The following is a 144,179-nucleotide window of genomic DNA, read 5'->3' on the forward strand; positions in this document are numbered from 1 at the left end:
TCCCTATTTTCAGATCATCTACCCTCCAACAAAATCTCTTTAAGATGCGTGCTATACCAATGTATTATATCTACCCCCAGTTCTACCCAGATATGGTCTTGTGTCCCAGTCGGCTCACTCCTCTTTCCCCTTCAGGAGACTTTCCAAATTTTTACATTCTTCATGAATACCGTCACTCCACTACCGTCCATCTCATCCTCCCAGGTACTTAAACTTCCTATTCCCCAGGTAAGAACTCTAATTTGTACCCTTTCTTCTGTTTCCCTCTTGTCATAGTGGAATAAGTGTCTCTTCACTCCTTCTTCCCTCATTCAAGGCTAATTCTTCCTCCTATTCTTTAGATCATGTTGCTTTGTGCTCCTCAGAAACTATGATTCATCATCCATTGCCAGTTTCCTCTTTGTTCCACATTCAAACACTGACAAGTCCCACCCATCTTATTTTTTTTTTAATTTTTATTTATTTATGATAGTCACACAGAAAGAGAGAGAGAGAGAGAGAGAGAGGCAGAGACACAGGCAGAGGGAGAAGCAGGCTCCATGCAGGGAGCCTGATGTGGGATTTGATCCTGGGTCTCCAGGATCGCGCCCTGGGCCAAAGGCAGGCGCTAAACCGCTGCGCCACCCAGGGATCTCCCACCCATCTTAATCAAAAAGCTTGCCCTTGGTCCCATGTTCCAGCTTAGCTAACTCTTACCTCTTTCCTATATTTTGCCATCCACTGTCTTGAAGAAGTATTATTCACTATTATCATTCCTCCCTCCATTCCAAGTTAATTTAAACCCCAAGGTGAAGTAGCTAATAATTTGCTCCACTGAAGAGCTGCAACAGATGTGAGACATCTAGAGACAAACACATGGGGGAAAATAAGTAACATTTCTTATTTTCTTTCAACCCGATTAAACACAATTCTAAGTCTCCATCCAGCCAGGATGTTGACGAACCCAATCTCTGCTTCCAAAGAATCCTCTGCCATCCAGGCTCACAGTGTGCTGACCGGGGTACCTGGTAACCAGGGCTCTGACTTGTGTAATCATCTGCTGACTACCGGTCACTGGCCTCATCTCCCACCACTTCCCTGATCGCCCCTTGCCCATGTCTTATCAGTTACTCTTCTAATCTCCTGTACTGCATCCAGGCCCTCACAATCCTGTCTTCTACCCAGAGATTGCTTGCTCTTTTCTCTCCTCCCCCCTTGGACCTCTCCTGTTTATTCTTCAGCACTGAGCTCAAGTTTTCACACCTCCCTTCCCTGAACACTCCCTGACTCCTCAGGACGGCTTGGATGTCCTGAGAGCATTGCTGCTGCACTCTGTACAGACTTTGTATAATTATGAGATTCTGTGATTGGAAAAGAGAATATATTAGGCTCCACAGGAATTTACAATCCTGGGAAGAATGTAATGGAAAAAATAGGAGATTGCAATACTGTATGTGAAGTTTAGCAGATGTACTTACAGAACTTGGAGACAATTTTTAAATCGTTCACATTTATTCAGTCTTATGTATCTCACATATTATAAATATTTTAGACATGCCATCTTGTTTCATTCTTATCATAATAGTGTGAAGAACACCTGTACTCATTTTACAGGAGACGAAACTGAACACAAAGAGATTTGTAACTTGTCCAAGGATTCACAGCCAGTCCAGAGTGAAGCCTTTGACCTAAGGAAGACTGATTTCAGGACATATTCTATTAACCAAAATCTTACATTATATCACTCTTGTTTGTTAGCATTTCTTCAACAGTGAGTATTAACGGAGACTTCAGAGCTGAGAAATCATTGTCTAGTTAAACACTGGAGTGCATAAAAAAAAAAGAACCTGATGAGTGATGAGAAATGAGCTTACAAAAGTAAGGAGTGGTGAGATAATAAAGAGACTGGTAAACTTTATTAGAATTTTGGAGAGCCAGGGAGTAACAGACTCCTAATTTCTTGGCAAGAGTAGGAAAATTTCTAATAGATTGAATTCTCAGCTCTGAAAGTTCATTCATAACATGGTGAGCTAAGAGGAAAAGAGTAAATGCTGCTGAGAGCCTTGAACTCCCACAGTCCCCTGAAACCACTGAGCCTGAAGACTTGGCTAATTTCCTGTTACTAGAAGATAGTGGCTGCCCCTTTGCTTGAAGATCACACAGAGGACACAAACAAGGCAGGCGCTCACGATGCAGTATTTTCCCTCTTCAGCTGCTACTCTGACTTTCCTGTAGGCCACCATGCAAAGGGCCAAATTCAAGCACAGCTCAATGATAAACACTTGGCCACCTAAGGGAAGAGAAGAACTAGGCGCTGATGGAGCTGCAGGATGGGAACAATATGTCCTGGCAAAAAGGCCCATCTTCTCCAAAATAAACTTACTGCATCTTACATCTTCCACAACATATTAAAAAAAATCACAGCATTTGATAGATCCTCTAGAACTCTATAATAGCAAATATTGCTTAAATCCGTATCGGGTGACACGGAATATTACCATCTTTGAGTGGAGACAAGAACAAGAAAAGAGCTTTGCAAGAAAGAACAAGGCCAAGATATGGTGCAAGCAGCGCTGTCCCTTGGGCCATACAATCTGGGACACTCTAGCTCGTGTCATCTGTAGTAAATATGGACGCTGTGTGGATCTTACAAGTGCAGTAGGAGAGAGCGTCTGATCCTGGAGCATTAAGTGACTATGTGGCCAGTTTCCTTCATGGACTGTAATCATCAAGGCATAAGTAGGGGAAGGCCCAGCAGAAACCCATGGTAAGATAGAAGTAGGACATGGGGAATTGAGGACAAACAGAGCCAGGAAGCACTAGTAAACAGGAGGAACATGAAGCTCAGATCCCTAGTCATTGGTCAACATTGTCTAGCGCTTCTTGCTCAGATCACTCCAGCTACCTCAGGGGAAGTCTTTCGTGGCCTCCACAGAGCAGAAAAAGAGAGCAGGATTAATGGATGGTTCAGCTGGCCTGGTAGGTGCAAGCTAAAAATGTTTATTTCTCTACTGCAAGTAACACAGTTGGCCCAACAAGAAATCAGTGAGAAGAAATCCTCCCGATGGGCAGACCTCCCATTGGTAGACCGGGTCCATCCTGTTGTAGGAAAGAGACAAAGCCAAGGCAAGTGTCCCAGCCCTGACCTTGAGCAGCTCCCTTAGATGCTGGACCCGAAGTGCCTCACTTGCCCCAGCTGATCCCGGGTCCGCACAAGGTCAAGATGTTCGCTGGCCTTCGAGAAAGGCGGGGTGTGCAGGGCGCAGGACTTGCGCATCCTCATCCTCAGCTGTTGGTGGAAGGGCCAGGAAGGGCTGAGCATGCAGAGGAGGGCGAGGAAGAAGGCGAGGGCCTTGCTCCGGGGCGCGGGGCCCACATCTGGGCCCTGCACCTGGCCCCGCGCTCTGTAAATGGTCGGTGCTTATTCCAACACTCTTCTTTTCCCATTTATATAAATTGCTACCTTTATCTCAAATTAAATTTCCATGTATTCATGAGCCTGTCTTTATACTCTTCTATTGCATGACCTCTTGATCTGCCATCCGATATTAAATTAATAAAATCACTCTAGTTTTATGAATCATTTTGATGACTGGTAGGAAAAAACCCTTCCTCTTTACTGCTCTTTATTTTTTTAAATTTCAACATTTACTTCATAAACACCATGGGCTTTCCTTTACTTTTTGGGTTGATTTCCAAGATGTTTGATCTTTTTTGTTGCTATTGTGAAATTTTTCATTATATATTTGTTTGTTGGGATGGGGAGGGCTGTAGATTCTATTCTACTGATTTTGTATTGATCCCTTCATGGAGTTTTTATGAGTTTTTGCATTTTTAAATTTTCTTTAGGGTTCTTCTGAAAGCAATGCTTCTCTTTTCAGTAATTTAGGTTTAATTTATTCTTTTGGACCTTATTAGCTAGAACCTACTATACTGCTCTCTGAGGTGGAGATTTGAGTGTGGGAAGATTTGGAGGGGGGTGCTCATGGATGAACACCTGTGGAAAACGAAAGAAGAAAACAGTTTGGGCGCATCAGGAGGGTGGGTTGTTATACAATCACAGTAAAGTCGAGGGGGCCCTGGGGAACCCCTCATAGCATTCCCCGCACTCCTTACTGTGAATGACGAGGTCATTTTTGCCTGTATGCGATCTCCCATTTCTAGTCTCCATTTCAGAACACAGCAGAATTTTTGCTTTGGTCTTTTAGAAAAAAATTATTATCATGCAGCTTTTACTTCAAGAATTGCAACTTTTGCATTCTTTTGTGTAATCATAGTCTACATTATTTTAGTATTAATATTGTGTTCCAGTAGATTACATATTCATAACTGAACTTTTACACAGTGACTTCTGATTAATGAATTTATGTAAGTACTGAGGAGTACAGGAATTATATATTTCTCTGGTACTTGCTTATTGGAGAGCATCTTTCTGATGCCTTAAATTCATATCACATTTTTGTGAAACAAATTATTTTCCTTAGAACTCAGCAAATCTCACTCCATTGGTTTCTCATTTAAAATGCTGAGGAGCCACCTAAAGCAGGGGAGTCGTGAAATGCGCAAGTAATCAATTTTGCTAAATCCAGTATTTTTATATTTAAATGATAAATCTTTTATGTTTATAGAGCAGAAGGCTCATATTACTTGAATGCAACTAAAGCCTGTAATCTAAACTGCAAGTACCTCCTTTCTGCTTGTCCTGTCTCACTTCATATACTAGTTTAATGTCTATCAGATATGCCCACTTATCTGTTTAATTTATTTTTTAATTTTATTAGATGCAGCTATAGGAACACATATAGTGCTACATTTTCCTTTGTTCATTCAATAATCATAGACACTCTTTCCTTCCAATGTACATTTTTACCCATAAAGAAGTCTTAAGTTTTAATATAAGTTAAATTATGTTTAACTTAATCTGGGTTGTGATCTCTTCCCTTGTGTACATGGAACCTAAAATGTGTTTAGATATTGCAGTAATGTGGGGCACTTCACTTCCTGTGAGCAAAGAATATTACATTTCATCTTTGCAAAATATAACGTAATAAATATAAAAATAAGGATTCAAGAGAAAACTGAAGGGAACGTAGTGTTTGAAACTTCGGCTCTGTACTAATGTACTAATTACCTGATGATCTTGGGCTCCCCTAATCGATGACAGCTTCAGTGTCCCTGTCTAGGATCCCCTCGTCTCGCCCCTGTCCTCCCCATCCCCCCCGTGGCTGCACCTACCCGCGGCTGTAACAGCTAGAAGCCTGGGAACTTAATTATCTACCTACCTAGGAAGCCTACAAGGAACTTCCACTTTATGTTCCACGAATCAGAAACACCTGCTTGAGGTTTGGAGGCAAGAAAAGCAGCAGAGGCCGTATTATTTGCCCCTCAGTGGGCAGATGTCTGGGTTTCAGCAGAGACAGCAGCCTCTGGGCGTGTTCCTGTCTCACCTTGCACAGTTTTGATCCAGTCTGGTGGTTTTCACAGCATCATCAGCATCATTTGGGAACTTGCAACAATGGAAATTCTTGAACCACCCTCCATTCCCACACACTCAGAAGCTGTGGAGGTAAGTGTTTTAGAAAGCCGTCTACTTGACTTCATTTACCTGTTGACTGATAAAAGAGGTGGGACTGAACTAAAACAAAAGCATATATTTGGCATTTTAGAACTATAATTCAGAGAGTACAGATTGGGTAGCAATGTAAATTATGTCCCACCAGGGGAGCAAAAGTCATTTTTTTTTTTTGAAAAGGTTTTTTTTATTTAAAAGAGAAAACATACATGAGTGGGGATGGGGAGCAGCAGAGGGAGAGGGAGAAGCAGACTCCCCCACTGCACAGGGAGCCCAACTTGGGGCTGGGATCATGACCTGAGCCGAAAGCAAACATTTAACCAACTGAGCCACCGAAGTGCCCGTAAAAGTCAATGGTTTTTAAAACAAAAAAGGAATGCTAATGTGAATGGTTTACAGAGCATTTTGATTGGTGCTGGAGGCAGAAAATTTGATCTCACCTTAACATAACTGGCCATTAAGGGCACCACTACTAGAGCAAGCTGCAGGTCATCATGCAGAGTCCTTGGAATATTCTCAGCTTGGCCCAGTTCAAAAGATCATGGTTTCACCCAGTGATACAAGCAAAAGGCCTACCTCCTTTATAGCCCTCTGGCTCATTTTTTAAAATCCTTACCATGAGCAACTCCATTTATTTCACCTTCCACCTGCCAAAGTTGAGAAGTGTTGAAGTCTATTTTAATTCAACAGATCCTTCCTGGGGCACCTGGGTGACTCAGTTGGTTGGGCATCTGCTTTCCCCTCAGGTTGTGATCCCTGGCTCTTGGGGTCAAGCCCATGTTGGGTTCCCTGCTCGGCAGGAAGTCTGCTCTCTCTCCCTCTCCCCTTGCTTATGTTCTCTCACATGTTTTCTCTCTCTCTCTCTCTCTCTCATAAATAAATAAAAAATAATAAATAATAAATAAAAATAAATAAAAATAATAAAAAATAAAAATAAATTAAAATAGATTAAAATAAATTAAAATAAATTTAAAAATAAATTAAAATAAATTAAAAAATAAATAAATAAAGAGATTGATTATCAGAATTATCAGGAGTGATCATGAAAACTATAGATTCCTGGGTACCACCACATAGCTCTCCATAAATGAGATTCTCCAGAAAAAGGGCCTATGAATCTGTACGTTTCCAGGTATCTCCAGGTGAGTCCAATTGTCAGGTGTGAGAAGTTGATCACGTATTGCTCCGTGGTCTTCACGGTGTCTTGTTTAAACAACATTTCCTTTTTCCTTGTTGTTTCAAAGGAAGGGAAAAGCCATTAAGTTTTGATGAAAAAGCTGTCACTTGCTTGGAAAAGTGTGTTCATTCAGCATAAATCCCCTTGTGGAAACTTTCCATTCTATGCCTCTGCATTTCTCAGTGTCGAGGAAGGCTGGACAGCTTCGCAATCAGCAGTGATCTCCTCACCATCCCTGGTGAAACTGCAGCCACCTGGGCTCCGGTCCATAGTGAACTGCATCCCTGGGCCTGGGGCATGTTTACCAACAAACACAGCAGCCACCAAAAACTTGAGAGCCACCGGGCAATTTTCCATGGTTTATATATCCACTATGCCAGAACGTATGCCAGAACCAGAGGTGCCGTCTGTGCTACAGGGGCAAAGGTGACAGAGGGACAGCTACAGAGAGACCTAGTAGTGGCTCCGGGCTTCGGTTTCTTCATGGGTAGGTGAGGGTGTGGAAACAGACTACCTCTAATTTCTCATAAAGTGGTAGGACTAGACTGCGTATTCTCAACCTATACACACAGCCACTTCAAAGAACCATAAATAACGTGATATGGTTTTCCATGGGCATCCTGCTTGACCACGTCATTTATTGCATTAGCTAGAGGGAAATATTTAGTTTTATTGCCTTTACTTGCACCAAAGGGGAAAAAGAGGAATTGTCTCAATATTTGTTTATACTTTGATCCATCTCTTACAAATTTTTCTTTTTTCTCAAAATATTTAAAATAATCACATTCTTGGACAATCTTAAAAAATGAATTAGATTATACTTCCAAATGAAAATATTACATACTTAAACACCAAAAACTTAATATCCAAAACATTCCATTTTATTTCTTATATAATTTTAGTAACTTTTTATTATAAAAATATAATCTATACTAGGGCAACTGGGTTGCTCAGTCAGTTGAGCATCCAACTCTTGATTTCAGCTCAGATCATGATCTCAAGATCCTGAGATGAAGTCCTGAGTTGGGATCTGTGATCAGCAGGGAGTCTGCTTGAAATTAGCTCTCCTTCTCTTTCGGCCTCTCCACCTGCTCACACACACACTCTAAATTAATTAATTAAAATAATAAATAATAATTATAATAAAATATTTTTAAAATTATCATGTTTGGTGACTTACTCTGAAATGATAAAAGTGTTGGTTTGAATAAACATAAGGGAATAGAAAAACAAAAGAAAAGGATGTAAGCCTATTAATTATAGAGAACAAACTGAGGGTTGGTCGTGGGGACATGGGAAGTGGGATGTGCTGACTGTACAATGAGTAATAAGGAGGGCACTTGTGATGAGCACCGGGTGTTGTATGCAAGTGAAGAATCACTAAATTCTACCCCTGAAACCAATATTACACTGTATGTTACCTAACTAGAATTTAAATTAAAATTTGAAGGGGGGCGGGGGGAAAGGTGTTGCTTTGTTGGCTTTTCTTGTCAGTTGTTAAGATGTTCCCCAAAACTAACTTAATAGTCATTTTATTTCTGGAATATTCCAGTCACAGTAGTGGTAATGTGTTAAGCTGTAATGATAAGGAAAGGGCAAAGCCATGGCTAATGGTCATGGTCCAACAAAGCTAAGTCTATTCTCCTTTAGGGCTCAGTTAAGGATCCATCTGTTTAGTCAGATTTTTTCCTAATTGAGGAGAAGTCAGTCCCTTAATCTCAAAATTGCATCCTATTTCACTTTATTTTGATGGCTTTACTTTTATATGCATAGTTCCTGTGATTTTTAATATAAGTACATTTTTAGAAATAAGTCTATAATGATGATTATGTTTTGGCCTTTGAGTAGATTTCGTTTTGTTACCACTAAAAATATTGATGCAATAAGATATATAGTTGGTATAAAACATGCCAAATTTAATTTTAAAATTTGTATTTTGAATAAATTACTCTGTGAAAATTCCTTGCCATGTGTAAGACTTTATTCTGAAACAAGATTCCACATACATAAATTAATAACAAAATAATAAAACTTTTCCTCCAGGGGAAAAAATCATTTAAAAAAAAATCACATTTCCAAAATAATGGCCTAACACTAGTGGTCCTCAAAGTCTGGTGTCTGGACCAACAGTAGCATCCCCTTCATACTTCTTATAAATGCAGGTTCTCAGGTCCCACCCACACCTACTGAATCAGAAGCTCAGAGTTGAGCCCAACTGTCTGAGTTTCACCAAGCTCCCCCATGAAATTCTGATGCCTAGGACAGTTTGAGAACAACTATCTTAGACTATGGAGTGTAAGTTAACAAAACTACAATAGATGCATCTGCGATTCTCAGTTCTCAATGAATCTCAGTCCTGCCCCCTGACCCCAGTCAAAAATGTTTTCAAGATGCCAACCCAGATCAATTGAATCAGAATCTCTGGCTTAGTCTCAGCATTTAAAAAAATTTCTCTGGTGGTTCTACTGAGCAGCAGGATTGAGAGACCCTGTTAGGAGTAATGGCTACTTGCTCTCTAGGTCAACCACGGGCTGCGTCTACTGCACAGACTACCATGTGGTTCTTCCTGTTGCCCTCTTCTGTTGACCCTCCTTCCTTGCTTTCCCTCATGACCTCATTAGCTGAAGCTACAGAGAGCCAAAGAGAGCATGGCTCAGCCACCAGAGTAGCTTCTGTGAGCTGTTCCTAGTGGGGGAACTTTTATGTTTAGCTTAAAAAGTAGTCATACATATATACAGACCACTTCTTTTCCATCCTTTCACCTATCAGTGGCCACTTCAGCTGCTTCCACGATTTGGCTATTGTAAATGATGCAGCAATAAACATAAAGGTGCATATATCCCTTCGAATTAATGTTTTTGTATTTTGGGGGTGAATACCCAGTAGTGCAATTCCTGGATTTTAGAGTTCTTTTTTTGAGGGGGAAGCAAGTAGTTCTATTTTTAACTTTCTGAGGAGACCCTTTCCATTTTCCAAAGTGGTAGTACCAGTGTTCATTCCCACCAATGGTGCAAGAGGGTTCCTTTTTTCTCCACACCGTCAGCAATGCTTGGTCTTGTGTTTTTTTATTTTAGCCATTCTGACAGGTATGAAGTGATATCTCCTTGTAGTTTTGATTTCCATTTCCCTGATGCTGAGTGATGTTAACCTTCACTGTGCAGAAGCTTTTTATTTTGATGTAGTCCCAAAACTTTATTTTTTGCTTTTATTTCTCTTGCCTCAGGAGACCTATCGAGAAAAAATGTTGCTAGGGCTGATGTCAGAGAAATTTCTGCCCATGCTCTCTGTAAGGATGTTTGTGGTTTCAGGTTTCACATTTAGTCATTTAATCCATTTTGAATTTATTTTTGTGTATGGTATGAGAAAGTGGTCCAGTTTTATTCATCTGCATGTTGCTATCCAATTTTCCCAGCAACATGTGTTGAAGAGACCATCTTTTTCCTGTTACATATTCTTTCCTGCTTTGCCAAAGATTAAATAACCATATAATTGTGGGATTATTTCTGGGTTTTCTGTTCTGTTCTATTGACCTACGTGTTTATTTATGCCAGTGCCATATTGTTTTGATGACTACAGCTTTATAATATAACTTGATGTCAGAATTGTGATACCTCCAGTTTTGTCTTTTTCAAGATTGCTATGGCTATTCTGGGTCTTTCATGATTGTCTGCTAATTTTAGGATCGTTTGTTCTAGTTCTGTGAAAAATGCTATTGGTATTTTGATAGGGATTGCATTAAATGTGTGGACTGCTTTGGGTAGCATGTATGTTTTAACAATATTTGTTCTTCCATGAATAGATCATGTCAGCTCTTAAAAATGGCTTGCTAGGCTGTGCCTAAATTCCTGCTTCCCCTATTCGCTTCTCTCCTCCCCATATTCCTTCTATGCTACAGCCATACTGTTTGGTCTGCTAGTTTGAACCCAGCACGTTTTCTCTCTCCTCCTACCACCAGATCACACACTAGTCTCCCTACTTGGAATGCTTCTCCCTGATGGGTGGTCACCTCACCATCACCCGTTCATCCAAGTCTTTGATATGATGTTTTCTAAGAAATCTTAACTGATCATTGAAGCTTGTGATAACACTGAGGTTCCTTAGAATCTGCTTTATGGTATTTTGTTACATAGCTCGCTTGCTTATCTCAAATCCCCAGTGGACTAGAAAATTAAAAAAAAAAAGCATTGTTCATTTATTTATGATTAAATTTTTATTCCTACATCTAGCACAGAGCCTATACATAATGTTTTCAATAAACTTTCATTTAGTAAATGAAAAAATGAATTTAAAACAACCTAAAGGCAGGCAACACAACCAAATAGAATTAAAAATAAACAAGAAATGCACTAAAGGAAAAACAAAAAGGCAGTATAGAGTCGAGAGTGAAAGTTGTGCATTAACTGTGCTGTGATAGATCTAGGGTCCAGATGGCTGAGCTCCCGGGTAAATGGTCTTGTTCCTACACCAGCCTGATACTTCCATTCTTTTCTCTCCATCTTGCATGAAAATAGTGTCTTTTGGCCAAACATTTCAAAGATGCCATTGCCATCGAAAGGAAGTCCACATCCTTTTTTTTTTTTTTTTAAGATTTTATTTATTCATGATAGACATAGAGAGAGAGAGAGGCAGACACAGGTGGAGGGAGAAACAGGCTCCACACGGGGCGCCGGACACAGGACTCGATCCCGGGACTCCGGGATCACACCCTGGGCAAAAGGCAGGCACCAAACCGCTGAGCCACCCAGGGATCCCCCAGTCCACATCTTTTTATTGGTCAGTATTTCCCATACTTTGTTCCTCAAGCTACTAGATTTACAAGATTTTAGTAACTCTTTCATATAGAACTGTTCTCTGGCCAAAGAAGTTTGGGAAGCACTAAGTTAAACAGTTTTCTTTAGTGCTGGCACATTCAGAATCTTTATTATGCTAGCCTACTTTGTAAATCTCAAAATATTTTTTGAGAGGCATCTTACAGAACGAATTGTCAATATATTGAAATAATTTGAGAAACATTGGCTTAAAAGAATCCGTAAACTTGTCATGCTAAGAAAGTCAAGAGAGAAAAGAGAGGGGGTGTTGCAGAGAGATTCACTCCATTCCTCAAGAAACTAACTTTCAATTATTTTCTGAACTATGTGAACATTGTGAGCTCAAAACAAAAATCTATATATAAAAATAACCCCCAAAATAAAAAAAACATTAATTCGAAGGGATATATGCACCTTTATGCTTATTGCAGCATCATTTACAATAGCCAAATCGTGGAAGCAGCTGAAGTGGCCACTGATAGGTGAAAGGATGGAGAAGAGGTGGTCCGTATATATGTATGACTACTTTTTAAGTTAAACATAAGAGTTCCCCCACTAGGAACAGCTCACAGAAGCTACTCTGGTGGCTGAGCCATGCTCTCTTTGGCTCTCTGTAGCTTCAGCTAATGAGGTCATGAGGGAAAGCAAGGAAGGAGGGTCAACAGAAGAGGGCAACAGGAAGAACCACATGGTAGTCTGTGCAGTAGATGTAGCCCGTGGTTGACCTAGAGAGCAAGTAGCCATTATATGTTTTGCCTGCATAAGACTATAAATATATAACAGTTCAGAGAAAAAATATAGCAAAATATAGCAAGACAAAGATTTAGGAGAGACCTTAACTGGCCCTGAGGGAAAATAGTAAGAGACCTTTTTGGAGTCTTGGAACATGGGGTTCAGTTTATATCGAACACAGTGGAGTGAGGCACCGTTGAATTCCAAAGTTAGGCTTTGGGTGTCAGTGGGTAGCTTTAGTGGGCACCTCTACTCTGTGTGCACATTTATCCACAGGAGCCTCCTAGGAGAAATCAGTATGACACTTTGATGACTGGGATTTGAAGGCATGAAACCCTAACTGACTGACCAGAGTGGGACCGAGTGAATCTTGCTTTTCTCAGGCCTGAGTTCCTCAGAAAGAAATTCCTCTCAGTAAGGGACGCTGGGCCAGGGAGCAACATTTGAGTGTGCCAAAGTCTAAGTTATCAGGTAAAAGTGTCTTTTCAGGCACATTGTATTCTTAATTCTATTACATTTCTAAGCAGCCATTCTGGTACTGAGGGAAAAATTAAAGTCATAATTTGTTGGGTTCATGCCAGAAGAACCATTTCAGGTTTCTGTTATACATGGAGACATGGAAGTCTCTAGCGTAGGATCCCTAACAGGGCTTATTTTAGAGGGGCCTACTGGACCATGTGTGTATATGTGTGTGTGTACATGCATACATGCCCACACATGTTCACACTTCATCACTATGTCCACTGAGGAAATGTTCCTCTTCCTTTCATAGTGGCTCTGAGGGGGCCTGTCAATCACCTAACCCCACCCTCTCCTAGCAGGCGGTTTGGCCTGGCTCATCAGGATAACCTATCTAGTCAATGAGTATGGTAATCTAATGGGTAGACAAGTGCATCTGAGTCCTTCATGAGATTAGCTAGAAATCGGGAAAGAGAGAGGCTCTCTTACTTTTAATTCATAAACTATGGAGATAAGGAGCTGAGGGTGACAGCAGTCCTCTTTCCCATCATGGAGAAAAGCTTCCATAAGAATGAAGTCATTGCTCAGGCTTCCAGCAAAGCTAGCAGTGCTGTTCTACGTCCAGTTGCACCAGAAAGAACAAGTTCTTCCAGAAAGAACAGCCATCGGTCACTGTGTCAGTGTCACAGGGCCATGTTCAGCTAATGGCAGGAAGGGATTTGGAAATGGAGTTTGACCTCTGAGAGCCTCACTTGAGGTTTTGCTCCCTTGGAGTCTGAAGGGTAAGTCCAATGACACATATTTCATAATCTACCACAAGCAAATGTTAGAAATCTCTAGAAAAATAGAAGTCTCTACAGATATCTTAATTTCTGTAAGCAAGAATGGTGGAGGCTCGTACCAATGGTGGTTTTAAGGTACAGTTTGAAGCATAATCTCAGATGACTTACACAGAGAACAGAATGAGGAGAGGTCATTCTAAAGAGAAGAAAAAACAATGAAGTCTTGACGTATTCCCACTACTCTGAGAATGTCAGACTGACAAGACAAGGTGACAGTTTTGGAGGGGGTTGAGAGAAATAAGGCTGGCTAAGGGTAAGAAGGATGGGTTATGGTGCAGCTTGTCAGAAAAGGTTATATCAGACTTAGTATAAAATAAGGGAGAAGGCAAGGGTTTTTTTTATATCCCCAAATGGTATAAATTTAGCCTCACCTGTTTCACTTGCTTGCAACATAAATACCATCCCACTCCTTATGTTCTAGTTAGTTGTTTGAGTTTTCAAGGCTCCTTCTATACATTTGTTCCTCTATTTCCCTTTTTAAGATGTCTTGCTACACTCCGAGCCCAACCCCACACTGAATTGTTGAAGAACCAAAGGGCTCACTCAATACAAAGGAAGTAGTTCTGCTTCCATGTACCACACAGGGAGAGAGGTCTGTAAGGAAGACTGACCCACAGCGACCACTGGTTTGGTCATGGGCATCTTACACTATCAGGTAACGCTCATCTCCTCCTTCACAAGTATTCTTGCTGGTCCCGATACCTGCCCAGGATGGATTGAGGACCAGTTTCAGCTTCAAGGATATAGATCCTAGGTTAATAGTTATTTTCACAGACATTGTTTCCAAAAACAGGCCACCATACACCACAGCGGCTGGGTCTGAACTCCTGCTGCCTCCCAAGGAAGCTAGAGCACAGGGGTGTTCTTTGAGGGTAAACTCAAAATTCCACAAGCTCTGCCTCCCAGCAGCTGATCTGGGAGTACATTTACTACCCTGCTGCAAATTGGCTGCAAGTTGAACAATACCAAGTGTTCTTGGGGATGTGAATAAACTGCAAGTTTTATAAATGCTGGTAGGAGGACAAATTGCTACACCCACCTTGAAAAACAATTTCACATTTAGCGGAGTTCAAGATGTGGCTATGCTCATACTAGATAATTCTTCAAGCTGTGACTCTGCTTGTACTCTATAATTCTACTTCCTAAGTATAAGCTCAAGATGAGCATTTTCATGGCAGTACTGATGAGAGAAGAGGAAATGATCAAACTGTTTAGCAATGAAGAATGACTACATAAATTATTATATGGTCATAGAATTAAAATTCTGTGAAAATGAACAAGGGTTGTATACACATGTCAACATGCATGAACCTCACAAACAACATTGAGCAACAACAACAAAAAGGAAGCCCTAAAGGAACACATGCAATTTGAGGCCCTATATCATATATTATTTCAAAAATAAGAAAAACTGAGCAATGTATAAAGACTATGTACATGTGCGGTAAGTCAATAAAGTAACACAACAATTGACAACTATAAACTTTAGGATCCAGGATAGCTCTGGAGAGGATGAGCTGTGATCAGGATTAGGTATATGGAGGCTCCAAAGATACTAACTTTAGATAATACAGACAACACAAGAATCCATTTTAGTCTTCTTTAAACCATACAAACATATAATATATACACTATATATTTTGCACACACCTATTTACATGCAGACACATATAGAATCTCATAATAACTCTTGAAGGATCATTTAAGTGGGCTCTGTAGTTCAATAACTCCAAGTTTAATCAGGAAATCTTGGCCTCCTGTTGACTCCCTGGTTTGCAAAACTCTGTGGGCGTGAAGAGTCATTTGCTAAGAATCTCGGGGGCTTTCTGAGAGTGGAAAGCCCAAAATACCAACTAGCTGTTCTCTGCAAACAACCACAGATACTTGTGACCAGATCACGAGACATTGGGAGAGTCTCCTTCCACAAAAGTCTCCCCGTAAACGATGACCACTCACATCTTCTTCCAAAAGTTATTACCTCCAGGTCTCTCCTGACCGAGCAACCATGGCTCAAGAGTGTAGCCTCCCGTCTACCTATCTACTCTATATTTGTTCAACATTTGTCCTCTTCCTGTTTTTCTCCTCTCTTTCTTCACCTCTTTTCCTGTTTTTTTTTTTAACCTTCTTTCTCTACTTAACCAAATTCTTAAAACATGTAGTAAAAGAGAAGTGAGGGAACCCTGGGTGGCGCAGCGGTTTGGCGCCTGCCTTTGGCCCAGGGCACGATCCCGGAGACCCAGGATCGAATCCCACATCGGGCTCCCGGTGCATGGAGCCTGCTTCTCCCTCTGCCTGTGTCTCTGCCTCTCTCTCTCTCTCTGTGACTATCATAAATAAATAAAAATTCAAAAAAATTTAAAAAAAAAAAAAAAAAAAAAGAGAAGTGAGGTGAGAAAAAGACAAAAAGAAAAAATACTTCCTAAAATAATGTTCTTAATATACTTATTGTGTAGCAGTAGGTGTTTGAGAGGTACAGAGCCTCTCTTACTCAGTGAGTATAGCAAATGTTAAAAAAAAAAAAAAGCTTTGTTTTGCATCAGGACGTATAGGTATCTTTAAAATTCTAAGGGGAGGATCTAGTATGCCATTCATTTCCAAATTTGACCCCCCAAAATTCCTTTTTTTCTACCTTTCTCTCATGAATATTACTTTCTTCTATGGAGAAATTATGGGAAATACTGAGTTTGAATTATGGCCAGTACTGTTTTCATAGTAAAAGGAAAAGAAGTTAGATATTATACTTTTTCTATTGAAATACTAGTAATAAAATATTTTAATTCTACTTCCTCAAGGGATTTTTGTTGATATCTGGATAGCAAATTCTCTGTGGTAAATACTGCAGTTTAGTTAATGTTTTCTCAACGGAATCACCCTTTAAAAAAACTCACATCGTAAAAACAAAAAACAAACAAACCTCACATCGTGCTTCCCCCCCACCCCAGTACTGAATGAGTGCTCTTTATTAGGTACCATCTTAGTGCTGGGGACAAATCATGAAAAATATAGACCTAATTACTGTCCTTAAGGAGCTTGTATGTAAGAAAAGTAAATTATTAGAAATGAATCCCTTCTCTTCTATATGCACTTAACAATAAAATAAGGAATACAATTTTAAGCCAAACTTAATGTGATTTTGAGACCCCAATATGTTTTTCAAATTATTACAACTATATTCAAGTAAAAGCCTGGATTTTTTTACCTTGGTTTTATTATTTGAAAAATATCGAAAGTATTGCATAGGGAAGAAAAAGTCATCCTGACACAGAAAATTTACTTAGAACTTTTTATTTAGTTAGTCCCTGTTCAAACATCCCTCTTCTGTTAATAGGAGCACATTGCATCACAGGACAGAAATACCTTCATCCATCCAGGCTTTTAATTATTGTCTTTGCCTTTTATTATCTGAAGTTCTACACAAATGTACTCAAATTAACTGTGAAGTCAAATTACCAATGTTATTGAGAATGAGAATTAACACAATTGATGAAAATAATGAAGGAAAAATACTATACTCAAACCTGATATAGAAATGATGTGTTCTGGTCGAATAAGAACTGTTAACAAATAAAGAAAAATAATTATAAGAATAATAACAAAATGAATTATTCAGGGAGGAGTTATTGAGAGAGATGCTTGGGAAATTTGGTAAGCTAATATATTTTCAAAATATCTCTTTAAGATCATTCTGTAAAAGCCTAACATGATGGCAATCAGACTCTATCACATTTACTTGTTTATTTGGAAAAATGCTCTACCCAAAGCATATATCCCTTTATTCTTTGTTCAACAAATTAAAGCACAATTGAAATGTAATCTAAATTTTGTTAAATATAAGCTGTATATTGTTTTTCAGAACCTTAAATTTCATCTATCACGAACACATCTAGTTAACTTTTTCATTATCTGTTATGCATTTTTCTCCCTATTTTAAAAGGACTCATTTTAAAAGCCTTTTCCAGGGGCAGCCTGGGTGGCTCAGCAGTTTAGCACCACCTTCAGTCCAGGGCGTGATCCTGGGGTCCCAGGATCGAGTCCTCCCTGCATGGAGCCTGCTTCTTCCTCTGCCTGTGTCTCTGCCTCTCTCTGTGTCTCAGATAATGACCATTTCCTACACTGGTATTCTCCTAGTTTAGAGATAAATCTAAAAGTCACACTGAAGTCCAGAGCCCTTTTTTTCCTCAGTAAATGAGTTCCTAATTCTCGTTTTGGACATTGTAATTAGCTGACTGAGCCATGTGCCTGAGGTTGCTAAAATACTGAACCTTTCATTTTTAATAGGTTGGTCCAAGTACTGTACTCTTGACACCAAAGCAATGAAAACAGTAAGTCTCTGTGGTAAGCAGAGTAACGGCTCCCCAAAGATGTCTATGATCCAAAACCTGGAACCAGTGGACACATTGCACAGAATAGAAAACCTTGCAGATGTGATTGTGTTAAGGATCTTAGCATGGGGGACAGCAGCCTAGCCTATCTGGCTAGGCCCAATGTAATCACAAAGGTCCTGAGGGAATCAGGAGGGCCAATATATATAGAAACTGTAAAGATGAAAGTTGATGTCCTAGAGGAGAGGTTAGGCTGCAGAGAGAAAGGTCTGTGAGACAAGAAACGTAGGCAACCTCCAGAAACTTGAAAAGCAAGGAAATAGATTCTCCCCTAGAGCCTCCAGGTGACATGCAGTCCCAGAGACCCATCTTCTGACCCCAAAATTGTAGGAGAATAGTTGGTATTGCTTTGGGCCACTAATTTGGTGGCAATTTGCTGTAGCAAGAGGAAACCAATACAGTCTTGTTTCAATTTTCTTTTTTTCCATTTTCTGCTCTGCTGAAAATACAAGGAAAACTTAAATTTCCTCCATCCAGGTCCCTTTTAGGAGGAGCTTGGCAAGGAACAGAGAAATGGTTGCTGTTTTCTAACTGTTCCTTTTATTGAATCAGCTCAAATGTCTTCCCTTCACGAGGCCTTAAGTCCATCCCCTGGCCTCTCATACCAGGAGGCTTTTATCTACAGTGACCGTAGGTCAGTTCTGAAGGTGCAGTGGATAAAATTAATAAACTACGCTGGGAAAACAGGGAAAAACTGGAACTGTCCTGGGATGGGTGGTCATCCTACTTATACCTCCACTGCAGTGCTCATTGCAGTTTGCTTTGGGATTACAATTAGACACTTGTCTGTCTGCCCCCACCCCCACCCCCACCCCACCCCATCTCCTTTCTCCTGACAGAGATCAGGAAAGTTTTCCTCTTTCTCTGTTCTCCATGACATGTTTATCTTCATCACTGCTATCAGTCTCATTGTCATTATAATATTAAAACTCCCATCGTTTCCACTATGTGTTAGGCATAGTGTACACCTCACATGTAATAACTCAATCCTTGCGACAACTCTGCAGGATGGCCCTAATGTTCTTCTCAGTTTATAGATGATTATCGAGGTAGGGACAGGCTGAGTAAGATGCTCAAGGTCACACAGTGGGAGGTGGCAAAACCAGGATTCAGTTTGAGGCTGGCTTCGTTATTACTGTCGCCAACCCAAGTAGGACTCTAATACTGACACCGTGTATGTAGTCATTTGAAAAGTAAAGGACACAGAATTTTGCACATTTACACCCCTAATTCTAAATGTTAATGGAAAAAAGGGTTTAGGAAACAATTTTAGTATAATCATTTGTGTTCTATCTAGACATCTATGGCAAATTAAAACTATCCACACAAAATGTCCCTGATGTTTTAAGAAGTGAATTGCAATTATTAGAATTAATTGAGGAAATAAGAATTACTAGAAGGAAGATATGCATATTTATTTTATTTTCCAGTTTATTAAGATATATAAATGGCATACAGCCCTGTGAAAGTGGACAGCATGATTCAACTTACACGTACTGTGAAACGATGAAGAGGAAGTTTAGTTAATATCCATCATTTCATATTTTTTTAATTAAAATTTTTTCTTTGCGATAAGAAATCTTAGGATCTACTCTTAACAACTATCAAATACACCATATAGCAATATTGACTATAGTTATTAGGTTGCACGTTATATCCCCAGTATTTATTTATAACTGGACGTTTATACATTTTGACCACCTAAATCCAACCCCCCTTTCCCTCCCCACTCATCTCTAGTAGCCGTAAGTCTGATGTCTTTTTCAAAGAGTTTGGTTGTTTTTTTTTTTTTTTTTCCATTTTTTAAGGTTTTATATCTAAGCAAGATCACATAGTATTTGTCTTTCTCGAACTTGTTTTTTTTTTTTTTTTTTTTTTTGGCCTCTGACTTATTTCAGTAATCATAACCTCAAGGTTATGTCACAAATGGCAGGATTTCTTTCTTTTTTAGGGCTGAAAAATATGCCATTGTGTGTATGTGCGCGTGTGCATGCATGCTTGCTTGCCCACCACTTCATCTATTCATCCATCAGTGAACACGTAGGTTGCTTCCATGTCTTGGGTATTATAAATCTTACTACTATGAAAATGGGGATCCAAGTATTTCTTTTAGATAGTGCTTTCATTTCCTTCAAATATATTTCCAGCAGTGGAATTGCTAGATCATATATGGTAGTTCAATATTTAATTATTGAGAAAACTCCATATTGTTTTATACAGTGTTTTTAAAATTTATACTCCCACCAACAATGCACGAAGATTACCTTTTTGCCACATCCTTGTCAGAATTTATGTCTTCTTCACGAGGATAGCCATTCTGACTGGTGTAAGAAGATATCTCATTGTGGCTTTAATTTGTCTTTCTCTTATGATTAGTAATGTTGAGCACCTTTTCATGTACTTGTTGATCATTTATGTAGTTTTGAAAAAATGTTGATTCAGGTCCTTTGCCCATTTATTGGATTATTTGGAGGGGCATTGTTAATGAGTTTATGAGTTCTTTTTTTTTTTTTTTTTTTAGTTTATGAGTTCTTGATATATTTTGGTTATTACCCCTTTATTAGTTATGTGGTTTGCCAAATATGTTTTCCCATTATGTAGGTTGTATTTTCATTTTGTTGATGGATATTTTTGCTTTGCAGAAACTTTTTAGCTTTTTAACAAGTCTCACTTGTTAATTTCTTGTTGTTGCTTGTGTATTAGGTGTATTATTTTAAAAAATAATTGCTAATATTGATGTCAAGGAGCTTACTGCCTATGTTTTCTTCTAAAGGTTTTATGGTTTCAGATATTATAGTTAAGTCTTCAATCCATTTTGAGTTAATTTTTGTGACTAGTGTAGGGCAGTCTAGTTTCACTCTTTTACGTAGGAATATCTAATTTTTTTGACGACTATGTTTTTAATGGAGTATTCTTAGCTCCCTTGTCAAATACTAGTTGTCTTTATATACATGGCTTATTTCTGGGCTCCTGATTCTGTTCCTCAGATCTTTGTGTCTGTTTTTATGCCAGTACATATCATTTTGATTACTATAGCCTTATAGTATACTTGAAATCAGGAAGTATGATGCCTCCTGCTTTGTTCTTTATCAGGATTGCTGTGACTCTTCAGGGTCTTTCGGATTCTAGAAAAATTTTAGGGTTTTTTTTTCTACTTTTGAAAAGAAAATGCCACTGTTTCCTTGAAAGGGACTGCATTAAAACTATAGATATCTTTGGGCACTATGACCATTTAACAATATTATTTATTCTGATCTATGAACATAGGATTCCTTTACATTTATTTGTGTCATCTTTGATTTTTTTCATCAATGTCATATAGTTTTCAGTGTAGCAATCTTTTTTCTCTGGTTAAATTTATTTCAAAGTATTTTATTGCTTTTGATGGTAGTGTAAATAGGACTATTTTCTTTACTTTCTTTTCAAATAATTTGTTAGTATATAAAAATGCTACTACTTTTTGCATGTTAATTTTGTACCCTGCAACTTTATGAAATTTGTTGATTAAATCTAAGAGTTTTTTTGGTTCAGTTTTTCCAGAATTTTCTTTTTTTTTTTTTTTTTTTTTTTTTTTAAAGATTTTATTTATTTATGATAGTCACAGAGAGAGAGAGAGAGGCAGAGACACAGGCAGAGGGAGAAGCAGGCTCCATGCAGGGAGCCCGATGTGGGATTCGATCCCGGGTCTCCAGGATCGCGCCCTGGGCCAAAGGCAGGCGCCAAACCGCTGCGCCACCCAGGGATCCCCCAGAATTTTCTATATATAAAATCATGTCACCTGCAAATAGAGACAGTCTTACTTCCTCTTTTCCAATTCCAGTGCCTCTTATTCCTGTTTCTTGCCTAGTTGGTTTGGCTAGGATTTCTAGTACTATGTTGGATGGGAGTGGAGAAGGGGTATTCTCTTGTTCCTAATCTTAGAGAAAAGCTTTTGGCCTTTCACCATTAAGTATGATGTTAGCTGTGGGCTTGTCATATATGGCTTTTATTATGTTGAGACACATTTATTTTATACCTAATTTGTAAAAAGTTTTTGTCAGAAATGGATGTTGAATTTTATCAAATGGCTTTTCTGCATCTGAAATGATCCTCTGATTCTTTTATTCTGTTAATGGGATGCATCATGTTGATTCATGTGTATGTTGAACAATCTTTGCATCCCAGGGATAAATCCCATCTGATCATTATGAATAATCCTTTAATTGTGCTACTGAATTAGGTTTGCTAGTATTTTATTGATAATTTTACATCTATATTCATCAGGGATAGTAGACCATAGTTTGTTTTGTCTTCCTAATGATGTCATTTTATGGCTTTAGTATTAGGATCCCTCACTCTAAGTTTGTGGCCTTTCAGGCTTAAGTGGTCTCTTGCAGGCAGCATATAATTGGATCTTGCTTTTTTATTCATTTAAACATTCTGTGTCTTGATTAGAGAATTTTATCCATTCATGTCTAAAATAAACGTTGATGGTTAGGGATTTCCTATTGCCATTTTGCTAATAGTTTTCTGGCTTTTCTAGATTTGTTGTAGATATGTTGTTTCTTATTTCTTGTCCTGCTCTCTTTTTCTATGCTTTCATGTCCCTTGGGTATCAGTATGCTTTAACTACTGTGTCATGCTCTTTTGTGTAATTGCTATAGGTTTCTGCCTTGTGGTTATTATGATTGGTTATATGACATATATTTAAATTAGAACACTCTGTTTTGAACTGGTAATTTAATTTTGATAGCATTTATAAACTTTACACATTTACTTTTCCTCCCCCTTACATTTGAAGTTACTGACATTACTGTGTTCATATTTTTATATTGTGAGTCCAATATCAGATTATTTTAGCTGTGACTATTTTTACATTTCTTTTTCAACTTTTAGAGGTTAGGTGTAAGTTTAGAGTTTAATTGTAAGTGAATTATGCACTACCATTACCATAATGCAGAATTTAATTCTGACTATATACTTAACTAATACCAGTGAGTTTATACTACCTCCTTATATTTTTATGAGGTTAATTAGTACTTCGCCTCAAAGAATTCCCTTTAGCATTTCTTGTAAGGCAGATTTAGTGGTGATGAACTCCCTTAGCTTTTACTTATTCAATAGAGTCTTTCTCTCTCCTTCATTTCTAAAGAACATCTTTGCCAGTATAGAATTCTTGGTTGATAGGCTTTTTTTTCCTTCAAAATTTTAAATATATCATCTCATTCTCTCCTGATCTAATAGTTTCTGTTGAGAAATCCATCAGTAGTCTTATGGGGGTTCCCTTATATGTAACTTGTCTCTTTCTCACAGCTTTCAAAATTCTTTGTCTTTGTCTTTTGACAATTCAGTTATATTGCGTCTTGGTGTAGCCCTATTAAGGTTCAACCTATTGGGAGTTCTTTGGGCCTCATGAATCTGGATGTCCATTTCTTTTCCCAGGTTCAAGAGGTTTTCAGCCATTATTGCTTTAAGCATACTTTCTGTCTCTTTCTCATGCTTTTTCCTTCCAGAATTCCCATAATGCAGATATAGTTTCTTTGGATTTTGTCCTATAAATCCTGTAGGCTTTCTTTGCTCTGTTTCATTGTTTTCTTATTGACCTTCTAACTGGAGAATTTCAAATATTCTGTCTTTGAGGTCACCAGTTCTTTCTTCTTCATGGTCAAGTCTCTTTTTGAAATTCTCTAATCATTTCCTCAGTTAAGTCATTGTACTTTTTAGTTCTAGGACTTATGTTTGGCTTATTTCTTCTTTGATGGCTTCTATTTTATTGAACTTCTTGTTTTGTTCATCCATTGTTTCCCTAATCTCATTTAGTTGTCTGTGTTCTTAAGGTTCATGAAACTTCTTTTTGAAGATTATTTTGAATTCCTTGTCAGATAGTTCATAGATTTCCATTTTTTAGGGTTAATTACTAAAGATTTATTAAGTTCTTTGGTATTTTCATGTTTATGTGATTTTTCATGATCCTTGATTCCATGTGTTGATATCAGTACACTTGAGTAAGCCATATCTTCATTCAGACTTTACAGATTCACTATGTCAGAGACAGTTCTTCACCAGTCAGTTCAGTTTAGGCATCTGGATATGTCCACTTATAATGTCCTTGGGACGTTGGAGCTTGCTGTCAGGGTTTATGAGTGAGGCCCATTCCCAAGCTCTAAGGTGGGGGAGGGGAGGCTACTGCTGGCTGAGAACAGTTGGATAAAACTCCTGGCTTTGTTTCCTGTCCAAGCAAGGCTGTAGGATGCTCTCCACAATTGCCTGGGTTCTCTAGTCGGGCTTACTAGCTGTTCAGGATTAGGAACTATACTGAATAATAGATGGGGATATAAATTAGCTTCCATGACCTAGTGGGGCAGAACAGCCTCACCAAGGACCTGCATGGCTCATTGTTTGAGAATCTGAATTAAGCAAGACTATGTACCAAATTCCCTGATACTTGGGGCCACTGGTTTTGCTCTGCATATCAGAGAAAGCCCTGGTCTGTGCTTTCTGTTCAGGTTATCAGAGTACACATGGATGCTGGGGGGACTGTGTAGCTTCTGTGTGCAATATGGACATTCAATGGTTGAGTGGACTGAAGGCTATGTATTTGGATGTGAGTAGGGCTATGAATTACTTTACTTTTCTTGCCTGATCAGAGTGGGAAATATGGTTCCAAGGCCAGAAAGTTTCTTTGGTCTTAACTCAAGTTGACCCATGCCCCAAGTTCTCTGGCTGAACAGGGTCCCTGGGTTTGCTCTGCTGATAATCAGGTCTACCTGCTGGATTTTGCTCAAGTGTTGCTGAGCTAAATAACCTTCTAGATGTTTTGGCCAGGCTTTCTGGTAAAACAGTTCCAGGAGCTACACTTAGCAGTGGGCTGGGACTATGACTCAGCTCTAGAGCCACAAGGTCTTTATTTGAAGACCTAAATCAGGCAGACCTACATCCTGTCAGGCTCCCTGTGAGATTGCACCACTGTCTTGGCACTGCACATTAGCAAAGCTGCTGGTTGGGACTACAATTCAGGCCCTGCATGTATGAACTTAGTCTCTCAAGATCCAAGTGCTGGTTATTGCAAGCCTCTCCCTCCCTTCTCCACCCCAACCATATTTCCAGTGGTCAAGCCCTGAAGATTCCACTGCAGTTTCTATGGGATGAGACTGGAGTGGGAACTCCCAAAAACTGACCCCCAAGGCTGGGGATCTAGATGTCTAGCTTGGCTCTCTTTTCCCACTGGAAGGACCTAGGCACTATGCATGCTTTTTAACCAGCATGGGAGAGGGGAAATTGATCAGTGTGTAGCCATTCCTCTTACCCTTCTAATGTGGTCTCTGTTATAGAGTAGGGTGCTTCAGTCTCAGCCCTGTGTTCTAGGATTCTCTCAATGTTGTCTTGCACATGAATAGATATTACTTGTTCTTGTGAGAAGGAGCAAAGTCAGGAACATATATGGCTTATTAGATAAAATCTTTGGCCAAATTTGAGAAAAATCATGTTGAGATACAACTCTGGGTTTGGGATTGCCAGACAGGTATGTGAAGTCTTCTGCTACTTAGTAAACAGAGTATCATGATTTTACTTTTTCACACATTTAGGCAAAAACAAACAAAAACCCCCAAATAAACAGTAACAACAACAGAAAGGAGGCCTAAAATATGAAGCTGGACTCTGAAAAACTAGGTCTCAGGATTTGATACTGCTGTTTCTCTATGGAAAAGTACTGCTTCCAATGTGAACCATAATGTATTTAATTAAAGATTAGTTCATTCTACTGATTTAGTGATATGAGGGATGGAAACACATGGAATTACTAGAATGCAGATAAAACCTGCATTAGTGTGTACACGATGATTTGATTAAAAAATTCTTTCAAACATTATATTGTTTGATATAAAAATAGAAATATAAATTTGCTTGAATCTTAATGACTATTGGATATATAATTATTTAATCTATTATAATTAAGTTGATATGAAGCCAGTATTTTTTCTTCATAACTATTAGAGCAACTTAAATAAGCTTTAATCATTTGGAATCTTCCAAACTTAAAAAATACACCGAGACATAGTTCTAAAATGCCTAGTGCTTTGATGATTTCAATTAATTACAAATAAAATTATTCACATATTCCAATATAGTTGACTTATATTTGGTGCACATTGTGCCAAGTAGAAAATTGTGACATTTCTCAAGGAGTGACTTACACATGTATATTCTAAAAAGGAGTATAGCTAAAGTATGCACATATGTATAATAACCTTTCTCAGATTGATACTATTGAACTAATGAGCTCAAGTCCTGAGGGAAGTTTGAGAATCTAGAAAGCTTCAATTATATAGATAAACAGATGTGATTTTATTGAAACTTTGAGAATATATGTGATTTTATTGCTATCTTCTGTCTTTATCAAAAAACAAAATATTCATCGAAGGCACTGGAATATTTGATATACTATCATGATTTAAGTCCTGCAGAATATGAGATTCCTGTCCTCCTCCACAGCTCCAGGGAGCTACTCTTTCCAAAAAAAGTTCAGAAGCTTTTTTAATGCATGACTATGCTCAGCCCAGTCCTGTGGGAGGTGTGGAGGAAGAAAGGAATTTGGCTAAGGGAATTGAAACATATTAAAAAACACAACACAACACAATAACAACATTAAAAAAAAAAAAAAAACAACTAATCTTGTGATTTGGCTAAAGAACACTAGAGAGATGGGTTTGTAAACCAGGGCTTAGTAATTTTCCAGTACCCTGATGGGTCTACTCCTACTCCATGTATCGGAACTAAAAATAATGACACAGCTAATCTAAAAATTCAGTTTTAGAGTATGGATTTTAAAATGTGTATTGCTCTCTTTTATTACAGCTGACATATTTGAAGTGAGAATGAGCCAGTCCCCTCTCCGCCCACAGCAAAAGGCCATATTACATCAAACAGTAGCATTTCAGAACTGGAATAGTCTTCACATCTAAGCTTTTTATCTATGGTATATGCTTCTCTAAAAACTTGGGAACTTTTCCATGGAATGCAAGTCAAGTTGTGGAAGAAAAAAAATGTTTTACTTTTCAAGTAGGAATATAATTCTAGATGCTTGTATATTTTAGATATTCCAGTAACCACATTAACAATGTAAGAAGAGGTGGAATTTTAAAGATACATTTAATTTAACCCAATATATCCAAAATATTAGTTTAACATGTGCACTCTTTTTTGTATAAGTCTTTGAACGCCCGTGTGCATGTTACTCTATAGTCACATCTGGGTCATAGCTGCCATGTTAGTACAGCTCCAGTGTTTGTAACACAGCAGATTAACACAGACTTCTTTTCTGCAGGATTTTCCATAGCCATTGGCATGCTAGTGTGCACCATGCACACTTAGTAACACCTGCTTAAACAACATTTGGGATATGCTGCTCTATACTTGTGGCCCTCAGGAAAAATGGATTTATGCCACTGGATTTTGAAAACATGGTTAACAAATGACCTGTAGCCCTGGATTTTATCCTGCCTCTGCAAACTTACTAGGTAGTCAACATTATATCAGATGCTTGAACTTTCTTAATTTATCAACTTATCTGAGAAATAAAACTTTTATCAGTGACTTTGCAGGACTATTTTAATGACTAAATGAGAGCATTACTAAAGCACTATAAGTCTCTGGTACTATGGGTGCTGAGTAGATATCTTATGTATGCATTTTTTAATATGTATTTATGATGTTAGAGGAGACAGGTTATTTGTAATATATTTGAAACTATATACAGGATTATGATCTTGAATGAGTTACTACAATAGTAAAATTTTTCAAGGGACTCAGTTTGGAGCTATGTTGTTATAAATCTGTACTGTAGAAGCCTTACTTAGGTGCAGGAGATTAAAGGTGGTGTCTTGGAGAGAAAAAAGGGCACTTTATACTGGCTCCAATGTTTCCTCTCCACCTTCAGTCACTATATTTAGACTTTAGATTAGCTTCCTTTTGAAGAAAAGAGCCACAGTTAAAATTATATTATTCCACTATAATAGAGAATTTAAGAATAGAATAAAATGTATGCCTAAGCCTGCACAAATGTTCTGTTCACTAGATGTTAACTCTCTTGTGAAGTAATTGCTTGAGAAATGGTCACTTTATATTGACAGACACTTAATTTTGTTTAAAAAAAAAAAAGGAAAGGAAATATATGTTATCCTCTAGTTGAGTGCTGAAAATGAGTCCAGTAGAAATTAGATGAATGAATTTGCTGCCAGGATGGTTCACATTCCACAGGCTACAGAATTGACCATTCACATTTTCTTTATCCATTCATCCTTGGTTGCTTCCATCCCATCAACACTTGTTATTTCTTTTTCTTTTTTTTATAATAGCTATTGTTGTTTTGATTTCATCTCCCTGATGATTAATGATGTTGAGCACCTTTTCATTGGAAAAATGTCTATTCAGATCCTGTGAGCTTTGTTTGGATTGTGTGGCATTTTTTTGCTATTGAGTTGGAGAAGCTCTTTACATATTTTGCATATTAATTTGTATCAGATAAATGGTTTGCAGATTTTTTTCTCCGATTCTGTAGATTGCCTTTTCACTTCATTGATGGTTTCCTTTGCTTTGCAGTGCTTTTTAGTTTGATGTAGACCCACTTGTTCACTTCTACTTTTGTTGTTTTTGCTTCTGGTGTCAAGTCTAAAAAGTCATTAAGGCCAAAGTCAAGTTGTTTGCTGCCTATGTTTTCTTCTAGGAGTCTCACAGTTCCATTCTTAAATTCAGATCTTTAATTCATTTTCTGTTAATTTTTGTGTACAATTGTGAGATGTTTTATTCTTTTTGCAGGCAGCTATCCAGTTTTCTCAACATTATCTATTAAAGGGCCTGTCTTTTCTCCATTGTACATTCTTGCCTCCTTTACTGTATGTTAATCAACCTTATTTGTGTGGGTTTCTTTCTGGGCTCCCTATTCTGTTCCTCAGATCTATATGTCTATTTTCATGTTAATACCATACTGTAGCTTTGTCATATAGTTGGAAATTAGGGACTTCAGTTTTATTCTTCTTTATTAAGATTTCTTTGGCTATTTAGACTCTTTTTTGGTTCCCTGCAAATTTTAGGATGGTTCATTATATTTCTGTGAAAAATGCTACTGGTATTTTGATAGGTATTGCGTTGAATCTGTAGATTACTTTGGGTAGTATTTCTATTTATTTGTGTCTGCTTCAATTCTTCTCATCAGTGTCATGGTGACAGTGTCCTCTTTGATTAAATTTATTCCTAGGTATTTTATCCTTTTTGATTTTACATCCTGCAGCTTTACTAAGTGTATTAGTTCTCACAGGTGGCAGCTTTTAAAGTATGAAAATATGTACAGTTCTGTGGGACTGCAAGTCTAAAGTCTCACTGGCTACCACAGCCAAGTGTCCTAGAGGTGTCCTCTGTGTGGCAGCAGCAAAAGTTAGGATGTCAAATGTTGGTGTATAAGCTCCTTTCCAGGAATGATGACCTGGAGTGATGCAGAAGGAGAACGCGAAGATGGCCCACTGGCCTCTCCCCCTAGAGAGCACTTCAGTAGACTCCTAGATCTGTGTCATATTAGAATCCTGCCCCTTAGGTTGAAGCTCCAGGAAAAGCAAATAGGCCAGTTTCAAAGAAAGACTTGATGTATGTTGCAATCTGTTGTTGGTGCTGTGCCCTGCAGGTGCAATAGCCAAGAACTATTTCTCCATTTGTTACAGTCCCATGAAACCCATGAAAGCAAGCTCTCCTGGCCTACCAGAGACAAGCAATCAAGAGGCATCCCTGGGTGACAGTCACAGAAACTGGGACAGCAGACACACATACATGCGCCCTTCTGGAAGACTGTCACTCAAGAGCACAGCAGACAGAGAGCACAAAGACTGAGCCAGCCCTCAAAGGTCTCTGGAGAGGATTAGTTGGCCCTTAGATGTGTGTGTAATTAGCCTGACCCTCAGGCTACAGGAATGAAGAACTAGTAGGCTTCTTCCACAGAAATACTGGGTGCCTCAGTCTGTTGCCTCCTGCTGTGCTATGGCCAGTAGCCAGTTAAGAACACTCTTTCTGTTATAGTCCTGTGTGAACCCTGAGCAGAAGCCCTGTGGGCCACCAGAGCCAAGTATCCTGGAGGTCTTCCCTGGAAGCAGCCATACAAGTCAGGGTACCAGATGAGGGCACAAACTCCTTTGCAGGAGTCAACAGCAAGCTGGTGTGAGGCAGAGGGAGAGCACAAAGATGGCACCTGCTGGCCTCCATTCCCAGAGAGTATTACGGCAGGACTCTAGATGTGTGTTTAATTAGATACCTGTCCTTAGGCTAATGCTTTAAGATAAGAAAATAAGCCTCTTTCATAAAAGTCTGGGCACTTTACAGTCAGCTGCCTCTGCACTGGATGCGGGGGTGGGTGAGTCTGCACTTGAGCCCTTTAAGAAGTGTTTTCTCAGTTCACTGTAGTCTTGTAGGTTTCATGGACGCAAGCCCCTGTGGCTTTCAGAGCTGGATGCTTTGGGGGCTCATCTCTCAGGTGCAGGTGTTAGAACCTATGGTGTTCAATGCCAGGTTTAAACCCTTTGCTTTTCATAAAGAAGTGTGGGGTCTTGGGGCGCCTGGGTGGCTCAGTGGTTGAGCCTCTGCCTTTGGCTCAGGTTGTGATCCCGGGGTCCTGGAATCAAGTCCTGCATTGAGCTCCCCAGAGGGATCCTGCTTCTCCTGCCTATGTCTCTGCCTCTCTCTGTGTCTCTCATGAATAAATAAATAAAAATCTTAAAAAAAAAAAAAGCTTGATGTCTTGAGTTGTTTTTTTTTTTTTTTTTTTTTTCCCATGCTGCAAATGAGTCTTATGGTGAGATTGTGACTTCATCTCTCCTGCCCACTTTAATACGGGCTTTTCTCCCCTCCCTCATTCATGCAATGTTTAGGAGTTTCTCAGCTAGTTTTTTGAGGTTTTGGTTGTTTTGTTCTGTTTTTGTGGGATTTTTTGGAAGGAATTTTTCCATATGTAGGTGTAAATTCAGTGGGTCTGTGAAAGGAGATGAGCTCAAGGTCTTCTTATGCTGCCATCTTGAACTGGAACTCAGGACTATTTAATGTAATAAAAATTAAGGACAGAGTTGTCTGGAAATGGCTTTGACTTCCCTCCTTTTTTATTTAAAACATAAGGAAAGGATTGAAGCTGTACTGTGAAGTTGCACAGAAAATAATTAAAAATCAAGAATGCCAAACATAAAATTCCAGGTAATAGCTAATCTTCTAAATGGCTTACTTTTAAGACTAGCTTTATGATGAAATTATGCAAACAACTCTCAATTTAGTAAAAATGAACTCCCAAATCACAGATCTAACTTAATTAAAAAAAAAAAAAAAGAAAATCCTGGTAAGATAGAGAAAACATACATAGCGTGTGCAGGGATAAGATTAAGGATTCCTTCATTGACACTGCAGTTGGAAAAGTAATTTCCTTGGCCTTCTCAGGTTATCAGCAGTCCTACTCTATGCCCTAGTCTGCTTTCTGTTAGGTGAGGCACTATGTAATTCAGGAGGAAACAGCACCTCCTTTTATTAAAAGTGGCACTTGATCACCTGCTAAAATAGTTGTTAACATCGGCACTGATCTTTTATGCACACTTGGCTTCAATAATATTGTCTCCATTTTAATCCATAAAACAATGCATTCTTAATTTGAAGAACTGTCTCTTGGCAATGGCAGGGTTTCCACTCACTCTGTTGGTATGGAGCTCAGGAGAATGGCCAGTAAATCATGGAAGCTGGCAATACCTGACCTTTTATATGGCGCTTAAGATTCATCACATGGTGGTGACTGTCCCAGGGCAGGCTTCTTCAGCCCTGGTCTGCATGATGGCACATTTGGGTGTTTCTGCACTTGAAATGTGTTTCACAACTTTCTTTTTCTTTAAAGGTTCATTTATTTATTCATGAAAGACACAGAGACACAGGCAGAGGGAGAAGCAGGCTCCATGCAGGGAGCCCGATGTGGGACTCGATCCCAGATTCTGGATCCCTGGATCACGCCCTGAGCCAAAGGCAGACGCTCAACTGCTAAGCCACCCTGGTGTCCCTGTTTCACAACTTTTAATGTAACTAAAAATCCAAGTAAATAATAGCACAACAGACACCAAAGCAAGTTATTGGTTAAGGGAAAAATGCCTGGGAAACAGGCCAATGGAGTTGTGAAATCTAAAACTCGTGGTAGAAGCGCATTTTAAGTATTAAGATAGGGTTTTGAGAAGCAACTAACAGGAACAAAACTTCCCAATCAAATTTGACATAAATCTCTCATATTTTTGGTTATGTGAAACCAAGAGACATATGCTGAAGTTGAATTAAAAAAAAAAAAAAGATGCATTTTTGGTCCTCCACATTTTCCATTTATCAATATCAGTGTGAGACACTCAGAATTTTTAACCATAAAGGTGAATCACAGTGGTTATTTTGTTTCTGAGGCATTTCATCCAAGGCTCATAGCAACAACCACTGGTCAAACACTGATGACGATTTTAAAGTCGCCCCCAAATTAAACAGTCTTTATGATCAAGTAACAGTGACATTTATTGTTTGCCACACACCAGGCTCACTTCTCAGTGCTTAATATGCATTATCAACTTAGTAAATACTGATAACCTTTAAGATTAGTGTTCTGATTAGTTAATCCCCATTTTTTCAGATGATAAAGCAGAGGAAAGATTAAATAAATTTCCCAAGTTTGCCCAATTAAAAAGACATAGAGTCAGGATTTGAACCCGGACCAGATGCTAGGGTCTAGGCCACCACCACCACTCTCTACCTGCCTCTAAAATAGCACACTGAGCAGTGACAAGAGTAGCAATTTAACGCTGATGACGGCATTAAATTCATTTATAAGAGACACCATGGTTGGTTCAGCAGACAGTATACAATGTAAAACATCTAAAGCTTCATATAAAACATCTAATTTGTTCATACAAATTATATTAGCTTCAAATCTAATGGATGTTAAGAGAATATAGCTTGTGTATAAGACTTAATAGGTATATTTATGTTTTCTTGTTATTTTTATAGAGATATATTTGATATAGGACATTAGTTTCATGTATGCAACATGATAATTAGACATTTGTATATATTGTGAAATAATTGCCACACAGTTATCACCTCACATAGTCACAAAATTTTTTGTGGTGAAAACTTTCAAGATTCTCTCTGACTTTCAAATATGCAACACAGTATCAACGATCCTTGCCATGCTTTACGTTCTATCTCCGTGATGTATTTTATAGCTGTTAGTACCTATTAACTTCTTTCACTATTTTGCTGACCACCCTGCTTCTGGCAATCAGCAATCTGTTCTCTGTATCTATGAACTACTATTTTTTTTTCTTTATTCACATGTGAATTCATAAAGTATTTGTCTTTCTCTCATTTTACTCACACAGTGCCCTGAAGATCCATCCATGTTGTTGCGAATGGCAAGGTTTTATTTTTATGGCTGAAAAATATTCTGTATTTATATACCACGTTTTCTTGACCCATTCATCTATTACTTGGTGCTTAGATTGTTTCCATAGCTTGGCTACTGTAAATGCTGCAGTAAACATGAGGATGTATCCGTCTTTTTGAATAAATTTTCATTTTCTTCAGAAGTGAAATTGCTGGATATTACAGCTCTACTGCTTAATTTTTCAAGGAACTTCCATACTGTTTTCAGTAGTGGCTGCACCAATTTACATTCTCTCCAGGAGTGCACAAGCATTCCCTTTCTCCACACTCTCACCAACTTATTTCATGTCTTTTGGATAATGGCCATTCTAACAGGTATGAGCATTTTTGTGATTTTTATTTGCATTTTTTTCTGATGATTAGTGATGCTGAAAACATTCATGGGCTTGTTGGCCAATTGTATGTCTTCTTTGGAAAAATGTCTAGATCATCTTTTAAAAATCAGATTGTGTGATTTTCACTATCGAGTTGTAAAAGTTCTTCATAGCTTTTTAATATTAACCCCTTATCAGATAGGATTTGTGAGTGTATTTTCCCATTCCATAGGCTGCCTTTTCATTATTTCCTTTGCAGTGCAGTAAGTAGCTTTTCAGTTTGTAGTCCTACTTCCGTATTTTTCGTTTTTGTTGCCTTAATTTTGGTATCAGATTAAAAAATTCATTGCCTAGACTGATGTTAAGGAGGTAGCTACATTTCTTCTAGGAGTTTTAGGGTTTCATATCTTATATTCAAGTCTTCAATCCGTTTATTTTTTGCATGTGTTTTAAAATAGTGGTCATTTCATTTCATTCTTTTGCATATGGCTGTCCAATTTTCCCAACACCATTTAAGGAATATCCTTTCCTCACTGTATATTATTGGTTTTATAAACTAATTGACCATAAATGCCTGAGTTTCTGAGCTCTGTAGGCTGTTCCTCAGATCCGTGTGTCTATTTTCATGGCAATACTATATTATTTTGATTACGCTTTGTAATATATTTTGGAATCGGGCAGTATGCCTCCAGCTTTGCTCTATCTTATGTATTTTTAATCTAAAAAACATGTTGTGGTTCAGATAAACTCAGGTTAAGGATAAGCTACTTACAGGTTTTCTAGAAATAAGGTAGCATTAAGAGTTCTATAACAGACATGAAGTCAGAAGTCCTAGGTTTGAAATGTTGATTTGATCTTGCTCGAGTTAACCTCTCTGAGCCTTTTCTGATCTTAGTTACTTTAACATTCAGTAAGAACATATGCATTTTATTCAGGACTTTTTCAGTGACTGAATTTGAATGAATTAGATCAAGCATCTAAGGAGTCTTTTAGAAGAGTACTGAAATGAAGGGAATGTTAGAAACTAGAACAGTTTTTAGAAACTTGGTGATAAGTGGGACTACAACTGGTTCATTCTGGGTCACTTGCCTAGTGATGGGAGACTAGGTCTGGTCAGGCTTGAGCCTATGCCAGGGAGGACTGGCAGCTTTACCAGAACCATGCAGTTCCCAAAAGGGCAGACTAAAGAAGATACCAGTTAAACCTAAAAATCGTATCACAAAATACTAATTAGTAAAAATAACTAGCAGATATCAATGAACACTTCCCATGTTCCAGGCATTGTTTTGAACATATCTCACATGGCGCGTAGATAAACACTGAAGGAAAACCCCAGCTATGCACAAAGTACAATTACTATTAAGATGTAGTTTGGGAGTGGAGTGGAAATGTAATGACATGGGCTCAGATGATGGAAGAGCCCTGAATAGGAGGCTAAGTTAAATTTGATTTTATTGACCCATCAGAGTCACTGCAGGTCAATGCAGAGAAGATAACACAACTGCAGTTCTATATTAGAATAACTGGCCTGGATTAGAGAAAGGGGAAATGGGAGGTGAATTTAATTAATGCGCCATTTCCTGTGGAAATTAAGCAAAAACCTGCATTCAGTAGGTGGTAGTAGGAATGGGAAGAAAAAAAAAATTAAGGCACCAAAAAAGTAGAATTGGGAGCGGAATGGTGGCAGAGAGGAGGGTTAAAAAGAGTTCTAAGTGGCTCAAAAGCTTCCCACTGAGAGACTGAATAAATGATGATACTGACTAGCTATACAAGGAGGGGAGAACTAGTTTAATAGGAGAACAATGATGAATACGGTTTGGGGCATATGGACTTGAAGCAGGGCGTACATTCTTAACAGGGAACATCAAGCAGTCCTAAATGTGGCACCACAGCTCATGAGGAAGACTGGAAGCAGAAAAATCTACTCAAGCTTCTGGAGTAGATGAAATTGCAAAAGGATAGCAAAGACAGAGAACAAATGGACATTCTAGATAGATAATTAAATCCTAATGCAAAACATGTATTTACTCAACAGGTTTGTAAAATTTTAAAAATTTAAATTTATTAGGATTTTTTAGTAACACAATTACACAGAATAAAGTTCAGGAATTCACCAATGATGGTCACCAAGATGTGCTTCTTTGTGGCTTTTTGAACAGTATTTCTCATGATTCAAATTTATTCATAGTATAGGTGAATTTCATACATAGCTTCACAATATGGATGTTACAGGTCTCCCATCGGTGAAATTAATGAAAACATATCTTTCATGGAAGGCACATAAAGAATCTAAACTAACACATTTAAGAAACTGTGATAACTTGGAGTTTCTTTACAAAGAAGAAAAACGAATCCCCAAAATAGAACAGGTGAAAATGTAGTCCGTGGTTACCCACACACACATACACATTACTTCAAGAAGTATACTGCAACAAAATGACAGCACATTAACTCAACTTAGAAATTACTTATCCACCAAGCTTACTGAAGGACTTCTCAAGATGAGGAGAAAAAACAGGAGGGTAGGGAATGCTGTTCATGTGGTTGAAACGAGGTCACAGAGACACATTGTGAATAATCAAAAGAAATGACTATCAAAATTCAATATCGAGCTAACACGTAAGACTTATTTCAGGACACATACAATCACTGACTTTACTTAACACTACTACTCAGTTTCTAAGTGTAATTGCCCATTTCATTCTCAGAAATAACAGCACAATTTAAAAAGATACTAACTCAAGCAAGTGGAGGAAATTTGAATAGTCTAAGGGAAAAAGAATTTTACTATAGTGTGATAATTAAATTTGAGACTAGTTACATATATGAATTTAAAGCTTGCATTATATCAGCAGCAGAATATTCAAAGATCTTTCTTGTTATCTTCCAAATAAGGAACTATCATGTATGCTAGGTACAAGGGATTTCCCAAAGGAAATACACAAATGAATGTCTCAAAATTCATTATGCTGACATATTTTTTACCCACAAAATGCTCTCAATAATCCACCTAAGCTTAGTTATAAATAAAAATGTAGTTATTTAAAGTGTATAAAAATTAATCTGGCATCGCCTTTAAGGAAATGCATGAATACCATTCAAATATTAAAATTCAAAGTGAAAACAAACCAACTGAATAAAAATTAAGTGTTTATATTAAGTCGAAGAGTATATCCTCAAAAGTCTGAAATTTTAGTTTTTCAAACCCAATTCAATGTAGAATCAAATCAGCATGCACTCTTTGAAGAAAAATTAAAATGCATACAGTGTTTACATAACTGATCCAAAGGCAGGTATAGTCATCCTCTTAAGAACATTTCAATAAAACACGTTAAATTTAAAGAACAAATCATGTTATTAAAATAGTCTGTGCAAGGTTTGTACAAATATTTTTAGGATAAGTATACATAGAATCAAGATAAAGACTGCAATGTTTCCTAATATTAATTACTGTACTTAAAAATTTACAGGACATGAACATAAATAAAGCTATTTAAAACTGGCAAACACAGTAATAGTCTGTCATTCAGTACAAAGTACTTAATATTTCTGTTATTACCAAAGCCATCGCGCTTAGAATCTTAAGTTGCCACTCTTAAAGCCTAAAAGTAATGTGGAAAACTAAAGTCATAAATACATGTATACATACATTTGCATATTTACACTTACGCAGAAATCATCAATACACTAGAGCCGAGCGTTAACACTGCCCTTAGGTTCACACCGTAGGACCACCTTTCACGTTTAAGAAAGGTCCTTCTCTTGCTTTCCATTAAAAAAAACACAACTTTCGTCAGGTCCCAGATGCATTTGCCGTATACTACATTCTGTGTTGCTGCAAGACTCTAGTTTAGAGAGATCCACATATAAGCACTCATTTGGTTTGAAAATACATTTTCCCATTAACTGCAAAACTTAAAAGAGACCACAATCTTTTAGATTATTTTTTATGATGACATCTGTTACAGCATCAAAAACAAACTGCACATTCTTAGTATCTGTAGCACATGTGAAGTGGGTGTATATTTCCTTTGTGTCCTTTCTCTTATTGAGGTCTTCGAACTGACACTGAATATATGCAGCTGCCTCTTCATATGTGTTTGAGCCTGGGATGGGAAAAGGCAAGACAGAAGGCGAAAAGTTAAAATGAGTACATGGCTAATAAGCAAAATGGACCTGGAAATACTGAAGTCCATTTCATACATACAAAATATGTGGGGTATTTTGTTATTTTCTGTTCTGGAATGAGAAAAATGATTTCTTCTAAATGAAAAACACCCGACGTTAATGACCTTTTCATGACTCTAAGCCTTAAAAAAACAAACAAACATGCTCCCCAGGGTATTTTTCCCTGCCTGATCTAAATGTCAGATCTCCTCATTTTCTTCTCCTTTATATTCTCCATCCCAACACCGAGCCAACTCCCTTCTCTGATGGTGGCACGCCATTTCATTTCTAGCCTAGTGGCTGACCAAGAAATGCTGGCTGACTGAATGCCCATCTGTACTTTTTATTCTTCTCTATACACATTAATTAGCATTTCTTTTTTTTTTCATTTTTCTTTATTCAGAAACTGTACACAGGCCTACAATGTGGTTTATGGCCATGCGGTTGAAGACTTCTAAGTACAGACACTCCAGAAGTGGTCTGTATCTAAAGATAATCACAATGCACGCTCTGTGGGGCAGCAATACAGTGCCTCAGCTTGCCCTTAACAGAACTATACACACGTATGCACCAAAAGACATACAAAGACTGTTCATAGCGGAGGTAACCTCCATGTTAGGAAACCACCCCAAAGTTCATTAATTGCAGACTGGCAAATAAAGTTTGGTGTGTCCGTACGATGAGCTGCCATACAGTACTGAGAAATGAGAATGAAGTACTGTTGGATGTACAACCACATGAATGAGTTCTAGAAACATACTGTGGAACCAATGAAGCCAGACACAAAAAGAGCACAGAACTGTATGATTCAACTGATGTTTGGGAAGAGAAGGTGGAAAACAAAATCTATGAAGACAAAAGTCATTACTCGGTGTGTAGGGGGATGGTGGTGGTGGTGATTGCTTAAGACTGGGAGAGGTAGGTTGGGGTTTCAGGGGACGTGGAAATACTCAGTGCCTTGATCTGAGTGGCAAATATATCTGTATTTTCACTTCTTAAAATTCAATTTAGGCTAAGTGCACACATATGTATTTTATATATGTACATACATAACATCTCAAAAACTGTTCCATTTGGAAAACTATCGTTAAATCTTTTGTGGGGACACTAAAAAATTATTTGCTTGGCTTTCAAGGTCCTCTGTTACCCAGCCTGATTGGTAAAGCTATTCTCTATTCCCACTGGTGGCTCACCCCATGTCAGACAGGACCTTAGGCACCAACTCCCACCTGTGATACTCCAGTGCATTTCACCAGTTGTTTCCGTATCTTGGCTATAGTAAATAACGCAAAAAATATGGGGGTGTACATATCTTTTTAAGTGTTTTCATTCTTTTTGGAAAAATTCCCCAAAGTGGAATTGCTGGATATTTCTACTTTTATTTTTTGGTTGGACTCTCTATACTGTTTACCATAGTGGCTGCACTAATTTGTATTCTCACCAGCAGTGCAAGAGGGTTTCCTTTTCTCTACATCCTCACCACACTTGTTGTTTTGATAATACCTATTCTCAACAGATAAGGGTGCTAGCTCACTGTGGTTTTGATTTGCATTTCCCTGATGATTAGTGGTTTTGAGTACCTCTTTGTGGTCCTGGTGGCCACTTCTAGGTCTTCTTTGGGAAAGTATCAATTCAGATCTTCTGCCTATTTTTTAGTGGACTGTGTTTTTTTTGCTATTGAGTTGGTGTTCTTCATATAATTTTTCAATATTAATCCCTTATCAGATACATAATTTCCAAATATCTTCTCCCATTCCATATGTTCCCTTTTCATTTTGTTGGTTTCCTTTGCTGTGCAAAAACTTTACAGCTTGATGTGATCCTACTTGTGTATTTTTGCTTTTGTTGTCTTTAATTTTGATATCAGATCCAAAAAATCATCACCAAGACCAATGTCAAGGAGCTACTGCTTCTTTTCTTCTAGGAGTTTTATGATTTGGAGTCTTGATTTTTTTTTTTTTAAGATTTATTTATTAGAGAGAGAGAGAAAGAGAAAGTAAGCATGAGCAGAGGGGAGGAGGAGAAGCAGTGGAGTCTTAAGTTCATGTTGTGTATGGTAAAATATAGTGGTCCAGTTTACCCAACATGATTTATTGAAGAGACTGTCTTTTCTGCATTGTATGTTCTTGGCTCATATGTTCTAAATTTTATCATATATGTCTGGGTTTTTTTTTTCTGGGCTGTTTCCCAGATATATGCATCTATTTTTATGCCAATTCCATACTGTTTTGATTACTATAGCTTTGTAATACAGTTGAAAATCAGGGTACATGCTGTCTTCAGCTCTGTTCTTTCTCAGGACTGCTTTGGTTATCTGGGTTCTTTTGTGGTTCCACACAAATTTTAGGGTTATTTATACTATTTCTGTGAAAAAGTGCCATTGGAATTTCGATAGGGATTGCACTGTATCTGTAGATTGTGCTCTAGGTAGTGTGGGCATTTTAACAATATTTTTCTAATCCATGAACATGGAACATCTTACCATTTATTTATATCTTCTTCTATTTGTTTCACTAATGTCTTGTAGTTTTCAGTGTAAAGATCTTTCTCCCTTTAAATTTATTCCTAGCTATTTTTTCTTTCTAATGCAATTGTAAATGGTATTTTCTTAATTTCTTTCTGATACTTCATTACTAGTGTATGGAAATGCACAGTATTTCTGCATATATACTGTGTATCCTGTTACGTGACTGAACTGATTAGTTTAATAGTAGTTTGGAAGAGTGTGTGTATATGCACACATACATGTATACATATATGTGTCATCTGTGAAGAGACAGTATTGCTTCTTCCTTTTCAATCTGGATGCATTTTATTTCTTTAATTGCTTAAGTGCTCTGGCTAGGATTTGTAATACTATGTTGAATAAAAGTGCAAGACAGGGATTCCTTGTTTTGTTTCTGATCTTAGTGGAAAAGCTTGCAGCTTTTCACTGTTGAAGTATGATGTTAAAGTATGAGCTTATAATGTATGGTCTTTGTATGTTGAGGTATATTCCCTCTGTACCCATTTCGCTGAGTTTTTATCAATCATTACTTAAGGTTGAATTATGTCAAGGATTTTTCTGTGTTTGAGAAAATCAAGATTTTTATCTTTAGTTTTGTTAAGGTCGTAGAGCATGTTGATTTGCAAATGTTAAGCTACTCTTATGTCCCTGCAACAAACCCCACTACATCATGGTGTACGGTCCTTCTAACAGACTGCTGGATTCTGTTTGCTAGGATTTTGTTGAGGATTTCTGCATTTACATTTATCAGGGAGTACTGCCTACAATTTTCTTAAGTCATCTTTGTCTGATTTTGGTATCAGGGTAGTGCTGTCCTCATAAAATGAGTTTGGAAGTGTTCCCTCCTATATACATATAATTTTTACAAGAGTTTTAGAAGGACTGGTATTAATTTTTCTGTAGACGTTGGCAGAATTCATCAGTAGAGCCATCTGGTCATGGACTTATTTATTGGGAGGTTTTGATTACAAAGTAATTGGTTTGCTCAGATTTTCTATTTCTTCATGTTCCAGTCTTGTTAGGTTGTATGTTTCTAAGAATTTTTCTACTTTTTCTAGGTTGTCTAAATAACCTAGTTTGCTAGGAGATCACCACATACTTAACAAATCAAAATTTAGTATTATCAAATCACAAAAGAGTGGTGCTCTGAAATTCTTAAGCAATAAACTGTGTCCTATTTACAGAAATTAATGCAACTTGTCAATTAAAAATATGTTTTGGGGAAACAGCTTGCACTTAGTGGATAGCTCAACCTGCTGTATATATTATGCATAGCTAGACTGCTAAGTGCCAAGAGCTACAAGATACACGAATAGATTCATGAGCACATTTCTTAATCTGATTTTAATTCTTAAGAATGGCAAAGATGTGGTGGGAGGGTGATAGATTTTTTTCTACATACACTAGAACTGTCAAGTTATCAAGGCAGGTATAGGTGATGACCTAGTTCACGAATGGAGACCTGAAAGCGGGGGTGGTGATATAATTGAAAGGAAGATAGAGGAGAGTTGAGAAAACAAACAACACGAGTTCAGTTTGAGTTTCAGGTGCTAAAAAAACAGACATGTTCAACAAGCAGTTGGAAATGCGAGCCTAAAGCTCTATAGAGAAATGAGTCGACCATGGAATTTAACATGGTGAGAATAAACAGGACTATGAAAGGAGAGTGCGCGAAAAGATCACAGGTTGCAGATGGAATGTGCTGAAATGCCAACATATGGATATTTAAGTGAAAGAGAAGGAAAGAGGAGGAAATAGGAGCAGGCAGTGGTAGAGAGAAACCAAGTGACTAGTTTAGAGGCTATAGAGGCTGCTTCTATACAGAGTCAACAGTCAGGAATTAAAAGGGAAGGTTGCAGCAAGAAGCAAGGGAATCAAAACGTAGGATGCGCAATGAGGACTTGACATTATAATCCTAACACTGGGCATGTGAAAAAATTATGTAATACTCTCTGTGTTCAAAGACTGTGATATCACAGATTCTTACTAACTTGACAACATAAGAAATACTCTTTGCTGCTCTGAAATCCCTATAGGCATATGATATTTATGGATTCATTTGGGAACTCTGATAATATTAGCACAAATTGGTTACTTCATAATAGAAAATGACAAAAAAACTGAAAGATGAGGCACCTTGATTCTGGCTAGCTTCAAACTTGGACACAGGACTACAAATAATTTTATACCTTAAAAGCACTAAAATGTTTCTGGACAAGGTGACAGGAAACTATGACTTTCAGAGAGAAAACAAAAGTTAACAAGCAACTATGTCAAATTATTTTGAAATGAAGTATAACCTTGGAGGCCACAGAAAGACCTGGAATACTTAACAGTGTGATTAACTTATCAAAGAACCTTCCCCTTTGGTTCTAATGAGGATCTAATTCTGGTGGTCTGGTTGTTAATGGTCCAGGTGCAGAAGTGCCCCAGACGTGGGTCTGGACCTGGACTGTCACTAAAGCCTGAGCGCTCCCACCTGCCTAAGCAGGATGAAAGAGGATTGGCCTCCCAGGGGGGTTTTATCAGTGCCTTTGGAAAAAGGTGGTAAATACATAATACAAGACTCAAATTTTGTTCATAATGAAATGAGTTCTTGAGAATTTTTTTTTTAAAGGATGGAGTGAGGGTAACTTGTATCATTAGCTAAATGAACCAAACTCTTCAGAATATTTAGGTTTAGAGATCCTATAAACCAGTGGTAGTTAAATTCTTTGAGGCACAGAGTTCTCCTCATTAAAATAAAATCTTACTCAGAAACCCAATATGCAAAACAGATTAAAAACGAACTCACTCTGCTTTAATAAGAGAGATGCTGCCTGTGTGCATGTCTGGTGGAGGAGAGAGGTGTCTCCCTTCCCGAAACCCACTTTTCAACAGCAGCCCAGGAGGTTCCAAGGAACTCAACTAGGACCAAGTTTTAGCTCAGCTTCTGATTTTACAAATGGGGTACTGAAACCCAGGTAAATTAACTGCCTTGTTGAAGATCAAAGAGCTAATCATGGAAAGGCCAGGACTGTACCTCAGGTCTCCTTTTGAAGTGTGAACCATTTCCCAGAGCTGGGAAATTACAGTACCATTAACAGTCTCATTACCAGTGCTGCAAGTTCTTGTGAACTTTTGCCTGACTCCCCTGAAAATGACTCATGGATTCCTTCTTCATTTATCCCTCTATAATCACCATTCACACTCCTTTGTAGTAACATGTTGCCCTACTTTATGAGTACATTTGTCTTTTTGAGATTAGACTGTGAGCACAGACATGTCTTACTGTGCATCACACCTACCTGATATGAGATCTGGTCACTGGATGAACAAATCAGTGTTTTAAATTTACGAAGACCTAAGATTCGTCACAGAAAATTATCTAGCACCTTTTCTATAGGCCTATGTTTATTTTCAATAATCTTAGCTATATCTCAAGGAAATATTTGTCCTTCAGTGTGTTTAATAATTTCCCATAAAAGTAAGAGTCATTAAGGCAAAAGATTCAAAAATCTGTTACTGAAATCTTGTGTTAGGGGGACTTTCACTATAAATACATAACCTGACAAGTTATCCACAGAGAGTAAAATACCTGCATATTCAGGATAGCAAATAGTGAGAGGGCTCTTTTTGATTTTTTCCTCGAAGAGATCCTTCTTGTTTAGAAAAAGTATAATAGATGTATCTGTAAACCATTTGTTGTTACAAATGCTGTCAAACAACTTCATGCTTTCATGCATTCGATTCTGTAACAGAAAATAACATAATCCGTTTGTCTCAATGGCAAGGATTTTGAGGACTATTACTTTTAAAAAAGTGTTAGAACAGAATAGAGCTTAGTCTGCTGAAAAGTAAGATACCAAGCAACACATTCCTGCCATTTAGGAACAAGTACACTTGATTACAGGTGAGGTGAATGTATACACCAATCATCACTTTTTGCATTCAACCAGTACTTGTGGAGCGCCCACTGTGTGTCACTGTGCCCAGAAACACCCTGCTGCAGGACCCTGAAACCTACAGATGCCAAGTGCGAACATCTGAAGAGAGACCTCACTGTTACAGAGTGAATCAAAGTTTCCATTAAAAGACAAGGAGGGAAAAATAAATAAATAAATAAAAGACAAGGAGGGTTTTTAAAGATTAATGTATTAAACTGAACAAGCTGAAACACGATTAGCCCAACGTTCTAAATATAATGATGTATCAGGGAAGGAAACCTCCAATGCTGTTTCCTGCCCTTCTAGTATCTGTGGTTTCTAAAAGGACACCGATGAATTTTATAGCATCGAAAGGAGAAAAATGAACGAATGATGGTACAGAGTACCTGCTGCACTGTAACTGTATGTACTTGACTTTAAAAATACAAAAAGTGACATTTCGAACTTTTCCCCCCCATCTGAACTAAAGTTAACTTAAAATGACAGAGTTCTGGGGCATGTGGGTGGCTCAGTGGTTGGGCGTCTGCCTTTGGCTCAGGTCATGATCCCGGGGTCCTAGGATCGAGTTCCATATCGGGCTCTCTGCAGGGAGCCTGCTTCTCCCTCTATGTCTCTGTGTCTCTCTCATCAATCAATAAATAAAATCTTAAAAAGAAAAAATGAGCCTTAGATTATTGTGAGAACTAACTTTCAGTTACTATGTAGATACTAGACATAGGAAGTGCACAGGTAAGTACATAGGGTTGAAGTGAGATTAACTCTGTCTTTTCTTATTTTAGGGGTTCATCTGTGCTTCTTGAGTGAGTATACTTCTCTTATTATATAAACAGAAGAGCTAGAGGGAAAAAAAAAAAGCCAGCTGAACTTTCAAATAATTCACGCATTAGCAAGAATTACTCAATTTTTCTCAGAAAAATTCTTGGCAACATCTCCAGCCCTTTATATTTCATGCTTATTCTTTAACAGTGGTTCTACTTGCCATTTCTTCATCTTCAGCTAGAACCAGGTCATAGTCACTCAGGGCCACACAGAAGATGATGGCGGTCACCCCTTCGAAGCAATGAATCCATTTCTTCCGCTCTGATCTCTGTCCTCCCACATCAAACATTCTGTCAGAAAAACAGTGAGTTTGACATCGCATTAAATGTTCAAAAGCTCTGAGGGGTTCTATAATATCATCCCGCCCCCCCCGAAAAAACTCCAAATTTCAGGGGGATGTCGGATGGAAAGGGGAACATTATGGGAGGAAAATGATGTCACAAATTGGTGTTGGCAAAGGGGAAAAAAGTCTGGTTTTCAAATTTTTGATTGAAAACAAAGCCCAAAATACCCTCAAAAAACAACACATTCATTAACATATGAGAACACTTAGATCAGAACATTAAAGCAGATACAAATGAGTGGACTGGACTATGAGTAAACACTAAGAAGTCACAGGAAGCAGCCAGGCAATGCAGAGATAATAGAGTATATTCAATTTGCCAAAGTCACAGAACATTACAGTCAGAGTACATGGTCCCCTCTGCCCCACTTTAAAATGTTGCCCTTTCTCCCAGAGGCCGCAGGTAGGACTTTTACATAGAGAAGAAACCTTATTCCAGGTAAGAAAAAGCTGAGCAAGCAAGTGATATTTACATGGGGCAAACAGGTTACCTAAATTAAAAAAGTAAAACCATATTAAAGGAACAAAAGAGATGAAACAGGACATAAATGTGTTGCCCTACTGAACAGGTTCAAAATTTAGAGTGAAAATACTCAATTTTTCTACAATATATGACAACAGACCACTGTAGCTTAGTGCAGGGTAGGAAGACAAACCATGTGAAAACAATGGTCTTTCCTCATCTTTTCCTTATAAGACTTTTTTTATTACGTTAAACAAAAGTTGAAATTCACATGGATGTTATGCAACCTAGAAATAGCCAATTATATAATGGAAACACTATGCAAACTGGTACATTTTAAGAGGCTCCATTTATCTAGATGTCGCACTAATTAAAACAGTCCCTATTTAATTCTCAGGCAAAAAGAATTTCCCTGCAGAGTAGTATTGGCCTATAAACCAAATCTGAGTACCTCAACTGATATTGTTACTTTTATCATCATTCAAGTGCCCTTCATTCTTTTGGGTTAGAGAACTGTTTATTAAGTGTGCTATATCACAAAATGATTCTACCACACAATAAATTAAAACGGGTAAGACCTAAAAAAAGAGAGCTGACGGTAAAGATCAAATAAGGAAAATAGAAAAGAAATTAAATGGTTACCATCTGTTAAACTGCCAAGGAAAACAGTTTGAAGATAACCTTATCCAAAAGACTTTATTTTGGGTAACTTCTTTGATCCAATGGCACGAATATCCTGACCACTCAATATAAAGTAACAACCAAACCCATCTCACCCCCTCCCACAATTTCCTCCTGTGATGGTGGGTTTTAGGTGTCAATTTGGCTAAGCAGTTATTTAGTCCAACACTGACGTAGGTGCCGCTGTGAAGGGATATCACTGCTGTGGTTGACAACTATAATCAGTTGTCTTTCAGTAAAGAAGATTATCCCTGATAATGTGGGGAGACTTCCTCCAGTCAGCTGGAAGCCTTAAGAACAAAAACAGGTCTTCCTAGAAGGAAAAGAAATTCTACCCTAGGATGGCAACATCAGTTCCTGTCTGAGCCCTAGGAGCTTGCGCTGGCCAGCCCTCTGGTCACGTGAGTCAATTCCTTGAAATGGGCCAGCCTGACTGATATAAATTTTAGGACCCACAGTGGGGAGCTGCTGTGACAAGTGGCTGTAGAACGAACTGGGTAAGCAGCAGAGGCTGGAAGGATCCTGAATCACTCAACAGAGAAGTCCAGACTACTCTGAAAAGATGGTTGGTTAGAAATACAACACAGAAGGTAGCAATTTTGGAGATCTCGGGAGTGCAAAGGATGGTGGGGTCCTTTCCTACCTTAGAGGATACGTGAATGTTAAAGATGTTTTTGAGGAGTTCTCAGAAGGAATGTGAGAAACACATTCTTGGACACTGGAGAAAAGGTAATCCTTGGTGTAGAGTCACAAAACCTCTGCTAGAAGGCTCTAGTACTGGATGTTAGGAGATGAACTTGAAGAGTAGTTGAGGAAATTTCCTAGCAAAGTGTGCAGAGTATGGTTTTGTTTCTCCTTGTTGCTATCGTAAAAAATATGAGGAAAGAGAGAGAAGCAGAGGAAAACCAGGGAAGAAGGCCATGTGACCAAGGCCAAGGAATGCAGAGCATTTCCAACCAGTACCAGAAGCAAGAGAAGATTCTTCTGTAAAGCTTCTAGAAGGAACACAGTCCTGCTGACATGTGGATTTCAAACTTGGAGGCTCCAGAACTATGAAAGAATAAATTTATGTTGCTTTATACCACCTCACTTGTGGAAACTTGCGACAGCTACCATAGGAATGAATATATCCCTCTTGCTTTTATTTCTCACTCTAGCAATTTATTACCTCCTGATAATTATAATATTTACTTCATCTTGCCTCCTCCTGTCCCAACAATGTAAAGACAAGACTTTGTCATACTTCATAAATATTTGTTGAGTGAATGAACTACGTCTACAGAATATTTTAAAATGCCTTCAAATGATAATAGACAAACCTTATTTCCTTGTTCAAGATCTAGGTCTTCCAGTTATGCTGTGGGATGTTACGTGTAAGGGAGCTTTACCTTGATAATCCAGTATTTTAACTACAGAAGAAATCTCAGCTTATTTTAACAATGAACGAGGGTCATTCATAGATTTGTCATAAACAAAGAACCTTCCATCTAAACAAGTACTTCTCAAACATTAGTGTAGATCAGAATCACCAGGTGGGCAAAATTGATGCTGCTGATCTGGGGACCATACTTTGGGAATCACTGGTCTTAACTCATTAAGCCAAGGAGCAAAAATGACTAAAATCTGATGTTACAAATAACTGTGCATAAGGCAGTATTCCTTTTTCACACATTAGAATTATCTTAAAATTCCGATTTTTTTTAAATTAACCAAAAACAGAAAATAATATGTTCTCCTTCAGATGAACAGATGAGAGTTTTTTTTCTAGCATCAAAGAGGGAATGAATTTGAGTTTTCTTAGGTTTCTTTTTTTTTTTTTTTTTTTTTTCGGGGAGGGGACGGAAAAGGTATACAGGGATATTGAAGATTCTGAGATGTTCTGATATTCTCAGACTGTCCTATGAGACCAAGACCGACTGGTACGAAGCCAGATGACCCTACAGGCATATCCACCCTATACATATAACGTACTCCAAAACCCATTTCACATTTATACGACTATAGAAAAGGAAGAGAAATCTATCTTACAATTTTATAAGAGAAGGGATGCTATAATTCCCTATTTGGCAAAAAGTAAAGTGGTTGATTCCTTAAAGCAAAATGATCCACGCAGACACTTTCCACAAACGCCTAGTCAGAGAGGTGAGAATATGTATTCTTAAATTACAATGCCTTATTGCCTCCTCTTGAATTTAATTCTGATCATACAAAATACTAAGCGAAACCGAAATTTTACATCAGCTGTTAAAATGAAAGAACGAATTACAATACAAAACACGAAAACGAGAAACACAGGAACTCCTGCAGAATCATTCTAAGTCTCCTTCTGCCCTCGTTCTCCCCAGCTCCGTGCATTTTCTCCTCAGACTGTATTTGTTAAAGCCATTAGCTGAACATAACAATATAAGCTTGCTTTTAAAATAGGGTGTTTAAAAAAAGAGTAAACAAAAAGCAAAAAAAAAAAAAAAAATCAGAATCTAAGTAAAAACAAACAAAAAAACCCCCAAAACTTTGAAGCCTCATTCTGACAGTGAGTTTCCTTAAAATTATAACTTTAAGATAAATGTAATAATAATAGTTCCCAGATCAGACCTATCAGACTATTTAAATATTAATGTTTTACTATTCCCCACTTTGGTCATTTAATATCCTAGAAGTACTGAACAGATTAAAAGAAAGTAAATGATTTTGGTAAGAGCTACTGCCAGCCAAAGAATGTCCACTGCCAGCTTACAAACTGGCGAAAACAGAAAGGAATTAAAAGGAGATGAAAAAGTTGATCATGTATTTAAGTACAAAGTTACATGGTCAGATAAACTATGAATTGTAATTCTGTTTTTTAAAAAAAGCAGGCAATGTTTTTTTTGGGGGGGGGTGGAGGGAAGCTGCTATGGAAAATTAAAATTCAATTTTGGTTTTCTGGAAAATCAATTACAGGAACCACTGATAAATTAGTGGGATAAATTAGTGACTAATGATAATAAACATATTTAAAATACTTATAGAAGAGGGGCATCTGGGGGGCTCAGTCAGGTCAGCCTCTGACTTGATTTCAGCTTGGGTCGTGATCTCAGGGTTGGGAGATCAAGACCGATGCCAGGCTCCATCCTGGGCATTGAGCCTACTTAAGACTCTCTCCCCCTCCTCCTTTCCCATGTCCTCAGGTGCACGCATGCTCTTGCTCTGTCTCTCTCTCTCCCAAAAAATAAGATACTTATAGAAGGAATCAGAAGTACATTTGCATCAGTATAGTTGCATATATGTAACTGTACTTCCCACGACTTGTAACAGTGACCTTCAAGAATATTTTCATCTTTGACTAGGAAACTTTAGGTGCTTTCAGAAATTCTGCTTCATTAAAACTGTTTCAGAGCATTAGGGCTATCTGAAGCACAGTCCAATAACTTTTTTCATACTTTAAAAAAGAGGAACATAGGTCTGAAAATTAATGTTCACTAAACTTCCCTGAGTCTCATTCATTATGAAATGAGTGTATTGGACAAAACAAGCTCTGAGATCCCTTGCATTTCTACAGGCTACAATTCAGTACTTCTCTGCTCAAACTTCATTAAGTTAGTATTTAGCATACTCTAAATGACATTTTTCATCATGAAAAAGTGCAAACATTTGAATGAATAAAAACTTTTAAAAGGTACCCTTCATTTTTACCATTTCCATAAATAAGCATATGTACAATCAGTAAAATTCTAAGAATACATGTTAACACTTTCTCCAAATATGCAATATCAGAGCAATATTTTCTATTTAGAAATAAAAGCTAAAAATTATTTTTATTTAAATCACTTTGAAAATATAAACAAGAGATTTGCATGTTCATTTTTTCTTAAATAAAAATTAAATATTCCTAAGAATGTTTCCTGTCCTTCTTCATCCAAAATATTGTCTGTCTAATCACCTTTCTTTACTGAACAAGGTATTTTATACCTAAATTTGTAAATGATATGCTTTAAAGCTACTTACTTAAAATGGAGATCTTTGAAAGTAAAATGGGTTTCGACAATTCCTGTTGTTTTCACTCTGGTTCTGAGAACATCCTGCTGAGTTGGGATATAATTTGGTTGTGCTATTCTGTCCAAGTCATTCAAATAGCTGAAGAAATAAATAAAATAATAGTTAATATAGCCCTTAAAGATCATCTACATCAAGAAGTAAAACATTTTGATGCATGCAATATCATAAATCAATGGAAATTTTTATATTTCTGTGTAATGATGTAAAAATACAACCAATTTAAGTTTATATGTTATACAATTCCCACTGAAATGAAAATGTATACTTCTCCAGCCACAAAGCCCTTTTAACATTTTCTAAGTACTGTGTACTTTGTTTTCTAAGGACACGAATTAGTAATTCTCCTTGTTAGAAACAAAACAGAATAATTTCTTAAAAACCACACACAACCAATTGTACACTAGGAGTCAGCTTCTTAAAAGTCTTTATTACACTTTTTTTAAGTAGCATGTATTTCTTTTCTGGACATTACTCTTGTTGAGGAGTTACAAAGTCTGAAGTTTTTGAGAAAGTAATGAGTAGATCTCCAGCCAAAGGCTAAATTCAATACTATTCTTTTTCAGCCAGCTTTAAGTTACAAATAGGAAAACACTACGCACGCTCTTTTACTCTGCATTTTACTGGTTCTCTAAATAAATATTCATATTTGGGGATCCCTAGGTGGCTCAGCGGTTTAGTGCCTGCCTTTGGCCCAGGGCGCAATCCTGGAGTCCCGGGATCGAGTCCCACGTCAGGCTCCCTGCATGGAGCCTGCTTCTCCCTCCTGCTGTGTCTCTGCTCTCTATGTCTATCATAAATAAATAAATATTTTAAAAAATATATTCATATTTTACTTCTCACTGGTTTTAGCCACCACCCGTTCAATACTCTTTGCCAACAATGTCAAATATGTTATGCTACTAAAATGCAGTGGTGTCATACCATGCGATTATTTTTGTAAATTATTCTGTGTCATTTTATATAGTAAATAATGTTATAGAAAGTCCAGGTATGAAGAGAGTAATGTGAACCTGAGTGGTGAAAGAAGCCTTCATGGGTGGGGAGGGTTGTAAACAGAAATCTGAATGATGAGGGATGTGAACAGAAAAAAAGAATGCAATCCAGATCAGGAGAGTAGTCAAACAGTATGAGGAGGCAGGAATTGTCAGATCTTGCTTCTCACAAAGTAAGGCCCCCAGGAAGTTGTGCATAAACTCAAATGAGAAGTCTGGAATTGATTCTAAATGGGAAGCTTCCCAACAGTGTTTTCTGATACTAAAGTGCAGTGGTCAAAGATAATTTAGAAGATTCACATCTGTGTTTATTACAGAGGCACCAACTACTACAACTTTAATGGACGTTATCTTCTGAAACTGTTCCTTAGCCATTTAGAACAGATCTTACAAACAAAAGGAGCTCAATAAATATTTGATTTGTAGAGATGGAGTTGAAAAGCTATCGAAACACTGAATTAGTAATCAACAGTGTTTTAGACAGTTAAGTATATGTATGTGATATTGATACCAGAATTCATAGAGCATACCTGGAGTTATCTGCATTGTATTTATTGAACTTAAAATAATCTTATTATCACATTGCTGATAATCCCCTAGTACTCTGTGTTTTTAATTCCACATATATAATGATATACAGTATTGTAAAAAAAAAAAATCTAATAAACACATGGCAATATTTTACGAATTGTCCCTCTGAAATAGTGTGTTAATCTTATTTAAAATGCACTTTGATTACTCCCATACATTTATTTGCTTAAAAATGCTACTCAATAGTCTCTAAAAATAATGCACATTCATATTTCAATAACACAAATTAATCCGGCATTGGGAAAAACTCCAATTATTTTAAATGATCATGAATTTCAAGTAAATTGGTAGTTAGATAGTCCCAGTGGGCAACTTGGCAACATCTCCCATCTCTAGCCCAAAACTCAGAAATCAAGAGGCTCTGTGACCACTATGGAGAAAAAGATTTCTAGGACTTCCTTCATTCTTGAAAAGTGGCTCCCTTGTTGCCATCGTGAAGTCAGAACTACTAGTAATGAAATACTGGGGAACCAAAATGACTTATTTTTCCAGTGCATACCCCGATACTTGAGCACACGGGACAAGTCTTGGTCATTAGACTGCAGTGGTCCAGGAAGTCCCATCATACAGGGAAAGTGACTTCAACCGATCATCTCTGAGAAGGACCCCTTAATTACTGCAAAAGCTCCCCTAGCTGGGCTCTACTCAGAGCAATCTTCTCAACATGAGTGATTCCCATTTTAGCTCTTTCTGCAGGAGCTGGTGGTGCCAAAGCAAATAATATGGTCTAAGAATCGTGTTCTTCCTGTAAATCATTTTCTTCTAATTTCTCTTCGAGCTTCTGTAAAGTATGGTTTATTCATTCACTCATTATTAAACAAGAGCATAGCAAATGACAACTGTGTGTCATGGAGAAAGCACACAGGGTGAAAACAGACCGCACTGAATTTACAGTGTAGTGGCAGAGACAGAAAATCATTTCAACACAAATAAAAATTACCTCAAATGTAAATCTGTGAGTGCTCTGAAAGAAATATTTTGTATTTTAAGTATGTAAGACAGGGAGGCAAAGACCTAATCTGTGAGTCAAGGCATATATCCTAAGAAAAGATGACACCAGTTGGAGAGGGGAGCTACATATTCAGTAACATGTTACATATACATATAGAAAATACATACAAAATAATATGTATATATTATATAGCTTACATAGTCATAAAGCATTAGAAATACAGATTAGGGGTCGCCTGGGTGGCTCAGTGGTTGAGCGTCTGCCTTCAGCTCAGGGCGTGATCCCAGGGTCCTAGGATCAAGTTCCACATCGGGCTCCCTGCAGGGAGCCTGCTTCTAACCTCTGCCTCTGTCTCTGTCTCTCCAAAGAATAAATAAATGAAATCTTAAAAAAAAATATATAGAATAGGAAATACTAATAAAAATTGGTATGGGTTACACAGTAAGGTGTATTTACTCCCTCACACTAAATCACAGAACAGAAACTGAGTATTCTTATGTGTAGCCAATGACCTGCTGAGTGATAATTGGGGAGAGCCGTAACCTATTTCTCACTGTGGTGAAATGGGTGTATTTACCTAGTCCTCTCTAGTAACCATCATCTTCTCTCTCACCCTCATTTGTGTCCCTGAACACCAGTAGCTGTCAAGAAAATGGAATAAAGTAAAAGGAGCACAGAGCACATGTATTAAGACCAGTTAATGCTACTCATATCTGACATTTTTGACTGTGTCTGCTAGATTATGGAAACAAACACTTGATTTTTTAATTTTTATTTATTTTTTTTACTGTAGCTAGATCACCAAGCAGAAAGCTCCCTGACCAGGTTTTGCTTTATGAACTCTCAGTGGCCACCACTTAGAAAATCAGGGCAGGTTTTTCTTACAAAATACTGTACTTAGCTATCTGTAAACGATATCTAATGCAACAGAGCACATACAATTGACAATTTTCAAGCGTAGAGATATTTTACTCAATGAGGAAACATCTTGGGATCACCATACACCCCTCTAAAAGAGGTACATCTCATGCAGGGTGCCTGTCACTGGACAAATAATTCTTCTCAGGCACTTTTAAGTTTAGTGAAAAGAACCAAATCAGCTCCCCTCCCCTTGGGCTGGCCCCACGCAAACTTGAGATACGCTCAAATTCAGGGTGAACTTTGCAAAGTTCCAGTTTACTTTCTTGGAAATATGCTGCCAACAGTCTATTCTGAATGTTTCAATTAGAGTTACATAAGGGTGAGTCTCTTGAGACACCTCCGAACACAAAGGAAATAACAGCAATGCTATCTACAAACACACCAAAAAATCCAGAAAAGTTTTCAAATACTGTCATCCTGAATATCCTGAGTTTTACAAGAAATGTGTCAGCCAGTTCTGCAATAGCACTGACTTGGAGGTATATTTGACTTGCAAGAAATTATTCATGATAGTTTAGTTCTGAAGTCATGATTACTTACTATGCTGCAGAGTCATTAAGCTGGTACTCTCGGGATCTGTTGAAACAGGCTTGCACGCCACTATCTTTCCACAATCTCTTTATAACTCCAGCAAGTTCTGCAGTCATAAAACCTTCTTCAGCAGCTCCAGCAAGCACAAAGAGTTGGCGGGCATCATCCTGAACATTCAAAGACCATTTTTTTTTTAATAAGTAAAAAAGGGAGACATTACAGATTAAAAGTACAGAGGGAGGCATTCTAGATTACGAAAAGTGCAATCATGCATTTCCTTTGTTTTTCATTGGGGTCATGGCTTTTAGTTCTCTGAAGCACCACTTAAAAAAAATGGCTTAACCAAAAGAGCATAACCTTAAATCGCAGGTCTATGTTTTGTAATATTAGTAATAAGCGGTCAAGGCTCCAGGAAACTAGAAGAATGACTTACACCTACAGGTCATGAGGGGACACATTAACCAGCTATTTGCTATCACTGACGGTTTATTGTGCACTCATCAGTTTTACAAACAGAGAACTAATGTATGCCTTACCCCTCCCACCCAAAATGTTTCTAAGAAACACACTAACATTGCTAGAGATTATTTTAAGGGAGAATCTCATTAAATGTTGGCTTTCTGATATTCTCTATGGAAGCAAAAGAAATTCAGAGAGGGAGAAATCAATGTGGAATAAACGATAATAGCTTTACAGAATGATCTGAAATTTTCAGGAGACCTTAAGATGTGTATACATTAAAGCCAAGGGGCAGGAGGTGGGAGCAGGTGTTTGTTAATGCAGGCAGAGGATACAAACACAGCTATGAAGTAGAAATACTCATGATGCATATTGAAGACAGCATGCAAAATATTTTAAATGAAGGAATGATGCATATAAAGTTATTAAATTTTCCTTAAGTTTTGAGACTACAAATACTTATTCTGATCCATAGGTAACCAACCACAGTAGGTGAGCACTTCCAAAGGAGTTGTGACAAGGATGCAATTCTAAATTTTCTACTAGCCATATTTTTTTAAAAGATGAAATTAGTATAAAAAGACTTTATTTAACCTGTACATAAGATAGCCTTTTAATGTGTAATCAAGATAAAATTATTGAAACATTTCATATTTCTATTCATATTCAGTCTTCAAAATCTGGCATTTATTTTATATAGACAACACACCTCAATTCAGATTAGACACATTTCCAATACTCAATAACTATATGTGGGGAGTAGTTATAATGCTGCATAACACAATTCCAGTTTTCAGGTAAAAATACAGTTAATCCAAAAATAGGGGAGATGTGAAGTTGCTAACTTCACAGAGATTCTCTATAGCCAGAGACTTGTAGCTTTATGTTAACTGGGTGGACAATCCCTAATTTCTCTCAAGGGCATTTCCCCAAAGTATTAGAGTACATTTTTATAAAGTGATGGCAAACACAAGGAAGGTACACAGTAGAGAAGCACTTGGTGACACAGGATAGCAGAGTACTTGCTGACAGTATAAATTCATTTTGCTGCCAATTTGTGAATTTTTTTTTTTCCTCCCATAGAACCCACAGTGAAAAATAATTAAGTAACTCAGCATGGGAACCTTTTATTCAAGCATATGTTTCCCTTTTTAGTAAATTACAAGATAAATGCAATGTACGCAAGCAATGCATGTACAACAAGCCTTAATAAAAGCTAACATAATAGAGTTTTAAGTCATTCTTAGCACCATTTACCTAATTGCAGTAAACAACTATTCACTTTTCCAAATAACTACCTATATATGAGAAATTTTTAAATTTGGTCATTTTTATTAATTGAACATCAAACATAATTTTCTCCATCCATTTCAGATAAATATTTTTCAGAACACCTGGGTGGCTCAGTGGTTGAGCATTTGCCTTCAGCTCAGGTCACGGTCCCGGGGGTGTCCTGGAATCGAGTCCTGCATCAGGCTCCCTGCATGGAGCCTGCTTCTCCCTCTATGTCTCTGCCTCTCTCTCTGTCATGAATAAATAAATAAAATCTTAAAAAAAGAAAAAAAAAGTCTACTAAGTGAAAAATACTTTTCTAAGATTTATTTGAGAGAGAAAGAGAAAGATACAGCACGAGTGGGATAGGCAGGAAAGGGGAGAGAGAGAATCTCAAGCAGACTCTATGCTGAGTGCAGAGCCCCACGTGTGGCTTGATCCCAGGACCCTGAGATCATGACCATCAGCTGAAACCAATAGTCGATTGCTATCTGACTGTGCTACCCAGGCATCCCTTACTTAGGAGGTTTAATGAGCTTTCCTCATATTTATTCAATTTCAATAAAATTTCTTGGTAGAAAACACTAATGCCCTGTGGTATGGGTCATAAGATCACATTCTCTTCAAACTTTCTACAAAGAAGCCTGAAGAAAAAACACGAGAGACTTTGGAAAGTATATTTATAAACTATATTCTGTTGCATTCAAAAATGTCTTCTTCACAAAATGTAGTCTCTTTTTCTTTTTTTTTTTTTTTGGTCTCTTTTTCTTAAGAGGCTAATTAAAATATTCACTTCCATGTCATTAGGAGGACATTCAGATGTCTGTAGATGAACTTTAAGGTAATAAATCTAAGCAGGAGTGTACTTTAGAAATTATTCTACCTATATTATTGTTTTGTATAAAAAGACCCTGGGGCACAGAGAGATGAGGCAACTCATTTAAAGTTTCACAGCTAATTGCTCACCCAATCACACAAATCAGCAAGGAGTCAGTAAACAGCCATTGCCCAAGACAAGACAAATGTTAAAACTGCAGAATGATAACAATGATCCTACCTGGCCATGGAACGAGATCTTTTCAAAATTTATGTAAAATAATGTTTCTTAAAACATTTAGAAAGCTAAACATAAGTGCATCAAAACAGTGTGACGTGGGGTAGAAAAATATTGGCATCACCAAAGACAATACTGAAGTTTAATCAGAAGGGACACAGCTTAGTAAAGCAGAACAGGTAGTCATTTATGTTGCTGAAAGAAGTGTTTGCCAGGCAATTTGTGAGTAGCAAGGAAAAATCCAGGAGTAGCCAAGTTAGTATGTTTTCAAACTACTACAAAAAAAATCAGATGATGGAGAAAATGTAAGCTCCAGTTCACATAACTATGTGCTCTGGGAACTCAGAAAGGAATTATGAAATGCTTCGGTGTCAAGAGACATGTAATAGGGCCCCTTTTCCCACTGATGGTCAGGGAACACTTGGCATGCTTTATTTAGTGATTGTGCATTTTATTAAAAGTTGTCACCCACTCTATGAGAATTAGGAAGAGTCCTTCTGGGCTGGGGAAGGGAAGACAGGAACTGTGACAGCTGTCTTCTGACATATTAAGTAAGGATCATTAAAGGTAAGATAGGTATTTAGATGTAAGGCTTTTACGAATTCTTAGGGCAAAAAATACCAGATTTCAATTCCATATGAACAACACTTTTTAACAATTAAAGCCATCAAAAAAGGGGGGGGGAAGAATCAAAGATTGAAGTGTTTAAGCAAAGGCCAGATGATTATTTATGGTAATACAGCAAACAGAATTCATGAATGAGATTAGAGATTTAAACAGAAAATATCAGAAAGTCCTCTATAATAGAAACTAAACAATATGATATAGGAGTCTTAAAAATAGGGACAACTCTAAATTTTTGGCCACAAGGATAATGTATTACTGTCATGATTGATACGTGTATGGAAATCTTTTGTTCCAGTGACTTAGCTCAATTTTTTCAGCAATAACATTAGTCAACAATACTGAATACCACATATGAGAAGGACTCATATACTTAATGTACCACATTTCTATAGGATACAATCACTCCTATAAATTTAAGATAACTATATTGCTTTTATCAAAGTTAGTATATCTTTGGGATGCAGGGTGGCTCAGCAGTTAATCATCTGCCTTCGGCCCAGGGCGTGATCCCAGGATCCAGGATTGAGTCCCGCATCGGGCTCCCTACGAGGAGCCTGCTTCTCCCTCTGCCTCTCTGTCTCTGCCTCTCTCTGGGTCTCTCCTGAATAAATAAGTAAATCTTAAAAAAAAGAAAAAGTTAGTATATCTTTAAGGAAATCCTAAGAATAGTGGAGTCACTACTCCATGGCTCATGGTGCCAATCCCAGATATTTCAAGAACTGCTTTGGGGGGCGTGCCGGAGTGGCTCTCAGGTCAGGATCTCAGAGTTGTGAGGTCAAGCCCCACAGGGCTCTCTGTTCAGCAGGGAGTCTACTTGAGATTTTCTCTCTTCCTTTCCCTCTACCCCTCCCCACCCACTGACCCCCGCTCTTGCTCACACTCTCAAAAAATAAAGATCTTTAAAAAAAAAAAAAAAAAAGACGCTGCTTTCAGAAATACATAAATGTAAAACATTTTTCCCCCTCAAAACACAAATGTAATCAAAGTTAAAATGACTGAGGCAAGAAAAGAGGAAGTCATTTTTCTTTTTTCCCATAGCAGTGCTTAACAGGGTTGGGGGGAACCTAAAAATAAAATAATCTAAGTTAATTTTAACTAAATTGCAGACAGCAAAATTTCTGACTAAATTGCAGTGAGCATGAGCTTCTCTGTATCAAGAAAGGAGATTACAATAAATACATTAGACAAATATAAGTTTTATACATATATTTGACTCATAAATATGTGTTTATTTTTAAGCTAATAGAATAAATATTTCAGCGTTTTTTGGATAGATAATAGAACCTATGGTCAAAAGAGATATAAAAATATGTGCTACCTGATATATGAATTAAGGAAAATTAAAAAAAAATACTATGCTGGAAAGGTTAATTACATTTCAAATGAAGGCTAGTACCTACCACTTTGCCACATACATCAATCAGTATTTCTCAGAATCAAAAATAACATAATCCTATAACGATCTCTTAGTTCTCAAACATAAGCCAGAATACAAAACTAATTCAAACATTCATCTGGAAAAATAACAAGTAGAAATAAACTAGGAAGATTTTGACCAAGGATACTGGGGAAGGAGAGCTAAAATTCTCTGGTATTAAAAACCTAAATATGTAGAACCCTCTGGTATTAATGCAAATCAACAGGGGAAAAATTCCAAATCTGAACTTATATGACAAAGGTGGCAAGGTAAATTAGTAGGAAAAGATATGAATATTTAAAAAAATAACCCTACTAAATAATTAGATAGCCATCTGAAGAGGAAAAAAAAATAATGTAGATCTCTACTCCATGCATAACACAGTTTTGGAGTGATTAAAGAACAAATACAAGAATAATATTAAAATTCACTCCCCTAAAAAAACATTTAAAATGAATATTTAGTAAATCTTTGAGAGATTTTCTAAATTTAAACATAAGAGAAGAAAGAACAGAGGAAGATTTAAAAAACAAAAACTGTACGAATAAAGGCGGTAGGGGATCCCTGGGTGGCTCAGGGGTTTAGTGCCTGTCTTTGGCCCAGGGCGTGATCCTGGAGCCCCAGGATCGAGTCCCACATTGGGCTCCCGGCATGGAGCATAGCCTGCCTCTCCTTCCACCTGTGTCTCTGCCCCTCTCTCTCTCTTTCTATGTCTATCATGAATAAATAAATAAATAAATCTTTAAAAAAATAAAGGCAGTATGCAAAATATGAAAGAACATTTCTATTAGTGGACAAAGGGTTAATGTATTATGTACAAACAAGCAAATAGATCATCAAAACACCAAGACTCCAAGAGGTAAATGAATCAGGCATAAAATTGGCCACAGACACAGAGTAAGAAAAATACAGTTATTAAAGATATGGAAAAGGTGCAATTATACTAAAATTGAAAATGCAAATTAAATTGAGATAAGATTTACTAATAAATTATCCAGTATTTTTTAATGTTCATCAGACTTCTAAAGTTGGCTACTCAGAGTGCTAAGAAAAGGCACTGAAGTAAACAGGACAGGAAGATAAATTGATGCAACTTTTCTCAAAGGCAATCTGGCAGTTCAGGCAGACAGACAGAAACTAACGAAATAAACTACAAAATTAGAGAAACAGAAAAGTGGCCTTTATGCAGGTTCATGCTAAGGCATGGGGAGAAAGGGAACTTGTTTCAATTCAAGACAAGGTTTTCTGCACCTTCTATCTTAAATTATTCCAAGTAAGTGCTTCCTAAAGTATACGTTACAAAGGATCAGTCCTGTTTTTTATTTTATTTACAATCGATTTCAAAACTATTAGTATTAGAAAAATTAAAGATTTATGTCACATTAAATATCAACCCATTTTCCTAAACTCTTAAGGTTAACATATAAATTACTCTGCCAATTGTTAGAAATCTAAATGTTTACCCTTAATTTCATCTTAGGTGCATGCTTGTGGAAAGACATGGATCCATGAGCCACACTTTGAGCAGCACTGTTTTAAAGGATGCAGTGCCTAAGACATGCTAATGGGCCTCTACATAATGTTTCTCTAACTTTACATTATAAGAAACAATAATTTATCATCCACAGATTGAGTATACTCATTCTGAGAGGGTTTTGAAAGGATATTCAGCACAAAATTTGGTTGCTTTATGCCATCCTTGAAAACAATTTTGTTTCCTGATTTTAAATAACTAATGGGTAATCTGCTTTGCAAATCTGGTAACTGTCAAATATGAAGCATTCCATAGCGAATTAGTCACCATCTCTAAAAATTTTACAGCTATTTAGTCAATTCTCATTAAATTAACCTACAGACTCAGGTGTAATTCCAGTCAAGATAACACCAGACTTTTTTTGTTTTGTTTCTACAGGGATGTGGGGCATTAAGTTGATTCTCAAATTCACCTGGAAGAGAAAATGCATAATCACCTTCACACTTTGGTAAAAGAACAATGGGATGAGTGTTCTTTCCCTACCAAATGCCAATTAACCCTATGAGGCAATAGGAACTAAAATGATTCTGACAAGAATAGTAGTATAATAATTATAAATGGCAACAATACTAGCAACGAACTTTAATGAGCATCTATTATGACCAAAACATGTGAAAAGTGTTCAGTGTTCATTATGTCCTTATTCCTCATAACCCTCCTGGGGAAATATTATTTCCATATTATTATAATGAAAGAAACTTATAAAGGTTAAGTAATTCAATAAGTGATCTGGGAAAAAAACACATCAATGAGGGAAAAATGGAGCTCAGAAATACATTCGATTTGATGCTAAAGGCATGTCAATTGTTTCCATGTCACTGAGGAATGGAGTATTTAATAAATGTCCGTAAGGCAAGGGATGATCAGTTCATAAAATATACTTAGATCCCATCTACCAGGATACATAAATATATAACATTTCCAGGGGGGGGTGAAGTGATAAATCTTAACAATAACCCTATAAACATTCTAGAAAATTAAAAGTAGATTTAAAAATAATTATAAGCTGAGGAAAATCTAATAGGATACAAACTGAAGTCAGAATTGATTGCAAAAAGTTTAAGAATTCTAAAACAACACAGCTATTTCAAGTAAAAAATAAAAAGAAATATACTGAGTAAAAACATTTGCAAAATTTAAAGAAGGGTTAATATGCCTTCTATTTAAAGAGAATCAATGTGAAAAGAACAAGTAAATGAACAGAATTGAGTCAAGAATACTAGGAGCAATTCACAGAGGCAAAACAGAAAGACACAGATTTCCCACCTCAGTAACAATCAGGAAAATAAAAACTAAAAAAAGAAAAGACGACGGTATCTCTCAGGCATGAGATATTAAAAATTAAAGTGTTGATAATAATATCTAAGTTGGCGAGACTCTGGTAAACACCAATGCAGTTGTTAGAAATGATTATTCGCGCCTCTTTCTGAAAGCACATCTGTGGTTCCTATCAAAATTAAATACTTGGTTATCCTTCAACTCAGGGATAATATTTCCAAGAACTGGTACTTTAGGAATAGAAATATTTTCAGCCTTTGAATATACTGTCTCTTATTCGCAGAATGTTTTTTCCTCTTTTTTTTTTTTTTTGTCTAGAAAACTCTTCCATGCATTTCAGCATCAAGTTCCAATGTCCCTTCGTCAGGTCCAGGTCATGTTTAGTTCACCTTTGTATTTCTCAGGACAATTCCAAAAGCCTGCAGGTATTTTAAAGCTTAAGTGGAGGCAACGCAACCCAAGACATGGGGCAGACCAACGAAAGCCAGGGGGAGTGCATGGAGACACCTGTGTGAAGGAGTTAGCAACGATGGCCAAGGTACACGGAAGGAAGGGTCGAAGGCGGGAGGCCAAGAGTTACGAGGCTACAGCTAGACAGTCTACACAGAGTGACTCAAACAAGCACTGAGTGAAACCCAGAGGACAAAGGAGGTCCCACGTGTAGACTTCAAAGTCTCAGAACACCAGTAAAAAGCAAATAAAAATGTCTACAAAAGTTTGTGGCAACAGAGCAGTTACTGCCACTCAATCCTGTCCTTCAGTCCTTGAGAGGAAAACAGAAAATAGAAAGATCCATAAAATACTGCCTGCACTGACCTTTAGCTGCCACCAAAAATAGGAGGCCACGTATGGAACCTTTCTAATAATCACATAAAACATCTAAATGCAGGATGGCATCCATGCATGAGAGGGTGAACGATCTAAACCACCGTAGCGGGGAATGGCCAAAAGTACAATCCGTAACAACTGCCTCTCCTCTAAGGGCTCCTCCTGTGTACGATTAAGAGCTCAAAAAGCATTTGTTGAATGAATCAACGATACATGAATCAATTAAAGATGAAAAAAGATTAAGGGCACAGCAGATAAGGCAGAAATGTCTGTAATCGATCCAATCTTGTTCCAGAAAAGATGGTTCAGAAGGATGTAATGAATTATTGAAAATAATCTATTATTTCGCCAATATATATTTTCTAATAATGCCTTCATTCATCCATTTTTCTCCTATTAAACCTCAAAGTTAAAAAAAAAATTCTACTATACACCAAGAAGACAAAAAGCAGTTTAATCTCCTGCTTTTTAGGCTGGGCAGCAATACAAGTAATTAGATCACTGCAGCATTCCAAATTATAAAACGTATGATATTCTGAAGAGTCGGCATTAAACTCAGTAGTAAGTACTAGAATTCGTTATGAGATGCAGGAGTACCCAGTATCACATGTTGACATAGAAAATATTGCAATAGTTACTGAGGCATCCAAATCAGCTGATGGATAAGGAAATGAAGACAGGATGACCCAGTCCTCCGTATGCTTAGGTCATCACTTCTGAAGCTTCTGACTCACCTCACTCACTACCATCCTTTTGACTCCTTTTACAAAATGGTCTTAAGACCGCAGAGAAATCTCTGTTCTGTAGTCCGGCACTCCCGCGCCAGTTATTCTACTACTCATCAGGCCTATTCTAACGCACGTAACAACTCACCGCCCGAGCTGAGTCACCGAAATCTATCTTCAATCTCCCCATGGCCCTAATGATGGCGATGATGGACTGGATGGTGTTACTGTAGACCACTGCTTTGTACTGTTTACATTCCTCCTCTGAATAACCGGCTTCGTGGATAATTCTAAGGAGACAAAAAGAAAAAAAAAATAGCCAAAAAAACACCACCACTTACTTCCTTTGATGGAAAGGTCCACTTAAACATAAAAAATAAATTTAATGTTTTCAATCTACTTACTTCATTTGCTTCACAATTGTACTTTTCCCAGATTCACCAGCACCTAAAAAAACAACAACAAAAAATAAAATAAAGGATTTCTAACTTCATTACTTAGGCATATCCAACTCCCCAAAATAGGTACACTCATTGTGTGTGCACACACACACATACACACACACACACATTTTCTCTGTCTTGTCTTATAGCTAAATTTTTATTTATCTATTTATTTATTTTTAAGAATTATCTATTTATGATAGACATAGAGAGAGAGAATGAAAGAGAAAGAGGCAGAGACACAGGAGGAGGGAGAAGCAGGCTCCATGCCAGGAGCCCGACGTGGGACTCGATCCCGGGACTCCAGGATCGCGCCCTGGGCCAAAGGCAGGTGCTGAACTGCCGAGCCACCCAGGGATCCCCTAAATTTTGTTTAAATAAAAACAATCTTTTTGAAAAAGGATTTATTCATTTTAGAGAGAGAAAGATGGACTGTGTGTGAGTAGGCGGGAGGGGTGGGAGAGAATTCTCAAGCAGACTCCCTGCTCAGTGTGGAGCCTGACAGGAGGGCTCAATCCTAAAACCCAGGAGATCATGAACTGCACAAAAACCAAGAGCCAGATGCCCAACCAACTAAAGCACCCAGGTGTCCCTTTATCAAAACAATCTTTAATGGTTTCCAAACATAGAAAATTGTCAAAAATAAGGCCCATCTGTTTATTCACAATACTTAAATTCAATAAACTTAACTGAAAAAAAATGCTTTTATGGTTGTGTATTTTCTCTAAAGCATTAAAAAATTCAACCTTCTGTAACTTAAAGCACTATATAGAAGTTTTAGTCAAAATTTTGCTCCGCCTTGGAAGATACTCTGTTTGGTCAGTTATTCTAATTTTAATCTTTGCTTCTTCAGCTGAACGAAGTAGAGAGCAGTGGTGCCAAGCAGCCATCTAGCAATTAAAAAACAGTATATGTTACAACAGCTGGGTCTCCTGCGATGTATGCTCAATCACTATTATTAAACATGACACACAGCCAGCATAATTTGCTAGCACTGGGGATGCAATGGTGTGCAGGACAGAATTGTCTCCCCCATGTTCTTTTAGCTTCTCTGTCACTCGAGTCATAAACCCATTTTCAAAACCCTCCTTCACTCTCTCCATATGCAAGGTCTCTTCACAATCTGGGTCCCTAGCATTATCCCACCACAGCATAAAAAATATTACTAATCCTATGGCCCTTTATAAAGGTAGAGCACTCCTATCCTTCACATTTAACAGTAGCTGATATCTTTACATCACATTAATGTCAACTACTTGTCAGGCTCCTTCTGATTGTTAGATGCAGAGAACATCTGCGGGTAGGACACAAAATAAAGAAAATATGACAAGTCTATCATTTGCCTTCGTGTTATCTTTCTCCGGGGCTACAGAGCATAGAGGTGTTTAGCATGGTTTGAGAGGCTCAGCTAGGATTTTTTATTATCCAGGCGCCGTATTCCCATTCTCCCAGGGCCCTTCCTACAGTACTTTGTGATCCAGCATTACTGAAGAACTTACCAGTCCAAGAACACCTACTGCGACCACACCACAAATCTTCAAATATACTGTTTTCCCCGACAAAATCTAACTTACTCTGCTGCTTCTTACCAATCTGGTTATTCTCCATCAACCATAAACTTAGCTCCTCATCAACCTCTCCTGACCCACTCACCCAAGGATTCTTGCTGCCCCACACTTTGCACATGTTTCTATGAGTATTTCTTAAATTCTCAGCAGCTAACTTGTGCTAGACACACAATCAACCAGAAATGTACCTATATTTATTTAAGTTACTTGTGTCTATTACACATTAGATGGCAAACTTCTGGGCTTCATTCCCTTTGCCCCATCCCTCTCCCGCTACACACACACATAGACATACACACATGCACACTCACGCACACACACTCCCAAATCATCAGAAGCTTCTGAGAACAGATCATAGTTAAATAGCTTATTTGAAAATCTGGGGGGAAAAAAGACTGCTTAAATTTTACTTGTGATTTGATACTCAAGAAATTTTCCCAAGATACCAGCACATTAAGTAGAAAAGCCGGAGCTGAATAAACAATGAGGGCATTCTTCATTTACAGACAGCCTTTGAATGTTTCAGGCATCTGCCAATAAAAACAATTCCAAGATAACCCATTATTTATTAATCAACAACAGTGTATTTGGCTCTGTGAAAAGCTCCACTGTAGCTGTAATGGCTCACACATTTATTTCTCTCATTGAAGAGAGATCCACCCAACTAACGTACCCTAGGTAGTTTCCAGCAGGGCTCTCTTCAAGAAAGCCCTCTGGGTTTCTACACCACTGCAAACTGAGTCAGCAGCAGCCATGCTGTGATGATGAGACCTTCTAGATCCCTTTAATCATACACAGAAGTGGTGATTCCATTGGCACAGTGACCTCTAATGAACAGCCACCTAAGGACCATTCTCTTACTGAAATAACTCAACAACTAGAAGGACCAGGAAGGCTCACATGATATAAGCCAGTAAGGTCTGAGAGACAAGTGTGGTAAAATCAGAGATAGTTAAAAAAAAAAAAAAAGGAAGAAAAGAAAAAAAATTAAGATTACCAGTTAAACTATATATATACACATATATATGAGAGTTTTATAATCTTAATAAGAAAAAAATTTTCCTGACATTATCTTTAAGTTCTAATTCATTTCACATCTCTTCAAATAATTGATAGCATGGGACACTTAGCTTACTTTGCAGTGAGCATCTTAAATTAATGGATTGTGGTTCAAAATATCCTGAGATTTGTTTAACATTAAAGATTGAGGATGGGAGTGTTATTAATTGTATTTCTACCCAATTTCTTTGCAAGTCACAAGGTGTTCTTTGAGGAATAGATATTCTAGACACAGAAATGCTGAAAATAGTCTTTCAAAGCTTAGCAATTTATGTAATTAGTTTTCAATTCTCACTTCCATGTAGACAGACTCCTAATAGGAAAATCAGAAATGCTACCTGGTTAGGGTTCCAACATACTAAATACTGGTATTTATGCTTTCCACACAGCATACAAGAAAGAGTTAAATGTTGTTCTCTACAGATCTCAGCAAATTATGTTTGAGAGACTGACAGGAAACAATATTGAAAAAAAAAATCTCAGAGCTAGTGGAGAGGCAGGGGAAGGGAGAAAAGGTAAATTTTACTAGCAGTACTCAACTAAACAGCTATTTTTTCCTTAAGTCCAGGGGCAGCATTTAAAAGGGTTGGAAGCATCTTGCTTTCAAGGAGAACCAAGGAATATGAATATGTACGAAAAGTTCAAAGTGTATGACCATTGTGGTCACAAGGTCAGGTTGGTCAAGGTGACTAAGTGATCAACAATGTAACTGTCAACAAGCTGGTCACTGTCAAATGAGAGAGACTTCAGAGTACTAGGAAGGGAGATTTTAACTCCCAGAAGACCAAGAATGTGTGCAATATGGTCATGGTAGGTAAGCCAATGGCTATAAAGCCAAAGGAGGAATCATTAAGGGGGTCCTTCAGTCTCTTTCTTTTTTAAGATTTATTTCAGAGATAGAGCGTGAGCAAGCATAAGCAAGAGGGACAGAGAGATAGGTGGAGAGAATCTCAAGCAGACTCTACTGAACATGGAGCCCAACACAGGGCTCAATCTTATGACCATGAAATCGTGACCTGAGCCAAAACAAAGAGTAGGATGCCCAGCTAACTGCACCATCTGGGCAGTGGGGAAAGGGAGCTCAGCATATGATGGTAACTCACCATACAGATGGTGCAAGGACAAAGAGCATCGTCACAGTAACACGGAGAGGAAACTCACTGGCAGTTCAGGGTCACATGTGCACAGCCACCTACTGTCAAGGAGATTTGGGAAAGGGAAACGCAGCAAGCAAGGAGTAAGCAGGAGGAAGGAACCACAAATTATGACCTTAGTAAAGTAACCCTTGGCTAGATTCTAATTCTTTGCCTAGAATCATATAATTTGCCATTTAAAAAATAATAATCAAATGATGTCTGCCCCTGATTTTGTGGAGGAGCAGTACAGGAAATTTGAAGTTTTAACTGTAAGCAGTTTAAAAACAAGGACCCTCTGAACTCGGAAAACAAATTTTTTCCTCTAAGAAAACTTTTTTCCTCTAAGAAGATTCTTTGTCCAATTCTCTGCTTAGGGTCACAGTTGGAACATTTATTTCCTGGCTTCAGGATTTCAGCTGCCTGATGTCAGAGGCCATTTAGCTATTAACATGGTGATTTCGTTATCTTCTTCTGAATTCCTGACACTACCACTCTACTTTTAAGGAATCCTAATTTTTAAATAGAATTTAATAATTTCACATTTTCACACTGAATAAAGCTAGTATAATTTAGTTTAAATTAGAGTAAGACCAAATTACAAGTGCATATAAAGTCACTTTTATCATAGTGCTTTCTGTCTCTGAACCAGGAATTTCCCATCTTCTAGAGACAGGAGTTAGCATAAAACTAGAGTAAGCTAAGTTGTTAGCCTGTAAGTAGGGTAAAGCCTCAGATACTGAAGAGTTCTTGACACGCTGTTCTGCTTCATTTTCAGTTAACTCCCAAATTCTGGCAACTAAAGGCAGTTCCAGCCATTATCTCTACATCTGTACTGCTTTACTTTTAAAAATTCTAAATTTTTGCTTTTTCTTCCCACAAATGGCAGCTCAAACAGGTTTGCCCAATAAATCCAAAGGAACAGATCAGTGGTTCCCAAACTATGGACCTCAAACTGAAGTCCAAACTACCATCCTCAAAATCAGAACCAACAGTATAAGCAACGTGTATGGTAACAATAACACTTAAGAAATGTTCCTTCCCAGGCCCCACCTAGAACTTACTGAATCAGGAACTTTGGGAGTAGGCCCAGCAATCTGTGTTTTAACAAACCAAGTGATTCTGATGGAAGCTAAACACTATGAGCAAGTGAGGCAGAAGAAATGAAGGTCACCTTTTTTCCCTTGATTAGTGATCAGAATAACTGACATCATTTAATTGTTGACTACCTATAAAAATATGAAGTAACTATATTTCCCTCCTCCCCCTAAGAATGATGTAAGTAATATTGTTTTACATTTCTGCAAATAGCTTATTAAAAGGCAGCTGGCTTCTCAATTCTCATATCTACTTCTGCATTTAATATGGTACAGTTACTTCGATTGAAGTATATAAAGAAAATCTATTTTCACATAATTATTTGTAGTTAGAAAAGGGAAAAGCAATTTAATAGCATTTATAGATAACTGTTGATTGTCTTCTTTGATTCTATATCCAAATTTGAAAAGAGCAGCTTAAAGATTGGTTATAATGCATTTCTATGAACTTTTCACACTTTGATACTTTAAAGTTCATTGGTCTATCTTGTACTTGGAGGAGTATTTTACCCATGTCAGATCTGGAAATTATTTCACTGAGCTGTGCAGAATTCAATATTGATATATTTTCAATACAAAATGATAATAGCATAATGATATGAACATATGATACATATTATATGTATTTTCATCTTTTTAATATTACCTGTAATTTCTTCAGAAAAGACTAGGTCTTGGGAAGGTATCAGACTCTCAGTGCTAGGCATACATTTTTTTAAATTTCAAAAAAATTTTTTTTTTTTTTTTTGCTTAAAATCTCTAGTTTTATTATTGGAAACAGTTAGTTGTTTTCCTTGAAGTGACAGACTAACTCTGCCAAATTCCCAAGTAGGACTAACCATAATTTCTTTCAAGTATAAATGGTATTTCAAGAAAAGAGCAACTAGTTCAATTCACTACTCAATCACACAACTGCTTTTCATCCAGATAATCAACATGCTTTGGAATACGCAGAGTCCTTTGGATATACTTCATTTTTGGTTACACAGCACATTAAAGAGATATGTACCTAATGGTCAAGATTTAATAAAAATAATGATTTTTACAACTTCAGAATTTTTTTAAATCACAAATGCATAGCAGTGAAGACTATAATGATTACTGGCACAATTCAGTGCCATTGACCTGACTCAGTAGATTGACCAATTATTTTTTTGGTACTCTCATAACAAATGACAACACGATAACAAAGGCAAACAAACAACAACCTAGTATTATTATGAAAATGGTCTTAGAGATCTCAGAGTCCATGGATCACTCCTAGAATTGCTGATTTAATGTCTTTCTCAAGCACTGGACTATAAGCTATGATGGAGGAGAGCCTGTTTTATTTTCAAGATTTATTAAGAAAGAGAGGGAGAGAGAGAGGAAGGGAGAGGGAGAGAGAGCAAGCACACAAACATGAGCATGGGGAGTGGTGGGGAAGGGGGAAGCAAGCAGACTCCCTGCTGGGGAGGCAGCCCTCCCAAAGCAGGCTCAATTGTGGGAGCCTGAGATCATGACCTGAGCCAAGTCAGATGCTTAACCAACTGAGCAACCCAGGCGCCCCCAGAGCCTTGTTTTTTTTCACCATGATATCCCCAAAGTTTTCTCCTATATTTAGCACATGGTAGAAATGCAGTAAACATATTTGCTGGCAGGCAGGCAGGCAGGCAGGCAGGCAGGAAATACACCATGAAGAAAGTATGAGAAAATGTAGCAATATTTCCATGAACTGTAGAAAGGGAGAATTCTGTTAGAAGACCAGAAAAAAATAAAGGAAATGTGGGAACTCGTGATTGCCCATTAAAACAGATTGTCTTCTACCATAATAGGAGTAGTGGCTGGGAACATGGCAGCTAAAGCCCATATTTTCCATCCTCACTTGCTGCTAGGTGTAATATCACATTTCCCATAAAAGCCTATGATGTATAAAAGGAAAATGCAGCCCTGGATTCTTTCTCCTGGTCCTTCGTATGAACCAGAAATTAGGTGTGCCTGTGGTCTTGCTCCAAATGTGGATTCAGACAATGCCCAGGGGATGCTGGGGCAATGAGAAGGCTGAATGGTCACTGAATGCCCATGTGAGGAGAGCATCTCAACACTACTTAACCTAAGATCTGTTACAGGGAAGAAATAAGCATCCATCTTCATTAGGCTAAGGTCAAATTAGGTGTCTCTGGTACAGAGCTTGGACTTTAGGCTGACACATTTTTTAAAAGCTGTCTAGGTTTAAATATAAGCAAATATATAAACATATAGATATATAAGCCAAACTAATAAGTCCCCAAACCTAGAAACATTTTTAAAAATCACCCTATATGAAGTGGAAAGGCAAAGTACAGAATAGGGGAAATATCAGTAATTAATGAGTATCAAAACACAGATTTAATGCATAATGAATTAACATTAATTGACCAAAAAGATAACAATTTAAAGAGAAAAAACAAACATTTTAAGGCTATATCTATATATACATTAAAAATACATTAAAAGAAGTATATCAATAAGTGTTTATATCTGAGTTAGGTAATTTTATTCTTCAAATATTTCTACAATTTTCAAATTTTTTATGTTGTACATAGCACGGACTCAAAATTATGCAATTCATTTAGAAAAACTTGGTCATATCTCTCCTGTGATCAAATTTGAATAAAATTATCTTCTAAAATCTCATTTGCTTCAAACTCAACATTTCCATATCATCACTCATGCATATAAATCTCTCATTCTAATCACAGCAAATTACTTTTACTGCCAAAACTTTCATGATCATTCCCACCTCCCCTTACTCTATCCTAAGTGGAGCACCTTCCTTATCAACATGGACACTAAAAATGACCACACCATGTTAAGGGAGGGGAGTATCTGGGGTTGAGCCTTCCCAACCAAAGCATTTTTAATTTTTAGGGAGTGTGGAAACTAAGATGACAGACCCTGGGTCTACTACATGGTCCATTATGGCAGGCAGGGTGACCATAGCCTTACAGAGACTCAGGTAACAGAATGAAGCTGCACTCAGAGGCAGCGCAAGCAGGCAGGCTCTATGCAAGCCATGATTTATCGCACGAGACACTTCTAATGTGATGCCAGGACCACCTAGGCAACAGCCATCATGTTCAAGATAAGAAGAGGCAAAGCATAGGAATCCTAAAGGACTAAACTTTGTCCCTGCTATAATGAGTTGGGAGTAAGTCACTCTGCCCTTTCTTCCCATTCACATACTAACCCCCCACACCAATTAGGGATAATAACCAGGAGGGGAATATGCTAAATGATAAAACCTCCTCATCTGAACACTTACATAAATGGACTGTTTACTCAGCCATAAAGCAAAAAAAAAAGATCAAAATTTTGCCATTTGCAACATGGATGGACCCTAGAGAGTATTATGCTAAGTGAAATAAGTCAGAGAGAGAAAGGCTAATCCCATATGATTTCACTTATATGTGAAATCTAAAAAAAATTAAAAAATAAAAATTAAAAAACAACCAAACAACAACAGCAGCAACAACAACAACAAATAGACTCTTGAATACAGAGAACAAACCGGTGGTTGCCAGAGGCAAGGTGGGGGGGCAGGCAAGGATGAAGTATGTGAAGAGGATTAAGAGGTACAAACTTCTAGTTATAAAATGAGTAAGTCATGGAAATGGAAAGTACAGCATAAGAAATACAGTCAATAATACTGCAAAAACATTGTATGGTGACCATACTTATTGTGGTGAGGATTCAGTAATGTACAGATTTCTTGGATCAATGTTGTAGATCTGAAACTAATAGAACACTGCATGTTAATCATAATTCAATTAAAAAATAAATGGGCTGTTTAAAGAATCAGACTGGACTAAGGCTTAAGCAACACTGAACATTTTGTAATTTTCTCTACTAATCAGCAGGTAGGCGTTCAGCAGAAGGTAGGCTGATTTTAGAGTAAATTAAAACAAAAATGGTATGCATTAACTCCTGTAACCCTCATTATTAATACATAAGTAATGGTTTCTAAGCTATTTAGGAGGAGACATGGATATTATACTTTCCCCTGTGAAACACCCCAAATTTTACCTACTATACACAACCTGCTCTGAAGAATTATCAAAAGGGATGTGGATGACCATGTGTTACACACCATATGTGAACTAACATCGTTCTCTAACCACTTTAAACTTTTCCCTCAAGTAATCTGATACATATACTACCATTCTATTTTTCTATTTTCACCAACCCAGATTAAATCATTTCTGTGTGACACCATGCTTTTGGTGGAATGGAACAGAACAGAAAATAAACAGAAATAAACCCACAATTATATGGTCAATTAACCTTTGACAAAGGAAAATGACCATACAATGAGAAATGACCATACAATGAAAAATTAGTCCCTTCATCAAATGGTGTTGGGAAAAATGGGCAACCACATGTAAAAGAATGAAACTAGACTACTTTCTTTCACCATACATATATTAACTCAAAATGGGTTGAAGACCTAAATGAGATCTGAAAACAAATCTTTGAAGAGAACACCAGCAGTATTCTCTGATATAGACTCTAGCAACATTTTTCTAGAGAAGTCTCCTGAGGCAAAGGAAATAAAAGCAAAAATAAACTATTGGGACTACATCAAAATAAAAAGTTCTGCAGAGTGAAGAAAACAATAAATGAAACTGAAAGGCAACCTACTGAATGGGAGAAGATATTTGCAAATGACATAGCCAATAAGGAATTAGTATCCAAAATATACAAAGAACTGATCCAACTCAGTATCCAAAAAACAAGTAATTCAATTAAAAAAGGGAAGAAGACATGGACAGACACTTCTCCAAAGAAGACATCCAGATGGCCAACAGACACATGAAAAAATGTTCAAAATCACTCATCATCAGGTAAATGCAAATCAAGACTACAATGAGCTATCACCTCACACCTCTCAGAATGGCTGAACTTGAAAACACAATAAACAAGTGTTGATGAGGATGTGGAGAACAAGGAACCTTCATGCACTCATGGTGGGAACACAACTGGTGCAGCTCTTATGGAAAAGAGTGCGGAGATTTTCCCCCAAAATTAAAACTACTCTATGATCCATGAATTACACTAAGTTTTTCACCAAAAAAACATCAAGACAAGAGATACATGCACCCCTATGTTTACTGTAACATTATTTACAACAACCGAACTATAGACACAGCCCAAAAGTCCATCAACAGATGAATGGATAAAGAGGTAGTATACCAGAATGCAATAAAATACTATTCGATGGAGTATTATTTGGTCATTGAAAAGAATGCAATCTTGTTATTTGCAGCATAATGGATAGATCCAGAGAGTATAATGCTAAGGAAAATTAAGTCAGTGAGAGAAAGACAAATACCGTATGACTTCACTCATATGAGGAATTTAAGAAATAAGAAACAACACATATAAACCAAGATACAGACTTTTAACCACAGAGAACAAACTGATGGTTACCAGAGGGAGGTGAGTGGGGAGTTAGTGGATATAGGAGATGTGGATTAAAGAGTACACTTATCATGATGAAAAAAATAAAGCAAAAAAATCATTTCTATGTGACCCCATGCTTTTGGCATGTAAACATGTAGCTTAAAGTGTTCAATAAAATTTTGATTCAAGCAAGGAAGTGGTTTACAAACAAGAGAAAGAATGGCACCTCTCTTTCACTCAGTGGTCCAAGTGTAAGCTTGTTCAGAGCTCACGGTCAGCGTGACAACGTCAGGGATCCATCTTCACATCATGGCTCCCGACTCAGTTGTAGATATCTGACTGTGATCTCACCTGTACATGAGCCTTGCAGGCAGTGAGAGGGAGAACAAGTAAGGCAAGTGGAGGAAATGCTCTTTCCTTTAAAGTGTGTAATCCAAAAAGTGTAACCATCATTTCCACTCACATCTCCATGAGCACAACCTAGCCTCCTGGCCCCACTTGGCTCCTAGCTGTGCGGCTATGTGTCTAGCAAATAAATACTGAGAGACAGTGGATATCGGGGATAACCAGAAGTCTCTGATGTATTCAAGTCTTTTCTTTTCCTTCCTTTGCTGCTTATCTTTTAAGAAACAAAAATTAAACATTATGCCAGTTGACATATGCAAAATAAAACAATTGGTGTGTTTTTTTTTTTTAATTTGTTTTGGTTTTCCTTTTGAAAACTCAATTGGATGCCTTGGAAAGACGCAATAAAGCAAGGTCTAATCAAGGCTATTGAATCAGCTGAGAGAGATACTGTTAACTAGAGGGGAAAACATTTTTAAAATCTAGGATTCTTCATTCGAATTTCTTTGCAGGTATCTTTAAATTCTCACTTGAAAGAAACAGAAACTGGAAATAAGCAAAAAAGACAACTCTGAACTGTAATGAGTGAAGCATATTCAAAAAAGGCCATAATCCCTCAGTTTTTCACCACTGAGCATGATGTTAGCTGTGGCTTTTTCATAGAATCCTACATCAAAAGACTGCTGAATAAAAGTATACTTATATATTTTTAACTAAAAGAAAATATTCAAGGTATGTTTGCATTTTTTAGGACTTTCCCTAAGAAGGGTATTTGTTTGTTTTTTTTTTAAGATTTTATTTATTTACTTGAGAAAGAGTGCATCCATGGTGGGGGCAGAGGAAGAGGGAGAAGCAGACTCCCTGCTGAGCTGGAAGGGGTGGGGGCTAAATCCCAGGACCCCAGAATCCTGACTTGAGTACTGAGCTGAAGGCAGATACTTAACCAGCAGAGCCACCCAGGTGCCCCAAGATGGGTAGCTTTTGACAAATTCTAATCCCATCGGTACAGAGGAAACCTCCCTGCATAATTAACATATTCAAAACTTAATTACTTCAATCTCCCAATTTTTATACTCCTCCCAAAACTACTTTTCTCAAACTATTTTGTTCAACTCTTCAATGCAAATTCCAAGGATCCTAGGATTTGAACGCAAATGCCTTTTAGTCTCCCCTCTTTCACATGCCTGCAACCATTCTCCAGCCACGGAAATCTTCAGAAGAATCCATCTAATCCACACAACCAGAATTCCAGCATCTCGGTGTCAACAACTATGTTAGGCAATCAAGTCAAAGTTAAATAAAACAGGGTTCTGATTCCAGAATCTAAGTCAAGGGAATGAACAATCACAGTGTTTTTCTTTCAAATATGAGGTACCCTCTATATGGCAGGCTCAATACCAGACCCTGAAGACAGAGTGAGTGGAAATAAGAGCTGTGGTCCCTGGTCTCATGAGGGGGAGAAATCAGTGTCAAGAAACGCTATAGATTGTGCAGTAAGGAAAGGCACTCGGAGCCAGTGATTAACACATGCAGACAGTTGACTTAAAATATCAACACCTGCTACAAATGCATCTGAACAAATTAATGCATCTAGTAATTCACTAGAAGAACTAAATTAATAAGAAAATGACAGTAAAAAGTTACAGTAAATACAAACATGTAATTCCAAAATATAAGAACTATACCCTGTTAGACTTTTCCATTGCTCCACTCACATCTGAAATACTTTACTCTTCTAGAAAGGACATTGATAAATGGGATTATGTCCCGGAGGTGGCATACAGGCCTATGAACTGCTTGGTTCCGAGAAGGGCTGAAGATGTTAACAGAAGAAAAACATCAGGGAAAATAGGCTGTCTGATAAATGTCTAAAGAGCCCTCATGCAGAAAGAGAAGTTATTTATTCTGTGTGACACTCAAGAAGGCTGAATTAAGATCAATAACAGAAATTACAGAGAAGAAAATTTGGCTCAGTAAAAGTAATAATCTATTAATAATCTGTTGCCAGATCTATTAAACAATATCATCTGTCAATGGGATTGCTATTCTTCCCAGTTCTCTACTGTAGAAGGCATATATATATATATATATATATATACACATTTTTTTTTGCTAGATGTAATTTTACATAAGATATGAATTAAAATGAAGTGGGGCAACTCCACATTTCCCATAGTTAACAGTACTGTATTGTACACTTAATATTTTGTTAAGAGTATCAATCCCTTGTTAGGAATTCCTATCACAATAATAAGATGAGGTGTAAGGAGGGAGGAAATGGGGCACAAGAGAGCTCTGGATTACATTGCTGGAAATCATCAAAATTATTTGTACCATTCTGACTCATGCAGTTGTGTTAAAATGTAGATTTCACATAAATAACAATATTAAAAGACTCGGTTGAGTTAATACGTTCTGGTCATACCCAGGTTTCTGTTCAGGGTTAAAGTTCCACAGAGATCAATAAAAGACAAGGCTTCTCTGCTTTTTCTTAGCAGCTGTCTCCACGGAATGAGAGTGAGTCTAAGAATGATAAATGATGGGGCAGCTTTAACCAAATCCCTGCACTTCCTCCTGCACATGGACACATAGAGATCTAAAGTTTAAGAAGAAGAAAATAGGCAAAAGCCTTTGAGTAATATCCAAAAAAAAAAATGTTTTACAAGGAAATAGGGAATCATTTTTTTTATTCAAAAATGAGGATAAATAATGTACCAAATCACTGGCTAGGACATGACATAGTAAGTTCACAAGCACTGGCAACTAATCAGAAGGTTTATAAAAGCAAAAAGATTCACTGATATCAGAGACGTTAAAAGCAAAAAATGTGTATCTCTGAATTAATGAGATATAATGTGTCCCCCCTTGTTTCATCCTCACTAATGGATCTAAATACCAGGTTCAGGCCTCTACTGGGGATTTATTAGACTTAAGTTTGAAGACTTAATAAACATAAAAACATACTCAACATCAATAGTCATCTGGGAAATGCAAATCAAAACCACAAGAAGATGCCACTTGTCACCCAGTAGAATGGCTAGAGTCAAAGAGTGAGATAGTAACAAGTATGGAGGAAGATGTGGAGAAACTAGAACACTCATACACTAACGGTGGAGCAGTCATTTTGAAAAACACTCTGACAGTCCTTCAAAATGTTAAACAAAGAGATATCATTTGACCCAACATTTCTACTCCTAAATACATACCAAAGAGAAATGAAACATAAGCCCAGGTAAAAATCTGAACTTGAATGTTCATAGCAGCATTATTCTTAATAGTCCAAAGACAGAAATAACCTAAATATCAACTGATGAATAAACAGGATGTGGCATATCCATATATGCAAACAATAGACATTACTCTGCCATAAAAAGAAATGAAGTACTGAGAGATGCTATGACATGAATGAACCCTATAAACATTATTCTGAGGAAAGTGGTCAAACACAGAGACCACATGTTATACGATTCCATTTATATAAAGTATTTAGAAATGTCAAATCTAGAGACAAAAAGTAGATTCATGGTTGCTTAGGGTTGGGGTAGGGTTTAGGGGAAATGGAAGGTTACAGACAAAGGCTATGGGGTTTCTTTTAGGGTAACAGAAATGTTCTAAAATAGACAGTAGCAATGGCTATATTACATTGTGAATATACTAAAAATCATTGACTCATATAACACTTCAAATGGGCAACTTATATGGTTGGTGTCTCAATGAAGATGTTTTTATAAGTTAATAAAAAGTTTGGTGAAAATAATCAACAGGTCATTTAAGAATATTTTAAAAACCTGCTTATAGATATTCCATTTACCTCATTTCCATGAAATCATTCCCAAACATTCAATAACATTTTGTACCTTGTTCAGGAAGACTAAACCTTTTCTAAGGGGAACATCTATTCCACTCACCCTCCTTCCACTGTGTAGCATGTCTGACAACACAGTTTGCTGAAAGACTAGTGATTTTATCTAAAGCAGAAGTCCAAAGATTTTATACCTAAGCATATAGGTGGTGTTTGATATGAGAAAACAATGTATTTCCACTACTTTAGTATGATTCCAATACTAGCAAAATGTTCCTTCAGGAGGAAATTTTAGCCTGTATGTCTGTAGACTTGCAAAGTTAAAAGCTTTTAAGATAGTATTTCAAACACAGTCATTTTAAAACTTTATTAAAGAGAGCCCAGAGGGTTCCTACAGAACCAAGTGGGTGGAAAGTCACTCCAAGTGCCAAATGTATAGCAGAGGATCTTCCTAAAATTGTCATCTCTCAATTCACAATTCTTGCTCCCTATTTTTTTCTTGCTATTTTAAATCCAAGAAAAAAATACTTTAAAAAATTTGACAAATAATGAAAATAATTAGGGAATGCAGCACAGAAAGAGGGCAATGAAAAAAATATTATTTAAAACAGATAAGATGAAACCAATAAACACTGAATAAGGACAGAATAAGTACCAAGAAAGAAATAAAAGGCAAAACACAAGAACTGACAAGAGGAAATCTACAAGCTCTGTAAACATAAAAGAGTCTATTTCAATGATCATCCAAAGAGGAGAATAAAATATTTTCAGCCAAATCAGTATGGTGACTTTTAAGAAATGGTGTGGGAGTCTGCATATGCTCACATACTATTACTGAGAATAGAACTGTTAACAACCTTTCAGAGGGCAACAGACAATATATCTTTTAAAAGCATTAAAAACAGCCTAAATCCAAACACGATGATCCTTCCTGGATATTTGTCCTTAACACTTTTATGCGTTTTAACAACACAACAAGAATATGGTTAGCCTAAATGTCCAGGAAGAGGGAGTTTATTAAACAAGTTATGATAGAACCATATGAATATGTTTTTATATAAGCATTAAAAAGGTGATGATTCTACATGAATCAACATCGAAAACGTACAGGATTCATTACGTGAAAAAAAAAGCAGGCTACCAAAGTGTGTGACTAGAATATAAATATATACATACATATATAATCAATCACTATCTGAAAGGATATACACTAAATTGTTAATCGTTTGAGGCTAAGATTTTAAGTGGTTTTCACTTTCTCATTTACATATCTTTTTGTAAATTATTTTTATAATAATCACATATCTTATAATAAAAACAATAAGCTTACAATGGAAAACATTTAAACAACGTCTATAAAAGTATCTAGAGGGTAATAACAAAAGGTAAGAAAAAAAAATAAGAAAAAAAAGGTAAGAGATAAAAATATGATGGTTAAAGAGAAAGTGAAAAAGAGACAAGTTAGTTTCATAAACACAAAAAAATGTGCACATCTTTAAGAATAAAAATGACCTCATAACAAATTAGAATAAGTAGAGTATTTTAAAAATTAAATAGAAAAAAGTAATAAAGATATGTGATAAAGATATTAAGACATTAAAATGGTAACATCATTAAAACTATAAATAAATAAATCTGAAAAAGTGAAAAATCTAGTTAGATGTCACATGACAAAAAAATTGGATCATTACCTTATACCTATACTAAGATTACCTCAAAAATGGATCAAAGGGATGCCTGGGTGGCTCAGTGGTTGGGCATCTGCTTTCGGCCTAGGGCCGATCCTGGAGTCCCGGGATCAAGTCCCACATCGGGCTCCCTGCGTGGGGCCTGCTTCTCCCTCTGCCTGTGTCTCTGCCTCTCTGTCTGTTATCTCTCATGAATAAATAAAATCTTAAAAAAAAAAAAGGATCAAAGGCCTAAGTGTAAGGGAAAAAAAACTATAAGACAGAAGAAAACACAAGAAAAGCTTCAAGACTTTGCATTTTGCAATGGTTTCTTTGATATGACACGAAAATGAGAAGCAACAAAAAAAAATAGTTAAGTAGGATTTCATAAAAATTACAAACCTGTGCATCAAAAAATACTAAAAGGAAAATGAAAAGACAGCCCACAAATGGAGACAATGTTTTCAAATTATATACCTGACATGGGATTAATATGCAGAATACCTATGTACACACACACACACACACACGTATATAAAATCCACAACTTAAAACAAGAAGACAAATAACCCAACTAAAAAATGGACAAAGAACTTGATTAGACATTTCTCTAAAGAAGATATACAAATAGCCAAGAAACACATGAAAAGATCCTTAGCATCACTCATTATTAATAGGGAAGGCAAATCAAAACCATACTCAGATAGATCTCACACCCATAAGGATGGCTACTATCAAAAAAAAAAAAAAAACGGAAAATAACAAATGTTGAGAAGGATGTGGAGAAAGCAGAACTCCTGTGCTCTGTTGGGGGTAATGTGAAACAATATAGTCGCTATGGAAAACAATCTGGCCACTTAAAATAAGAAAAATAGAAATCTTTATTCTAAAAAATAAAAATAAAATTACTCTGTGAGATCTAACAATTTCACTTCTGGGTACATAACCTGCAAGAATTGAAAACAGAAGAGATACCCGTATCTGTACCACCCACATTCACAGCAGCATTAGTCACCATAGCCAATGTCTATCAATACACAAATGGATAAACAAAATATGGTAAATGTGTACAATGGAATATCAGCCTTAAAAAGGAAGGAAATTCTGACACATGCAACATGGGTGAACTCTGAAGACATTATGCTAAGAGAAATAAACCAGACACAAAAGGACAATTACTGTATGATTCCACTTCTATGAGGTATACAGAGCGGTTACACTAACAGACAGAAAGGAGGGCGGTAGTTGCCTAGGGCTGGGAGTGGGGTGGGGTGAGGATGTTTAATAGGTAGAGACTTTCAGTTTGGGATGATGTAAAAGTCCCAAAGATGGACAGTGGTGGTGCCTGAACAACAGTGTAATTATTCCTTTTTTTTTAAGAGAAAGAGAGAGGGGAGAGGTAGGGCAGGCTCCATGCCTAGCACAGTCTGACAAGGACTAGATGGATCTCACAACCTCGAGGATCATGACCGGAGTCAAATCGCCAAAATCAAAAGTTGGGATGCTTAACCAACTGAGCCACCCAGGAACAGGGTGACTATTCCTAATGCCACCGAACTATACACTTAAAAATGGTTAGAATGGTGAATTTTATGTTATGTACATTTTATCATAATAGAAAAAAAATGTTAAGTGTATCGAGTCCTGTAGGTATGGACTTTGTGTGCATGGGGGCTTGATTCTAATAAATTTCACAGTAATTAAAATCTAGTAAATTAGTAAAAAGGGGTCAAATAGATACCTAGAGATTTCTAGAGCACCTTTCATACACAAAGATTCATGTTAAGTTTTTTGACCTAAGGTAGCCCCTAGGGCTTCAGGTTGCTACATGATGTCCTACTGGAGTCAACATAGGACAACGATCCTCAAAAAGAAAAGGGGTGCCCCATGGGCAGTATAATGGAAATTTAGGAGAGCATTTGTGGTTTTAAGAGTGGCTATGTGCAATACACAGAATAATCCTACCAATGAAACATTGCCCTCTGTGCTGCAAAATTTTCAAACGACCCTCTGGGACATCCCTGTTAGTAAAAATAAAAATAAAAATAAAAGAAGGGTCATAATCTGAGTCTAGGACCCCACTTTGCATATAGATACAAGATCTTTTTTGCTTGCCTTATATATATACCAAATTTTTCCAAGAATGCAACTATTTCACAAACGGAGAAAAGGCTATATATCCTTATCACTGAGAAATATCACAACAGGGGCACTTGGGTGGCTCAGTCGGTTAAGAATCTGCCTTCCATGAGGATCGTGATCCCAGAGTGCTGGGATGGAGCCCCTGGTCCAGCTTCTTGCTCAGCGAGGAGCCTGCTTCTCCCTCACTTTCTGTCCCTCCCCAGCTCATGCTCCCTCTCTCTCTCTCTGTCAAATAAAGAAATTTCACAACATTTGAGCATCGGTTTTGACAATGACATTCTCAGAGGTACACCTATTGCAGTTCGCATATGTAGCAAACCACAAATGATTCTACATATGAAAAAAGTCCTTGAGTTTTCTAATGACTTGTAGTTGCAGCTGATCATCCACATACTAAAAAATGTATTATAAATTACTTTCTTTTATTTCAATACATTAGTTATGTGTTATACTGTTTGTTTGTTTTTGTTGTTGTTTTTTGTTTTTTAGTAAGTATACATAGATAGGTTACAATTATCTATACATTTTATCTCAGGGTATTACAGGTGGCATTGAGATTATTCCAGATACTGTACATATCTGTTTTCCACAGAATGTGAAGCAATGCATCTAGCCATATGCAGTGCTCAGGGTCAGGATGAGACGTAGAACGATAAAGGTCATTCTTACATTCACTCTAAGGCTGGACAAAGATCAATTGCAAGTTTTGTTCCAACTCCAAGAGTTCTATAAAACTACCGATGGTTCTCAGGTGATTCTGGGTTGTGGAACACTACCAGAAAACAACAATCCATTAATCCATTCATTCCCACTGGTTACATTTAGAATGATTCCATCCACCCCATCAATTCTCACAACCAACATGATGCCCCAGGTGATATACACCACTGGTGACAGATAAACTTGTCATAAAACCTCTAAAGAGTACACCAACTTATAAACCTGAAGACTTAAAAGAGGATCTGAAGCCTGCTTGGGGAACTGTAGCAAATCACTTAAGAGTCATAGGTATATAATTTTATGGAGCATTATGTGGAAGAGAGGATCCATATCCATCACCAACCAGTGACATCAGGAATAATGCAGGGAAATGAAGCTGAAATATAAATGTATTATTTTTATAAATATGTATTATTCTCAGAACTCCCATAGTTTGAAAGCAATAAAATTATAACATGTAGACTTAAAATTAGAATGAATTCAATATGAGGAATCATAAAGTCAATCTAGAATACTAAATTACAGCAATATGCAAATATTCACAATGGTATTATCTGTGAAACTCTTCACTTCCAATAGTGCTCCACAGTCATTATAGCCAAGCAAATACAAAATGCATTTCTACTACTAATCCTACAATTATTGATGTTTACCAGAATAATTTATCAATCTACTCTGCACATAAAAAAGCAATCTAAATAGCACCTTTTTAAAAAAAAATAATTTGGAGTTTTTGTTGTTCCCAAAGAGCAGGTTAAGCTGGATATTATCCAACTTCTTTTTCTGAAAGACTGCATTCTGTGATCGGTCTCGTATCACAATTACTACTTTCTACCTATGTTTCCCATGGAAGTAGGAGAGCTCCCCCAGAAAAAGGGCTGATTTTCTCTTGCTTATGTGCTCAATGCCTAGTACAATGCCTAGTAGATGGCGGTGAGCAAATCATATCTGTTTTTGTTAATGTATAAAAATGGCTCCCTTTACAGTTCTTACTGTGTGACAAGCAGTATGCTGAGCATTGTGCATTCATTTTATCACCAATCTTAACAAGCACTGTGACATTGCTATGTTCTATCATAAATAGTAAAACTGAGGCTTAATAAAAGTTAAATTACCCAAGATTACACCACTTGTAAACAGAGATCAGGAATCAAAGATTTCATATTAATTTATCTTCTCTGAGGCACCTGAGTGACTCAGTGGTTGAGCATCTGCCTTCAGCTCAGGCCATGATCCTGGGGTCCTGGGATCGAGTGCCACATCGGGCTCCTTGCAGGGAGCTTGCTTCTCCCTCTGCCTGTGTCTCTGCCTCTCCTGTGTCTCATGAATAAATAAAGTCTTTAAAAAAAACTTACCTTCTCTGTCTTTAATAATCAATGAAATAAAATATAATGAAGGTCAATGAGGTGACACTGTCCTAATGATGCAGTAACAGTAATAGGATTATTTTGTGTATTTAATATTTTGATTATAGCTATGCCTATTTCATTTCTAAAAAAAAAATTAAAGATGATATTCCCAGATAGCATCTGTTCTTTGGGGATAGATAATATGACATATTTAAGAATAATCTAGTTTTCAAAAAGTACTACAATAAGAAATACCTCCTATTATAGAATAATTTAGCTAAAAGAACACACTAGTAATGACATATTTGAAGAAAATAAAAATAAATGAATGGTATATTCAATTTTGCAACAGACACAAAAAAATACTGTGCCAAATTTCTGAAGATAGATTGAAAAATAAAGATTGTCACTAACAAGTATTTTGTGCCACTTAAATTAGTGGAATATTACATGAGGTCTTTCTACTTTATATAAACATATAGTTTTATTTTTATCCTAAGAAAAGCACACTAACTGCACAGTCACTTTTCCATTAGCAGATACATGATGGAATGTTAACAGCACTTTAAATGACAGAAAAAAGAATAAAAGTGACTAATGCAACAGATCTCTAGATGTGAGGGGAGATTGTGAAAAGACAAAATCACTGAGCAAGAAAGGACTTGTAGAGGTCATGCAGCATCTCTGCTAGCCTCTGGGAGCACAATAAGACTACAGCATTACTGAGAAATGAAAACTCTCATTTCTGGAGACTGAGGGAGAAAAAAACCCAACTTCCTCTAAAAAGTCACTCCAGAGATCAACAATATTTAGAATCATAAAATTCCTAAGAATACTCCACATAAATCCCTGAACAGCTTAAATCCATTTCCTTCTGTTTGGTCTTTGTGGAATGTGCAAAACAGTTACAACACAACCTCACAAAGTCTTCAGCTTCCTCTTTTGGGGGGGACAAATATGCCAACCTCAGCTTTTTCTCATAGGCTGTATGTCCTAACTTGTTCTAAATCCTTTTCTCTGATGCCCCTCCATTACTTTTTTTTTTTTTTAATATTTTATTTATTTATTCATGAGAGACCCAGAGAGAGAGAGGCAGAGACACAGGCAGAGGGAGAAGCAGGCCCCATGCACGGAGCCCGACCTGGGACTGGATCCCGGGTCTCCAGGATCACGCCCTGGGCCAAAGGCAGGAGCTAAACCGCTGAGCCACCCAGGGACCCCCCCCCCCCATTACTCTTAAAGGGAGGAGGAAGAAGCAGGTGGTACTCTAATGCTCTGAAACATCAATCAGCTATTATTCAGCCATCACTTTCGCTCCTCCAATCGCCAGTACCTTTGTAAAGTCATCAAATGAAAGCTAGGAAATCATGGAGAATGTTTGAGAAGAGGTGGGCAGGGAGGGATGGGAAAAGGAGGTAAGCCTGGAATCAACTTCTGACAATTGTGAAACCACTTGTTAAAAGGTAAACTGTGAGTACTCAGGAAAGCCCCTGGCATAAGGAAGTGGCAGGTTCACTAAAAAAAGCCAGTCCTGTCTTGTTAAGATTACTAAAGAAAAAGGCAGGAGTATACCTGCATCCTAGGGTAACTTCATTTCAGCAAAGCTTTAACAATGTTCCATAATATACTCGTGCTTCAGTGCAAGAATCCAGGGCTAGACCATAGTTCATTTAGGTGGGTTTGTATCTAGCAACTATTTAAAGAATATTGATTAATTATTTTCAGTGTATTAATCATGTGCTACAAAATCCATCCCTTAATCATAAGGTGGGTAAAAGATAAAAGGAAAACTTCGATCTCTAAATATCTTAAAATTCAGAAATATTTTCACATATGCTAAAATGGATTTAAGATACAGAAGTTAGATGCAAAATGACCCATTTCTCAGATGTGTTAATGGTTTTGAGCTAAGTAGTTACAACATGAATTTCAGAAGAATAGAATTAATCTGCCAATGGTAAAGTTTACTAAACACAAAATAGAATGATGAATTTACCCTAAACAGACCACATTATGAGTACATCTGGAGATCATACAAGGGCTAAGTACCTGCTGTTGTTCAAATATACCTGGTTTTACAAAAAGTATGCTCCCTACCCCCCATAGAAGGGCCACTAGGATGCTAAGGTATCTGGGGGTGATAAGATAATTACATGTGATAAAGATAATTACAGAGCTAAAATTATTTATCTTAAATAAAAAATTGAAGGGTTCTAGGGTAGGGACACTTTTGTATTTCAAACATCTAAAACCCGTCCAGATGCTATAAAAAAGGGAAGTGACACAAACATTGCCAGAGGGAAATGAATACAAGGACTACAGACACAAGGAGACCTAGATGTGTCAGCCTCCCTTAGGTAGTCTCAAGCCAGCTCTGACTCCCTCGAGGCTGTAGTCAGTACATGGCCACATTCCTTAAAGTAAGTCCAGCTTCACAAACTATTTTTTTTAAGTCTAACAAAAATTTTATGGGGAGACAAGGAATAAGATTTCTATCACACTGTACACACCAGAAACCTAACAATACTCCCTCCACACATCCATTCTTCCTTCCCTGCTTCTCTTCACCGAAAGCCACTCCAACTCTCTTCCATTCTGATCTCAGACGTTGTCTCAACAACCATCCACCACACTCAGCCACACCAAATCCAAGTACGTGCTTGAACAATGACCACTTATTTCTCTCTACCAACCTTAAGGAGCTCTTCAAAGCATTCATTCAACCCAAGAAGAGTTTCTTTCTAGGCAGACACATTTCCCTGAACTAAGGGATTACTGAAACGACACTTCCAAGAGCAAAACCTCTTTGAAAATATGAAACTGAAAAAAAGAGAATTCTAATGATTTTGCTCATGCATCAACAAACCCAACTCTAGAGGATGTAGCATAGTTCTCTTCCTGCAGTTTCTGGCATGCAGGGGTCTACCCTCCATTTGTGAAGATTATGTTTCCTGATCTATCTCACCCGGAGAAGAGTATCAGTTTCTTGATCTATGAGTACACACACTTCCTCAGCAAGTTCTTGATCTATGAGTACACACACTTCCTCAGCAAGTTGCTGTAGGATTTAATAAAATAACGTAAAGATCCAGGCAAACCACCTAGCACATTAGCAGGCACTCAACGAGTACTAATGAAATACACTGGTATTTTCACAGATCCCTTAGGAGACCACCTGGCCAGTGGTGAGCACTGTAGAAGTACCTGTTAACAAATACAACAATTGAGCACCTTTCCAGTGACTTTCAATCATGCCATACAATTCCATGGTCTACTAGAAATGTCGCAGGGATAATTTCAGCTTTCTAGAAAAGAGGATGGACTAAGCAAGGGACAAAAAAATCTCTCTGGACTCCCTATCATTCTATGATTCAGCATGCAGCTCTCACCTGATAAACAAACATAGCCGTCTTAACAAACAGAAACATTACAGATTAACTTATATTTTTACATTAAATTTTGTAAGAACCCAGAGAGGTTATAATGCAGAGCCATGCAGTGCATTTCTAAAAACATATGTCATGTAAAAATATTCTTTCTTGTTGACACAAACATAGTTAAGGAGTGGAGAATTTCACTAGTATGCCAGTGATAAATAGTTGACATTCTTAAGCTCTCATTCTCTAAATCAATGTCTTCTAACAGATTTCTCTTTAATCACCAAAGCCATACTCAATTAACTTCTCAAATGCTTCTCAAAACAACATGCTGATGCTGATTTAGGATCTAATTTCCTTCTCAGTATAAAATCATCTCCAACTGCATTAATATGTGCCTTTATAATGTAGCCAGTTTCCCCAATGCTCATGTACCTGCACCAGTAAAACACACCTAACAGGGTTGAGAGAATCAAATGAGGGGATAATGCAACAGTACTTTATAAACTGCAAAGTACTATATATGAAGGAGCTTCTCATGCTCATGAACTGTATCCTTGGAATACTAACATTAGGAAGCACGCCAAGAAGTGTTCTGTGAATACCAGGCTACAGAGTACAATAAAGTGTGTACTTTCTGAGAATTCACAATGCACATTAGCATATTAAAGATTCAAACTGACCTACAGTATAAAGTCTGTTACCTTTAACTTAGTACTTCTTAGATATGGGAAGCAAGTTTACTTGATTTATGGAAATTCAGTGTTCTGGAGAAAAGTGTTTGGAAGATATCATACAGCATCAACTATTATGCTAGCTATCAAAACATTTTTTGAAAAATACTACTACTAAATGGAAAGCATATTAAAAATGTGCTCCCTGCCTTTCTCAGGAAATACTCAAATGGTTCTACCAAAACATCTTTAATGGATTTTCACATTGCTTTCAAGAATATAATGTACTATAACACTTCAAGGTAATATTCTTCTTCTTTAAAGTTTTAACTGGTACAATCACTCCAGATAACACATTGGCGAATAACTTGAAATGAAACCTTTGATCTCCAAATGAACGTCACGGTATTCATCTTAAAATAAAAATCTTTGAAGGCCACAACCACAAGGGGCTGGAAGCTGTCTAACCAATTTCCAAACTCTGACTAGTTCTACTGAGTTTCTCCTGGACACTTAATTACTCCAGGATGGGAATACCAGAATGTCTCCTCCCTAAACCACCTTCCTAAAACACAAAGTTGAACATAGCAGAACTTTTAGAATAACAGATTTTTTTTTTAAGATTTATTCATGAGAGAGAGGCAGAGACAAAGGCAGATGGAGAAGCAGGCTCCATACAGGGAGCCCGATGTGGGGCTCGATCCCGGGGTTGAAGGCAGGCGCTAAACCACTGAGCCACCTGGGTTGCCCAACAGATTTTTTTTTTAAACAAATACAAGTTCTTAAAAGATCACCTGGTTCATTGCTGCCATTTTTCTTAATCACTACATTGAGGTCCAGAGAACTACAGAGAAACTGGGCTTCGTGAGCGCCTGTGTTTTACTCTACACTCTGCGACAGTCACATGCTCACATCTTGGGCAAACAGTTCTAAAATTAACTCCCCCATTTTCAAGAAAAACTGTCTGCAGTGAGCTAACCTAAAAGAAAGGCTACCTATACTGTATAAAAGTTACTTGTGGGGGATCCCTGGGTGATTCAGTGCCCGCCTTTGGCCCAGGGTGTGATCCTGGGGTCCTGGGATCGAGTCCTGCTTCTTCCTCTGCCTGTGTCTCTCATGAATAAATAAATAAAATCTTAAAAAAAAAGTTACTTGTGAAGTACTGGCAGAATCATTTAAAAGAGAAACTCATCTTCCAGAGAGGCCTGCCAGGAGCCAATACATAAAAAGCTGTCTCCTAGCAGAGATCTAGGAGACAAAGGGGGGGGGGGGGGTGTTTACCGATGGTTAATGAGTGATCCAACCAGCCAGGACGGTCTGTATTAACTAGCAGGTAATGAGGACCTGGCGAGTGCCCGGCCCCGATACATGTCCACCCTCCTTACAATCCCTGACTGAGGTTTTCTGCCAATGTCACAGATGAGGAGATGGAGTTCCCCAGGAATTGAGGAATGTGTCCTGGTCACCGCCCCGCTGGCTGAGGTGCTGAGGTGCAGATTCAGACAGGATTCCCCCTGCCGGAGACCGGGATAGTTTCCTACAGGAAACTGGGCTGGAGGGAGTCTACCTGCATTCAGTCTCGAGTAGAGACTCCTGGCCTCCCACACAGGAAACCAGGACCTCCCCAAATCCCAACAGTTTGCTGAAAAGGAAAACAATAAACAGAAATGAGTCAAGTGTCTGTGAGGAGCCTCCCAGTGAGTGTATTATGTGAACCTGAGCTGTGGTCATCGAGGATTTTAGGCTTTTCTAGACACTTCACAGACACTATTTCTAAAGAGACAGAAGAGTGGGGAGGAATCAAGTCACACAGTCCGGCTCAAAAACAAAGTTGCCCAGACTCCTAGCCATGGTTCTCAGCACAGCGTAACTGGGCAGAGAGCCCCTGGGCTGGTGCAGGGGCACCAGGGAGAGGGCAGCACCATCAGCAGGCGAGGGAGGCCTCAGGGGCTGCTGCATAGACGTCTGCGGGACTGAGCACAAGGCCCGAGCAGGCCAGTCCTGCAATGTACTGTTGCTGGGCCTCCCATGTCCCCAGCTGGGGACAACCTCCCCACCAGGAGGCTCCCCAGGAGCTGAGGCCCACCAGGAGCTGAGGCCCACCAGGGTGGGAGGATGGGACAGGTCTGTGGGGGGGAGCCAAAGTCCCCCTGACTAATCCCAGGAGGGGCTGGCAGGGATGTGGACGGGATGGAGGCTGAGGCTGGGAAGGCGAGCTGGTGCACGCTGAGATCAGCCTCCCCACTGGCAATGGGACTTTTTATTTAAAGGTCACCGTCTGGAAAAAAAAAAAAAAAAAAAAAAACTAGAAACGCTGTTAAACATTAGCAGATGATTAAGCATATAAACCCCTCATTAAGAGTTCTGGAATTAGAAAGAATGGTTTGGTTTCAGTCTTCAAAAGTTCTTTAGAGTAAGTGTTCTCTGTTTTTGTTTTTGTTGTTGTTGTTGTTTTTAATGATTTCAGTAGGTACATGACATTTACTCACAAAGTATGACAGTGTAGGTTCACCCTACAACTTGAGAGTTTCTCTTCAGGGAATTTCTATATGCTTTCAACTTTCAAATGAAACAGCTCTTTAGTTTTGAGGAAGGGGAAAGTGCCACAGCACATGGTCATTCAGATGTTCCAATACCTTCTAAGGAATTTCAATTTGATTGATGCTCAAGAAGTTCTCCAGAGTTAGCTGTACTTGCTTTGGCATTTACCCACTGGCCCTTATAACCTATGATGACTTCATTCGGGGACCTGAGATGGACACACACAGCTGCGGAAATACAAAAACAATGTATATTTGAGTTTCTAAAACAAACTGCCACGGATTAATAGACTTCCAGAAAGCCTAATTAGATACTATTGCTCAGGTTATCCATTTTATTGGCCCCTAAAATAAGATAGTTGAGTTTCCACAAAAGTATTAAGAAGCACTTCTTGGATAAACATATAATCCCTAAGGAGTGATATTAGTTGGGGAGGGGGGGACAGTTAACAGCATTGAATGAAGGCTGACTATGTACTCTAAGAAGGAATCTTAGAATTTTAATGCTTCTCAGGACCTCAAAGGTAATTCAGATGAACAGTTTTCAGTCTTTATTTAAATATAAACTTTTTCTTCTAATGTGGACTTTCTCTGAAGTCCAATTTCCTATTTCCCCCTGGTTGGTCCATTCAAACCACAGTGGTCTCCTCACTATTCCTAAATCTGGCATATTTCCACATTAGGGCCGTTGCACTCGCTGTTTCTAATCCTTGGAACTTTTATTCCAGTTATTAGCGTAACTGACTCCATCATCTCTTTTGAAGTATTTGCTCAAATGTTAACCTTCTCACTGAAGCAATCCATGAACAACTATTTATAATTTCAACTCCCAGCCCCAATACTTTTTGCAATTGTTGTTTCATTTTTCTTCCAGAGAATCTAATGCCGTATCACATAATATATATTTAACTTAAAGATCTTGTTTATAGTCAATCCCTTTTTTATCCTTTTTCAACTTTTTTACCCATTGTCTTTTTTTAAAATTCAGTTTAAACTTAGAACAAAAAACAAAAACGGTTCACTCATTTCTCTTCCTCCCTCTGTGGATAATAGCCACCAATCTGCTGTCTTTAACTAGGAGTCTATTGGGTGGGCTGGTTGGTTGACCGATTTTTAGATTCTACATATAACAGATCATTAGGCATTTGTCTTTCTTGGACTTATCTCACTTAGCATAATACCCTCAAAGTCCAACAATGTTGTCCAAATGGCAAGATTTCACTCTTTTTTATGGCTTAATAATATTCTAGTGTGCATTTGTGTGTATCATAGTTTATCCATGCATCCATTGATAGACACTTAAATTGTTTCCATATCTTGGCTACTATAATGCTATATAACTATTAGCTACTATAATGCTGCAATTAACATGGGATTGCAAGATCATACAGTTCTATTTTTAATATCCTGAAGAACCTCCATACTATTTTCTGAGGTAGCTGCACCAATTTACATTCCTACCAACAATGCACAAGGTTCCCTTTTCTCCACACCCTTGCCAACGGTTTGTTATCTCTACTCTTTTTGAGACTAGCCATTCTGATTAGTGCAAGGTGTTACCTTTTGGTTGCGATTTATATTTCCCTAGTGGTTGGTAAGTATGGTGTCTTTTCAAGTACCGAATGACCACCCACATGTCTTCTTTGGGAAAATGTCTATTTAGATCCTTTGCCCATTTTTAAATCATACTGTTTTCTGCTGTTGAATTGTAACTGTTCCTTATCTATTTTGGATATCAGCACTTTATTAGATATTTGGTTTGCATATATTTTCTCCCATTTGGTAAAGTGCCTTTCATTTTATTGATGTTTTCCTTTGCTATGCAGAGGCTTTTTAGTTTGATGTAGTCTCATTGCTTATTTTGGCTTTTGGTATCAGATTCAAACAATTATAACAAGTTTTCTTCTAGGAGTTTTACAGCTTCCAGTCTTAAATTCAAGCCTTTAATATTTTCGTTTTCTAGAGAGAGAGAGAGAGCAAGCGCACACACACATGCACATGCACTCATGTAGAGTGGGAGGTGGGTGTGCAGAGGGAGAGAGAAAATCTTAAGCATGCAGCCCACATGGGGCTCGATCTCATGAGATCATGACCTGAGCTGCAATCAAGAGGTGATGCTTAACTGAGCCATCCAGGTGCCCTGTCTTTAATCCATTTCGAATAAATTTTTTAAAAGATGTATTTGGTTTTTAGAGAAAGCGAGCAGGGAGATGGAGCAGAAGGAAAGAAGAGCAAGAACCCAAGGCAGATTCCAGGCGGAGCATAGAGCCCGATGCGTGGTTTGACTCCCTGACCCTGACATCATGACCTGAGCTGAAACCAAGAGACAGACACTAAACAGTCGGGTCCATCAAGGCGTCCCATTTTGAATTAATTTTTAGGTATAGTTTAAGAGAGTAGCCCAGTTTCACTCTTTTGCATGTCGCTGTCCAATATTCCCAACACAATTTACTGAAGACACTGGCCATTTTCCATTGTATATTTTCAACTCCTTTATCATAAATTAATCATATACGTGTGGGTTTATTTCTGGGTTCTCTCTCTTGTTCCACTGATTTAGGTGTCTTTTTTCTTTTTTTATAACAATACTATATTGTTTTGAGGACTATTGCTTTGTAACATAGTTAGAAATCAGAGAACATGATATTTCTGTTTTTCTTTTTCCACAGTGCTGTGGCTATTTGGAGTCTCTTGTGCTTCCATATACATATTTTTTCTAGTTTTGTGAAAAATGCCATTGGAGTTTTGATAGGGATGGCAATGAATCTGTAGACTACTTTGGGTAGCATGGACATTTTAACAATATTAATTCTGACAATCTGTAAGGACAGAATATCTATCTGTGTCTTCAATTTGTTTCATTAATGTCTGATAGTCTTCAATACACAGGTCTTTCACTTCCTTGGTTAAAGTTATTCCTAGTTATTTTATTCTTTTTGATGCAACTGCAAATGAGACTGTTTTATTAATTTACCTTTCTGATAGTTCATTATTAGTGTACAGAAAAGCAACAGATTTTAAGAGTTCACTTAACTAGTTATAACAGTTACATAATGGAGTCACTAGAGTTTTCTATATATAATATCATCTAATCTGTAATCTGTAAATAGTTTTACTTCTTCCTTTCCAATTTGATCCTTTTTATTTCTTTTTCTTACCTACTTGCTCTGGCTAGGATCTCCAATACCATGTTGTAGAAAAGTGGAAGAGTGGGCATCCTTGTCTTACTTCTGATCTTAGAAAAAACCTTTCAGCTTTTCACCACAGTATGAGGCTAGCTCCACAGAGGCCTTTATTATGTTGACGAGGAAGAAGTGTACTTATAATACAGACTTGGGGATTTATTTCACCCTACAAAGGATACCTTAAATCCCTCATTCACTACTAGACCCAAAGTACAACCACCTTCTCTTTTCTTGTTTTCTTCCACTTTTTACAATAGGATACATGACACGTTATAAGCACACAATATGTGCTTACAGACTACAACTTATGTATTTAAGACAGGGGAAAAGTGTCTAGGAAAATTATGCCAATGAACATGGCATTCTCAACAACCACGTCCTGCTCCAACAGTCCTTCATTAAGAGACTAAGGATAAGCTCCAACAGACTTGCCTGCTCGTACGTACATTAGCTTTCTAATAGTCTACTCAGTGACAGTGAATTTTTTTTTACTTAAACATCTAACTACATAACTCTGTTATCATTCTTTCTGGAATGCCACTGCTACTTAAAATTTCAAAACCTCAATTATAATCACTGATCTTTAATAATAAAGACACCAGCCTACTCACTGACTTTGACACCTTAATGACTAAGAGTGCAAAGTCTTAAAAACTAGACTACATAAAATATATTTAAAGAATGTAAGCACATAGGAGTTTTTGTTTAACCTTGACGAAATCATGTGATCTCAAAATAAAAACAACACTCCTAACAATCCAATTCTGAAATCACTAAAACATTTATTGTAGACCTGGCGTGCACGCATGCACACATGCATACACACCCAAAATTCATTTTTACGCTTTCTATATTGTCACAGAAATAAAGAATTAGAAATTATTTAAATTGGCAATACTATAAAAAAAATCTGTTTCGTTTTCTATGCAAGAAAAAAATAATTCAGTTATGATTAAAATGTCCAAAAAGCAAATAATTTATGTTTGATTAATAGCAACTCTAATGGTTTGTTCTTAATCATGTAAGGAGACTCAAAGCATTAAATTTCCTTTTCACCAAGGAAAGCTCAATAATTCATAAGTTTCATAATCCTACTTATTGAGTCAATAATTTTGAAAAATCTCTGTACTTTGGTTAGAAATACAACATTCAGAGACAACCCATATATAAATGAATTTTCAAAAGCATACTAAAATGGAATAAAAAACTGACCTATTTAATTTTATAATATGTAATAGGTATTTTTGCTGCACTAATATGTCTCACTAAAGATTCAACTATATTTTATAAAAATTACTTACTTTAAAAAATACTGTATTTGTAACTTAATAAACTGTACATCCCCATCTTTCACAACTAGATCCCACAAACAATTCTGGAACACAGCCCAGAAAGCTATTGCTGAGGTCAAAGCTCTAGTTACAATAATTGAAATCTTTCTAAGTTCTTGCAACTGAGAGAAAATACCACTTTCAAAGGATATTTTATAGTTTTCTCTCAAATGTAAAATGTACCCATCGTTTGCTTTACTATAAAGACAAGAACCCTAAACAATTATGTAACAATTGGACTATTACTTGTCAACCATAAACCTAAACAGCGTTACTCTAGTAAAGAATATAAATTATGATAGAAGCTTATTTATCTAAGAAGTATCCAAATAAAGAATGAAAGCGCCAGATAATTTCGGTCTGGAAATCAACATATACACTAGAGTTCACAGAATCACGTTCTATCATCCTATCCCCTGACCTCCCCCCCACACTCCTTCCAGAGCAAACTCCCAAGACTTTAGAAAAGATCAAAGCTTTATTTCTAAAGTCACTGGTTCAATGAGTTCAATCCTAGTTTACCGTAACTGTACCAAACACAAAATATGCAAATTTCACAGGGACTTAAAAACACACCCTTAACAAAACATTTACAGTCCAGAACTCAAACACAAGACATGAGAAGCATAAAAACAAAATAAAGGTGTGCCTCTTGGGATCCCTGGGTGGCGCAGCGGTTTGGCGCCTGCCTTTGGCCCAGGGCGCGATCCTGGAGACCCGGGATCGAATCCCACATCAGGCTCCGGGTGCATGGAGCCTGCTTCTCCCTCTGCCTGTGTCTCTGCCTCTCTCTCTCTCTCTCTGTGACTATCATAAATAAATTTAAAAAAAAAAATTAAAAAAAAAAAGGTGTGCCTCTCTTTATTGCTTTCTTTAAAAAAATCAGTTTAGTGAGTATACAAACCTAATTTCCATAAAGCTTATATAAGCTGGCTGCATGAAATGTTTCTAAGAATTACAGTGTAGGAAACAGAAGAGATGGCACAAAAGAAGGTTAAGAAAACTAGACAATTTTCTAAACGCAAGGAAATAAAGCATCTTCAGTTCAAGAAAAAGTTTTTCCTCTCCTTCTTGCCCATGGCGCAAAAGACAGATTTCTTTTGTGGTTTCTGAAGTACCCAGGGCCCTGTTTCAGGATGGTAAGGCCATTAACTAGTATGACCTCTCAGAATAAACTGACCAGAAGCACTCCTTTTTATATTTAAGATATTTTAGCATTTTGGATGGAATAAGCAGTCTATGCAAGACACCTAGGAGTTGTTTATTAATCATCTCTTTTTCTTCAATTGTAACAAAGCAAGAGTACCACCAACATATTCCTGGCTAACTGGCAGAAAGGGAAATGGTCTTATCTTCAATTTGATAATCAGACCTATCAGTGTTTAAACAGACTTCCCAAATTATTAGACAGATACTGTACAAGCATAACTACAGCTTCCCAATTTTGAAGATACACACATTATAATCAAAACCTTAAATTGGGAATGTAAAGCTGTGTATTATGCCTTTGTCAAAGAAAAAAAGGATACTAAATTAAAATGAATACTTGGCTCTTTCTGAAGAGTACATCTGACATGACAAGCTTGATTAATTTAATCGGCCCTCTTAGAGTCTGTCATCATCATGCTGGGGCCACTTTGTGAATGATAGAGATATTTTTACATTGCGGCACACCTTGAAAAAATATTTTAGTTACTTTGGTTAATGGGGAAGTCATTGACACAGAAAAAATCTAAAATATAATAATCCACATTTAATTCTTTGGTAAATATAGATTGAACTCTTTCTTCAAAGATTTAGGATATTTAGCTGCATCTCTATTTTTAAAATATATTCCATTTTACATTTGAAATATTTCAGCCCTAGATAAAGATATAAGAGATGAGATTGACTCTATACTAATCCCAGATTATATCGTGTAGTTGGTTTCTCTCATTTTTAAAAAACAAAACACTGACACTATTTTAATGTACAGTAGGAGTTAAGAAAAATTCAGTTAAAACACTTGATTATATATCAGTTAGTACTGGTATTTTAAGTTATAGTTACTAACTCTTCCAACATAAGATATAACTAATTTATTCAACCGACATTTACTGAATGTCTACTCTTTACCAGACTCTGTTCCCCTAAGGGAGGAAAAATACCTTTAACTTAACAAATGCAAAAGCCCACTTACTGCAAGGATAGAAGCTTACTTTAGATCTAACCGTAATAAGTACTTGACAAGCAATATATGAAGAGGGTTAAGAACCTGGAATTTGATGAGAAGATAGGACGGAGCCTGGTCACTTACTAGTAGTATAACCTTGGGCAAATTACTTATCTATCTAAGCCTCAATTTCGATTTCCTACTTTGCAACAAGAGATTAATATTACCTACCCCAGTTCTAACAATTGAAGAAACAGGGTTTATGAAAGAGAAATGAGGAGAGGCAATAAAAGAATGAAGAACATAAATATAAAAGTAATCAACTCAATATAAACATTTCAATCTAATATTGTTTGTGCCCTTTAGTAGTGAAAGTACTGAATAGTTAACATCTCTGAACTTGAAATTCAAGTGCCTGCCCCTCCTTGTTAAGTTCAAAGCCCACCCCCAGCATTTACTGCCCCCATAACTAATGTTTCCTTTTGCTTTATTTTGCCACTACACTCCTTGAGGGCAGGACCCATGTTTGACACATGTCTGGGTCCACACGCTTGACATAGTGCACAGGAGACAGTAGCTGATTTAACATTTATTGAATGATACCGCATTAAGGTCCAGAGAGATTTTCCTCATGTATAAAATCAGGCTACATGGTAGGAACATCACTGAGCCTTATGATTCATGATACTCACAGATGATTCCTCAATGAGGCACTTATTCCAAAGAAGGTGGGAGCACCACGGGAATGAGGGTTTTACAACAGCTCACTTACAGAAAGTGGAGGACAGAATTGAGACATCTTGTGGCATTTGGTAGTACAGGCAGGCCAAATGCAAAAACAGTCTCTACTGGATTCATATCATAATCAGCACAGAACAAGTAATGTTCATAACAACTGTATAGTTTTGTAGATTTCTAATTTGTCTTTATGACTGCTTAGAATTTTGAAATGTATGATTTTTACACTTATTTACGTGCTGAGTAATTGTAATACAGTTAAGTGATAGCATAATATATGTAAGTCAATATGAGGAATCTGTAAGAATTGTTTCCTCCTTATTAAAGACATAGATATTACTCAACTTTGACAAACACTGGGCCAAACTCAGCTCATAAATACATGTGGGCAGGACTGGAAATTGCTAAGGATGAAAAGGTATTCCTAGAGAGAAGAACAGCATGAGCAAGAGTATCACAGATAAGAAAGTATGGAATGTACCCAGAGTTTGCCAAGGGAGAGTCATGGGAAATATGGAAAGGCTAGGTGGAAGCCAAACCACAAAACTCTCCTGTTTATACTAATAAACAGGTGATATTCTGTAAATAATCGGAATTACTAAAGACTTCTGAGAAATTACTGATAAGATCAAAGCTGTCATTTAGGAGGATTAATTTAGAATGAAAGGCGGAAAGTGTGTAGGTGGGAAGACCAGGGAGGTGGGAAGACCAATATTACAGAAGATTAATTTATGTGAAAATGGAAGGAAGAGGAGGATGGACAAGGCAATGGAAATGAGAGTAAACATGGCTTGGGAAATAACCCGATGTGGGAGCACGGAAAACGAAGATGCCAAAATTGCTACAAATTAGCCTATAATAACAAAACTTGTCTACTTATGAAATATTTCAGTCATACAAATTATCCAGAAAATAATAGAACATCTGTCCATTCAGGATCCTGTTTAAGATAAAACATTACAGTGCCCTGGACAGCCCTCCCTCGTCTACTTCCCTTTTTACCCCCCAAAATGGCCAGCACTCTGATTCTGATGTTTAGCCTCCCCATGCACTTCCTCATACTTCTGCTAGTATGTTCTACCTATAAACATATGATACAGTTTTGGATATTTTTTAACTTTATATGGAAGTGTCAGAGTATATCATCTTGCAAACTGCATATTTAACATTGCCACTGAGATTTATCACACAATTTCTCTGTATATTTCATTTGCATAATTGTATAGAGTTCATTTTTTGTTGTTTTAAAGATTTATTTATTTATTCCTGAGACGCACAAACCGAGAGAGAGGCAGAGACATAGGCAGAGGGTGAAGCAGGCTCCTTGCAGGGAGCTGGATGTGGGACTCGATCCTGGATCCAGGGATCACGACCTGAGCCCAAGGTAGGCGCCCAACCGCTGAGCCACCCAGGTGCCCCGAGTATGTCATTTTTAACATATACCCTATTCATTCTCTCACATTTATTCATATACGATGGTGAATAATTTAGGCTATTTTAAATTCTGCTACTACTAGCAATATTGCAGGGAACTTTTTTTTTGGTACAACTACTATACTTTCCCTGGAGTCTATACATGGGGGGGAGGGGATTACTACATTGAAGGGATGTGTATCTTTACCCAAAAGCTTGTAGCAATTGATGTTCCCACTGAAAAGGATATTAAAGATGTCCAGGTCAGCATTTGGTGTTGTCTGATTCTGATAGGCGTGAAATGGTATCTCATTTTATTTTGCACTTCCATCATAACAGGTTGTACATAGTATGCTTTTTGCCCCACTTTGTTTATGGTGCACAGGTCATCAATGTTAACATGAATGAAATAATCAATTTTGTCTACAAAAGTTTACATTTTTTTCCTTGTTGAGGAAAGTCTTCTCTATTGCCGATGAAAAGGTTCTCAGGTCATATATTCTAAATGCATATATAATTAACTTAATACAATAATATCATTTGTCAAAATCACTCAAGGCATATTTAAGCAATTCTAAATCTTCCTACTGAACTTGAAGAAAAACAAGCAATTTCTGTCCAAAGTAATAAAATCAAGAAGCACACACAAGAGGGGACGTTATATGGAACAAATATGCAAAGTTTTACAGGGCAGGTTCTGATGAATCTCAAAATGGACCAGACTCACTTCTTTAGAAGAGACAGTCCTTCCACCACCCCTCTGCAAATTAGATTGCAGATTAAAGTAACAATGTGAAGTCATTTTTACTCATCAGTTTAGTACAGATAATTACAAGAACCCTCAATGCTAATGAAGGTGAGGTGAAACAGCAGCCTCACATGACACCTGCAGGGGTAGAAACCAGAACGTGCAGGAAAAGCAATCTAGCTGTACACATCGTTAAGTCCCAACTTTTAACTCAAGAACTTAAGGAAATAATCAGGAATATAGGTGATGATATATGCATAAAATACAGTCATCATGGTATAATATCCGATTATAAAACTAAAAGACCTCAATTTTCAACATCAGTGTGATTCAATAAATTATGGAAGATCTGTAAGATGATCACTATGTAGGCACTAAACTTGAGATATGTTGAAAATATTTAATGATGGGTAAATATATAAGCCACAGAAGTACACGGTTATCGATATACAGTACCATGTCAACTATTCAAGATGCACAGAGGAAAGAAACTTACTCAAAGGTTTATTTTCCCAAATGTTCAAAGAACACATGCAATACTCAATAACTAGACAATCAGCCTTTGAAAATAATTAGATATTGGAAAAAACCAGAGCAATGCCTAGACACTCTTCCCACAATAAAATATATATAATCACAGATATTCAAGTTACTTTGAGATATCAGTAACATCTCAGGTAAGGCTCAAGACTACACGACACAAAACATGCAGGACAATGAACATAAACGCCACCGCCGATGGAACAGTCTGATAGAAAAAGCCACTTCTTTGTTGTTTAGGTATAATGAACTATTTTTTGATACTAGATGTAACACAGGCTTGGAGGCAGCACCAAACGTTTCTGTTTAACGGAGTCTGGTAGCCCTTTCCTCCCTTGGCTTCCTGAGGAGCAGGTGCCAGGGCCCCGCATTTCTCTCCCACCAGAGCTGCCCAGACCACAGGGGAGCGAGGATTTGACCAAAAGGTAGCTCGATCTCCACCTGCCAAAGGTTGAGGACTGTACATGCAGGGACAAAAAGTTGAGATGGGCAGATCAGAGTTGTCTGATTTTGGAAAACCAGGTATGAGTTTGAGGCAGTGAATGATATAACCTGGGCATAAGACTTAACAGAGTGTGGAAATCAGAAGCCAGGAAGGAAACCGCCACGGCAAGGCCGTCAGCTCCAGAGCCAAAGGCATCGTCTGGTTCCGAACCCATCAGCTTTAATGTTTGTCTTCTTTGGGTTTCCCTTGAGCTGTGTCATAAAACACTCTCTGTTGGAGCTAGCTCGAGGGGTGTCTCTTCCTAAGACAGAAAAAGCCTTATCTATAAACAGAGGCACCCCTCACACACTTTCCATGCCACATGTTTACCATACCTACCAGCACATATGCCATTGTTATCAGAGAATAATATGTAAATGTTAAATAGAAAAATAGAAGAGGACGAAAAACTTTGTGAATATTTTCTGTGCAAGAAAGTTGCAGAATGTATGTTTTATGAAGTCTCTAAACTGAAGTTATCACACTACTGCTGTATTTAAGTATGAAACAATCTTGGATCTGCACCATATAATCCATTGTTACAAGAGACATATTCAGAATAACAGAATCACAATATAAGAACAGAAATGCTCCAGCTGAATGCTTCCATTTAAGGCACACACATATCAAGTTTTAGAATCTCAAACTAATCCCTGAAAATGCTGCAAAGATAAATGACAAATATGTTATTAAAAGACCACCTTTCTTAAATCACAGACTACGTAAGAGAGAAATAAATGACAAGTAAGTGCCATCTCTATATTCTCACTCAAAACGTCGTATCAGATGCGCTGGATATCTTCATTGCAAACGTATGATATTTAATGATATTAAATGATTAAATGATATTTAATGATTTTTTGATTGATATTTAATGATTAAAATAATAAATCTAAATAATCTTAACTTTCAGAAATCCAGACAAACCATTATGCCAAACAATTTCTAGATACCACACGACTCTGAAAACGTTAAAGTTGATTTCTTAACCTAGTCCCCCAGGTGTATGGATCCATTTTTAAAAATGTTATAGCATTTTCTACTTTTATTCAGGGAAAAAAAAAGTGAGTCATCTAAAAGACTTATTCTGATGCTTGAATATTCTAACATTTTTGGTTTTGTTTTTTTTTAAAACAACATTTGTTCACTGATGAAGACAAAACATCCACATACACCCAAATACAATTTACACAAGTCTATGGATTATAGAGCTTAAGTTCTGTTGACTGGCTCTCCAAACATAGCCACTACTCAGATTCTGTTAGAGCTTTCTATTCCTCAGAACTACTCTTTTTATACTGGCTACATTTTATAGTAGAGTTTAAGTCATCTCAAATGTGACTGCTAGGGACCCCTGGGTGGCTCAGTGGTTAGGCGTCTGCCTTCAGCCCAGGGTGTGATCCTGGAGACCGCTTCGGGCTTCCTGCATGGAGCCTGCTTTTCTCTCTGTCTCTGTCTATGTCTCTGCCTCTCTCTGTGTCTCTCATTAATAAATTCTTGAAAAAAAAAAAAAAGGGACTGCTAAAAATCCCTTGGGCTGCAGTGTTGGTTGATAACTTTTCAAGAAATTAGTCCTAAAATTCTAAGTATCTCCATGCACACAGTATAAGTTACTTTGGAATTCCTTACTTATTCCTTGCTCTGAAAGCTTTTGAATAGTTTTCGGCAAAAAGCAATAAAATTCAGCCTGATGTATAAAATGCAATCATCCAAAACAAAGTTGAAATGATTTACTACGAAGCTACAGTAAGACAAAAAGAGAGAAGAAACCCAGAGCTCATTTTCTTAAACTTATTAGTAAACAAGCCGAAATAACCATATTGCTTTAATCCTATAGTAAAACACTTAAAGAATGTTTCCTCTATTTTAATTAATAACAGCTTCTCAAAGACTGTTTCATTTCCAGATACCTAGATAATGCAGGCCATACAGTTGGCCTCTATAAATATTTGTTGAATGAATTTACACATTTCGTAAGAACCAGGTGTCATAACTAACTTGAAGTTAGGGCTAACCAGCAAACGAAAGCAGAAGTGATAGATCATTTATGAGATATTTAATCACAAAATGTTTCATATTTTGTAGTACTTGTCAGTAAATATGAGTGTAAAGGATCGTTTTCTAGGATCAGAAATGCCTTTTAAAGGCAATGGAAATCACCTTGTATGTAGTCAGATTAGGAGAGATGAGGTTACATAACAACAGTATGATCAATTATTTCAAGACCAATGACTGTAAACTTTCTCAGAGTTTGCAACCGCCCTTTATTTACTTCCGAGAAAAGAATGTCATCATGAACATTACCAGCTGAAAATGTTCATAAAAACATATTTATAAGGTCACACTCAACCTGACCTTGAATAATCATATCATCAAAAGAAGAAGTCCACTTTAAAAATTCTTGCTAAGTACACAGAAGATTCATTATGACTAATTATAGTTTTTGATCACTCTCCAGGAAGTGCATGTTTCCATGTAAGATAATATCAAGAAGTTTTTCTCAAAATGTGCTACTAAAAAACCATTTCAGGTTAACTTTAAGAGCTTAACTATATAAGTCTGATAGGCTTTGCATATGCATGTGCACACAGGCATGTGTATAAATTACAGTGAGCTCTTACTTTGTGCAAAGCACTGTTTTTAATACCTTATAGACGAGGTTATAGGAGATTTCGTGAATGTGGCAAAGAGAGGATAAGTCTTGAAAAACGTTTATCCAATGGATAAATGGAAAAGATCCAGGAGGATCACCTACTTTAGGACTCTGCGGCCCAAAATATGGACCAGCCCGGTGATCAGCTGCAAAGGCAGCCCGAAGGCCTGTGAGAAATGCGGGATCTCAGGCTCCATCCCAGACCCAGAATGAAAATCTACATTTTAAAATACTCCAGCTTATTTCCACGCTTACTGAAGTTTGAATTTAAGAAGAGCTGCTCTGGGAAAATAAGGTGAGCACACCTGGACCAGCAAAAGCATATGATAAGGACAGTGTGAAAAAAATCTAACCTCAGAGCAGGGATGCAAAGAACAATAGAGGATATAACATGAGGAATTTTTTAAAATTACAGATGTGTTTTTCTCTCTTCTCCTCTGCTCTTACATGCATAATGGGAGAAGAGGTCGACAGGATTTATTAGTGCCATCAGATGAAAATGAGGAGCACAGGTGGCTTACTTTCCAGGCATCACAGGGCAGAGACCCTGGCAGCCACAGGGCAGCTGGTGGCCTAGTGGCAACTGCAGAAGGCAGCTAGGGATGAGAGAGGCTGGGAGTCCCCTCTACCTTGCTCTCCTCTCTTTGAGCCACAGCTTCAGAGGTGAACAGTATGTCAGAAAAGATGAAGAGATTGCTCAAGGCAGAGAGGCCTGTTTGAGGTCCTGGGAGAAGAGCCACCTCAGCATGAACACCCCCAAGGAGCCTGGAGGAAAAGGCTGGCTAAGCAGAAGAACAGCTGAAGTCATCTCTTGGTGGCACACTGGCACCACTGCAAGATGGACAGGATATGGAATTTACCATATGCTTGATGGGACCAAGAAGACAGGTGTTCAAGGCAGCCAAAAGCCTGGCTACTAATACTGGCTCTGCAGCCGAGGGCTGCCCAGGAAACACAGGGATCAAGAGGTCCACAGCATCCAGGAGACACAAAGGAGGGCCAAGACAGTAAGAGGGATGGTCCCGGCTGTGAACAGAATGAGACGTAAGAGACCAATAAGCAGTGCATGCTGGCAGGCAAGCAAAAAACTGGCTGCCAGGACCAGGGGCACCAGGGCAGTACTGGGAGAGCCAATCCCCCCTCCACTCACACACATTCGCACCCACGTGTGCACGCACACACACACTCACATATGCCTCAGAAGCACAGACCACATGAGCAAAGGGTGGCAGGAGGCAAAAAGCCTGCACAGCAATGAAGGGAAACCTTACATTCAACGTTGCTGGATGAGAAAAAAAAGTGAAACAGGAAAATAAGCAAAATATTCAAAAACAAAGCTGATGGAGCTTTTGACGGAGTGTGAAAGCAAATAAGAAATCAAGGATCAGTGGGGCCACCAATAAAACAGAGGCAACAGGGAGAAGGAGGAAGCAGCTGAGTAAGTGGGTGAGAGAGGATGCCTTCTGCTTTGGAACACTGTGTTAATAAGGTAAGTGAAGGACATCTGCCCTCTACTCTAACCCTGAGAGACGAAGAAGAAAATTATAGCCAACGTGGGGTGCACGTGATTCACAGAGACGATGTGCTGGTTAATATGTGCTGGCAATAAAAAAAAATTACTAGAGGACACAATCTACCAACCGTGAAATACAGTCAAGACCCTACAACTATCTGAACCCTAAGAATTTTATAAAGATTTCATAAAGAAAAAAAAAAGATTTCATAAAGAGACTATGAATTAAGTACGGTAGGATGAAAGTGACTTTTTTAAAAAGCTAGAAAAACAAGTATCACTAATAAAATTAAAAACTTGATTTATTAAAAGGCAGATCAGTTTACCACTAGATAGAGAAGGTGAACTAAAGGATATATATAAGTAACACGAAAAGATAAGGAGATTTGAAAAAATTGCAGAGGCACTTGGGTGGCTCAGTTGATTTAAGCATCTGCCTTTGGCTTGGGTCATGATCCCAGGGTCCTGGGATGGAGCCCCTGAACCCCAAGTCAGTCCTTGGGCCCCTGGCTCCTCCCCTGCCCCTCCCCCACTCCTGCACACGTGCTCACTCGCTTTCTCAAATATATAAATAAAACCTTCACAAAAATGAGAAAAGAGACAGGAAGTTAGAATGAGAAGCTTGACCTAATTATAAAAGAAAATCCAGAAGACAGAGACCAACCATAAAATAATCTCTAAAAAAATATATTCCTGTGGGTTATAGGAGTGCCTCTTTTATTTCTCAATACTCCTATATAATTGAAAAAATATTTTAAAGAAAAAGGAATTTAAAGAGTGAATAGAAAAAGTGGGCACGGGGTGACTCAGTGCTTGAGCGTCTGCCTTTTGCTCAGGTCTTGATCCCAGGATCCTGGGATCGAGTCCCACGTTGGGCTCCCCACGGGGAGGCTGCTTCTCCCTCTGCCTGTGTCTCTGCCTCTCTGCGTCTCTCGTGAATAAAAAAATAAAATCTTTTAAAAAAGTGACAAAGTAAAAATAGGAATGCAGCCTATTTTAAAAAATTTAGATGAAAAATGAGAGGTTAAAAATGATTTAAGGAGAGTATGAACAGTTTTGCTTGTATTTTATTATTTTTAATGCTGGACTGACTTAAGAATGTTTATGGACCAGGGCACTGTAGTTTTTAGAGAAATGTGAAGATGGCAGAGAGAACCAGGGTACATGAAAGGTTCTGGGAGGCAAGAGAGGATGAGTGAGGGGGGAGGCGGTACGCAGCACTGGCCCCGATGAGCACCAGCTCATCAGTTCCAGAAACTTAACTGACCAGAGTGACGACTGGTTACAGTCACAGCACATCCCTTGCGTATAATTCTTGATCCTGTTGCTGATTACATGGACTGCTCAGGTTGTGAAAACTCAACAGATCAATTTTAAATTGCACTGAAATAAATGTAAACGTTACTCCTGAAATTAGATTAACTTCAGAACTACCAATAAAAATGCAGTTTTCTTCTAATTCCCATTATATTATATTGATCTTAGGTGCCATTTCATTACAGATCCCATGTTTAGCTGTCAAATAAAAGCTATGTGCCCAAACAAAAAAAACATACGATATAGATAAGTAAATTAGTAGAAAAACTTTTAGACTGTGCCTTAGAAAATCACAGTAAACAAAAGGAACTTCCAGGTAATTTAAGCCTAAGTGTTAAAAGACTTCACTGCAATAGTGAAGTAAAAGACACAAAAACTATCAGAGTCAATGCTTCGTTGTTTCTATATCAAGGCTAAGACCACTTTTCAAGAGGTGCTCCTTCTCTCTCAAAAGTAAATTCATGGTAATTTTGGAGTTTTATTAGGAATCTGTTTGAGTCATCAGTACAGAAAGTTTCAAAAAGGTTTTTAAATTTGTGGGAAGTAATCATAAATTCCCCAGAGAGATGGCACATTCATTTCAGTCAACTCAAATGATGTTTCATGACTTAACACTAACAGCCTTGTTTTATTTTCAAGGAAGATAAAAGGAAAGTTTGCAGGAAATTATTACATTTATTCTAAAAAATGGGTAATAAAAGAGAAAAAATACCTCTAACTCTTTTGTAAAGTTTTCCAATTACTTGAAATCCACTCTCTCTAGAATTCCTAACACAACACAGTTATTTACCTGGTCTTTTCCCAATGGGGATACTGTTAACAGAAAGCCAAGTCCTACAAGGATGTCATGGTTGAATCAGAAACTAGTAATTAAGACTGATTTTATACTTTTTGATATCTTTGCTATGTACATACATACCCTTTGCTAAGAAGAGCCAACAAAAGGATTCAATGACCATACATGGATCAAACTGGAAGGAGACAGAGAAGGCTGACTCCAAAGAATCTCTGAAGTATTTATCGTAACAGCTTATATTTATTAAGAACTTCTGTGCCATGTATTATTCTCAGCACTCTGGAGGTATTGGCTTACTTTGTCCCCCAGTCCTACGAGGTAGGTACATTTATTATCTGGAATTTATGGAAAAGAAAATTAAAGCTTAAAGAATTAGGATAACTTGCCCAAGTTCTCAAGGAAAACATTTTCCTGCCAGAGTTCTAGGTCAACCGTCTTTTCCTGTGCAGCAAGTCTCTGGACAGAGCTAAACAAACCCTGGAGGGCCAAAATTCCTTATATGTGGAAAATGTAAGAAAACGAAGCTATAGAGAGCAAAGTCTCTTCTAGATTACAGGTTTCTATATAATACAGAGTGTACAGCCAGCCAGGATCAAAAAATAAGCTCAGAAATGCACGGAAATAGACAGATTTATAACCACAGTAATTTCTGAAAGGTATGTGACGTCCACCCTCATCTCCGATCAACAATGAAGACCCCAATGTTAAAGCTTACCTCCCTACCTCCCCTCACAGCTATTACTATACCATGTCTTCCCTATGTCGCCATTATGAGGAATTATTTTTAGGTACATATTTTATTTCCCTATGTAAATCATAAAGTCTCCTAAGGATTTGGTAAACCTAAGGTATACCTCAAAACCAAAAAATATACAACGCCCTTTGCAAATGTCATCAATGATAATTCTTGCCACTTAAGGATAGGCAAGACATAAAGAATACACTGTGGTCAGTTTCTGAGCATCCTACTGGCTCCAGAAAGCCAAAGTTACAATCTTACTGCCCCGCTGTGATAGATATGCTGGTGAGCATTCATGCGATGCCACCTTGTATGACTGTATGCAGTTTAAGAAAGCTCTCAAATAACATGGGAAATAGCAGTACAACAATCCTGTTGAAAACAAAGTGTCTGGAATACACAAATATAGAAATCACGTTTCACTCTACACCTAACATACCCACAGTCATATCTTTCTGACCATGCAACAATAATTAAGTACCCTAAATTAATTTCAGTTTATAGAAGATAGTAATAATATAGTAGGTATTACTTACTCTAACCAGCAAGATATAAAAGAAATAAATGAGAATACACTGGGCCAAAACTCATTAAAATTACTCAAGGCACAAGAAAAAAATGTACCAACTTTTTCACTTTAAAAGACTATTAGTTAAAATTAATGTTCAATAATTTACCTAGTCATTTAAACAACATTTATGGAAGGACTACTCTGTGCCTTTAGATGATAAACAAGTCGAACTGGATTCCTGCTCTGAGGAAGCCAGCCCCACAGAGAGGCACAACAGACAATAAAAAAGTAAATGCACAAGATGATTTCAAAATGGTATAATTAGGAAGGGAGAGGAAGGAAGACAGATTTAGACTGGAAGGTCAGGAAAAACTTCACTGAGGCGGAGGCAAACAAAAATAAAAGTCTTATTTTTTAACACTTATGTCTGGAATGAAATACCATGGGTTCAACATGAAGCACTAGAACCTGGTGATTTTGCTGTTACCACGAGAGTCACAGGCAAAGGACTGAAGAAAATGAAATTCTAATCATTCTGCATGCTCTAAAGTTATACATGAGATTATCAAGGAGGATATCAGGAAGTGGGGTGCTGCAGCAAAAAAAAAAAAAAAAAACACTAAAAATGCAGAAATGTGTTTGGAATCAGGTACCAGGCAGAGGCTGAAATCTTGAGGAGCGTGGTAGCAAGAGCCTGTACTGCCCCAATGTGCTACTGGAACTATAGATGCCAACACCCATGTGAATATGTATTAGAGAAAACCTACATGGAGATCCCAGGAAACCTACATGGAGATCCCAGGAAACCTACATGGAGATGCCAGGAAACAGGCTGCCGCAGGACACATGGACTCTAACTGTGCTGCCGGTGAGGACGTGGTTGCAAAGGAGAACGTGATGTGCTCAACTAGCAGAAAGGGACCCTTGCTGCCTAGTGGCAGGGAGCCCAAGTGAATTTCGTCCCGCGGGTGGGAGAACAGAGCGTGAGCTCAGGACTGGGATATCAGAGGAGAAGACTCCCAAGTAAACCCTTGGAAGGTCCAGGCTGTTTCCTTCCTCGCGGGTTACAGTAAAACGGGACAGGAAGCAAAGATAAATTAAGAGACTCCAAAATGACAGAATGCTGTTAGGTCACAATAATTCTAGAGGCAAGAAACCAGCTGATAGAATTACTCAGCTGCAAACGTGCCACCTTCCCTGCCGAAGGAAGGGTGGAGCGAGCACCCAGAAGGCCGAGCCGGGTCACAGGCTTACCCCCAGGCCTTGAAACCTAAGTTTGCAAAGTGCAGAGGACGGGACAACTCCCTTTTTTTTTTTTTTTTTTTGTTCTACTTTCTTTTTGAACAGGCTTATCTATCTTATTAGAGAAGCAGAGGACAGGTTCTCAAGTTTCACTGGTTCACAGGTAGAGATGCGTTTTGGCCCAGGCTGGCCCAGCCCCAGAAGCCCACGCAAACTGAGGTACAGGAGATCCTGGGCACCGCTGATGATGTACTGGGTGGAGACTGTGGGAGATGCTGGGATTCGGTAAATGCATTTTACATAAATCTTTGGCAGCCAGAGGGCAGACTGTGGGAGGCAGAATAATAGCTCCCAACGATGCCCATGTCCCAATCCCTGGAACCTGCGAACACGTCACCCTACGTGGCAAAAGGAACTGCGGAGATGTGATTAAGGCAAGTCTCCCGAGGCGAGGTAGGTAGGTGGCCGGAATCATCCAGGGGGACCCAATGTAATCACAGGGTCCTTGTAAGTAAAAGGAGGCAACACAGGAGCAATGCATTGGGAGAAAGCCTCTACCAGCCATGGCTGGTTCTGCAGATGGAGAAAGATCCCCATGAGCCAATGAAAGCAGACAGCGCCTAACCAGAGGATGGGAAAGGCAAAGAAAAAGATTCTCCTGTGAGTTCTCCCGAGCAAATGAGTCCTGCGGACATCCTGATCCTAGCCTGATGAAACCTGGCCTTCTGACCTCCAGGAATGTACACTTAATACGTTATACTTTATTTTAAGCCACTAAATTTATGGAATGGACATTCACTTTAAAACTAATTTTGGCCTATTTCTGCTAAGATTTTTAATTAGCATTTAACATGTTATAACAGGAGCCAGTCTACGCACTACAAGATTAGGCACTGTTGACCTTAGTTCATTAGGCTCAAATGCCATCTGGGATCTCAGCTTCACCAATGTCACGCTGTGGGAAGTCACACATTGGGTAACTGGATGCCAGAACATGTGACCAAAAAATATGTGACCTAGAAGTGCAACAAATACATCCAGGTCCTCCCATGGGAATTTGTGGTCGCTTAAACTTTCCAAGGCTGAGGCCCACATTAACAAAAACATTAAGATCGTGGTTGGATGTTCACCTTTTGTTTAAAAAATTACAGCAATCTTTCTCAGGTTTAAATAACATCTCCCACTAAATCCTGTAAGGTAGGCATTATATTTCCAAACATCTTCAACTAAATTCTCTAACACAGGCATTATACTTCCTATCATGGATACGTTTAACAAGACTCATGCTCTTTACTTATGGCTAAAAGAGGCCAAAAATAAAGGTCACAAAATGAGAGCTGTACAAAAGAAAAGAAAAAACTTAAGGAATGACACTACAACTGCAACTTAGCAAACTATCCCCCAATGAATATCCACTGTCATCTTCTCTAACAAATAATACAACTCGTAAAAAGTTCTCACAAAAATCGGAAACAATTCTTAAACCAATATGCTTTTAGATACCACGTGCTTCTTTTGGTCATCACATACTGTTAACATTCCTTTTTGGTTTACTTTGTTTGGCTGGGTAATTATTTATTCCCATCAATACTGAAAATGGCAAAGTATATGGTTTATATTCTAGGGGAAGTCCTAATTCTATACAAGGTATTAACATAATTAGGAATTAATTAAGCACACGACAAAGTGGATGGCTGTTAGGGATGGATACAAATCCAACTTAGAATGATCCTGCCCCTGAAGTGCTCACACCAGTCAGAGAAACAGGCAGGGCACAGGGCTAAACAACACTAGAAACCAGAGTGCAATATGCTTCGCCATATGCCAACCGTTCCTATCTGGAGGAGGAGGGTACCCTGAGGAAAAGAGCGTAAGGATGCAGGGAAACGAGGCCTGGAAGAAAGTTTTTATTGTGCAGGCAATGGAGAAGTCAACAAAGGTTTCTGAGCAAGGAATGAGGATGATAGGAAGGGTAGGCTAGATGCAAAAGACAGAAGCAGGAAAGTCTTCTGGAATTAGCCTGCCTGAGGCATCGGAGAACTTGAAACTGCAAATTTTAAGAATGAGAAACAGAAGATACAGAAAAATCAGCCCTTTCAAAAGACACTTTAACACCACCTGTAGTGCCCACATTGTAATTGTTAATATTAAGGTAGGGGAGTGAGAGAGAAGCACAGAACCCATGTTCAAATACCAGGTCCATTTATTCAAGGAAACAGACTTTCTGACATCTAAGATCCTGAGCCAATGCTAAGGAAATAGCTAAAGCAATTCGAAATCCAAACTCCTGCAATGCCAGAATTTCCCAACTAAGGAAGTCACAGGGCAAGTTTAAAGGAAACAAAAAAGATTAATGATGTAGCTTCTCGAAGAGCTGGTTGCTGGCTCCAATGGAAAAATAATCACCAAGCAGAAGAGATCTTATCCCTCACCTAATTTTCACTCAACCTACAATATTTAAAACAAACCACAGAAAGAGATAGGGTGTGGGCTTTGTGAGGATAGCGGAGTACAGAGGACAGTGAGGTGGACTAAAGGAGATTTAAAATAATTTTAGAGTAGAATGATTTATGAAGAATGAATGAATGTTTAACTTCTGTAAATCTAACCCTCTACATCTTTGAAAATCATACCAATATTTAATTAATACCCATATGTGCAATATAGTCCCACTGAAAACACAGCCAAAACCTAATGATGTAGCCCTTAAAACAATGAGAGACCATAACATCCTCAAAGGTATGACTATAAGAAATGTATTCCCCTCAGGCAATTGGCCATCTCTAATGGAAAGAAACGGTCATTATAAAAATAAGTTTTTCTATTTAGGATTATCATTCCCATACCAATGCCTGAAAACTAAACCTAAAGACTTGAACCACTCAAACCCTGACCTAATTTCCTTTAGGTCAATGATTAAACTAAGTCCCTCTTTTTGAAGGCCTAATTCACTGCTCCTAACATGGATAGTAAAATATATGATTTAAAAAAAATTAATTATAATAGACAGTACCATTTTTTTTTTTTACTAATAATGTGCATCTCATACCTGAATCTCTCAACCCAGATGTCTAAAAGACGATACATATATGCCTCAAGAAAAAAAAAAAATGCAGGGACGCCTGAGAGGATCAGCGGTTACAGCGTGATCCCAGGGTCCTGGGCTCAGGACCTTTGGCTCAGGGCGTGATCCCGGGGTCCTGGGATGAGTCCCACATCGGGCTCCCTGCAGGGAGGAGCCTGCTTCTCCCTCTGCCTCTGCCCCTGCCTCTCTGTGTCTCTCATGAAAAAAAAAAATGAAATCTTTTTTAAAAATGCAATATAATGAACTATTTACTATCTTAAATATACTTTGGATGCTTTTTGCCTTAAATGGAATTCATGTAATGAAAAAAACTAAAATAATTAAGAGGAAGATGACCTGATATAAATGGAAGTGACAATGGTTATAGACCACCTAGAAAACCATTTTCTATTTCTATTTGATTCAGTTGTGTTTTATTTGGGACGATTTCATCGAGCTACTTACACATTTGACTTTAAACATCTAAAAAAGAACCGAAGGTCAAAACTTCACTGCTAAAGACAAATTAGGGAAAAAAAAATGTTTTGAAACATTTCAAGAATAACATTTACGAAATAAGCCAGCATTTTGTTTATAGGAACTAGAGTGCTGGGACCCTGGGCAAAAGGGTAGAGTAGGACTAAAATAAGGAGTAAGGAGGAGAGCTGGGCCAACAAGACAGGGGTGCAAAGGATTTCTACAGAGAGAGGAGATGCAAGGGGAAAAGCAAAACACTAGAGAAAACATAGCTGATGGAATCCAGTTACCTAAAAAAATTTTAAAAATCATTCTGAAATCTAACATTGCTGGTACAGAAAAACAAAAATCTCATAATGTCTTCTGAAAATCATGACTCTTCTACACCCTCCTCCTCACTCTCACTATAGCTGGTTGTAGAGGTGCAACTTTTACTTCCACCTCACCCATTGAGCTATTCCTGTCCATGCAGGCGCTGCTCATCAGAGGTTAATCTTTACCCCCAGGGGACTCTCCCGACTATCTGGAGACATTTTCAAGGATCAAAGGTTGAGGGCGGGCGCTGCTACTGGAATCCCGTGGGCAGATGCCAGAGAACACCACGGATGCTACACATCCCACAACCTGCAAGACAGCCTGCCCAACAAAGAACCACCCAGCCTAAGACGCCCATAGAGCTAACGTTTGAGAAACACCGACCTCTTCCAAACAGAAGCAAACACCAACTCCTCTGACTTTTATCCCAGCCCATCCCTTTCCAACAGACATCTAATGAAAGCATCAAACGACAGCAGAGGACTCCTTTTCCAATGGCTCTAAACATGGTGGATGGCTGGCTCAAAACTGGGGTCACAGGGAATCCACGGAAAGGACGTATCAGAGCAGGAGTGCAGAAACTGCAGGGAAAGAACTTTGGGATCTTCCTTTTGTTTCCTTTATGTCTCAGGCACATTCCCAGCACAAGCGGACCACCTACCTGTTTCCCTGTCAAGGTGTGATTCTTCTATGCTCCATACACTGAAAATACACTGACCTCCGCCAAATATGGTATTTCTTGTTAACATAAAAACTTAGGTAAACAGCGCTAACTGAGAAAGATCTATACTGGGGACAAGGGTGAAGAAAACCAAGCAGGTCTTTAAGATGCAAAGTTATTTCACAGCTTGCTAGCAAAATGACTCAGATCATTATTACTTTTAGTCATGCCAAGTTTGCTGCTTCTAAGCCTACTAGTAATGGAGAAAAAAAAAAAAAACCACCATTTTTTCCTGCAGTCATTAAACCAATGAGACAGGAGCTTACTGAAAACAGGTTTGTGTAATATTTCTTTTATTATGGCTGGTGTAAAGCAGAAGCAGTCGCTGCTGGGGCAAATGAAGGTTCTGAGAAACCTTGCACCTGCCTAAGTAGCCATAGGGTGCATGTGAGCTGGGGGAGGGGGGGGCAGGGAACAAAAGAAACCCCAAGTCAGATCCACAAATCCTACGCTGTGGGCATTTTCCTAATGCATCCTCCCGTCAAAACCCTGGCTTACTCTTTTTTTGTTTTTTGGCTCTTTCCGAAAGCTGGAGCAGAGCTCCGCAGCGCGCGTCTCCGGGACGCCAGCCCCGAGCACCCGCAGCAGCCCGGCCCGGGGAGGGCGCTCGGGCCCCGCAGGACGCGCCCCGGGCCCGCGCGGCGCAGGTCGGGGTCGGGGCCGGGGCCGGGGTCGGGGCCGGGGTCGGGGTCCGGGCGGGGTCCGGGCGGGGTCGCGGGGTCCCGAGGTCCCGAGGTCCCGGGGCGCTCACCGAGCAGCAGCAGCTTGACCTCGCGCGCCGCCTTCTCGCCGTCCTCCCGCAGGTTGCGGTCGATCATCTTGCTGCGCTCCACCGCCGCCTTGTCCTCGGCGCTCAGCGTGCAGCCCATGGTGCCGCCGCCGCCGCCGCCGCCGCTCCTCCGGCTCCCGGGCCGGCGCCCCAGCGAGCTGCCCCCGCCCCGCCGCCCGCCGCCCGCCGCCCGCCGCCCGCTCCCGCAGCGCCGCGCCAACTCCCGCTGCCCCGCGCGAGCCCCGCCGCCCGCCGCCGCCGCCAGCGCCCGAGCCCAGCCCAGCCCAGCCCAGCCCGAGCCCAGCCCCAGCCCCAGCCCCAGCCCGGCGTCCGCGCCGCCGCGGCCCCGCCCCGCCCCGCCCCCCGCGCCCCCGCCCCGCCCCGCCCCCCGCGACCACTCCCGGGCGCGCTCCCGCGCACGTGCCCCGGACAGCGCCCCTCGCACGGGCGCGCGCCCCCCCCCCTACCCCGAACCCCCGGCCGGAGCCGACCTGCCCCCGGGCGGCCGCGGGCGGCGCCGAAGTTGGGAGCCGGGAAAGGCCGCCGGGCGTGGGAGCCTGCGCCGCCGCCGCGCGGGGCCGGGGTAAGGGGCTGCCGGCCTGGGGGGTGTGGGCGACGGGGGCAGCTGAGGGGGGCGGGGGGAGAGGGAGCAGAGAGGAGGGGAAGCGGGGGGGGGGGGGACAGGGAGGAGCGGGGGAGCAGCGAGGAGTGAGGGAGGAGTGGGGATGGGGGAGCGGGGAGCAGGGGGTGGGGGCAGCGGGGGGAGAGCAGGGGAGGGGGTGGCGGGGAGAGGGAGGGGCAGGGGGAGCACGGGGGAGGGCGAAGTGGGGGGGAACAGGGGACCAGGGGAAGAGGAGGCAGTAGGGGGGAGCAGGGATCAGGGGAGGGGAGAGCAGGGAGGGAGGGGAGGAAGCAGGGGAGTAGGGAGCGGGGAGTAGGGGACAGGAGAGCGGGAGCAGGGGGAGAGTGGGAAGCAGGGGAGGGGGGAGTGGGGAGCAGAGGAGGGAGCGGGGGAGCGAGGAGCAGGGGAGGGTGGGGGAGGAGGGAGTGGGAGCAGGGGAGGGGAGAGCAGGGGAGGGGGGAGTGGGAAGCAAGGAGGGAGAGCAGGGAGCAGGGGAGGCGCGCAGGGGGGAACCAGGAAGCAGAGGGGGGGAGCGGGGAGCAGGGGAGGGAGCGGGGGAGGAGGGGGGCCAGGGACCCGCCGAAGGTACCTCCCCCTCCCCTCCCCGTCCCCCCTCCCCCGTCCTGTCCATTCCCACAGTTCTTTCCAAGCACCGACCATCTGCGTGGATTTTCTGGTAACTTGGCTGTTCAGCCTGCAGTTTGAAAGGCCGGAGCCTCGAACCCCCAGCGCCTCCCCAGCCGGGCCTGCCCCCGCCCGAACCCACCCCTGCGCAGATTCTGGCTCCGGATTTCTGGCACCTGGTGACCCTCTGGCACCTGGGTGAGCCGGAGCCGCGGCAGGACCCCTTCTCAGGCCTTCCTCAGGCTCCCGGCCCCCGAGTGGGCCTCGGACTTCTAGGGCTGGCGGCCCGGGAGCTGCGGGGGCCTGAGCCCGACACCCCCAAAGAAGCGCAGGTTTAGGGGCTGGACCCTTGAGGCCCCGACACCACACTTTCCAGGCCTTGCGGGAAAGGATCATTGGTTACAGGAGGGCGCCGGTGGCACAGAGCCAAACAACCGCTCTGGTGTATTAAAAATCAGGCAATTGCTCCTTGGTTTCCACCTGGAAGTCTTACTTTGTTAAAAGTTTTTGTAAAAAAGACCGACCGGCTTGAGTCTTCCAGGAAGGGAAGGCCGAGCCGCCGCCAAGGGCAGAGTAGCTGCTGAGCGCTGGGCGCCAGGCCTGCGGGCCAGCAGGGCCCCGGTGGCCTCCTGGGTGGACGTGCCCCATGCCCCGCGCTGGCCCAACCTGCTGAGCTCCAGACCTGTAACTTCAAGAACTGCCTCAACTTTTCCTGTGACCTTTTGTGACCTAACAGCAAAAAGGAGCAACCTTTAACCTGTAATCACCTTCTACCCTCTTTGTATTTCTTGGTACTTGAGATGTTGGTCAGAAACCTTCGACTTAAACTTGATGGAGTGAACTTTCAACATAGTGTCTGTGAATTAGCCACTTTGGGTTATTGGCTATTAGGCCTGGCCCTACAGGCTTCAGGCCATACTGAGTGTAGGGCCAACTACAGCAAAAGACCAAGCTGCCATGACTTGATACTGGTGGAAGTGCCTATAAAATTCATATTTTGGAGAAAAGAGGGTACAACAAAATTATATACATTACTGCTCGGAGCCCTAGTCTCTCCTTCCCTCCTTATAAGGACTAATCTCACCATAGAATCCCAGGCTCAGGGGATCCCTGGGTGGCTCAGCGGTTTCACGCCTGCCTTTGGCCCAGGGCGCGATCCTAGAGTCCTGGGATGGAGTCCCACATCGGGCTCCCGGCATGGAGCCTGCTTCTCCCTCCTCCTGTGTCTCTGCCTCTCTCTCTCTCTCTCTCTCTCTCTCTCTCTCTGTCTCTGCCTATCATAAATAAATAAGTCGTTAAAAAAAAAAAAAAAGAATCCCAGGCTCATAACCACAATTAAGCCTAATTACATCACAAAGGCTCACCTCCACATACCATCATATTGGAGTTAGGGCTTCAACATGGGAATTTGGGGGAGAGGGGGAAGGGAAGATAATCTGCAACATAGTATACTTTGAGAGGCACAACCAGCTAAAAGGCTTACTATGTGTTGGAGAAAGCCATTGTTTTATAATTGGGATGTCCTTTGGCTGTGAAAAAATGATAGAAGGTGTGAAACAATGTTAGAAGAAAGCTTTAAATATTAAGGTGAAGTGTTAGACTGTGCAACGAGTGCTAATTGTTCCTTATATTCTCCCAAGTTGCGTAATAGGCATTAAAAAAAAAAATCATCTCTTACCCCACAAAACAAATGAGTTACCAGTAAGTGGATTGTGTTAGTAATGTAGATATGAGGTGGTGAGAGTCACTCAAACTAGTAACTTACGTAATTATCATGTTGCAAAGTGTGAGTCAACAACCTTGTCAATGAGGTGGAGCAGATATTATTAACTCATCTATTTGATAGAGTGAAACTGAACTACAGAAGTTAAAGCAATCTTCTTCAGAGGACTGTTTTTCCTTCTGGACATCGTATTTTTAAACAACTATATTGAGATATAATTCACACACCATATAATTTACCCATTTAAAGTATACAGTTTGAAAAATAAAATAAAAAAATAAATAAAATATACAGTTTGATTGCTTTTAGCGTACACACAGTTTTACAACCATTATGGCAATCAATGAGATTATTTTCATCACCCCAAAAAGAAACCCCATAACCCATAGCCATTATCCCCAATTTTTCTATCACTGACCCCTGGTCCTAGGCAACTACTAATGTATTTTCTGTCTCTATAGATTTACCCATTCTAGAGATTTTCTAGAAAAGAAATCATATAACATCTGGTCTCTTGGGACTGGCTTCTTTCCACTTGGCGTAAGTTTTTTAAGGTTCATCCATGTTGTAGCATGGATCAGGACTTCATTTCTTTTTACTGCTGAGCACTAATAAGCATCATATGCTAAGAGAGTTCTTTGTACACTTGAGACTAATATAACACTGTATGTTGATTATACTAGAATTAAATTTCTTAAAAAGTTAAAGACCTATAAAGACCAGTTGGGACACTTTCAGCTGAGAGCATCTAGGTCATAAAGTATCTCAAAACTGTGTCATAACTGAAGACTGCCTGACCTCAAGGTGGTATATTTAGAAGTATTGGAAGAAAGCTGTAGCAAACAGATTTTACTTTGACGTAGAGAAAAATGGTGTACAATTCCCCCAAAGGAAATAGGCAACCTTAGATACTTACTCATTCTTGACTAGTCTACACCCAGACTGGATGAATGCATTTTGGGAGAGATCTAGAAATAAGCGTTTAAGATCCCTTCTAACCTTGAGATGCTATATTATTCAGAAGTCAGATGGGATTAGTGTCAGAACTGAAATTAAAATTCTGCAACTCCTGGCCTCCAACCTTTTCCCTACTTATCCTACCATATGAAAAACAAGCAAAATGGGAAAAGGGAGCTATCTAAGATGTGTTGGCTTGGTGTGTTGATGGATTAGTGTATAGCGATAAGGAGGAATCAGAATAGAAGGCAGAGTCAGGACAACCTGACATGTACAAACACACAAAGGGAGAGAGAAAGGGCAGTGTGTATCTTTGGTTGGCGGAGTAGAACAGCCGTGGCACATGGACACTTTTCCATTTCCTAGATTGAGTTTTTGCTTTCTGTGTGAGAAGGAAAGAGTTTGGTTTGGGGAGAAGCTAAAAAAAAAAAAAAAAGAAAGAAAAGAAAAGAAAGAAAAAGAAAAACAGAAGGGATATTAGAGAAGTGGAATTCCAAGCAAAGATTGAAAAAGAAAAGCCCACTGAGACTTTATAGGACAAGCAGCACTCTGGGTGTGCAAGTTACATATGTGGGGCAGAGATAATGTGGACTCTATCATCTCTGCATGGACACATACCACCTCTCAGGCACCCGGCACTGATGGACTGAAACCTCTAGACACAGTGCTTTGGGTATGGAGATGCACCTTCTCCTGCTGGACACTGCACCATTGGGAATACTCAGTTTCCCTCAAGTAGCTTCGTGGACTGTGGCTGTGACAAAAGTGACCTGGACAAGAAGAGAAAAACATGCAGGATGTTAAAAAAAATGACCAACCAACAGACTGGCCCGTGAGCCCATGTGAATATGAGGCCATGTTGGGGGACTCTCAGACATATTCGGGGAACGCTTTCAGGAGGCTTAAGTTCCTGCTAAGACAGGTAAGGCCTGAAGTCATTGTTGATGAGCCAGGGGAAATTGATTAGAATAGGACACAGTGAAGGAGGGAGAGGTTTAGGGGGAAAAAAGGGTAATCTATGATTTCAAATACATCAAAAAATATCCCGAGGGACAAGTATAAAGAAAAAGAATTGGCAATAGTGGTAGTGGCAGAGGCAGCTCTAGGCAGTTCATAACCTTAGAGCAGTTCAAAGCTCTGTTTTCAACTGCATATTTGTCTTTGAAAGTCCCTTCACCTCTCTAAACTGCAGTATTCCTACCTGTAAAAATGAGTTCATTGAATGAGATCACCTGCAAGGTCCCAATAAGTCTGAGTTCCTACGAGTCTATCATTTCATCAGGAGGTGGTTGGCAGAGATATAAAAGCACTTTGATGTACTGTTGCAAATGGAATCCATACTATGCAAGGTTCGGGTTAGGTAAGTGCTGTGGACGCAGAGCTTAATGAGGAAACTTTTAAGAATTTTAATCATGAAGGGTGGTGGACACATGGGATGATGGATGGAGAAGTTGTTTGGAGGTTTACGGTTTCGTTTTAGCCATGAATCTTCTCAAGTGTTACACAAGGGAAGGAATGGAAGAGCTTATGGTACAAAGGAAGCAACACAGCTGCGCCACTTTTGGACCTCAGCCTCTGATTTTTCCATCTCACTCCCAGTGATACCTTCTCGCCACAGTTCTTCAATGCCATCGAGGCCTTCCATCCATTGAGCACCTACCTTTCCCCTGCCACGTGCTAATTTCTCCCGTTATGCAAAGTCAGCTTTGATTCCTCCCATTCCCCCAACCCCTATATATCCAATGTGTCAGGAAATCCTGTTAACTCTGCCTTCAAATGAATCCAGAAAATGGCCAAATATCAACGTCCACTGATCCACTGTAGTTCACATTATCTATGGGATATTGCAATAGCCTGCCCCTACTGCCTCTGCTTCTAACACTGCCTCTTACTGTTGACTAGATAGCAACCAGAACCATCTTTTAAAAATGTCAATCAGAGGGACATCTGGGTGGCTCAGTGGTTGAGCGTCTGCCTTCAGCTCAGGGCGTGATCCCGGAGTCTGGGATTGAGTCCTGCATCGGGCTCCCTGAGAAGAGCCCGCTTCTCTCTCTGCCCCCCCCCCCCCCGTGTGTGTCTCTCATGAATAAATAAATAAAATCTTAAAAAAAAAACGTCAATCAGATATCTTCATTCCTCTACTCAGAACCATCCATTCACTTACCATCTTACTCAGAGAAAAATCCCATTGAAAGTTCTTAGGATAACATACAAGGAGTCACCTGATTTGTCAAGTTTACCTCTTTCACCCCTGATATTATTTTCTGCCACGCTCCTTGCGCTCTGTGTTTCAGCCTCACTACCTCCAGGCTGTTCCTTGAACGTGCCAAACACAGTCCATCATTGGGCCTTTGCACTTCTGCTCTCCCTGACTGGAACAGTCTCCTGCCAGATATCTGCATGGCTCGCTCCCTTATTGCTTTCAAATCTCTGTTCAAATGTCACCTTACTAGGGAAATAGACTCCCTAACTATCCACCTGTCACTCTTCATTCCCTTCCTGTGCACTACTCCTTCTTTGTAACTCTTAGCACATAACACACATATTTTTGATTGTGTATTGCCTGCCTTCCCTCACTGGAATATAAATTCAAAAAAGCAGTCTTGTCTTTTTGTTTCTGTTTTATCTGCAATAGCTAGAACAGTAAACACCCACTGTAAATGGATAAAGGGAAGAAGCTGGATTTAGAGCATACATCTAGTCTCCTAAACCATTTGTTAATTCATTCGACAAAATTAATCTAGGGCCATCGTGAGCCAGGCAATGTTCTTAGCACTGGGAATAAGTAAATAGGATGTATTACATCGACGTATGAATGGGGGCAGTGGTTCGAAAGAGATGTTAAATAAATAGGTAAGCTGACCAATTAAATGGGATACATTCAAAAGTAGTTATGAGTATTGTGAGGATAACAAAACAGAGTGTTTTATAAGGGAGCACACCAGTTTAAGTCTTTTGAGAAGAAGAGGCCAAGATGGAATTAGTTGTGCAAGAGATTTAAGGAAGAGGATTCTAATCTCCCTCACTGGTAAAGTCCAAATGCAAAGTCCCTGGGGTAGAACTAAGGTCGGCCCACTCAAGGAGTTCAAAGGGCAGTTTGAAGTATAAAAGTGAAAATGAGGGTGTAGGAGATAAGGATGAGGGCTGCAAGGTAGGCAGGGGCCAGGTCCTACAGGGTCGTATAGACCATTCAAATATGGGCAGAATTTATTACAACTTTATTCTAAATTAGAATTTGGAAGCCTCACGTATGTAAGCAGAAGTGCTGCGATGATTAAATACCATAATGTATAACCTAATTCCTGGCACATCGTGTGCTTGGAGTTACAGTAGTTCCTTTTTGCTTTGTCAGATCCAAGAGTTTAAGTATTTCACTCTTTAGCCGACTTGGAAAGAGAAGAGATTAAGGTAGAGAAGACAACTGTGGGCTTTGAGGGCCAAGACAAGGGATTTGCATAAAATCCAAAGAGGAGAGATTAGGTTACCGACAAATTTGTGACACAGTATCCATTTGTATCTTGATGGACAATGCTAAATTTTTTAATGTATTTTTGTGATTCTTATCTGCCTTGTTTTTCTGTCAGTGTCAAGTTTTCTACTTTTCTTTTTGAGAATAAGCCTATGAATGAGGGCCCATCTTTTTCTTTCTCTCCTATTTGTGTGGCTTTGCCAAAATTCCTAAAATGCTGTTCTGATAATAAACTGAAACTTGGGCCAGGCTTGAAGCAAAGGCGAGCATATCCAAGAAAGAGCTACCTGGCTTTATTAAAGTCTATGTGTTTATTTACTACATTGGATTAAAACAGAGCTCTAATGACACCTCCCCCTCAGTTTATGTTTCCTGCTGGCTCAGTTGTTTTTCTAGCTCTCTGTTGAAGCTGTGGAACTGACATGTGTGTCTCTTGTTCAGCTCAGCAGGAAATGCAACAGAAGGACTGATCAGGACTGGGAGTAGGAGCCAGGCCAAAGGGATCCAGAGAATCACGGAGTGCCTTTTTGTCCTAATTACAGTTATTGGCAATATTATTCCAAATAATGGTAGTAAGGAGTTTTGCAAGCATTTGTTCCATATCAGTACCTTATTAGGTTATGTACAGATTAGGGACTAAATGGGACAAAATAAGTTTCATATTAAGTTATTAAGAATTGAGCTCTTCGTAAGACTTCAAGGTCAGTGAATAAGGGAAAAAAAATCACACGAGGGAGTTTAAGACATGAAACTCTCCACATTTTCCATGTACCCAATTAGAGCAGCAGGCAAAATGGAGAGTTAATTAGTCAGATGCTGAAGATCAAATCCTAAGTGTCTTGTGAAAAGATGGGGGTAAAATATACATGTTGTTTTAAGGCCTGCCTACGGTACACTGTTTTTCACAAGTAAGTCTGAACATACCATACTGGCCTATAGTTTTTTTCCCCATTTTTTCCATATAAGCGGACTCCACAACCAGTGTGGATAAACCGAAACTTGGGCCAAGCTTGAAGCAAAGGCTAGCATATGAAGGAAAGAGCTACCTGGCTTTAATTTGAGGCTTGAACTCACAACCCTAGTTTCAAGAACTGAGCTGAAATAAAGAGTCGGATGCTTAACTCACTGAGCAACCCACCCCCCCAAAAAAAAGAAACCCACATACATTTTTAATATATGCTGACTGGGAGGTGCTGCTGGCCCTCAGCCTCCATCCCGGGTTCAAGCACATCCTTCTACAAAGCTCTGCTTGCAACATCCAGAGCTGCACAACTTCTGACAGTGAGGGGCTCTGATTTCTAAGTGCTCCTACTCCCTCCCAAAACAGCTCTTTGGGAACTCCTAGAAGAAGAAGAGTGTTTATATTGCCAGGGGACTTTCAAGCATTTTCTTGGTCCTAGAGAGTAAAACTTAAAATAATTTCAAAGCTTTACCCTAATCTCTAGCACTCTCAAAGCAGAGATGGACAAGTGACCTATACTATGTTGAACCATTAACAATTGCTTTTTCACTAACAAAAAGTTTATTCAGAGATAGAGCCAGAATGCTGAAAAAGGTAAAGTAGGGCATCGGCTCCTTTTTAGAAGTGTGGCTTCCATAACATTATTGAGACTTTTTTTTTAAGATTTTATTTATTTATTCATGAGAGACCCAGAGAGAGAGGCAGAGACACAGGTAGAGGGAGAATTAGGCCCCATGCAGGAAGCCCGATATGGGATTTGACCCCGGGACCCTGGGATCACGCCCTGGGCTGAAGGCAGATGCTCAACCACCGAGCCACCCAGGCATCCCACGTTATTGAGACTTTTAACAGAAAGCGACTCACTGAAGGGCATTTTGGATAGCACAGGAAAACAATGAGAAGACAAATGTCACAAAAGTGCTGCCATTACAGTGTGGTTCATTTTGAAAGTAATTTTATTTGTCCTAAATTTGTACACATGTAGAACTGTGATGTGATTAGTTTTTAAATTGAGAGATCATTTGTGTATAGCATTCACCATTTTCAAGTATAAAATGCAACATTTTTTAATACACTCACAGGATTGTATAATCATTACCGCTAATTCCAGGACATTTTCATCACTCCAAAAAAGAAACCCTCCCCCCTTTAGCAGCCATTCCCAATTCCCTACTCACTCCCGCCCTCGGCAACCACTACTCTGCACTCTCTCTGTGGATTTGCCCACTCTAGACATTTCATGTAAATGGAATCATATGATGTGCATTTTGTATGGGGCCTCATTCACTTAGCATAATGTTTCCAACTCTCATCCATGCTGTACCAGTACTTCACAACCTTTTATTGTTCAATAATATTATTCCATTGTATAGATACACCGCATTTTGTTTTACATTCCATCAGTTGGTAGATATGTGGGTTATTTCCACTTTGGGGCTATTGCAAAATGTGCTGATAAGTACATTCGTGTGCAGGTATTGGTTCACATACCCGGTTTTTCTTTCCCTGGGGCTTATACCTAGAGGTAGGATTGCTGGACCTTATGGTAATTCTATAGTATAAACTTTTTGAGAAACTGCCAAGCTGTATGCCAAAGAGGCTGCACCATCATAGTCCCAGCAGTTAGTATATGAGGGTTGATGTGGTTAGTTTGGGATCGTAACTTTAGTTCTGCTGCTGAAACCAGATCAGACTTCTTGTGACACTGCAATTTCAAAGAGTACTGAAAGAAAGGAAGGAAGAGAGAAAAGAAAGAGAAAGAAAAGAAAGAAAGAAAAAAGAAAAGAAAAAAAGAAAATTGTAAATTGCATGGTCTTCTGTTACTCATTTGGTCATTTTCTTTTTCAGTTTTATGATTCACTTTGGTCAAACTATTTTTATTTATAATAAAGAATTATCCCACATCATGGTGCTGGTCACAGAGTAGGAATTCAACCAACACCTATTAGATGAGTGGATGAATGGACAAGAGGTAATCTTAGTGGTTTCATTAAAAGCATTAAAAAGCATTGAAAGCATTTCATTAAAAGCAATGTCTTCGCATCCTGCCGGTAACGTGTGCCACCACTGACTGTTCCGTTGCTGTCACACCATCTGAAGGAAGCAAAGTAAATCCAATGCAGTAATGTGAGCCCGGGAGTGAGAGACACATAGGCTTCAGTTCTACCCTGAAACTGCTTTGCTGTAAGCCATTGGGCAAATAAGTATCTCCAGTTTCCTCATCTGTCACACGGTAATGAGATCTGTTTTAATTAGTTGACAAGTCGTTGGGCGGATCATAGGAAATAATGCATTTATAACCCTGAGTCAGCTGCTCCCTCTCTGCCCCTGAGTGCCTCTGCTTCTGCTTTTCTGCATGTTTCCTCTGTTTCTTACTGATTTGGTCCAGACATACTTAATTTACTTACACACACACACACACACACACACACACACACACACCCTCATTCATGTGATGTCTACAGAAACAACTAAAAATTCATATGGGTTATTTCTCTTAAAGGGTGTTTGGCACAGTGGGTGGCAGGTGAGAGGGCTGGGGGTATCCTAGGAGTAGGGAGCTTTTTACAAGTTCTTTGTCCCCTACAGCTTCTTGCCCAGCCTTTCTTGGTTTCTTTGCTCCCCACCTCCTCTTTTGTCCTCTCCAATCCTCCTAGGAGAAAAATCTAATGGCTTTCGTTTTGTGAAGCAGAGGACCCTTCAGCACTCTTTTGTTCTTGGGACTCAGCTGGCACCCACACCCTCAGGATCTCACTTCTCTTTCAAAGAGCTTGCCAAGGTATTTTTCCCCCTTTACAAAAATAGTTCTATCCCTTGGAGAAATTCTGTTTCTATCTGTTCAGATAATACTATTTTTTTTTTCATTTCATTCACATGAAAAAGTGCTTTGCGACGTTTGGGGTAGCAATGGATACTTTAGGGATTTTATGTTTGACAGTCCCTTTTCTTGGGAGGGAAGACGTGTCTCCCTTTCCAGTCTAGTGGAGAATAGAACAGAGAGCAGTTCTCAGGGGCCATTGTAACCTGTCCTGGTTGTTCATCACAATGTAGGGCTATGGACGGGTGTGTAACCCAAATGTAATGAGATTCCCTGTGAATTTGTAGTTGGAAATGAGAGATCAACATTTTTAGGTGGCTGGATCTGTAATATATGTTCTGGCTTTGTGGGTAGCCACATTTTCATTCAAGAAGAAGAAACAATATATCTTTAGGTATTTAAAAAAAAATGCTTCAGAGAAACAGAATGAACAGATGAGAGAAGGTAACTGGTTCTAGTTCTTTCCCAAGAACTTGATGCGCTCCTGGTTTCAGGTACCAAGAGATGCTTTCATAGCCTTATAATCCAACGCTCTGTTTCCCTTTTGCTTCCCTCTTCAGCGAGTTTGAGTTGAAGTCTATTGCTTGCAATCATAAGATTCCTAATAGAAGTATTTACAAAATGAGAACTTGCTATTACTACTAACATTTTTCTAAGCTTCCTGGAATAATACCTCTTTTGGTTTGTAAATGTATTTATATGTTTTACCTCATTTGATTCTCATGACAACCTGTGATATAGGCAGCATAAGATTTATTGTCCCATTTTCAAAATGAGGAAATTGACTTTCAGAGAGATCAACTGACATACACTTGGTAAAATAGTCAGTAACTAGCAGAGCCAGAAGGAGAGGACAGAGCTTCTGGCACTGTGACACTCCAGAGATAATGTAGAGAGGAGTGGTTTTTAACTAAATTTCCAGTATACTAGTATAAAAGGTTTAACTGTTAGAAATTTAACAATTCTTAAATCGTACTTATTACATATTAAATTGCAGAAAGTTGTTATAAAATTTCTGTGTAGGACATAGGAGGCAAAACCTTTACCAATGAGACAAATGAATGAAAAGGACTCTAGTATACTGCTCTTATTCAAGAAAATCACATGATTTTATTTATAGGGTAAGTAGCATAACTGGTTCAAATTTTAAAAGGCTTTTCTAGCAATATCAAATATAGTATTTATGTTTTATTTCTAGGTAATACCATAAATTATTTTTTCTTCTGCATCTATGATTTTCTCTGTATTTTTTCTTAAGGATTTTATCTATTTATCATGAGAGACACAGAGAGAGGTCAGAGACATAGGCAGAGGGAGAAGCAGGCTCCTCGCAGGGAGCCCGATGTAGGACTCCATCTCCAACTCCAGGATCTTGCCCTGAGTCAAAGACAGACTCTCAACCGCTGAGATAACAAATCTCAGACGTCCCTGATTTTCCCTGTATTAAACTTGAATTCTTTGCTGTCTAGGGACCAAACAATGGCCCTGAAAAATGGAGAATATGTGATTCACACAATACAGAAACACTAAGCACAGGGTATACTAAATATACTTGGAAAATCAAGAAAGTCCTACCTGTTTATGTCTCCTAGCATGGAGTGCATCGTAAGTTCTCTGCAGGTAACACTGTTCCAGATTCTGGATAACTGAAGTAGATCTCTAGGATGAAACAGAGAGTAGAAGCCTCCTGAGCTGCTCTGAGAACAATTCCATTCCACATCCCTCCACCACCCCCTGGGGCTGGCCTAGATAAATGGGTAAGCATCAGAATAGAGATACACACACTTCTCAGGAGGGCAGGACCAGGGTACCAGTCCAGGTAGGCTTTGTCTTCTGAGATTGTACTCAGGAGAGACAGGCAAAAATGATAGTTATAGGCCAGAGCTTTCAGTCTCTTATATCCATGAACCTGTATTTTGTTTTTTAGATAGCAGTATTTATCTAAAATTATTTTGAAGTATTCTCAGAGTGGTGAACTCATCGTATAGCACATTTTCCTAATTAGAGATATCTTTCATAGATTTTTTTATAAATGTAGTCATTGATAGAAATCTTTATAATATGTGCTATTTACATTGTCTTTTTACATTTTTTAATTTAAATTCAATTTGTCAACATATAGTATAACACCCCGTGCTCATCACATCAAGTGCCCTCCTTAATGCCTGTCACCCAGTTACCCCATCTCCCTGCCCACCTCCTATCCAGCAACCTTTTTGGTTCAAGATTTAAGAGTCTCATATTTTGTCTTCCTCTCTGATTTTTCCACCTTCAGTTCCCCTCCTTTCCCTATGGTCCCTTGAACTATTCCTTATATTCCATGTATGAGTGAAACCATATGATAATTGTCTTTCTCCAATTGACTTATTTCACTTAGCATAATACCCTCCAGTTATATCCACATCGATGTAAATGATAGGTATTCATCTTTCTGATGGCTAAGTAATATTCCATTGTATATATAGACCACAGCTTCTTTATCCATTCATCTGTTGAGGGACATATTGGCTCCTTCCACAGTTTGGCTATTGTGGACATTGCTGCTATGAACATTGGGATGCAGGTGCCCCTTTGTTTTACATCTGTATCTTTGGGGTAAATACCCAGTAGCACAATTGCTGGGTCGCAGGATAGCTCTATTTTTAACTTCTTGAGGAACCTCCACCCTGTTTTCCCGAGTGGCTGTACCAGCTTGCATTCCCACCAACAGGGTAAGAGGGTTCCCCTTCTCCACATCCTCACCAACACTTGTCATTTCCTGTCCTGTTAATTTTAGCCAATGGTGGTATCTTATTATGGTTTTGATTTGTATCTCCCTAATAACAAGTGATATGGAGCATTTTTTCATGTGTCTGTTGGCCATTTGTAGGTCTTCTTTGGAGAAATGTCTGTTCATGCCTTCTGCCCATTTCTTGACTGGATTGTTTGGTTTTTGGCTGTTGAGTTTAAAAGGTTATTGATAGATCTTGGATACTAGCCTGTATCTGATATGTCATTTGTAAATATCTTCTGCCATTCAATAGGCTTTTAGTTCCGTTGGCTGTTTTCTTTGCTGTGCAGAAGCTTTTTATCATGATGAAGTCCCAATAGTTCATTTTTGCTTTTGTTTCCCTTGCCTTTAGAGACTACATTACATCTTAATAAGCAGAAGGTATGAAGCATGTCAGATCTCATTTGTTATCCTTAGGAACTTCCTTCTATTACAATAATACGTGTAAGAGTTGGGTAAGGTCACTTGAACCTAATGTCTTCAGAACACTTCCTGTAGCCCCTCTGCCCCCTCTTTGTTACTGCTCCCTCTGCCATTGAAAACTCTTTTTGCGACCACTTATGCTCCTCCTGAAACCCATCATGACCAATTCTGCATCCCATTCTTTCCTCTTTATACACAGTAATCCACTATTGCTTTTGCTTTCCATTATTCTCATTGCTTTAATAATTTTCTCAATATTTCTCCTGGCCTTCTACAATTCTTTTAAAATTTATCCTAAAAGGCACTTGTCTTCTGTAACCATCCCTCACAAATAAAAAATATCCCTTAATATGTTTCCCCTAGCTTGTATATAAAAGTGAAAATTTGGAAACCATTTACATGTTCAGTAAAAACGTATGTATCTAGTATTCCACACAGTGAATTGCTAAACAATAATCCAAAACAGGCTAAACATAGACCTATATTTATTGACTTCAGAAAATGTTTATACAATAGCACTAAACCAAGGAAATAATCCATAAAATAATATGTTTTATAAAAAACACACATGAATATATATAAAAGTATTTGTATATGTACTTGCATTAAATATACATATAATGTAAGTTACATGTATAATTTAAATTTTCTTTGTGTAATCCACAAAAAAAAGTTATTAGTAAGATTCTTGGCACTATTTTTTTATATTGTCTTTAAGATCTAGTGTATATTTTACAGTCACAGCACATCTCAAGTCAGATCTTATATTTTCATTAAAGCAAAATGTACTCATAAACCAAATAATAAAGTGGTTTTTGGAAAAAACATTTTATACTGCTTTAGTTTCAATTTTGATATTATTAAAAATAAATATGTGACTTAGTAACTAAAAATTCAGTTCCTCATTTGCAAGAGCCAAGTTTCAAGTGCTCAATAACTATATGTACATCTCCAGGGGAAAAGTCTGGAAAATGTCTAATAAAATATGAATTGAGGCTTTAATCAGTTGATGGATTAGCAGGTAATCTTAATTATTTTCTTATATATAAGATTTCTGCAATTATATATACATTTCTTTGGAATTTTTCAAAAAGGGAGGAGAAAGATCCTTCTAAACTTAATACATGTGTTTGTTTTATTTTTGTTCTCTCAAGTATGCTGTGATTCCATGTCTTCTTGGATTATTTTTATTTTCTGATTTTTTTGACACAATTGAGGGTATTGGGGCACTTACTTTGGGTTAGGCTGTCATACTATCCAATCTCACATTCCTTGACTTTTTTCATGTAACAAAATGCTTTATAAATAATCTATTTATTTAGTCATACATTTATTCAGTAATTACCTACCAGTGGTATACAGGGCAGACACTGGCCTGGGCCTAAGGAAATATAATACTGACCCAGAGAAATAATGAAATAATGTCCCTGTTCTCTGGGAACTTCCATTGAAATGATCATTCAAATAGATAGGCAATGAACAAGAAACCAAACAGAATGTTTTTAGGTGGTGATAAGTGTAGGGCAAAATAAACAGAGAAGATAAAGAGTAGTAGACAGGGGACACTTTAAGTGGTATGGGGGAGGGAAGGATTCTTCAAAAATGAGAACTTAAGGTGAAATACGATGGATGAAAATGAGCCCAGTGAAGGATCAAGGTGGGAGGAAGATTATGTCAAGCAGAGATAGGAACACTGGACATTGGAAGAGCAGGATGCAGGCTGGGCAGCTAAAGCATGGAATGTGAGCCCAGGGGGATCCAGAAGACCTGTTTGCAGAAGTGAGCAGGAGCTGGATCATGGAAAGACAAACTAGGGAACAATTAGAAGAGAATAAACCGGGAGGTGATGTAATCTTATTCATCTTGAAAGAATATTCTTGCCACAATTTGGAGAATGTAAGAATTGTTAATCAGAGTAGAGAGAATAATTAGAAAGTTTTTGCATTACTTTAGGAAACACAGGAAGATAACTTAGAAAAGGATAAGTGCGGCTCAGAATTAGAACTGACATCTTTTAGACAAATTCAAGGGCATCTAAGGGAAGATGCCAGGCAGGTGAACGTATGAGTCTAGAATGCATGACCTAGAATTCAGACAGGGGGGAGAGGTCTGACCTGGACACGTGCGTTTGGGCTGGGGAAGCACAGAAATGCTATGGAGAGCTAGGAGAAAGAAAGCCTAGGGAAGATGTGGATGATAAAGAAGAGGGGGCAAACTCAATCTTGGGTCAGAAATAGAAGAAAGGACCAAATCAGAGGCTGACTCTGAGGCCATAGGAAGGCAGGAGGAAAAGCCCAAAACTGTTGGGTCAGTTGGAAAGGATAAGGCAACTAAATAGAGAACATCTGGGGACACCTGGGTGGCTCAGTGGTTGAGTGTCTACCTTTGGCTCAGGTTGTGATTCTGGGGTCCTGGGATCGAGTCCCCCCCACATCAGGCTCCCTCCGGGTAGCCTGCTTCTCCCTCTGCCTCTGTGTCTCTCATGAATAAATAAAATATTTAAAATACATAGATAGGCAGACAGAGAACCTTTGCCAGGAGGAGGACTAGGAAAACAGGCCAGGCACTGGAGGAAATGAGGGATTAGGGGATAGATTTAAGAATGGAAATAGTAGAGAACATCTGTGTGCTGATGGAATTATTCCAACAGGCAGAAAAAGATGGATGATGGAAAGATGAAGAGTTGGAGGAGGCTGGAAAGAAGAAGGCTCACTGAGGCAGTGAAGTCCTTGAAAAGGCAAGAGGGAATGGAATCCAATACTCAGGAGAGTAGATTGGAAAGGGCCGCACCTCTGTATCTGTAGAAACCGGCCAAGGAAAGGGGTAGACTGGCCACTGGGTATGTGAGGGAGTTTCCCTGAAGTGACTTTTCTCTGTGAACCAGGAGGTGAGATGGGCATCAGCTGAGAAGGAAAGGCTGTGGGAGAGGAGAGGGGAGTATAAAGTGACGACTGTGGTGGGGGAGGGCATATTCTCACCAGGCACCCGAAGAGAGGTTTCTGTTGTATTTTAATGTCATAATGAATAACTTACTTTTCCAGACAGAAAACATGAGTGCATCAAGTAATACAACTGATATCTTTTTAAAGGTTCAGAAAACTAAAGCCCCATGTTAATTCCAGAATTAGCTTTCTAATAACTGTTAGAATCCAATCGATTCTGTTTCCTCGTAGCTCATTTATTTTCCAATCAATCTCTAGTGCTCTGGGAAGCACCTGATTATCCATATGTACTGACATCTGGCCAGACTAAATGTCTAAATATCTTCAATAAAGAGGAGTATTCAAATACACTTCCTCAGATACAATGAGAAGTCTTAGAACTACCATTTACTGTCCTGTCAATTCAGGCATTATATTATTGAAGGGTCGGCATCATATTTTCCACAAGGTTTTTCCAAAGTATACACATATGCACACACATGATAATTTCTTTTCAAAATATGCAAATAAATCAATAAAATAAACCGTACAGTAATTTAAGATCTTGAAGGATAGAAATCATAAAAACATGGATTTTAGAAAATCATAAAAAGCCTAATGTGTGCTAAAGCAATATATACTGTCTTACTAAATATATCAGATAAATAAAATTAACCAGGTTAAGATGTAAAAAGTCTTCTAAAAGTACTTTTACAAGGCCAGATTGACCCAGCTTTACAGGCTGTATCTGTGAATTTTCAACTGGAATATTATATATGGATTGTGATTTCAGTATATGTGTGTGTGTATATATGTTTTCGTGAGTAACAAAATAAATCAATAGAGAATGCAAATATATTAATTTTTAATTTCTTTAGTGCATTGAATTCTAATGGATTTATTACTTAGTTGAATTATGCATTATGTTTACTGGGTAAGTGGAATTATAAAATTCTTTATCTCATTGGACTCTTAATTGATTTGCCTAGGTCTCATAGAAAATTAGTATATAGGAAAGTATTTTTTTTTAATGAACTGTAACCTATCTGGCATACCAACAGAAATACAGAAAATGTTATCTCTTTCCTAGTCTTAATTCAAAACACCTAAAGTAAATATATTCAGAGGTTTAAAATGAACAAAACTCTGTACATTTGATAGGAGAAATGCCTTTGATATGGTCAGTTAGGGAAGAATCTGTCCCTTCAATTAATATCAAAACTGTGATCATCTCTGAGGCTTCAGACCACCATCAAGAGCCTCAATATCTCTTGAGGCTCGCATTTGAAAATGGTCTCCTGCCAAACTGTATACCTTTATTCCTTTCCTTTAAAAAAAAAAAATCCTACGAAGGCCAACAATGTCTATTAACTGATTAGTTCCAATAATGAACTTGTTCTACTAGCCTACTAGTTCTACTAATCAAAATATAAAACCTAGAGATGTCTACTTCACCTCCTATTGACTTTTCTTAAATATAATCAAACTCTTTCTATAGTTCTGACAATTATCATCTATCTATCTAGTGCAAACAACTATCATTGTCATTCCTATATCACTGAAATACAGGTTGCCCATTTATTTTAAATCTCAGTCTGGTATAATTTTGAGACTTAAAGAGGGTGCCAAGATAATTACGTAGTTTTTTGAAACGTTTTCCTCTCTATCCCCAAAATTATTTCATTATAATGCTGAAACTATATAATGATTTCTAAAAATAAAAATAGAATCTATCCATATTCATTAAAGCAAAAAATTTAACATTTATTTATATTGATTATGTGAATATTACAAATGTAAGCAAAATAATTATTCTTGGCACATATTCATGTTCTTTGGTTTGTCATATAATGCCATTGATGGTTTTCTTTAAAAAAAGATATTTTATTTATTTATTTGAGAGAATAAGTGAGAGAGATAGACCATCAGTAGAGGGAGGGGCAGAGGGAGAAGCAGACTCCTTGCTCAGCAGGGAGCTAGACAGGGGCTCCATCACAGGACCCTGGGATCATGACCTGAACTGAAGGCAGATACTTAACAGACTGAGCCACCCAGGCACCCCCATTGATGTTTTTCTTAAGAATGTATTTTTCAGCATTTTTAAAAGAATATCTTAATTATTTTCAGTTTTCATATAATTTTTATGATTACTAAATTTGAAATTGTTGACAATTTAGATTACTATTTCTCTGTAGATCATCTTTTTAATTAAACAAATGATCTTTTTACAGATGTTCAGATTCCTTGTAAGACTTGGTCAACTTTTGCTAAATGGAGGATACAGTCGATTCCTTTATTTTTGCAATGCAAAGGTACAAATATCTAACCTAAATATTTGGACAGGTTTTATCTTTTTGTCTCCATTTGGAAAACTTCTCTTTGATGTATATTTTATAGGAAAAAACTTGTCATAAAAAACTTATCAGATAAGTTCTCTCTTTATTATTTTTGGGTTATTTCACCATATTTAAAGATTGTAGGACTTTCATTCATCTTTGATAGAAATTATAAATTTATCCATTGAAATTAAGAACTTTATCAAACGATTCACCCCACAAATCGACATATTCCAAAGTGCAACTAAAGAATTCAAAACATAAATCTTGTACCCTGTTTGAGCTCTCATCATTAATTTACTCAGTCTTTCCCTTGCTTTTGTACAAATACATGGTAATACCTTCCCGATTTTAACATTGTTCTCAATAATTTTATTTTTATAAAACCTTGAAAAGCTGAAGGTTTTTATTGTTTAATTTGCATTAAGTATTTTCAACTTTAATTTTGTACAAAATACAAGCCAAATTTAGAGGCTTTTTGTTGTTGTTTACTTGTTTTTAAAGAAGTTCAATTAAACTGCAGGCCTTTTAGGTTGTTTTACAAATTTTGTCTTCCAAGCCTCAAATATTTCTTAAAATCCTACTAATGAGTAGCACACGAAAGCATGTACTTTAAGGCTGAGGCATGTTTCCATTTATTTAACATCAGCTTTCTCCCCCAAATTTTATCCCCCACAGTACTTTGCTCTGGGAACAAACTTTAAAATGTGTTAGTTTTGACATCTGCATCCTCTATTTTGACTCTACAGCATTGTACTTTTAGGGATTTCCTTAATTATGTGTGACCACAGCAAATTTCAAATATCTCTCTTTTTGAGCTCATTGCTTCCAAATGTGTTATAGATTGAATGACTGGCCCAAATCTTTTTTTTAATTATTATTATTTTTTAATATACAGCCCTATCAATCTGACTAGAATCTATTTCCTCACCTCCAGTCTTACTTAGGCCAGGGGCATGTGGATAGTACATGCTAGTTCTGAGCCATGGCTTAAAGATACCTGCAGTTTTTCTGCTTATGCTCCAGAGCCTTTACCATCACTATGAGAAAAACAGGTCCTTGTGTAGCCCACTGGACCCATGAGAAAGATGAGAGACACACAGAGTAGAGTGTCAGGTGAATGGAACCCAGATTAGCTGGCCCTGAGCTGCCACAGTCTGAAGCAAAATTGACCTATATACTGAAATCCAGTCACTACGCAAGTCCTCGCTCCTATCATCCTAGCCTGAGCCACCATCACTTCACTCTTTTTTCTTATTTTTTTAAGATTTACTTATTTGACAGAAGGAGAGAAAGAGCGCAAAAGTAGGTGGAGCAGTAGGCAGAGGGAGAGGGAGAAGCAAGCTCCCTGCTGAGCAGAGAGCCTTACTAACTAGGAGCTTGATCCCAGGATGCTGGGATCATGACCTGAGCAGAAGGCAGATGTTTAACAGACTGAGCCGCCCAGTCACCCCCATCACTTCACTTTTGATTACTGCATTCATCTATCAGCTGGTCTTTCTGCTGTGAGTAAATCACACATCGATACAAATCAATAATTTGTTTAAAACCACTGAATTTTGGGATAATTTATTATGCAACATTAGTATGGCAATGGCCAACTGACACATAGGTTTCTTAAATTAGCCAGAACATTGTTTTTATCACAATGCTTACTCCACTCAAATTTGTATTTATATAACCGTTGTAAAAATAAATTGTCTCCTAAACATTGAAAATTTTTTAAAGAATTTTTTTATTTATTCATGACAGACAGAGAGACACAGGCAGAAGGAGAAGAAGGCTCCATGCGGGAAGCCTGATGTGGGACTCAATCCCGGGTCTCCAGGATCACACCCTGGGCTGGAGGCAGACACTAAACCTCTGAGCCACCCAAGGATCCCCCAACATTGAACTTTTTAATGGAATTTACAACTTCAATGTAATTTGCAAATGTCAGATATTTCACTTTCTCCAAAATTTGCACTTTGACTCCATAAATAGGGCAGAAAAAAATCTGAAGTATTATTGGAATTAACCTACATGAATTCTTAGCATTGGTATTGCTTTGCTTTCCATGTGTTCCCAAGAAAAGTTGGGATTGAAAGTAAATTAAGCCAGAAGACGTCTCAGTTGATCTAAATGAAAACTCATGCTTCTCAGTGTAAAATGTATGAGTTATAAGTATTAAATTGCTGTCTTTGTAAACATTCTTCCTAAAATGAGTACTAACTTCTGAAGTATATGTTGGTGTTTCTTCAAAGACTTGAGTTCTCTGGCTCTGTAGTGACTACTAACTAGGTTTTACTAAGGCCTCTGTGGTGAATGGTTTGCATTGATAAGTTGTGTGTGTGTGTGTGTGTGTGTGTGTGTGTGCAAGTTCACTTAATTATTCACTTATTCGAGAAGTAGAGATTTAGTACTAGTATTTTTTAAATGCATTTTTCATATTTTGAGCTCATTGTTGCCAAATGAGTCTCCTGCAAAATTAAAAAAAAGCTTTACCAACAATAACCATTTATAATTTACAGATTCAATATATGACCAAACTATTACAGCAAGATATTTTAAAGTACTCTTTCTCTCTCTCTTTTTTTAAAGATTTTATTTATTTGAGAAAGAACGTACACAAGCAGGGGGAGCAGCAGAGGGAGAAGAAACAGACTTTCTGCTGAGCAGGGAGCCCAATTCAGGGCTCAATCCCAGGACTCTGAAATCATGACCTGAGCCAAAGATAGACACTTAACCGGCTGAGCCACCCAGGTGCCCCTAAAGTACTTTCTTTAAAAACATAGGCAGTAATCTCTTAGTCATTGTTCTTAGTGACATATTTATGGATATGTCTCCTTAGGCAAGATAAACAAAAGCAAAACTAGTGGTACTACAACAAGATAAAAGGCTTTACACAGCAAAGGAAACCATTAATGAAATGAAATGGCAACCCTGCGAATGGAAGAAGATATTTGCAATTTATATCTCTCATAAGGGGCTAATATTCAAAATATATAAAGAACTTAGATAATACAACAACAATGAAAAGATAAATAATCTGATTTAAAAATGGGCAGGGAACCCAGAGAAATATTTTTCCAAAGAAGACATACGTATGGCCCACTGAACAAGAAAAGATTCTCAACATCACTGATCATCAAGGAAATGCAAATCAAAACCATAATGAGAAATCCCCTTACACGTGTCCGAATGGCTAGAATCAAAAAGACAAGAAAAAAAATGTGTTGATGAGGATGTGGAGAAAAGGGAACCTTCATGCATTGTTGGTGGGAATGTAAATTGGTGAGATCACAGCGGAAAACAGGATGGAGTTTCCTCAAAAAATTAAAAATAGAGTAACCATATGATCCAATAATTTCACTACTGGGTATTTACCCAAAGAAAACAAAAACACAAACTTGAAAAGACGCACGTACTTCCATGTTGACTTGAGTATTATTTACAATAGCCAACATACGGCAACAACCCAGGTGTCCATAATAAAAGAATGGATAAAGAAGATAAAGTACATATATACAATGGAGTGTTACTCAGCCATTAAAAAAGAATGAGATCTTGCATTTGCAACAGCATGGGGACTTGGGGGCATTATGCTAAGTGAAATAAGGCAGACAGAGGATGACAAATGCCATATGATTTTGCTTATATATGGGATCTAAAACGAAACCAACACAAATAACAACAAAAAACCCAGACTCTTAAATACAGAGAACTGATGGTAACCAGAGGGAAGGTAGGTGAGAGGTTGGGCAAAATAGGTAAAGGGAATGAAGAGATACAAACTTTCAATTAGAAAATAAGTTGTACAGATGGAATGTACAGCACAGAGAGTAGAGTCAGTGATATTGTCATCGTGTTGCCGGGGGATTGATGGTGACCACACTACACTTATTCTGGTAAGCACTGAAAATATGCAAAACTGTCAAATTCATATGTTTTATACCTGAAACTCATATAACATTGTCTTTTAAGCATACTTCAATTTAAAAATGAAAAAAATAAGCCCTCTCTTTATACTACAGAAGGATCATATCTGCGTAACCTTATATTTTCCAGATTTCTTGTTGACCCTGCAGACTGTTGACCGGTAGCTTCCCAGGGCTTCCAAGGGTCTGGCAAAGGGTGGAGCTTCTCCCATCACCACCTGAAACTGCAGAGTCAAGGGTCCCTAGCCACTCAGGTCCCAGTGTCCAAGTGTACTTGGTTTTATCAGTGGGAACCCCGTGCTGTCCTTGAACAGGGGCTCTAGTTACACTGAATCTGAAAAGGGGCAGGAAGGTGCTTATTAAAGGTTGTTTTAAAAGTATAATCAAGTCCCTGACCGACGGTGACAGAAGCTGAAGATACAAAGAGTAGATGTAACAAGCTCATCCCTGATTATTGTAATATAAATATTAATAGTACATTCATAGAAATGAAAAATCCTGGACAAATGCTAAGTAAGTATCAATGCAATGTGTTTCAGCTGACCTGGGAGACACACACACACACACACACACACACACACACACGAGCAATGGGCTTTTACTTGAATTGGCCTCCTTCAACCCACTCTTCCTTCCATTCTAAGACTTTCTCCAAAGAGAAAAAAAAACAAAAACAAAAAAACAGAAAGAATCGAAAGGGTAAATTGTAATAAAATGTCTCTTGTACTGATCAGATGAGGATTTGCCTTGAACCCTGAAAAGTCACATATCTATTCTGTGGGTTTAGTATATTGTTTTTTTTTTTTTTTTTTTTTTTTTTTTTTGGTTTAGTATATTCTTATGACAAAAAGCTACATATCGGATTTTCAGGCTTGCTGGCACTAGCCGTTATAATCATCCGTCTAATGTCTCTGGCTCACAATAACCATCTGATTATAACATTGCTTCCCACATATATTTGCCCCAGGAAAAAAAAATATGCTGATCGGCAAACACGAGTATCCTTTCTTCTCGATGACATAATTCTTATTCTGAAATAACAAACTGCCTTTCTGGCTTTATAAACAGTCTAACAAAAACACTTTGAATGTATCTTCTTTTTGAATATTGCCCTACATCTTTTTTCTGTTACAGTCTATTCTAGGAAGAATGGTCTTTGTCCCTGATTCAACATGAACTCATTCATTCAACAATCATTTGTAGAGGACTTAATACATAAAGGAAAGAGGGCTTTGAGCTCTACATTTAGTGAACTGTCAAAATAGGACCAAGTTCTGTATACTTTACACGCTCTTACAACTTCTTTAGATTTGGAAATCTTTTCAAGTCATGCAAAGAGAGTGAATAGAACATTCAGTTACTTGAATACTTAAGAATATTTTACATTTAGTTCAATGACATATTGAATATTATTGATATTATGATTTTAAATGATGAAGAAATTAACCAGAAAAGTCTATCACTAATAATCACTTGATATATTTTTTCTATTTTCTTTTACATTTTCCAACCCATAGTCCTATGTAACTAAAAAATCTCATTTCCACCCAATTCTGAACCATGTCTATTTATTTAAACTGACTCACTCAATGATCCAGTTGTAATACATTGGTTATAAAGAAAAATCCAAGATCTAAAAAGTAAAGTTGAATGAATGATTTAGGCTATATTTCCTTAGAATTTATTTTCTTTCCACACCACCTGGGACCTTTAAAACTTCCAGCACACTAGGTTTTTAATCCCTTCAGCATTTCTGCTCATGTATGCATGCAAATCACCCAAGGATCTTGTTAAATTAGAATTATGATTCAGCAAGTCTGGGGGTGGAGTCTGAGATTCTATGCTTCTGACAAGCTTTCAGGAAAAGTGGATAGTGTCGATCCAGGGGCCACATTTGAGTAACAAGACCCTGGAGGACAGACCAAGATATTAATAACTTGGAAGTTTTATAATAAGAATTCTTACAAATAAGAATATAGGCAAATTGTGATAAATAATCCTGGTAATATATAACAATTTGTCCACGCAATGGGCTCAGCATTGCCTAGGGATGCAGAGTCATAGAAATGAGCCTGTTGTTTAAAAAAAACAAGCATTAACCAAAATTACTACAAACCAGTAAATTAGTCACTCTAGGTAATATCAGGTATTTAGGTATGTGCAATTGTGTTAATTAATGTACATGATAAATGTATAACTTATCTAAGTTTCTTAGCTGCAAACACAAAACTCAGTTTGCATACCATGCTTGTGGAAATTATTTTAAACAGAGAAAATAGTCAAGAATCTGAGAACAACAGCATTATTAATATCCTTTGTGTGTGTTCTTATTCCATTACAAACTGTTTAACATTATCACAATAAAGGTTTTTTACTTTTCCCTCATGGTATAATTATTACACATTGAAAAGAAAATTTCTATTGTGTAATATAATTTTTAATATAATTTTTAAAATAGCTGTATCTCTTTATAAAAGAAAAAAGCAAATCTAGTATAAAAGTAAAAAATATAAAATATCACAAATGCAATGCTTTATCATCAATTAATTAAGTGTTGATTGAAATGTTCAGGATTTTTCAGACCACATACTACTACTTCTGCTTCTCAATAAACCTTGGAATGCTCTGATATTGCCCTGCTGTATTAAGAAGGGGGGCATTTAAAAAACTCAGTTATTCTATTTTTATGGTAATCAGAACCCTCAATTTCTATCTGATTTTTTTAGTCAAAGCAGTCTCATTTACATGAGCACAATAAACGTTTTGAAGTGTGGCTAGGATCATTTCCATAATTCTATATTTCTTATCTTTCCTTAGTCTTCTTGAACCTGACATTTTTGCTATAATTTGCAAAACTGAACTCCATTCAGAAATAAAATCCTTGATAGAAAAAGTGAGAATCAAGAAGACAGGCACCACATTTAATGCAGCTTTTCTCTTTCATCATTAACCCAATGGGCAGGAAGAAAAGCTCACAAAGGAGTTCACCATCAGGGCAGGATTGATTAATTTGCTAGAAATAGACATCATTTTCATCCAAGTTTAGATTGGCTCCTACCAGTACTGTGTGATTTCACTTGGAAATGGAACCAGCTACAAGTAGCCACATGCCTGAGTCGAATACAGAAATTGTACCTGTGCCATTTACTACTCTCCTGTTTTGTTTAGAACATTCTTATAAACATAAAATAAAAAAGTTGCAAATATTAACAGCAATACTAAAACACCTTTAAAATGTTTCTTTGAAAAAAATAAATGTTTCTTTGTATTTGTGTGCTTTACAACAACCTCTATACGCTTTTTTTTTTTTTTCCAAACAAGAGTCTTATTCTGTGTGTGTCTTGGCATTCTAGCAAGCATTTGTGTCATGTTCAATTATGAATGTGTTCATTTAATTGAGAAGATTGAATAAATCATATGCTCAGTTGATGAAAGCACTTTCTTTTTTAAATAAGCAGATTGACATGAAATACTTCAGTAAGACACTTATCTATATTTTACTGACTTTGAAATTTGTGTCAGGAACTTTGGTTTATCTGCAGGAGCTACATACTTTATCAGTTTTTTTTCCCCCTGAAATAAGGCAGCCTTACCAGATAAATTCAAATACCATTTCCATGCAGCTTTTTCTTCCACCCTGAAAAGCAAGCACTTAGGCAAGTGAAGTAAAAGTGTGCCTTCTAAAGCCACATCCTCCGTGGATGACTTTTAGAGGGAGCACTTTCTATTTTTCAAATCGAAGCCGGATACTTAGAGCCCTTGGAGATAAAACAGCAGAACCTACCAGTCTCACGGCATCTGAAACCACAGTTTGTACCTGTCACTTACAGTTTTGTAAATGAACTAAAAATAAGAGATTGATGGGTTATGCGAAATCCATAATTTCTGTTAATGGTCTACTAAGAAACTGTGTTTAGAACACTGGATGTCACTCAATGGCTCTCTCTCCCTGCTGCCGTCAAGAGGGCTTCTAGAACATTTGTTTAGTCACTTTCTCTTGTTTTGACTTTGAAGTAAAATAGTAAGTGTGCTTATTAAGTTTAGTCGCTTTCTATAAAGATTCTCAGCACATGATTTTGCTTTCTAACTTCACACTGAACTCCCTGAAAGCATCCTTGTATGCACATCAGTATTCTTTCTAGTTTCAGGGGCTGTGCTTCTGTCCAGAGTGAAGGCTAATCAAGGTTGTTGTCCAGATACTCGGGGCCCTCCTGCTCAGGAAAATATCTTCATATTCCTCTCTCCCTCCCTCTCTTCCTTCCTTCTCCCTCTCCCCATCCCCATCTCTCCCTCCTTCCTCCCTTCTTCCCTAACTCTCCACCCCTATCTCCATCTCATCTCTGTCATTCCCTGTGTCTTGTATTTTCAACTTCTCCAGTCCCACCTGCTCTTTCTTTTCAGACTCTTTCCTATCAGAACATAAATACTCCCAGTTTCTTGTTCTAAAAATAATATCCTATAACTGTCTTCTCTTTCCTTCCTTTCCAAACCAAACTTCTTGATAAAGTAGAGCACTCCCCACTCCATTTCCTCACCTTGAATTCAATCAAGAGCCTACTGCAGTTTGGCCTCTGCTCACAGAACTCCTGGCGGTGCCAAAGAGGTCAGTAACTCTCTCCCATTAAACAGTTGCCAGACAGTATTTTACTTGGAATTTGTGGCATTTAAAGGGTTGAGTCTTCCCTTCCTGAAAGCATTCCCTCCTTGGCATATCTTTTTTTGTTACTATATTTTCTTCCATCTCACAT

General features: G+C 38.3%; 1 protein-coding gene across 1 annotated transcript; it reads right to left on the bottom strand.

Annotated features, from left to right (window-relative positions):
* Positions 1–35,763: 35,763 nt before the first annotated feature.
* GNAI1 (G protein subunit alpha i1) lies at positions 35,764–116,057 on the bottom strand. Its single transcript, XM_077863873.1, has 8 exons — positions 115,873–116,057; positions 64,250–64,292; positions 63,994–64,135; positions 54,661–54,818; positions 50,614–50,742; positions 45,306–45,435; positions 43,978–44,131; positions 35,764–37,833 (listed from the first exon to the last, which is right to left on the bottom strand). The coding sequence occupies exons 1-8, from the start codon at positions 115,988–115,990 to the stop codon at positions 37,643–37,645; spliced, it is 1,065 nt and encodes a 354-aa protein (XP_077719999.1). The 5' UTR covers positions 115,991–116,057; the 3' UTR covers positions 35,764–37,642.
* Between the last annotated feature and the right edge of the window lie 28,122 nt (positions 116,058–144,179).

The sequence above is a fragment of the Canis aureus genome, chromosome 21, assembly GCF_053574225.1.
Source record: "Canis aureus isolate CA01 chromosome 21, VMU_Caureus_v.1.0, whole genome shotgun sequence".
Taxonomy (NCBI): domain Eukaryota; kingdom Metazoa; phylum Chordata; class Mammalia; order Carnivora; family Canidae; genus Canis; species Canis aureus.

Bases quoted from the DNA above. Each gene is read 5' to 3' on its own strand.
- GNAI1 (XM_077863873.1), bottom strand. From the start codon at position 115,990: ATGGGCTGCACGCTGAGCGCCGAGGACAAGGCGGCGGTGGAGCGCAGC. The intron at 64,136-64,249 runs GTAAGTAGATTG...TTGTCTCCTTAG, and splicing joins ACAATTGTGAAGCAAATGAA to AATTATCCACGAAGCCGGTT. The intron at 44,132-45,305 runs GCAAGTAGAACC...TTTCTGTTACAG, and splicing joins TAGCTGAAGATGAAGAAATG to AATCGAATGCATGAAAGCAT.